This window comes from Plectrocnemia conspersa, unplaced genomic scaffold, assembly GCF_051122295.1.
Source record: "Plectrocnemia conspersa isolate PC_06_02 unplaced genomic scaffold, ASM5112229v1 ptg000003l, whole genome shotgun sequence".
In the NCBI taxonomy this organism is placed as follows: domain Eukaryota; kingdom Metazoa; phylum Arthropoda; class Insecta; order Trichoptera; family Polycentropodidae; genus Plectrocnemia; species Plectrocnemia conspersa.
Window position 1 is genome coordinate 8,386,411 of NW_028277167.1, and position 134,338 is coordinate 8,520,748.

The following is a 134,338-nucleotide window of genomic DNA, read 5'->3' on the forward strand; positions in this document are numbered from 1 at the left end:
CGGGCGTTCAGACGCGTCGTCTCGCGTCCGCTTTTTTAACCATACAAACAATACCGTTAATATTCAATAAAACATAACCACCCGTCACTAAAACCGTCCCTAAATTGGTAACCTGCTACGTGATCCTGAGCACGCACATGAAGTCAGATTCAAAATAGCTGATACAGACGCCGCTGCAGTACAAAAAAGCTGAGCCACTGCAGAGCCGCTTGCTGCCATCCCACCGGAGCTTCCCTCGATCCCGACTCGAGCTGGTGGACTACCAAGACGATGGGTCTGCGCCCCCGACCAGGTGCCTCCATCGTTAGCAACCGCCACGCATCTCTAGCGAGAAGCCACAAAAGTGCTGCCGTAGACCACGCATGAGCCGTCAGGCACCCGTACGGCTACGCCCCCGCGACTCCGAGCTCCAACCGCATGTCCAGAGCCCGTCGCACGCGCGCCCTGTGTAGCTGCATCGACGCACCACAGGGCCCCGAAAGGTGCTCTCGAACAAGCTCGTTCTTCTCGCGCCCTGGAACCCTACGCGCCACCCGGGTCCCCTACGCGCCACTCGGGTCTACGCGTGTTTCACTCGGCTTGGAGCGAAGCACGCCACGCGTCACTGGAGGCCGCGTCCTCGCGCCTCATAGAGCCCTACACGCGCTCACAGAAGCGGCGCCCCTGAAGCTCTACAAGCAGAGCTGGCGCCGCCGCACCACGTCACGACTTTGTTACTTTTGTGCCGCCAGCATTTAATTATTAGCAGTGCCAAGGCTCCCATTCTCTCGCCCTAGTTGAATATCGCGATTGTAAATTGCTAGGGCAGGAGCCGTGTGGGAGCTTAGATTTGTTATGGCCAAAACTGGTCTTTACCTTATTGACATACGCAAAAAGGTGGAGATATGCCTCATCAGAAAATAAGATTTCCTTTGAAAAATCAGCGTCAACTTCCTGCTACTCTAACACCCAATTTTCGTAATTTATTCGCTATCTGTGGTCTCTGCGCTTCAGTTCTTGTGCTATCTGCGAACCCCAACGAATCGACAATTCTAGGTTTTCGACCACACTTTCACTTACAGCAGCAATATTCTCGGTAGAACGGGCGCCACTATGATGCACATGCATTACCCTATCTCTAACGCTTCTAGCCTCTTCAAAGTTTTTTACTATGGCGAATTGTTTACTCACTAGGACGATAAATTTGCCCATAATTTTCCCATTAATTACGATTCAGAGTTTGTACAGAAATGTTATTTCCGTAAAATAATATAACAATTTTTATGCGTTGAGTGGTGGTTAAGCGATCCATTTCGTAAATAATTGTTGCAAACTAACATTTAACACCTTTAGCACACGTGATTATTGACAAATGTTTGATTTACAGTGTTGCGAATATAGGAAACTCGAAGTGGACCATTCTGCAGAATGATTTTAATCACCGATGCCCTTTTTAATTATACAAGAAAACACATATTTGTGCGAACTGTAAGTCTTTGAATATTCAATTTTAGATTTAACTTGAATGTTTGGAGGCTCTGCAGCAAAAATAAGCCCCGGGACCCGATTTTTCACCAGGCGGACCTGCACGATGACTTAATTATTATTAAAAAAAATCTATCTACGTGATAAAATACCTGTAATTATTATATTCGTTAGATTTTTTAATAAATAAAACGTAAAATAAGGTTTTTTTATTGACTTTTTTAATATTGTGTTTTGTGAAAAAATAAAAACATAAAATATTTGATCAAAGTCTTATATTTTAATTATGTACGTTTTCTTCAAATACTTATGGAAAAACTAATTAAGCGATTTTACTAACAAATAATTTGTTATAGTTTAGATATAATAAATATTTTTATTAGATAAGAAATAACAATCGAGATAAATTATTAATTATTATATTGACTAATAATCACTCGATATATTGTTGATGCGATTAAAATGTGTAATACATTAGAGTTTTATCAATCAAAATAGTAGTAATAGGTTCATAATCGATTTTGAATTAATCCATCCAAATGGAATATGTAATTTGGTAGCGGGTAATGGCTGACGTTTGGCCTAAAATGTGAACGAAGCTCCAGTCGAAGTACAGAAGCGAAGGTGAGGGGTCGCGTTGTTCGCCGTTCGCTGTCTGCCGCTTGTTTTCGTTATATCGACGAATATAAATCGTTTTCCGGTGCACGAGTAGCTTAGAAGCTTTTGCCGACCGCCAACATGGGTTTGTCAGGGTGCTACAAGTTCATCAAGTTTCTCTTCCTGCTGATCAATTTCCTGATATTGGTATGTTTCTTCTGTTTATTCTCATTAGCGAGCTTTTATTTGATGTAAATGAACAATCGTCTATACTTTGGTTTTAATGACGCCGCGTCGCGTTTTTTTTAAATATTTGAATCGCCTTTGGTCTAAACCGTAAATATGTAGTCCATTTTATAATAAATGAATTAAAAAATGTTTAATGCGCAACATTGTTACGCTTATGGCCGCTGTTCACGCGCCATATTTTATTGTTGTCAATACGATAGATTTGGTGTTGTTAGAAATGTACCGTTCTTCCGCCTCTCTCGGCTTTTGAAGGTCGCCAAAGTTCGGTAGTTGTACAAACTTTTGTTATGAAAAGAAAGCTGGTTATGCAAATCGCGAGAGAAGCGTGTCGGAATAGAGTAATATTGGTACATGGTGGGTTTTCGAGACCCCGAAAGTTACGCGACGGTTATTTACTGTCTCCCCTTCATATTTAAAGCATCTATTATTAAACTGTATGGAAGCCGGCATCGGTGTAAATTCGATGCATCGACTCGAACCGAGCCGTCTTTCACTTTTGTCTTCGAATGCATGTATTGAACAAATTAAGTTTGGTCTTCTGAACGAGGGTGTTTGTTATTTAAGGTAACCAGATTTTCAAAATATCAAAGGACACTAAAAATAAAAAGGCCATTTCGATTTTTTTTGCTAGAGAAGAAATTGTTGCGAGAACTAAAAAAGGTTGTTTCAGAATTTTTTGTTTAGATGCCATCTCGGGTATTGTTCGAAGAGGACAAAGGAGTAGAAATCGGTACGGGAGCTAAAAAAGGGTCATTTCGGATATTTTTGTTCATTTAGGGATGCTGTGAAAGCTAGAAAAAAGGTCACCACGGACATTTTTGTTCAAGGAGGACAAAGAAGTACGTTTGGTCACCTTATGCTAACCAATGCAAATATAGTTTTTATTGTATATCATCACCACACCCATCCCATAGAGAAAGAATGGTGATTTCAAATTATTTCATGCAAATTGAAAAAATCAATGGTTATGTATTAACACTTAAATAATCAGATCACAATTAACCCAAATTCTGATCGATCCCCACAGGTGTGGTTTTCATAATCTCACGGATGAATAACTACAATCGAACCAAGTCGTGCATACATGATAGCAAAATTCTCTAATATGTTTATAACACATGTATCAGGTTGTTCCATAAGTGCGGGTTAAATGAGTAAAAATAATAAGTAATACTTTTACTAAATTATATATTCTCCATCGTTTTCTACAAATTTCTACATTTTTATCTGATTCGAAAAATAATGTATTTTTTGAAACAATATATGTTTGAATGTCGTTTTTTATAACCATTTTTAAATATTTTTTTCTACCTAAAAACTGTTGAAGGGACTTGAATATTGATAGTCGTTTGGAGCAATATCTGGAGACTACGCTGGGTGAAAATATAATTTCCATGAAAATCCATTGATTTTTCTATCGTCTTCTTAGATACACGAGGGTGAGCGCTGTCTTGGTGTAAAATTACCCTTCTTTAATTCACAAGGAAGGTATTATTATAGTCTAAGTCGCGTTTTACGCCGCTTGTTAAAGTAAAGGATCCACTTTTCATCTTCAGGGTAATTCGATTTAGGCAACACGTTGCGCTTTTGTGCTAGCTTCTGTATCGTTAATCTTGAACTTGCTTTAATAGCAGCCCTAATATCCTCACTAATAACCCATAAGGATTACCCGTCCTTACATAGATATTAAATGTAAAAATTCCAGGAAAGAAGTTTTTAGAACCACATTTAACACTTTCTGAATTTAATGGCATACCTGCCCATTGCATTATTGCCATTGTCGCATTATAACCGAGTTGAAACTCATAAAGCTTAATTGAGATTGTTTTATTTCCACTGGCATTGTTGATTATAGGTTGAATATATCGAAACAAAAAATATCCCATTTCTAAATAGCATTATTGATGAGATAAACAAACAAAAAATAAACAAACCGAAATAATACTGAAATTATCGTTTATTTATAAAAAGTTATAAGCAAATAGAACCAATGGGACAACCTGATATACATACCGTTGAATAATCAACGGAAGTACCGCAGGCGGATCAAAATCTTCATTAAAAAAATATTTTCAGAATTTTACTTGCAAACTTCTTTGTAAGAATATTTTAGGATGTACATTTTTTATTTATCTTATGCAGTCGGTTTCATAATATTTATCTATTCTATACCTTACTGCTGATCTTTAAATTTATTTTAATTCATGTCTTCCTTATCATATATTATGAATAATAATTTGTTCTACAAATATTCATAGTCGTCTTATTTAAAAATTATAGAATGTGTTTTTAAAACTCTGAAATATTAATCTTTGGTTTTTAACATCAAACGTTCAATGAAACTTTGGCGACAGGCCATGTAAAAGAGTATCCTGTCCTCTGCTCTGTTCGACGACCCAATATCAAGTGGCCCAATACTGCTATCCTTGGCGAATGGAAAGGCTTTTTCGTAAGCATTGAATCGTGTGATAGAACAACGATTACTATTATTATTAATATTATATATAACTTTGAAATATCTTATCACGTGGTTCCGAGAAACTTCGTTATCACCTTTGGGTAGCGAAGGAAACGGGAAACGGACGCGACAATAAACAAATTTACTTATAGAACATATTGTCGTATGTTAATGTGCGAAACCCATTTTTTGTTGGTATTTTACTGATAAAATATTCAATAAATTATGGATAATTGATTAGTTCCAAATCTTTATTTGCTCAAAATATCTGGTTTTTTATTGAACTAAAAAGAGACAAATCGAGCCGCGTAGTGCCAATTTTTATCGGTATTTTACTAATTTCTGAAAGTCGTTGCTTGGTATTTTGTTGAATAGTTTAACATTTTACTTGAATTTCTACGTATAAACCAATTTTGTATCACATAAGTGCAAAACTAATACCCTTACCCCCTTTGACTCAACGAAAGTTTATTTGAGGAACAATATGTTATTATATTTTGAAACTCCCACGGGAAATGAATTCGTTTTGAAAATTAATGGAATGTACACATTTCATTAATTTTATCATCAATTGAAAAGTTAATAAGTCGCGTTATTAAACCATTAAGTTGTTTAGTACAATATGCGAAATTTTAGCTTTGCACGTTTTCGGAAATTTTGATAAAAAAACAATTATATTAATTATATAAATTTATGTAAGAACATTATGTATATTTTTAAATTCATTTTCATTTTCATGATAATTTGCTATCTTTACTGTCTACTGAGTGAAAATATTATATACAAATGAGCTTTATGTTTCGCATTTTAGTCCGCAGAATATTCTGTTGTAATTAGGCTTAATCATAATTTAGCGATTCGGTGTCGGATTATGATATTGTCCTCTCGGGAATGTGTGCCTTGTATACTGTTATATATTAGATGTCGCATACTGATATTACCCAAAATTACCACGTTTTAACCCCGATAGTTTTGTGATCGATCCTACCCCCCCGATGATTCATTCCCTTGCTTCATAAATTTTGAACGCACTTTGAGCATTATTGCGAGGGGTGTTGTTAGGAAATGGATAATAATTCTCCTGCGTCTAGACATTATAATATACGGGAGATTTATTTAGAAGTTAACATTCAACAGTATTAACGAAAAAGATATTTATTTTAAATGTATATATATATGACAAAAATAAATGCAGAACATAATAGAATATGTCATTGAAATATTAACCGTTACTAACCCTTTAAACAGAAGTTAAGGTGTCGTGCTCTAACTTTAAATTCAGATATAAAAATAAATTTTTACTAAATAATGACGAAAAAAATTGATAGTTAAGTATTTATATGTATGTATAACATATGCTTTTGATTGTACAACGTCTCGCACATTCTTTTAATAGCAGTTGCAAATGACACGTTTCTGAAAACACAATCTCTGAACGGTGACATCAGTAGTTCAGATTTACCATCGCTTAATTTAAAATATATGTGCTATAATAAATTAATCAAAACTAATCAATTGAAATAATATCCGTTAAGAAATGAAGATGTGCATTGACGAACTTGTTTAGATCTTTGTAGAGCAATGTTATAAAAGAGGAAGTATACACTCGATGTATGTTAGAGGAAATATATAAATGAGATTATGGCATGATGAGGTAAATCTAGAAACTACTAAATATAAATCAAAAGTTAGGATATGATTAGTTATATACTTTTGAAAGAGTACTAAAACCGGATCTAAATACCCTACCTCGCACAAGTATAATACATATACATTGCCTTTATAATGTGATTATTTGTTTGAAATATATATGTTATAATGAACTAGGCCGCGCAGCGACAATTTAATTTTTTTAAGAATATTATATTTTTTGAGGACAATCTAAATTAGCAGTATATAAAATAATTGTTCCATAAAACAAATTGTTTGTGTATTACTGTTGAACAGATTAGGTGGGAGCGAGCATTTGTCAGAACACTAAACATCCCATAAATAACTCTGCAACGAATCATTTTCCAAGGAAATATCCGAAGATTTACCTTACATAAATGCACAAAGAATTCGTTTTATGGAACAAAATATTTATTTAAATGCACATAAAATAATTTCCTATTAAATCGTACACTTATTTTTTTTAAGAAATAGTATGATCAGCATCTTTTTGATAAGTATGCATTTCCTTGAAAAATATAATAATAGGCCATAAAACGACAATTTTTCCTATGAGTAATGAAACGTTTTCAAAGAACTACTTATTCTTTTGAATAAATGTTGCAGTTTTTATATTTTGACCCTGGGAAGTTATGGCACTAACCTATTTTTTACATTGATATTTTCTAAATATTTGTAAAAAAGTCGTTTGAATTGTATCGTTTTTATAATCGATTAGTGTTATTATGCAGAATAATTTTATCTACAAAATAATTTAATCACGCGTAATGTAATTTGCAATATAATTAATATTAATAATAATATAAATCACAATTAATTTAGCAGGCCGGACGTGTTACTGATTAATATCATTACTTTGAATTTAGGGGAATTAATTACAAATTGATTCTCCAAGGAGTCCCAACAATCAAGGATCGATTTCCGGGCGCCGTAGCTTTGCTGAACTAACCTTGACCGCTTTGGTTCGATTTCCGGGTTTTCCGGTTGTTTGTGGGCCGACAGAGCCGGTTTTCCGTCCGCGTGACGTTCGCACAATTCGCATTCCCCAGTGTGCACATTACGCCGCCGTTAATTTTCCGACCAGCAAAAGCTTTTAGGCAAAATTACCAAATTTCATCCCCCCGGCGGCGGCGTGTCCGACGTGTGGAAGTGTGAATGTAGACCGCCGCTTAGTTTTAATGAAAGTCATGCGAAAACTGCAAATCGCTCGGGGCGAGAGGATCCAGCGTGATGAAGAATTGCTATTAGACGTAGGAGTGTTGTTATAACGGACAAGGGCTAATGTAAATTTATGTTAAAGTAATGACGAATCGCTTTAGTTAGCTAACACACTTTATTTTAACTAGCGCATTTTTTCGAACGACTGTGTTCACAAGAGCGTCTTATTGTACGCTCCACAGCTGTCTCGTCTACACTTAACTATTGCTATTTTCGACCGTGTTGAAACGAATATTATTGTCGTGTTACGTTTTGCTTTATTAGTAGTTTACATATCTAGACATAGTATTGTTTTTATTTAATTATAACATTGTACTTATTAATTGCTAAGGTAGCGTGTTGTTGCGTGCTCGGTGGTGATAAATAAAGGATGATCCAATAGCCGCCTCTGGATCCTTTTTATGTAATTTTCGATGACTTTCGTATATTTTGGACGGTATCTAGGCTATAACTTGGCGGATGTTGGTTTTTAGGCATTTAAATGTTTCGGGTTTGTCGGCGTATACACGATTTAGCGTAGCCTCAGTTTGGATGACGTCAGTTGACGTCACTAAAACGTGAAATAATACGATCTGGGAACTTTTCACGCAGAACATTAAAGGAAAAACTGTGCTCGTGCAAGACAAAAATTCAAAAAAATTCATATATTGACCCTTTTTTAACTATCCGTTATTATATTATTTGTCCCAACAGTTAGTTAAATATTCGTATTTGTTGTGAAATAATATATTAAAAACATATTTATAAATCATTTTTTAGTGATTACAACAATCGTGTCCTTCGCGAAATTTATCATCTATTCCTTGTTATTTTTAACAGCAATGGCAATAACAACTATAAGCCGACAAAAAAAATAATGAAGTAAAAACACTTCGTTCTTTTAAGTCAATACTAACAATGTTTAATTCTAAGTCTGACTAAAGTAATTTATTATGATAATATAATATTTTGTAAGCATACAGAGTTGTAGCAACACCACCTAGATAGATATAACACAGAATGGTGTTGGTTGTAGCCTTTTCGGCAGCAGTATGATTAAAATGAAACTCATACTGCTAGAATGAGTTTAATTTTAATCATACTGCTGCCGAAAAGGCTACAACTCTGTATATACTTGTCAGAATAAATATTAAATGGTTATAATAATAATATAGGAATTAAAAAATTATAACATTTATAAATATACATTTGCAAGAAATTATTTATTTTATAAATATCTTATAAAATGTCTCGCTCGCATAAACTGTTGGACAAGCATAGTGTGATTATTAATAATTCTCAATCTGTATCGAATCTATTTAATTGTATGTAGGAGGCGAAGGTATTCAGATTAACGAACGAAGCGGGAATAACGACAGAGCGGCGGAGAGCACGCTTGGCTTTTTGTGTTGACATCTGACAATGTTGCGAGCCAAATCAAACAAGTTGTCCCTAAAATACCTCGATAATGACCATCATTTATTATTATGATGACCATCTAACAACATAAAACTGACCTTCAAGTTAAAATTTAGATAATATAATATATAACTGGCTATTTTCTATACATACTTACCATTCATTATTTATATTGACAGCTTTAATACTGACCATTTATTGTAAATACTGTCTAATATTAACAACACTACACGATATAACACTATTGCCAACTAAAAAAAATTATTCTAATCATTAGTCAAAATAATTCTTACCATTTAATATAAATTCTGACCATTCCAATTTAAATTCTAACCATTTTATATGAATTTTGATCAATTTATATAAATTCTGGCCATCTAATATTTATTCTCGCTGCTTATATTCTGACCCGTAGTATTCTGACATTTTAATATAAACTCTGACCACAACCGTATTAAAATTCTGATCCGAAAAACACGAGCTATATTTTATCGTTTACTATTCGATGTTCGAAAAGTTGAAAATATTTAAAAACTCTAGTAAACAGTATCTTATAACATAAATTCAGTTTCCACAAATTGCAAAAATTTGCCGATCGACAATCTCTGCCAATGTCTAGATTTAGTGAAATTGCTTGGTGTATACATTATATTCTTCTTTCTTGGGTATGTGCGTGAATAATATGATATTGAAAGGTCAGTATTTACATTCCATACCTTAACGAAACTAGTAACAAATCATTCAAATTTATGCAGCTACATTTTCTTGTCGAAACTCATAGATCAGAATATTTTGAGCACGATTTATTATATATAGATGTATGTTTTGAAATCGCCATATTGTGTATGCAGTATTTCGTTTTAATGTCACTGTTACGAGCTGTGGTCGAATCAAAATTGTGCAATGTTCTAACTCAAAAAATGTTATGTCACAGTTTGACTACTTTCACTAATATATTATAAATCGATGCAAAAAAGTGAATCTAGTATATTGCGCAAGAAATGTACTTTTAGTTGGTGAAATTGAGCTTGGAATTCGCGTCTGAATCCACTTACCACACCCACTGAGAAGAAACAGTTTCATTTATATTTAAAGCAGAGCTGAAACGCCCTTGGGTTTTGCGATAACGTGCAGATGCACACTTAGTGCCCCCTCGTGGATGCAGCACACCTTTAACTTAAGCGGTGTTAAACCTTTTTCAAAATTTTATCGTACGACTGCTTTAATTTTTAAAGAGTCTTAAAGTTCTAGAAGCGCCACTTTGATAATAATCCTCAAATTATAAAGAAACAGTGTTGACACAGTAGTTTAGTAGTATTTAAAAAATAAATCAATTCAGAAAGCTCTGTTGTTATAATATGCTTAAAGTTAATCGAATTGTGGATAGGTCGAAGAACGCAGTCCTTTGTGTCTGACTTTCATAACTTCCAAGGTCGCTCGCCGAGTCTCCCCGAGGACTTATGGTTTTGCAACCCTGACGCGAGGGGTGAACTGAGCAAGGGCGACGGCTGCGACATGACCACAAAAAATACTGACATCTGTTGACTTTCGCAGTATTGCCAATATCTCAATTCGGGCAACTTTCCATTGCATTAACATACTGGGTTGGCTTTTTGTAATATGTTACGTATGGTAGGCTTTTGGGTTCGACGGACATTTTAATACTCGGGATTCGATTGATCGAAGGGAGACTTCAATCCAATTAGGCCTTCGGCGCCCCGCGGGACAGACCCCTAATTGTCTTTTTGTAGCAAATATTGAACACGATGAGGTCATACATAGTATGACGTATGCAGAACGTGTAGATTGGTAGAAAGTTGTACGATGTGATCTGGATGGGACGCGTGATGAAATGCAGCTTTCGTTTTAAAAACATTGACAGGACGCAAAGCGCATGTCGGATAACGTTATCGACGTTGAAATGCGTTATTGTGTACGTACTGTAATTATTGCCGTCGTAGCATTTTGAAAGCTCGCCAACAGCGTCGGCTCGTGATAAATAAATGTTTTATGTTTTTTTTTATTCTATTAAAAAAATGACACGAAGCATAATGCAATATACAAATTACAACATTTCCCTTAAAAGCTGACGCGTTCCATAAAACAAACCAACATAATTGAGTCAGAATTGCAAACAGTAATTATCATATATACATATGTATGTCTATCAAATTGTAATCTGCAATAAAAGTATATCCATATAATCGATGTATTTCATTAAAAATGTGGTCATCCATTGTATTATTATAGAAAATAATATAGACAATGTGTCGTTGACATTAAACACGTCATTGTTCGACACTTGTTTAATGTTCAAATGCAGTAAATAAACGCGTAACCAATTATTAATCAATATATAAATTTTACGATGGTTGAGTATAGCAGGAATTAAATATTTATTATATTATTCATATTCTGAAGGTTATATTATATATATGCCATTAGGTAAAGTTGATAACTTAAATGAGCAATATATAAAATAATTGTTTCATAAAACAAATTGTTTGTGCATTACTGTTGAATAGATTAGAATCGGTCAGAATGTGAACATCCCATGAATAACTCTGCAACAAATCCTTTAGCGAATATTTACCTTACACAAATGCACGAAGAATTCGTATTTAAATGCACATATCTCTTAAAATAATTCCATGTTGAAATGCACTCTTGAACAAATAATTATATTATATTAAATTTTATTTTCTGTTTATTATTAAAATTTAAATAAAATATCAACAGTTTACAAAAAAACAAACACTCGAATATAATAGTCTTCTATTTTAAGCCCGACACTCTTCTGATACGCTATATAACGTCTAGTTTATTCTAGCCAGGGCTTTTTTGTCATGTAACACGGGGTTTTTTACGGTATTTTTGATGTTTAAAAATCGATTGAGAATATGCGTAACATTTTATTTCTTTATTTTTATGTAAATATGTAAATGTAAAAGATTCACCCCAAGTTTAAAAATGAAAGAAAATTTTGGTTACTTCTCAATCGCCGGTCCCACTAAAAATACCAGAAACGACGACAGAAAATATGGAAATATTGGTGTGATAAAAAGCTATGAAAAGTTCGGATGCAAAATATGGAAAGATTTACGATTTTTTTTAAAAAATATTACGATTTTCAATGAGTGAGAATCAAATGAAGAACATCTAAACAGAATTTTGACTAATAGGAGAGCGCAAAAAACAATTATCCCTTCTCAGAAGTCAAAAATCCACGTCAAAAGCAATAAAATCGTATCGGTGCCGTCGCAGTGGGAACGCTCGTTACCGAGCGTTCCCACTGCGACGGCGCCGATACGATTTTATTGCTTTTGACGTGAATTTTTGACTTCTGAGAAGTGATAATTGTTTTTGAGCTCTCTTATTGACCAAAATTCAGTTTGAATACAATTTGACAAATACACTCATATCTCTCTGTAAACAAATCTCTCATATAAATTTTGTTAAATTTTTTATACGCTTCGTGGCATAGGAAAAGCTGCTTAAAATTTAATTTAAATGACATTTGAATATAATTTAGTAAAATGCTTGATAAGAAGTGAGTTCCGGCACCTTTTTTGTTTAAAAAATAGTCCTGATTATAGCTATCGCCTGAACAGTGCCACTATCGGCGTTTTTAAGCAAACGAATATTATTAAATTGGGGGTGCAGTATTTTCACAGCTCTTGGACGAATCGCCACTGCTCGTAGAGTTAATTTTAACGACAATTTATCTTCAGTCTCATGACATCATTCGAGATAAAATCGTGTCGATTCAACGTTAATTTAATTGCCATTTTCATAATAATTTCATTGTTTGTAGACAATCAGCACCAGCGTATGTATGTAATTTTATAAACGATGACATCGTTTCCAGTATTTCTATATAGTTTCGTGATTTATGAGAATACAAGTATCGTTTGTGAATAAAGCGTGTAATTCACAATGTGTGTTTGCCATCCTTGGGCAAACTATTGTTATGTACATATACTCGAGCTCGTTGCGTTTTTGACCTATTTAGAAACGAGATCGAATTGACCCAATTTCGAAAGGGGTTTTCCCGGTGGTGCGTTATATAATATGTCAGTGTGTCAACTACTGTTATGCAATAGTTTGCCAGGATTGACCTGGTTTCGGGATGTGCAAAAATGTTTGATATAATATATATGGTTTTTATCGCTTTCAAGTTAATAGGCTCAAAATTGGTTTGCCAAGATATTTTGGCGAGCGTGCGCGCTACATTTTTTTTGTTTCATTTTCACTAGTTTAAATATAATTTTACTAACTAGGCAAATTACAATCTAATTAATTTATGATTTCACTAGTCAATATCAGTGAAATTGTATTTATTCACTGCGTGGATGATCCGGTCTCAGACAATTTTGGCATTATGTGTCGCCTTGCAACTACGCTTTAAAAATATATTATAATTTAACTGATAGGCGTTAGTGAAATTATATGCGTTGATGGATGTTCCAGTTTCTTAAAATAGCAGGAACAAGAGATAGTTGTACCATTAAATTTAAACAGAATTTGAAAAACACTGGTAAAGAAATTGCTTTGCCGTAATCAGTTTTAATACGACACGCGCCGGTTTAAGAACGCGATGATTGTTACGTATCTACATACGCCTGCAATAACTGAGAGTAAAATATTGCAATGCGAGTACCTGAGCTAATAAAACATGTTCGTGGTGCAATATGTTATGGCGAGCATATGTTTTATTTACACCTTTTAAACACCATGAGCCCCGCTCCTGACTGCTGAAGCAAGGTCGCTTGTTCGTGCTCGAAATAGTTTTTGTGCGTTACATTATTTATTAGGACATATTCAATCCTCGCTATTTTATAAAAAAATGATCATATAATGGCACATATTCTCATAATTTGCAATACTAGAAGTACGCTCGGGATAAGGATGCCGGTTTGTTATTGTGTGCGTGTACATGTATATGAGAGGGAGAAGCGATGCAGCGTGTACTTCGTTGTCTCGCTTTCTCTTTTAAGGACAGTCGCTGATTCGTCAACGCTGGTATTCGTCATTAAAGTGCAGTGTGGCACAGAAGTTCGATCTTCTCTAGTGATTTATTTTAAATAATTTTGTGTTGATATTGGTTTAAAACCCAGATATGCACACTGTCCCATGGGTAGGTCACTAAACTCGTGCCACTGTTTTTTTATTTATAAATGAAATTTTAAGAGAACAAAATTTCTTGGGCATATCTGGGTTAATTGATATTAAGGCTTCAAATATACACTGTAAGTTATTCGTTCTCTTACCCGTGGATTAAAATATTTTAATTATTTTTCCATTAATCCGTACGTTGTTGGTTTTTTCAACTATTCTCTGTAAGGCTTAAAAAAGTTATTATTCTTATCGTTGCGCCAATGATAATTTTTTAATGTATTTAATGGATTCTAATGATTTTAATAGTCGTCGAGCCATTAAACAATCTGCATATAATTTCTTTCCCCATTTTATATCTTTTTGCTTTTGAAGAATAGCTAAAGTGAAAGATTTCGAATTTTGCAAATATTTAATTAATGACATCAATGTCTGGTTTCATCGATTATATAATATATTTTTAATTGTCCGTTGAAATTTCCAACTTAGCTCAGATGTATGTATGTTAAATAAACATATATTTTCTTTTAAAATAAAAAAAATAAATATTCTGAGCGAAATTGTTTTGAGCCACACGGTTCACGCTCACAATAACAAACCAGAATCCTTATCCCGAGCGTACTCTACATATTCATAAAATTGATTTCTTAGTTTTTTTTAACTGGAGAATCGCGCTGAAAACTTTTATTTTTAGATTTTAAATGTGTGGATAGAAACGATACGATAAGTTTTATACAAACCATTGAACTATTGCTGTGGTCCTATATAAATCAATTCACATCAAAAACACATTTTTCAGGAGCGTGATTTACTTTCTTTTTGTACTCCATAAACCTTTTTCATTGCGTCGTATTCAGGATCGGACTCGAGATTAATAGACTTTCGTCCAATTACATCAGCGCTCTTTAAGTATACAACAGCGTTGAGATATAATCAAGCTCCGTTTTAATTTCCACCCCTCTCAGTTCAACCCTACCCTTTTTCAGGCACGCTGAAATCGAACGCAATTAAAATACGACGGATGCACTAGTCATGGAAAAAAGTACGATGTGGTGGATGTCTGATTTAAACGGTACAGCGGGGACAAACATATAGGGCGCCTGCCCGTCGCGGGAAAGCGCAGTGGGGGCGAGCCCCCGTCGGGGGCTGAAGTGGGATGGAAAACGAGAGAGAAAGAGAGAGAGTCGAAAGGGTGTGTGTGTGTGAGAGAGAGAGCGAGCGAGCGAGGGAGAGCGAATCGGCGTTCGTTGCAAAGCCCTGGAATATTGATTCCCGTTTCTTCGGAGGAACAGCGACCGCCATATTGCCCCTGTATCCTGGCAGAAAAGCCGCGTTGGGATTCGCGGAAATCTCTCTTTTGCAGGTCATACATACTGAGTGACTTATCGTCGGGTTATGTTTGAATTACGACTGATAAATACGTCTGCAACTGATAAGCTTCGAGCTTTTGAACCGTCGACAAACTGTTGATTTGCAAATTCATGTTTATGTTGTATGAAGTCTTTTCAGATGGATAAAATTTGGAAGTGTAATATACTGCAGATAATAAAAGGCAAAGCAACAAAATATATTCTAAAGTTTGCCTAACTTTCAGTCGAATATATAATGAGCGCTGTAAAAGGACGCGAAACTCTGGGTTATATTTATGATAGATTCTATTATTGTTCTTAAATTCTAAATGATAATTAACATCATTGCAGTTCATTTGTATTTTAATAAATCAGTCAATAAGGAAAACCGTAAATTTAAAAGTTATATACTATAGGATATTTGATATTTACTTATTAGTAAAGCAAAATGTTTTTTTCGTTCTTTACATTGAACAAATTTACTTATTTTTTGTACATAAACTAAAAAGTTGTTTGTTTTGAGTTTGTATGCGTGTTGAATTGTGAAAAGCGTGATTTTTCATTTTGCATAATTATTTTATTATATTGGGCTTCTCTGATTAGTTTTGAGTATTGACTTAAATTAAATTGAAAACTTATCTTTATGAAGTCGTATAGCTCGTTAGAATAGTCGAGTTTTAAAGTCAGCCAGATAAAATTTGAATTTGCCTTTTATATATATATATATATATGTATATATATTTATTTATTTTTAATATATATATTTATGATATTGTCTATGAGATTTTAATTAATCATCACGATATTCATGTGTGAGATTAGGAAAATCTGGGTAATATTAATATGTGATTATCGATCAAAATTATAATTATAAAATATTCATTAATTCCGATTTTCCAAACACGGTAGGAATTTAAAAACACTAAGGTCTATATGTGATTCGAACCCAGGTCTTTCAGTTCAATAGTCAGAGACTTATACTACTAATCTATTGTGCTGGTATATATTTAGAGATTTCTGCTTTTGAACTTTGCGTATTCGTATCGAGTCGGGGTTCACCACTTTCAGGCTTCTGACCCTTTGGGGTGTGACTTCGCAGCCAGTAAAACGCAGGTGGAAAGTAGTTAAATTTTTATTAATTATATTACATATTGCGACAGACTATGATGGGCGAGATGTTTTCTCCGAACAGTGGTGGAGAAGCTGGCGCAGGGATGTTGTCAATGAAAGATCTTCATAGGTCTTGTAGGTGGCGTGGCAGTGACAGTATAGCGGAGTTTGATCCCTCTGCTACGGTGGAGTCCCTCTCAGGATGTGAGCGTCCATGACAGTATGTTGTCTACGGGCGGGTGAGGCGTCTGCTAGTCTCTTCGAGTGTCCAGGGATGCAAAGCTTGCTAAGCAATCACAATAGTCAATCGTTGCACTCGCTTCTGAAAGTAATGTCGAATTGTGTAACGGGAATATTATGGCCTTACGGTGATATTTGTCTTTCGGTGATTTATTATTTCCCGTGACCGTTTCGTAACAAAGAAATATTCATTTAATGCACCGGAGAATCCTTGCGTGTTATTTATGGAGAAACCTTTAGTTCTAGTCGCAACAAGAGCCTTTGTGTGCGATCTCACTATTGTCTAATTTAACCTAATTGATAAATAATCACTCTAGGTCAGAGTAATTACACGAGTTTCAAGAAGAAGGTATTTAAAACAAACGAGTGCTCTGTGTGGTTCCCACAGATTTTATGTATTATTTTGTATAATTTTTTATTAAAAATATGACCATCATGAGTTGACAAGTTTATGGTAATTATATATACATATCCACAAACATACAGTCTTTAACAGACATATTATTAATATCTATCTCCTAATATCTCCTCATATCTATCGCCGAAAACATCCTTGTTTTTGCAAGTTCGTTGAAAATCTAAATGGCTCGTGGAAGAGAATAAGGTATGTGATCGCGACACTCTAGGGTACTCTAAAGCTTGCAGCTGTAAGTCACTGAACATTGACTGGTTGTCGACACAATTTCTTAGCAATTTCAAATGTTTTTCATTGATTATATGCTACGCCAAAAATGCAATTAACTGTATTCCAACGCTCCTAGCAAAAAGGCATTCTAGGATACAAATACAGAGATATTTGAGAATTTGTTTTTGAATTCTCTACAACAAGGAGAACTTCGTTTCTCTAGGATTCTAAACAATTCGCGGATGCTACGAATTAGCGTATCGTATAGAATGCTAATTGAAATTAAATTGTTAAAGTGACGCGCGCTTTTTCATTGATATACTCTGGAGCTACGCTGGCAACACCGAGGTAGAGCAGTAGCGAAGAGGTTATTCGATTAACGATGCTTTAAAGTTATATGATAGTTTATAAGTTACTACAATTTTGCTCGTTAAATTCGTTATTAATTATCTATATATATATATAATAAAGGAAATTAAATTTCTATTATCTTTGCTCTCGAATATTTCGAAAACAGACTGTACATAGCTTTCTCTATTGCATTGTTATTTCCTCTAAGAAGTAATATACATATTTTGCGATCGATTTGCATGTATGACGTGTCTTGAATGTAAAATTTAAGAATACTGTTATTGTGATTGGATTCTTACTAATAATACCTTCTGTGTAATCACATTTTAGCCGTTTTGTCAGTCTCGGAGGAAGCTGGGTACTATAGAATTTCAGAAAGGTCAAAAGCCAGTTTTAATAATAAATTATTATCTCTATTTGCGTACATTTATTATTCACAATATTTTTTTATCACCACTACATACGTATAAGTGTCAGTTTCTACCTAATATAACTGACATTGAGATATTTGGTATATGTATGTATATATATATATATATATTCATTACTACCATGGGAATTCACGTGCGTGGATTTTGGTGTGCTTCCAGTTTTATGGCAGTGATGCGATTATTTTTTCCTAGCTACGATCGCTTCGCTAAATTATCTCTGCTCCCCGTAATCTCTGATTCATCCACCCAAGTTAGCCGTTAGGCTACCATGATGAGATCGCTAATTTTGTAACAGTTAATATATTTCATATTTTATTCGTAAGATAGTATCATTAAACTAAATTAAGAAAATCAGAATATTGATCATGATCGTTATGCTATCACATTTATATTAAAACAATAGCAGCAATTAGATACTTTGCTCTTGCCATGCATTAAAATATCATAAGCGTCGTTATTGATATGATCGAAATTGATCATATCTGAAGTTCTATTTCTTGTTGGATTTCCTAGTATATATAAATTACCCTTCGCGTACGATTGTGTAGCGTGTAATGACTTTTTAATTTACTGGATTCATGCGATTTATCGTTGACATACATGGCACATATGAACCGAATAATGTATACTTTTTCATAAAAATATTTATTTAAAAAAGCTCGTATAAAACACAATAAAAATGCTGAATCAATATGTGTGTATGTGTACATTTATTATGTATGGATAATATAAGCAAGTTTGTCCAGATCTGATTTATGTACACACGTGTGTTTTATTCACGTCACAGGATTTGAGTCTCACTGGATATTTATTATTTTTTAAACAAGAATATTATATTATTAAAAAAGTCGATTTCGCGTGTGAAGAATTGGCACTATCATGCAAAATCATGAATCGTCCACGTTTGCGTGACAGTTGACGATCGAACAGCTGTTATGAACACTAATGCATACCTAGTATTATGGACAATGAGCATTACCTGGGATTTTTTACATTGATACAAAAACGAAACTCGTGTAGGCGATTCCATTTCTTTAATAATTTATGGTCATTGCAGATGTGTTAATAGTAGAAATTTGTGTCGGACTTATTTTACAAAGAAAAAGTTATAAATACATATTTAAAAATACTACAGCCTCTTTGTTGAACTATATATAATAATGGATGACGTGGGCCGGAAATAAGTGATGAAGTGGTCGAAAGAGATATTACAAAGTTAAAAGGATCACGACTTCCACCATTCTATTATATATTTCAATCTTTGATGGTGTCTGTGTTTATTTATGGAGTACAGGCAGGGCTTTTTTGTCATGTAACGCGGTGGAACGGCGTTCCGGCACCTTTTTTTTACAGTATTTTTAATGTTTAAAAAGCATTGACAAGCTGCGTAACATTTCTTTTCTTTATTTTTACGTAAATATGATGTCATTATTTTCATTTTACTGATTTTTAAGTGTAAAAGTTTAATCCCGAGTTTAAAAATATTAGAAAATTTCGGTAATTTTTCGAAAAAACGAAACTAAAACAATAACAGAAAATATGTAAATATTAGTATTTAAATATGTGAATATTGTGTGACGGCGCCGACACGATTTTTTTGCTTTTGACGTGAATTTTTGACTTCTGAGAAGTGATAATTGTTTTTGCGCCCTCCTATTGACCAAAATTCAGTTTTAACACACTTTGACCAATACACTCATCAATACATTTTGAAGTAAATAAATCTCTCATATAAATTTTGTTAATTTTTTTATGAGCTTCGTGGCATAGGAAATTTTGCTTTAAATTTTATTTAAATGATATTTGTATATAATTTTCTCCAGTAAAATGCTTTGACAAGTAGTGAGTTCCGGCACATTTGTTGTTTAAAAAAAGGCCCTGAGTACATGTATTAAAGACGGACACATCAGAATATAAACTGACTATGCCTGTAAATTACTTAATTATAAAATATGGTACTATCGTCGAATCCATAAATTTATTGAATGATATAAGGTATACAACAAAGATGATTCAAGCAATGTAAAATGTCATCACGTCACCACAATTAATAAAGCTTTAGTAAACAGAGTTTTCTGTATAATCGTGTCAGAGGTAACTAACAATTCAGACGTTTCATGTTTCTTCATATCACGCTAGGTATTCAATAATCCGTGTTTGTCAGTTTGGTTTAGTGTTTCAGTTATTTACGTGACATAACATAATTTTATATACAATTTAATAAGCACACGTGTATCATAAATAAATTCTGGTTACAAGTTCATGGAAATTTTACTTCGTCACATACTATATCTTTTTATTCTTGTAATCATATTAAGTGTATAGTATACAGAGAACCGTTGTTAATCTCGTCTTCATTATGAAAATTTATGGACGAATTGCGGTTTCCTAGGCGTTACACCTTTAATAAGGTACAAAACAGACATACGCCCTTTGACCTTTTTAGCTTCCACGCTCCGCGGCGTCGCTCGTTTACTATTTTTGTCTAAATTGCATGTTTACCGCGGGTCAATTAGGCGGTGCGCCAGGGGCGAGTCTTCCGCAATCGCCGAGACTCGAGAAATGATAACCCCTTGCCGTAGGCTACTTTTAACATAATTTATATACCGGTTAACTGACCTCCCTAACTCCGTTCAGTTTCTACTCCAGCCTTATTTGGTATGTCCGAGTTGAAATCGGTAGGATCTCGGGTTATAAAGTTAATAAGTGCTAGGAGATGTTGCCATGGGTACAGCAATCGATTGTAAATTTTTTCAATGTAAATGTTTTATCAGTTGAGTTAAAAATAAATTGCTTTGCTTGTTCAGCGCAATTTTATTCTCGAAAATGATCAAGTAATGATTCAGTTTTGGTGTTATTTTTCAAGTGGTAATGATGGTGTTTGGTTTCTCGATAACGTTGCTTATCTTTGAGAATTAAGTCTCTCTGAATAATGTTCATGGTGTTGAAAGATCGACTTGCGTATCGATAATCTTTATTTATTGATAGTGTAAATATTGTAAGTTGATCACACGATAGCTTTATACGAGGAACGTCAAAATTTATTGAGAACGCATACAATAATTTTAAATTAAATTAGCATTGAGCAAGTATTTTACTCGCTCAAAAATAGCCTAACCAATAATATAGTTTTCATGTGTAATATTTTTTTTATATACACACTGTCATAGAGAGCTAACAATATGCACACGTATACCCACATATATATCGATATAGATTTTTATAGTTATTATTATTAATGTAATCGATATGAACATAATAAAATAATTGGTACTGGTCGATTTTATACCGGCCGCGCTCTTTAGCGCACTCAATGTGTTATAAAAGAGTCGGAGTCGGTCGATTTTTTCGATTTTTTACGACTCCGACTTCATAGCCCTGGTATGGACAGCAAGTGGACGTTTCGCAACTGTTAAATTTAAGCGTGGCGCCGTGATAATAAACAAGTACTAAATAAATGGAATGCATTTCGTAAATAATCCTTTAAACCAGCGTATTTTATTTTATTTATATTGAGTTTCAAAATATTCAGTTTCTGTACATATATTTTTTTAAAATCATAAAACAAATTTTATGATTTTAATTTTGATATGATGCGACCCACATATTGAAAACCACAACATATGTACCAATACAAGTCAAAATAATGTATATTTTTTTATTCGTTTTAATTCAAAATTTATCATATTTTTTTTGTCACAACTCTGTGATGCGCAGCAGCTGTTTTTACACATCACGCAATGATCTGTCGGTCAATCGAGTGTTAAGACCATTTTTGCGCATGCGCCAAATTATTTCATTGTATGTGCAAGCGCGACGGTGGCCGGTATGAAACCGACCAGTATCAAATAATTTAACATTGTAGATCTATAATACATGTAATTAATGTTAATATTGTTCTTATGCATCGACTAGACCGATTATATATATTTTATTTTATATACTCTCCGTTGATTTCTCAACGGATCATAATTGATAAGTTTCACTAATAGTGCAAACTTTGATATTTAATTAACCTATAAGATTAATGGACCTTCGTGTAAAAATTAAACTGATGATTCGATCGTGATCCTGCATTTACTGTACTGCTCGTCATTGTATGTCTTTCTATATTGAACTTCATTGATGCCTCTGTGACGTAATAATATGAACATCGCATCTAATACTTGTTACCTTCTAATTTTGAAGATAGAAACTGTTTGTATATACTTACTATGTTCCGCCACAAAACAAGCATGTGGTACGCCATACATCTAAAGCGGAAAAAATGAGTTCTATTTCGGCTCAGTCGAAGCTTTTCCAAAATATTCATAGAAGGTAGTCATTACGAACGATCTCAGCATCCGCATCAGCGGCACGCACGCGCGTATAATGAATACGTGTGTTTCTCTCACTCACCTGTTTAGGAACATTCCTAACACGACTCTGGCTTCTATGATAATATAATAATTCGTGATCGTTTATATTCAACGCGTTATCACCATCAACACAAATTCATAATGGTCCATTGTGATCGTCATGCCGTGGCTATTTGACCAAATACGCATGCATAATGTGACTCGCCTCATCGTGAAATGATTGTTGTTAATTGTCCTCCACAGTGGATCCATTATCATATGATAACAACGTTGATGCGTTTATTATGTTGCTTTTGATGATGAGGTTCTCAATACATGAAAAAATTCGCGCTGTGTAAATATTTATTTGCTTTTACTTGCTCGTGTATACACTGTGATGTCATGTTTGGTACAGTATATTCTTATAAAATCATACCATCAGAATATATTTTCTGGAGAGGATTTTATTTGTATTGGCCTTCGAAAGTGTCACATGTGTGTACTTAAAAGATTGAATAGCAAAAAAACGTAAGTCAGTGCAATGTATGCGACAAAAGCGTCTTTACACTTTGGAATCGTCAATCATGTCTTTGTGAAAAACGTGGAGCTTAACCCGTTGAAAACCTTATCTAAAATAGCCTTTTAAAAAAATAGTGTTTATTAAATCGATCATTTATTTAAGTTTAGTCACATTCTTCGGAGACTTCCGACACGTGCAAAATGGTAAACATGGCTAACACGATAACTATTGCAAGTTGAGTATAGATATTTTAGTCCGCGATGCGTGCTAAGATATTTTTATCTTTGATTGTAGGCGTTTGGTCAAGCGATCATCAACATTAACATCGAATCGCTTCACTTTCGTTAGATCGTGCACGCACCCCTCAATATCGATTTCATTTGCCATATGATGTTTACTCTTCTTCGATATCACTATGCATACACACACACTCATGAGCATTCCAATCTGTTACTTCGATCAAACTTTCGTAAAAGTGCTCGGCCACACTGCGTTTTCACCGAATAACAGCACGCGATTGCGCAAGATGTGACTATTTGATTTATTTTATAGATCATTGACTTCGTCTTTAGAGACAATGGCCCTCCTGCAGGACTATTGAAGCATTTTAAACCCTTTTCCGGTCACGTCGCCATCAGGCCACTATTGTTTAACTTGCTGTATTGCTCTCGATAGACGCAGACCACAATCTGGTCGCGATATTTTAAACCTGAGGTTTAATTAGAGGTAAGGTGACATCTGGTGCTGTTTGTGGGTGACCGATCCTCCCACAACACACGATAATAAGTTTCTTTGTCGATTGCCTTGCAGTCGTTGATGGATTTGTATGCGTTAACCCTTTTAAGACCGTTGGTTTATTTATGTGAGTAGGTATAGCAGCAATTGTCTGTTTGAAATGATCGGTGATATCGTTAGTAATAATTTAAAATCTGTGTCTGGCAACACTGAACCTATCATGGCCTTGTATAATTTTGTCATCACCTACACACATATGTATGCACTTCTAAATCGCTACTTTAGACATGGTGGATAATAGAGGGTTCCCTTGTTTTTTATTATTGAAACACAATTATTACTAGTCATTTGTTCTTATTAAGTTACCAGCAGGCTTACTTTGTAACAGTAAGTGAACTAGGGAATGACTTAAGGCTCTGCATGCGTGCGTGCTTAGATTTATAAACAAAAGGGTTAGTGTTTTATATTCTACGCGAGGAATGATTGGATTGGAGAAGTTTTAGGATATTATTTTGTTACTAGCAATGTACCCGATGCTAGCAACAACAAAATCAACGGATAGTATATAAAACTTTTCCATGTTTATTTATAATCTGTTATTTTGAAAAAAGGTATTCCGATCCTAAATAATTATGAATTGTTAGAACATGTTGTATTTTATAAAAACAGAGTGTTATATTTTGTAAAATCTTTAACTGTTTGAGGTCAATTGTTTTTTGAAACATTCTTTCTATTAAATCCTCGCAACTTTATAATGAGGCTCACAAAAATAAATAAAAATATGTTTTAGTTCAAAACAATTTAAAAAACACTCTTATATCATTTAAAAGAATCAACTCCATATTAATTAATGAACAATTTTTTATAATTGACACGCCTTTTTTGTAAATGTATTATCTTGGAAAATGAAAATTCACAGTTATCTGTGAAAAACAAATGAAACAACTCAATAGACTCCTGGAAACATTCTGGTATTTTGCAGGAATGTCATTTGGGGGAAGGGGGAGGGGTATTTGCCCCCCCATTGAATTTGCCCAGAAAAATGCATATCATTTAATGAAATCGAAATATTGAAAAAAACTTCCACTGACATAAATTCTTGGGTTATCATTCAAAGAAAATCTAAAAAAACAGTCTCGTATCTATCTCGAAAATATTTTTTAAAACATGTCATTTCAGTGAAATCATATCGGAAAATATTTAATTGGTAGATATATGTATATATATTTTTACCAGTGAAAATATAATTTATCTGGCAGGTGAAGATAAGCTTATGTGATTTTAACTTTCCATATGTAGTAATATAAAAATTACATACATATCATTATTTATTTACATACGATATATAAATGTTATCAGTGAAGGTTTAGGGGGCGTAGCCCTAGGGGTGGTTGACCTCGCGGCCAATGAGTCTCTTCGGTGAATCCTATTAGATTGTTTATTAAGTTATAATTACATGTGACACATGGACTATTAACGGTGTGACGTTTCTCGCGATGAAGGTGAAGGTGGCCGTAGATGGTGCTCTGGGCTCTGGGCGCGTAGCTGGTTCCTCCGGATGGCTGCTGGTAGATCTTGGCTCTCTAATTGTCTGCGTCGCTGGCTCTGCTGTCTCTGTGCCTCCGTCTCTTTTGGTGCCGTGGACCGTCTCGTATCTCGGACCGTCTCATTGGGCCGTCTACTCTCTCCTCATCGGAGTCCAGGCTTATATCCTTTAGGGGGATGCACGCTAGCTGGCCAATCACGTTTGTGCATCGATCTCCTAGCCAATCGTTGCAGTGGCTGCTTAGAATTCGAGAAAGCCAGTTTTTTGCTTGGCTCCAGACTTTCGAATTCTAAGGAAAAGGTTTGCATTGTGGAGATTGATTGCGTCCGTACCGTTTTGTCACAAAAAGGATTCTCTTAACGACCCGTGTTGTGTGGTCAAAAGAAATCCCTCTTGTGCCATGATGTTTCTCTCATTGTTAATGAATGAACGTTTTTGGTCACGGTTATTAACAATGAGACAATGACCCTTTTAAATGTGCCTATATGTGTGGTCGCCACAAAAGTATATTTTCACTAATAAAGTCCGAATACATTTTCGCTAATAAATACATATTTCTACTGTTCTAAAATGTATATAAAAGTCAATTTGACAGTTGCGAAACGTCCATTTGCTCAAGTTAGCTCTGTCAAGTACAAAATACAAACTATGCCAACTCATCTCGTGTTATATACTCTGATTTATAATATATGTATTCCTAATATATAATTCAATATGATTGAGACTGCAATAAATTGCTTTGCTGCGACGTAATTTGTTAATCACTAGAATCGAGTAATATGAGCGTTTGTTTATAGTAAATCAATCAGAGCAAATAAGGGATTGATTTTTCGTTTGAACGAAGTGACAAATCGATAATGTACTCGATATCGAGAACGGTACGGTACTTCTTACCTTATGGAACATGTCACAGGGAAATGCGTCACAGGTTGAATGTGTATAAATATAGGAAGGAAATAAAGAGACAGCACTTGACCTTGAACTCGAAGAGAGAGAGAGAGAGAGTGACAAATCGTTCGTCCAGCCGATTCCTCCTCCCGGTCCTTAACACTCTCAGGGGGGAATAATATTAGTAGAAGTACAGTTTGTACAAGTATAGTTTGTCTGCATTTCGATATTACACTATGTTTTAAAAATATGATAGCCATCCTTACCAATATTACTACGGAATTCTGATATGAGAGTATTGGTCAAGGTATATTAAAACCGAATTTTGGTTAATAGGGCGCAAAAACAATTATCACTTCTCAGAAGTCAAAAATTCACGTCAAAAGCAATAAAATCGTGTCGGCGCCGTCGCAGTGGGAACGAAAAAATAAATATAACAAAAAATATTTTATATTAATTTTATAAAAAAATATTGACAGCATCTGAATTGATATAAAAAAATCCACAAAAGCTGAATAATATATAAAAAATATTTTAAATAAATTAAGGAAAAGTGTTAAAATAAATTATTAAAACATATTAATACAAAAAGGTAGTAAAATAAATCAAAGCAATAAAACGTTGAGAATCACTATTTTTTTTCTGTATTATATACAATAAATGCAATATAAAATAATAATAAATAATTAACAACAGACATAATTTTGAAAAAATACATAAAATTAAGTCCCTACTCAAAGGGTTAGGTATTATCACTTTCACTAACGGAAATATCAGTTTCAGTCTCAGTTTCTTGATTATATTACTAATAAAAATATTATTTTCATGATAACGTAAATGTTCTAGTAAAATACGTTATTATTGTCAGCCACATTTTAATTGTAAAATAATAAAAATATTTTTTTAATATTTTGAGAACCACGGATTACAATTTACAGGTTTGTTTTATTTTATACTTGCAAAACAATAGACAGATTCTCAACTAGCATCGGCACAGACTGGAAAAAAATATTTTTAAAAAATATAACTGATTTTACGACAAATTTTAGTAATTCTGGTTAAAATGAATAGGTATTGGAACATACAATGTTACCGTAATAAATACTGCAAATTCAAAAAGGCTTCAGATATTATATTGGACATTTAAGTGCTTTTGGACTGCAATGGTAAAACTATTTTGGACATGACATACAGTAGACCCCCCAATAACACGGTAAATTGGGGACGTGCTATTTGTGTGCGTGTTGTTGTGGGACTAGAAAATACAATTTTTTGAAATACGCACGTACGAATCAGGCGCATATGATGAATTATCATCCTTTTGGCTCGCTCACACATGAAGTAACGGGCACCCGCATAGCACGTCACCAATTGATCGTGTTATTCGGGGGTTTTCTCTACTTGCCTTTTGACTTCTAAGGGTTAATTTAAAATTTAAGCAACATAATTCGTAACTAAATTTAGATCTACGTTTTAATATTAAAAAAAATGCAATTATTATGTATCATTTTAAAGAAACTATATAGAAATAATAATAATGATATTAAAGAAATTTGGAAAAACATACCTCAAAGTGATTGATCGCAGTTCTATTTTTTATTAAATAGTATCAGCTGAAACAGATTTTAAAACGAAAGTCAACAAATTAAAATCACAATTATACCAAAAGTTTTTGTATTATCTTATATTGTCTAAACAGCGAGATTATAGTGTGTTTTTATTTTTATTTATAGATACAATTTATCACCATCAAAAAATCGATGTAAGTTTCAATTATTAAAAATTGAAACAAATAACGTAAAATGTTTTAACCCGCAATTGTGATGTTTGGCGTGAATGTTTTTTATCTATGTTTCTAATAATTAGTTTTATACATATTTTTCTATTTTCGAAACAGTGTAAATTTGTATATCAAATATGGCATACGTCACATTTGGAAATATTTCTTGTCAATATTGAAGTTTATACATTTTTCTGTCTGCTGTGTTAATGTATGCGAAATTGTCATAATTGGCCCAAATTAAAATTCCTCATATTACGGTCGTTGGCGTCCAAGGTACGTCACGTAAGAGCGAACTCAGATATTTCCAAACCGTATACCGCGTCTTCACGGTCAAACTCCGGATGGACGTCGGTGACTTAATCATCGGATTATTACGCTATATGACAACACTGAGAGAGAGGGAACACGCTGGCGCTTTTGCAAGCAGACCGAAATAGTTCGAATCCGCTCGATGACGACGAGGATGACACCCACGCGCCAATCCCCACCTGATCAGTCTTGCCTTTTGAGTGATTCGATTAATATTCAATATGAGTATGTACATTAAAAAAGAGTCGGCTTATCGGTGTCATTTTGAGTTTTTGGTTTCGGTTTGCCAGACCTCACAAGATGATATTCGACGTTGACTGAGATACCATTATATCAGATTTTCATTCAACTCATTTGGGTAGGTAGTTGCGAAACTTCCACCCACTGAAACATTAGTTCAAACCCCCGAAAGTTTAGATTGGTTCTAAGTTGCTTATGATGAGGTGGTCATTAATTATATTAAGTATGTGCCTAATTCTTGTTTTGCATACATTTGGGTAACCGAATCTGATAGTATACTATATTCTCCATACGATCGAGTCATTGCTTTATATGAAAAGTAAGCAGATGTTTAGTATATTTATTGGTAGGCGTAATGTGTAGGTCTCTTAAGTTCTCAATTATCTAGGAGGGTCCTTGACATAAGAAGCATGTTTTTATCTTTTATTTATTTATAATTTTGATAATTTATACATCATAAATTAATAAAAAGTAAATAAAAAACAAAATTATATGGTTAATAAAATCAATGTAATAAATTTAACGTTTATATTTTTCAATGCCATACAGGCAAGATGTAATGCTTCTTTGTAAATATTTTAATATTAATAATTTATTTAAATTTTAAGTACATATAGTACATTTATAGCATGTATGTATAATCTAATGATAATATTCGTTGGATGACGACAAAGGTAATCGTATTATGTGCATGGTGATAGGGTACCTTAACCCTTTTCAAGTTGCGATCCACTTCTTTCTATAAAAAAATCATCTCAATCTACCAATATGCAGGGGGAAATAATAATATGTTGTAAAACGCTTATTAAACATTCCAGTAGAAAAAATACAATTTAAAATATAATCATAAAAAATAATAATAAAAAAACAATTTACAAATATAAAATATTATTAATCAGATAATTGACACTGCCCAGATTTGGCCATATTTCGTCGGGATTATACGATAAAAAATATAATCGTAAAAATTAGGCAAGATTTCATCACTCAAAGAATTTTATATATTTGATCTTATTATGTGTTCAGAAAATGCTGATTCAACCAAATATGTAGTGGCAATACAAGACATTACAGTAAATCCCCCAATAACACGGTTAATTAGGGACGTGCTATTTGGATGCCTGTTACTTTTTGTGTGAGTGAGCTCACTCAAAAAGCTTAGAGGATATCTCACCACACGCGCCTAATTCGTACGTACGTATTGCATAAAATGTATTAGTATTTTCTAGTGCTCCAACTGTATGCACCCAAATAGCACGTCCTCAATTTACCGTGTTATTGGGGGGTCTACTGTATTTTTGTTCTGCATTTGTAATGATTGGGTATTTATTCTTAATGTATATCTAAATACAATCTTTAGATTTTGAAGTCTGGTTATTTCCAATTTTAGTTCGTTCTGATTTGCTTAAAATATTGTTGAGATTTGACTTGCAATCTCATCTGAAATTTTCTTTTAACATCATTTTGTTTGGGTCGAATTGAGGGAAAATGTGGTGGTATGATATTTTTTTTTGAAAATTATCATCTTGCTGACATAAAGCAAAACAGCCGTTTTTGCAGTCATAATCGGAAACAAATTATAAATGGGAAATTTTGTTTCTATATAAATGTATTAAAAATTGTAAATATGTATTCTACTCTCGTTTCTCCGTTCATAAGTATTACTCTAAAAGAAATATTCTTCATTCATCAAATTGTAAGGAAAAGGCTATGCATATATTTATTTCCTCTTTTAATTTACATATTATATGTATATTCACTTAATTTTCCAATTTATCTTGTGACTGAATTTCTTGAAAGTTGTAAGTGTGATCAATAATATATATTTTATTTTTAAAATCTAAGAAGAGTAAATCTGCACCAGTCAAAAATGATTCTTTATTTAAATTTTCATCAAAAAATGCTTTTTTATTTTTGATTAATAATTGACACACTCAAAGGTGCAGCGATTACTCCAAGTGGTTTTATAATAGCTTTCACAAACATGTTTAGTTGCAACGATAAATTAACTTTTAAATCTTTACATTTTGCTTTACATATTTCAGTATTTCTTGGATATTTCGTTAAATATTTAGAGTGCATTGTCTGATATTATCGCTCGACATTTCTTTTTTCCTAATCGCCACAGTTGATTTATATTTATCTTTATTAGCAGGGCTGTGGAGTCGTTGGAAATTTTTCCCGACTCCGACTTTTTCGCAAGGTCTGACTCTGAATTTAAAAATTTCGAGAAGATAATCTTAAAATAATAAATTTATTTTAAATTATTTTATTTATTTATTTTCATGTAAATAACAACAAAAAATAATTATAATAATATTTCTTAGGATTAGTGCCGCGCCATTTTATGGGTCTACATGTGACTTGTGACCGGTCGGTTTTTGTTAAGTATTTGAAGTGCTTAATTACTTTTGTTTACTTTATATTACTGACTTTAAGCGCCATGGCACACGACGAACAATTAAAAATATATTGTTCTGGGTGGAAAAGGTTAAAAAGGTGTCGTAGGAGTCATGCTCCGGCTGCACTGACTCCGACTCCAACTCTGACTCCACAGCCATGCTTATTAGTTATTTTTAAATTTTCTTCAAAATTATTATTTACAATTACTTGTTAAATATTGAATTCAATAATAATTAGAGCGGGATATTATTAACCCTTTCTATTAATTAAAAATTGAGTTTTTTTTGCACATAAACATCGTTTTACTTCATAAATTGGAATAAACATGTCAATTTACATCTGAAGTATTTTTTTGTGTTCATGAAAGCTAGAATATTTGGCATAACTCGTAAGCCATCTGTACCCTAGGTATTGCTCGCCATGGCATGCATAGATCTGGAGTGAAAGGGTTAATAGAAGAAACATGACAATAATCTTATTAAAGATATTCAAACGTCTTAAATTTAAGTACAACTTCTGGGATAAAGTGATCTAATGTACGTATTATACAAGCCAACTCGAATACTGCACTTTAGAACAATATATGGCTGTTGTAAATACCTTCGAATACAAAACATAGTGTCTGCTCTATAAGCGATCAGTGAATAAATATGCAATTAGTCAATTACTGGTTAACGATCACGAATGATTCTGTAACTAGGTGAATTACGGTGTATCTGATGCGCATGAGTATATCCGTATTCCCTTTATATCAGGGATAAATCAGCACAACGAATACTTTGATTGTGTTTCAGATGTTTTTAAGTTGTGTGTCTAGATTTTAATAAAAATATTAGAAAGTTTTAATTAAACTATTGTATAAACGGCTTCTTGCTATTATTTTTAATTAAAAAATCATGTGACTGTTGTATTATCTTTTAACTAATTTATTTTTATTTTTAAATTAGGTATTGGGCATTGTTGTCATCGGCTTGGCAGCATGGATGATCTCAGATCCCACCTTCTACTTGTCCGTAACTCAAGAAGAGACCAAATACTACACCGGACTCTACGTCTTCCTGGCAGCCGGCGCTATTCTCGTGTTCGTGTCGTTGCTTGGATGCTGCGGAGCAGGAAAAGAATCGCAATGCATGCTGATAACGGTATAAATAAATATATAATAATATAATTCTAAACAATAAGTAGTTAATTATAATTAATTCATTTTTTTTTAGTTCTTCTGCATCGTTTTGATCGGTATCGTCGCACAAGTAGCTGCTGCCTGGTGGAGTGTCGCTAATTCTGGGCTTTTAGAAGAAAAGGTTAAAGACACTATAAAAATGACTGTTCAAAAGGAGTACGACGGCTACAACTCGAGGACGATGGCGTTTGATGCTATCCAAAAAGGGGTGAGTTAAATTTTGTTTATTTATAGCTACAATTATAATATGATTTTTATTTTTATTGTAGCTTAAATGCTGTGGCGCCACTGGACCGTTGGATTGGCAAGGCTCACTTTACAGCAAAAATGCTGTCATGAATAACAAGGAAGCCACAGGACTCGGAGACGCGATCGGAAATGTATTCAGCGGACTTACTCTCGCAGCAGGAGGCGGCAATCTACAACCTTTCATTATCCCACAGTCTTGCTGCAACGAACCTGGTCAATTGTGTGATTTGAGCCGTAAAGTTCCCATAACAGCAAACATCAACCCGGTCATTCACAGCACAGTAAGAATTGATTAAAATTGATTATTATATAATTGTCATTCAGAAATTTTTAAAATTTAAAACTGTTCTTAAAGAAAGCAACGTTAAATTTATTGACTTGTTTTTGAATTTTGCTTGGGGTAGATGACCGTTAAGCAATAAATAATGTAAGATTAATAATAATGTATTCAAAACGAATTACAAATGTATTCTTTTAAAAAAGTAAAGTTTTGGCAACTTAAAGAACCACAAACTTCATCTTTGAGAATGTACAATTTTAAATAGCACTTTTGAATATTTCATGTATATATTATATATTTTATAATACATTTTTCATTGTTTTTTTTTAAATTTATTTTAGGGTTGCATGGATAAAGTTTTGGCTGCAATCGAAGATAACCAGGGCATTGTGATTGGCGTCGGCTTCGGAGTAGCAGCTTTGGAAGTCCTTGCTTTGATATTCTCTCTCACGTTATGCTGTGCCGTCGATCGGTCGGATCGCTACAAGGCTTAAGTCAACTTTGCGATGTGGATATTTTTTGTGAATCTCATGATAATATTTTTGCTAAAAAAAAAAACAATGATTGATGCGTCATAACCGTCGATCACATTGTTTTCACTCCATAACGAATAGATTCCATTAATATTGAATGTTACGATTTATAATATTAATTTCCAACATATATAAATGTATACATGTTTAATAATGATAGAGATCGTCTTTGTTAATTTACCATTTACTTCTGTGATTATTTGTATACATTTTCACCATTTGTGAAGAAATGTTTTTAGTACGCTCAAACGCTTCCAGAACGTTGGATACAGGGTATGCAGGATTATGGGTGTTCTCAAACTATAATAATTAACCAATAAGGAACATGTTACTATGTTATTTTATCAGAAGAGTTATTAATAATCGGACCATCTAGTATCGGACTGGAGGCGGTTGAGCACATCTAATAGCGTTCGAGCAATTGTTTGAGTTGTATCTGAAATCACCAATAGTTAATAAGTGTGTAACGTTTCATTTAACGTTCATATTGATCTATAATTTTTTTCATAACGTTACCTCATAATACAGTTTTCATATTTTTGTATTTATTTAATATATTATATTGACACACAATGTTAAAAATAACTCATTATTGCGACGGGATTTTGTTTGGGAATCAAATATTATTCCGGTGATACATAACGAAAGATAACCATTAAAAATTTAAATATATGGATGTTATCTTATTTGTTTTGTTTATATACATATATGGTTTCTAATATGTCTGAAACTATGTAAAGTAAGTGTAACTTAGTTTGTAAGATATGAATATATTTTGTCAATGTTGTATTATAGTTCTTTTCCACATGCAATCGAGTAATTTTTTCCTTCAACTATCTATATAATTCAAGCTTGTTTTATACTTACGAAACTGCAAATGTGTAATTTATTTTGTTATCTCTTTTTATATATATATACACGTATATATATAATACTTTCTTAATTTATTTCGTATTAATGGGTGTTTATGGAAGATGTTGAGCGTTAATTTGTAATAATTAAGAATGAAAATGACCATATTATTATAATATAAATTATTAATAATGTGGGTAATATAGGCGGAGGTTTTTATTGTAATCTAAATACAAGATTGTGATTTTTTTTAACTGTTTACAAACATGTATACATAAGTTTTTTTGTAATATTTCTGAATTTACAGTTATGAAACTAACGACTGAAAAATTTGTGTTTGTGCCAAATTTTTTTACATTTCATGTTGGATTTGATTTTAGTGCAAGTTTAATTTTTTCTCTCTAAAAGAACGTTTCTGAACTGACTACAACCCTGCCATCTTTAATATTTTAGTAATAAGGCGCATTAATATATTTACGTTTTTAAGGCACAAGTGGTTTTTTCATATATTAATAATAAAAGCACTTTTTTTTATTTGACGGCAGTATTTATTAAAATAATTTAAATTCATTTTATATTAACTTAAGTTTCAAAGACAGTTAAAATTACTCCCATGCGAATATATATGTATATATACACTATATAATATGAATAATGACTTCAAGAATTTTGAAATATGAATGTGACAATTCTTCAAATAACTATGTAGTAAGTAAACACTAAGATCTATATATTCGTTGAATGTAATATGTACATATAAATTGCTTACCGCTATTATAATTTAATTTTATGGATTTCAAGTTTCATTTAAAAATGCACCACTTTGGAAAATATATATTTTTTTATTAGTGAAAAAACTTTTGAAATGCTTTTATACGAAAAGTTGAATAAATATATTTTCGTAAGCTTGAGATGATGAACGTTTCAAATTTATTATAAATTCATTACGTGAACACTGTCTTTAAATGTCTTGTAGTATTCTAATATGCATGTGTTTAACGAGTCTCAAGATACTTACGAGGCATAATCTATTGATAAAGAATAACGAAACAATCTCGTAACAATAAAAGAAATACATTTATTTAACATAGTAATGTGTTCATTTACGTTATCGTTAACAATGAAAACCATTTTCCATGTAGAAGAGAACTTACACATTTTAAATGTACTATTAATGCATACTTCATTCGTTCGTGTTAAATATAAAGCCTTATTGTAAAACACTTAACGTTAAAAAGGAGAGGAACTGAGTACCAGAATTGAATTAAAAATGTTTACGTTATATAAAAATATTATATATTATAGTCATACAAAAAAATGATATTGTATGTTTTAAGTGTAAAATTCTGATGAATAAATATATTGAAATATACCAAAGATCAACAGGTTTTTATCTTTGTATTTAATACCTTTAATCGTGCATTATATTATATAAATACTACTTTTGAATATTTGGGTGTTTAATTTATTTAAATGATATACCTAGTAGCATAAAATAGTTAATCAATAATTGCAGAGATGGCGTTAGTAATATTCCTTTTTAATATTAAATAAAATTAGTATTTTTACCCTAAATGTTAATATTAATGTTTTCAGCTATAAACTTTATTTTACACATATTTATAACAATTTTTTTTGTAACTTATTAATAGCCTAAAGTTTATATAAACTGGACTGCTTTCATAGGGCATACTTGATAAGTCGCTGGAAATATATTATTCAAAACTAAACAATGCCACTATAGATTATGAAAAATTACATATTTTTAATTTTGTAGGGAAGTTAAACATAGAACCTTAATATTTTTAGCAAATAAAATAAAATCAGATGTAAAAGATGAATTAACAAGTGGAGAATAATTGTAGAGAAATTATAATTTAGTAAGTAGTTTCCTGAAACAAAAATCTCTAATAAAATTATGACTCACTAAATAATTTACGCTTTTGTTTTACTTGTAAAACAGTAATTTGGTTCCAAAAAACGGCGTTATCTCATTTGGTGAAACAACGGTCGCTTAATTAAGTTATACATACGTTTCTTTAAAAACAGAATAACATAAAATGCTGGACTTACAATGTAAAGCATTGACGTGGGTAGGTTTCTTGGAGCAGTATCATGTTAAGCGTTTGTCGGGTTATATTGGAAAATTTACAATATATATTACATATTAAACTCTAAATAGTTTTATCTATAGACAGTGAATATATAAAAATAACTTCATTCTTAATCACATATAGGCTAACCTTTAAAAAAATATTTGCTTAGAAAGCTTTCATTTTTTATACATATATTTTATATTACATATGTCTATTAAAATATATATGACGTAATATATATCTAAATATAATCCAATGGATAAATAATCAATGATCAATAACATTCAATGTGTTTTTTAATATTTAATTATAGATATGACACATTTACTGATATATTACAAAATTACGTGACTTGGTTCAACTTTGGAGATGGCTCATTTTTCATTCCTGATATCATAATGATTGGAAAATCAAAAGTTTTCTTCTAAATATTTGTGATGCAATAATCACACATTGATATTCATAATGTGTGTTATTAAAATATTATTAAGTATGTGCGTTAAAAAATAATTCTCGCTGTCAAGGAAAAATACTGTAATACATAAATAAAATAAATAAAGGTCATTATCAAATAAAAAAATGCACGCTCATTCTTACAAAATAATTTTACATAAAACTTGTTTTCGTACTTGATTTCGCCTCCGCTTGTTCATATTTATAATATATCACATATTTTATTTGCTAGCACTAACGATTCTAATTCTTGGCAGATTTTTAAATTTTATTGTACAGATACATATCGGAGCAGCGCAGTCCGTAACGTCTCAGATTAATAATAATTGAGCAGACTCTAATTTTTATTTATAAAAATGCACAAAGTGACATATATTGATTGTAAGTGCTAATTGGCAAGCCAATATCAAAGCTCTTTAATGTTACGGATTACTATAAAATCAACCAGGAGAGAAGCATTTGTTTCCCAATCTAATTTTGTCAAAATGGATTTTTTATTGTCATGATTGGATTGAAGTTCCAGCCATAATGTAGAAACATAACATGAAAAAGCTATTGCTTATAAAAGTAAATATCAGTAATAAAATAGCATAAATGGATAAACAAATAAGTATTATACAATTCTCAGTAATTGGAGCACTAGATAATGAATACAATAATAATTATAGCTGGTGTCGAAGAAACATTTATAAAGCTGATTTTGATGATAAGCAATACGAAAAAATTATAGGTGTCATTGATATACCAGTCTTATAAAATTATTCTCATTATTTTACAAAGGAGTTATAAAATAATAGCTCGATTGTTTTAAATTGGAATGGAGCAAAATTTTACATAACAAAAAATGTGGGTCAAATAATAAGAAGGCAATGTCAATCAACTTGTTTAGAAGATTGATATAGATTGCTAAAAAATATGTAGTTCATAAACATAATAATTTATATGTTTAGGTATGTAATATTATTTTCATATAAGTAATAGTTGTGTAGAAAAATGTCTTAAAATGTTATTTATACATTTATGGTTCCATCTATTAAATGTAATTTGTATTAATAGTTTATAATTAATGCAATAGATGTGACTGATTTACAGACTTTGATTTCAGTCTGGTGGCTCATTACTCGCTTAGTAGTTGTTGATTGTGTTTACCCTGTTGTAACACGCCTGTCATGTTGCAACGGTAGTTTTACAATAAATATACTAATGATCAAATATATGTATAAGATTTACTGGAAAATCATGATGTATTCAATTTTTGAACTAGTTTTATTTTGATAAAAATAAAAAATTATACTGTCGAGATACCAAGTAGCTGAACAGTCATAAAAATTAGCTTCTTAAACTAAAGACAAAACTCTACATTTCCAAAAATATATAAAAATGCACAGTATTATTGATGATTGATAATAATAAGCCAATATTAAATTAGACAAGCTTGTTAGTCGTGGAGTTTTAAACGAAATGATAAAAATAATATATCTTTTATCATTATTTTTTTGTAGTAGATTATTAATATTATCAATTAAACAACACTACCACAATCATACTGATAAATAGTATATATATATATTACGTGACGTCATATATACCCATAAATGAATAGTTCGCGATTACACACTGTGAGCTATGGAGGAATATAGAGGTCAGTAATTCCGGCTTAAAGTAAAGTAGGGGGAGGGGGTGTTGAAGAGCAAGAATGGGTAATAAGAAAAAATGCTAAAAAAATCAATGTCAAATGTACTCGCTGCCCATTATGTAATTTATCATTGAAAAAAAACTGATTGCCTGCATCGCTCATTACAATATGTAATTACAGCAGTTAACAAAATCAGAAGCCATGCACTCAATGGTAGATTTTTTAGATAGCTTTGCATTAATAAATCAATACAGAAGAACGTTCACTTATAAATCTATTTTATAATTTCTTCAACTTAGTAGTAGATTTTAATGAAAACAAAAATAATTCATTGTGAGAAAAGTAATTGAAGTTTAATTGTGATAAAGCACATTCGCCAGTGTTGTACAGCAAATTTATTAAAATTAAATTAGAGCTTAAAGCTAAAATTTATTAAAATTTATGGCATGCAGAATTTTACCAGTTTTTGAATATTTTCTCAGTGAAAAAACACGATGATGACATACTTATTTAGAGTCAACATTTTTTGAAGTACAAAATATCGATTTATACCATTGATTTTTGCATATTTTTAATGAAAATTCTCTTTGAAAATCTAGTCACGTTCTCAAGTGCTGAATTATCAGAAAAGCAATGCAATTTTTATTTTCATTTCGGTTTAACGCGAAGTTAACATGGTATTTTAACTAAAGATTCGTAACACAACATTATTCTCATTAAATATTATTTTTAATTTTACTGATTCATATTCATTACTATTTCCTTTTAATGAAGGTTAAAATTTACAATTTACTGTATTTAATAAAAATGTAACGCATTAGAAACTTTAATTTATTAATGTGTAGCCTTTACGATATATAAATATATGTGATAAGATTCATAAATAGTTAAATCGAACATTTTTACCTTTTTTTTCTCTAGGATCATATAATCATTTCTGTTATTTAATATTTATGGTCTCGTTACGGTTTTTTAAACAGAGCTATATTTTTTCATTTTTTTATATTCGCTATTTTAAAACAAGATGGCGGATCATGCTTGCTAAAAAATCATCTGATATATTAACAAATCTATTCTTAGAATTATTATCATGTCGATGCAATTAAAAAAATGGCAATTATTGTGTTCTCGAATTTCATTATATTCCATTTAAAGGAAATTTGGAGATTTCCTGATGATTTTCAACGATACTGCATTCAAGTTTTTTAAGGCTGCGTCAAAAATTCCTTTGCAATAAGTATATTTCTAGCTAAAAACATGCGTATCCGAGCGGACGACCATTAAAAGGTATACAAGGTCAGTACCAAATAGCTCTATCAAAGCAGGAATAAAAGATATTCAATCAAAGTATGATGAGATCTATATAATATAGTAACCTAGAGTATTATTCAGGTCGAAGCTATGTTATTTCGCAAAAAATTGAGCTCTCGATACCAGTTAAATTCTAGCTGAAATCGGTTAATAAATTACACTCTTTGAATAAGTGAAAATTAAAAGATAAACACATTCTGAAGATCGTTAATGTAAAGGGATATATCGCAATGGTGGTTTTTACGTTAGAAGACGCATTGTTTAAGCACAAAGTAATTTTTCTAGTCATTATGAGCGGTTAACGGACGTGCTAGTGGTCTGTTCAATAACGGAACTGTATTTTTTAATATTATCCTCTTTTGAGTTAGGCCTTATGTGCAAACGAATTGTTATTTTCGTTTCTTATGTTCCAAAGTGGTATTTAAATGACCTCAGCATTAAATGCGCAACTGGGCGGACACCTCACAGAATTTAAATTGAAGTATTGACATAAAATACATAAACGCATACTGTTTTATGGAATTAAATTATTTATTAGGGTTTGTAGTAAAATATAAAAAGGCCATTAATCAGCCATGTGTATTTTTATTAACGTATGTATTTCACTGTATTCTTAATATTATATGAAATAAAAAAGAACCTGGTTCCGCCCCAAATCATCGATTTTGCTCATAGAATTACGGTTAGAACTTCCCCACAATTCTCAAGCAGTGGTTTAATGGAACAGGAACGTCATCTAGATATTTTTTCCACGGCCGTAATTTGTTTACTCATTTGAGCTTAATTGATATTAATTGTCAATGACAACGCAACAAACTAAATATCCAAGGTAATCGTTAACGGATTTTCATATAAACTGAAATCTCATAGATTACACTCGTATAAAATTCATATAACACAAGAACTGAAGTCAGATCATGGACAGTGAAGAATTTAGAAGATTTGGTGTTGGAGCAGCGGGAAGTTGATGCTGATAAAGCACTTTCTACCTCTTTTGGTATGTTAATAAGCAAAATTGCCGCATATGAGGCAGAGAAAATCCTCATGTGATTCATAATAAACCATTACATGCTCAAAAAGTGTTGGCAAAAACATTGGGCCTTACTTTTTTGAAAACGATGAAGATTGGACTGTAACACTCAATGGTGAGAGGCATTGGAGTATGATAACCAATGTGAAAGACATGTAGATCTATCAAGCCACACATCGTGTGCAACGTTGAATGTTTTGCGTGAAAAGATCGTGGGATTTAGTACAGTTGGATTTTTGTGAATCATGTCTACGCCGACAAACCCGAAACGCCAAGGCACCTAAAAACCAACATGTACGAAAAAGTCATCGAAAGGATCGGCTGCTACAAAAGTACAGATGCGTTAATAGATGATTTAATTGATATAATTTTTCATAGTTAATAAAATACATTTAATGTTCGATTGATAAAAAGTTGAATCACCCTTTGTAATTGAAAACTATTACTATCGTTTAACCGGTTGATACAAAATTTACTGTTATTTGACCAGTCTTTTGTTATGTGTACGAAGCAATTACTTCCACAAACAACAACGCTAGAATATTAATTAGTTCATTAAATGTCTTTTATCGCCTCAGCTATCACCAAGTTACACCTTATCCATTCGAAGCACATACAAAAAGGAATAGTGTCATTGTTACGATCTAGTTCACGTCGATCAGACGCGTTCGATTGCGCGAATCGCGGTAGAAGTAATGCACTCACTATGGTAGACCGGTAGATAGTATATGGCAATAAGTTTGTAGTGGCTTTGTAGCGCCTTGCGTCATGGTCAGCAACAAACAGCTCCAGCTGAACACCTTCAGTTGATGGCGGGAAGCTGGCCGGTAAGCCGCTTCTACCAATCACTCCCTGCCTCTACCAAAAAACCGAACAGAACAACGTGTTGGATGCAAATTGACGATTCAATATCGAAAATCGTGTCTGTGATATTCTATTGCAATAAACACACGCGTGATTGATTAGTGATATTTCGACAATACGCGTGTCAGTGTGTGTCAAAGTGTTTGTGCGTGTCAATAATAATAATTGTAAATATATAACGACATAATGGGAAGTGCTTGGATGATCAGGATTGTGCGGACCAAATAAAAAGGTATTTATAAAATTATTTATTTTACGTAACAATTTAAATTTTAGAAGTATACGTGATAAAATGTTGATAGTGTATCGCGTTACGATTTAGACCTTCAATTTTTTTATTTTGATAACATTCTAATAAAAAAATGTGATATTAAAGCTCAAATGTTAATTTTAATCAATGGCCATTATAAATCATTCGCTTGAAAATAATGCACTGACCTTTAAATTAATTTAAAAATAATAGTTGTATACAAAAAAGCGTATTATATAAAGCGTTTCTCAATTTGTATACGAAGGGCTGAAGAATTTATTATCAAGCTTGAGAAACACATTTTTTTAAATTAATTATAATTCATTTAAAGACTCAGTCTATTTTTAGTATAATACTACTCGATTAATCAGTTTTCATAATATTTATATAATTCAGAATAATTTTAAAAGTCACTTGAAAGACTTGAAAGACCTGGATTTTTAATCCCTTATGCACAATAGTGTTTTTTCAATTTCTATCGTGTCTGGGAGATTAGAATTATTTACTTTTATTTAATTATAATTCCGGTCAATCATCACATATTAGGTTTACCTATATTTTCTTAATTGCATGCATAAATATCGTAATAATTGCGATAGGTCGTACTTATTAGGTATTGAACATTCTCTTATAATGAGTAGCAAAAGCATATTATTATGTACATGTATATATTGTTACTCAGATATAATTTTCTTTATTGCCTTATTTGGTATATATCATAATATTATGATAACATTAATATCCCACTAATTAAAAAATCTATTGAAAGCTATCATAACTGACAATATAGCTGAATAATAAAAGCATTATATCTTATTATTTACACGTCAGTAAATCTCTGAAGTAATCTGGTTTAAGAATACAATTCATATGATGCATATATACTCACATACATACCCACTTAGACTTTTGTTGTTTTTAATCTGTATTTATGTCGAATTTTATGTAGGTGGACTTTTTTATTCTAAAGTTGATATTCGGCAAAAAATGTGTATCAACTATTTTATAATTAAATTTTTCTGTTTTGCCAAAAAAGTAAAATTTCAACTCGTCAAAATGTGTTTTTCATTGAAAAAATACTAAAAAAATAGTTTGCTCGTTATTCAGAAGTATTGTTGGTATTTTAGGAATTTATACAAATACTGTTTTGAAATGTATAAATACTACTCTTAAGATATTCACAGTAGTTGTCCTCTGTTTTTTTTTAATCTTGAAGTTGAGAGGCTGTGCAAATATAACACGCTTAAGAGTGTTTAAATATAAATAAAAAAAATACTTTAATAAAATTTCAAGTAATTCAACTAATATATTTTAATTCATATATACAATTATATATTTTTACTATTAATAAAAAATCGATTACTTTAGAAAGCATCGAAAATAATTATTCTCATATGTGTACCTTTTTGTCTTATTGATTTTCCTTTCCTCCTCCCTTGGGGATAAAGTGAGTTAGGGGAAAAGCAATAGGGTAGCAAACGTAAGCTATGTTTTGGAACCAAAAACAACGGGGTTCAATGGACCGTGGACGATATTTAATATATTTTTTATTTAAAAATAAATAAACTATATATGTATCATAGTTGTGATTTTTGCAATCAATTCCGAAAAATTTATCATTTCCACACAAAGAACAGGTGTTCTTTCCTTTTGTTAAATATAAATAAATATGTGCGCAATCAACACCTGATCTTTTGACAACAGTTTGTCATCAAAACAGGTGTGATAAAATTGCACCAGCTTAACTGTATTTATTTTATTATGTTTATGTTTGTGAGAATTAGACACAATCCACCGTTTGTTCTCACATTGAACGTCTTTCGCACGAAAATATATTATAAATAAATTATATAACATTAATTAAATGTATTATACAACTATTACTAGAGCATTTGTAATCTTATTGTGATTTTAAACTATTTTTGTAATATGATATTATGAAGGAAAGGAATCACAACTGTCGAAACAGCAAATTTACATACTTATTTTAACTTAAGTTGTCAATTGAATAAACTTTAATATGTTCAAGTTGTTTATTAATGACTAAAATTGTTTAAATACTTCTTCTCTATAGAATGATTTAGATTCTCAAAGGAGATGGTTTGTGTTTTAGTGTCTAAAACTGCAATACTGTGTCAATTTCTCGATCTCCTTCACCATCAGATTATTCCCACATCTCGGTGGTAACATTTTGACTAAAGAAACTTCCACTAAAGATTTCATAATCACTTTAATGAACAAGTGTAGTATTTCACTTAAAAAACGGTATCAGGAAAGTTCATCAATTTTATAATTGATCGTCGATTATTTATTTATTAAAAACCATAAAGGGTCAGTTAATGTATTTAATTTCTTACCGTCAAATACATATGAAATTTATATTTTTAATATTCCCGTTATTATTGATCCAATTTCAACGAAATTTTAAATGAAGCATTAACTTTATAAATATACTAGAAGATTAACATTTTTTATATAATCTTCACAATTAAAAATATCCATAAATTCAAGTTTGAAATATAATATTATTATCTTTATAAGAGAATTTTAAAGCTTAGGTTTTACCAATTTCTTGAATTTAATTTGCTTCTTGAATAGTAATCTATTAGGCTACAATGGTCTTAACTTAACTAAAATAAATTAATAAATTTGGATATTTTAGAAATGTATCGTTATATCATATTTACACGAATAATTTACAATTAAGCTTAAGATTCTAAATGATTTATGCACTCTGAATTTGATTGTAAAATTAATAACCAATATTATGATTATATGGGCTACTTATAAATATACCACCATGTCCATTTAATCATAAAATAAAATGGCGATAAAATATTTTTAAAGCACTTATACAAAAATCCATTAAAAAAAATATTATACAACGTTTCTTCAAATCTTTCTTAATTGGTTTTGATTAAATTAATATGTTCAAGCAAACTATTTATGTAGCATGAGTCAAAATTTAGTTTTATACAAACATTTAAGTGTCTCTGAACTTCAGTAATAAATCATTTTAATGTACATTTTTATTGCACTATCATCATCATCTTATAAAACCGTAACGCATACGTCGTCAACCTTTTCGCGGTCATTAATCATCGTTAGCGAATAGCAACCTTCCGTGAATTTGTTCAACCGTATCAGCGATGCATTACTGCAGTAATACATTATATAATACACATAATAATAACGATTAAAAAGTTATTGTTACAAATGCACATTTTCTGCGTTTGTACACAAATCGAATTGAGAACGTTGAATAACGTTTTTTTCTTAGCAATGTATTATTTGTGTGTACAATGTAATTTTACGCGTTGTAAATAACGTGAATCTTTCCAGTTCGCTCGCTATCTTGGTTCTGTGAAGAAATTTATGTACACAAATTGAATCTTATCTTTTTTGGACAATACGTATTGGTAGTGGTGTGACTATGTTAATTAATTGTATTTACTGAGTGATACAATAATATACGAAAGATTCTGAATTGAGGAAAAAAGTACCACATAAACTTTTTTCTAATAAAAATCAAGTTTCTATTTTATTTAATTATTATCTAAAATATTTTTATTTTCAACTAGTATGTTAAAATTTTTTTAAATTCATATATGAGATTCTCTAGGGGCTCATTATTAAAGATTTTTATAATTAGTACGACCTAATTTGATTTAAATTAATCAAAACTATTTTCATTTGTGAGATTAGAAAAATTCAGGAAAAAATTAATCCGCAATTATTAGTCAGTCTTTCAGACTCCAGACACTGTTCGAAAAAGTTAACTAAAGCTAAACACGAGCCATCCAGCTGTTTTTTTGCGATAGTTACGAATAGCTACAATAATTAATGTGGAATGGTGCATCTCTTGAGATATGCGCCATAATCATTTTGTGTATATTTAAAATTAATATGTGTATTCAAAAGCGTGTGTATATGTATGTATACTATTTTATAGTTGCATAAGGTCCATTATCACGACCTCCTACCTCATCTATCGTGGGTGACTGCCACAGTGGGGTAAACCGGCGCAAGACTATTGATAGTCTCTTGCTTAACTAATCAATTTCAGGAGATGGAAAAAAGGAGCAAATATGTATGTACATGAAATCTTGAATACAATTATTTTATATAAAGGCAATGCAAAAATATTTTATATAAAATAAGATGCATTGTAATAAATAAATAAATGTACTATTAACTATATATACATATTTTTAAATTTTAAACCTCATTACAATCCGTTATATATGGATTTATTAATATAAATTAATAGAATTGTTTCTATTTGTATGATTATGGAAAAATATAATTCAATCCTAATACATAATATAATGTTAAAAAAAGTAGTTAGATCATTATTAATATTTATAAGCTGCTCGAAAATATGATTATATTTAAAAAATACAGACTATTCAAAAATCTCCCAATATATTATGACACATGTGAATAATATTGCTGTATTTTATAAAATCAGACAATGCAAGTTGAAGTACTTTTGTAATTTTTACATATGTGTATTATACATAAAAAAAAAATATAATCAGTCAGCTTTAATGCGTTTTAAATGAATCTTGATATTTTATTTACTATCTGCTTATTTAATTCCAAAGTCAAGTAAAAGTTTAAGGTAACTGAGTTTAATTTATAAATATTATTTTTTGTTGAAAATGGTAATTGAATTTTATTCATAACATAATTTAATTAAAAATGCTAATTCAATCTATTTATAAAATGATTTTATCGCAATCTTATTCAAGTGTAAAATATACTTTATTTATTATTATCCCAATAAAGATTATATCAATTTTAGCTATGTTATGATTATTGCAAAATTATATTTGTAAAACGAAAAAATCTCACAGCAAAGCTTGTATCAATATCTATATAATTTTGTCGATAGAAATCGTCGAAATCCGAGAATCAGAGGTAGACAATAACACGGAACAGTCTCGTTATATATAAATAAAGATTTATCACAATATTAAATTTGCATTTCATGAAATCACATTATGCATTAATGTTCGATATTACCCGCACCCCGGATATTGGATACCGATTGTGTTGCCAGTTACACGCACCGTGAGACCGTTTTGCAACAAACCACAATGCTTTGAAAAAATGAATGAAAAAGAGCGATTGTTTCGCTAAAACAATATTTGCGTATATGCAAACGAAATATAATTTGCAACGAAACGTATTGTTGTTATGGTTGTGGAATTTTTATTGGCGCCCTTCAGTTTCGCTCTTTTCTAAACGGAAACACAATTGAGAGCTGCCATAATAAAACTTGTATTCGCTCTACAGAATAATCGTATTGTGTCGATGTTTTAATGTCGTGAAATTGCGACCCAATTCTTGCGTTTTAAACGACGAAAGTCATGGTCGCTGATAAAGATCTTAAGGCCAATTATATTGTTATAATTATTGCTGGTCATGATTGTTTGGCGTCGGTATGCGATAGTGATATTAAAAAATAAATCTAGAGCTATAAAGTATGTAATACTATTATCATTTGAATTTGACGCAAATTTTTCTTATCTTTACATATGTACATAGCTCAGAAGGCGGTTCTTCAGAAACAGTACGATGATAACCTTAATTCAGTTTTTATTTTTGATTCGCAAAGAGTTTTTTTTATCGAGCTTTACATAAATAGTTACTAAATACCAACTTCATACGATAGAGCAGTGACTAATATCCGAAATACCTGGGTTCGAATCTCATATGAACTACTAGTGTTTTTTTTAATTTCTATAGTGTCAAAAATATCTGAATTATTATGATTTGGTTTTCCTAGATATTCCTAATCTCACGTTAAATGTCGTTAAATGTTTCTTATCTGTCATGTTTCGACAGAAGATTTACAATACTGAAAATAAAATAGAAATAATAGTATTTATTTCTTAAAAGTTAAAAAATAGTGTTATTTTTTAACTTAACTGAGAAATTTTTGCAATTGGAAAACATATGGTATTTAATATAGTATACATTTAAGTTAAATGTAGGGTTCTTTTAGCTTTATCCTGCGCAAGTTCTTAAAGAGTAACTATGCAAAATTTGATTTATATCGGTAAATATATGAATATATAAATACTAAATAAGTACACTATATAAATACTATATACAGTGAAATCTCTTAATAAACAAATACCGAAATAACGAATCTTCAAATTGTACCTGAAAAACTCACATACAAAATGTTTTCATTGTAACGAAGACTGATCTCAGTATAACGAAATATTTTTCTCCCAATTTAAGAATGACGTTACAATTTCCCATCATATTTCTCCGAATTCAGTTCATTATTGACTTGGCGTGTGCTGGATGTGTTCACAAGCGACATTCAAGGTGTTTTGCCGACCCTCGAACTTTTTTTTAACAAATTTGATTGTGTTCATTACAGTATCTTTAAAAATAGACAAAAAACAATCTGTCAATCTTGTAAGAGATTATTTTGATGCTGTTTTAATATTATAATTAAAATAATAAAAAAATATATCATCTTCCTTACATTCAATATAACGATTTTTTTCCTTCGGTCCTGTAAGCTTCGCTATACTGAGATTTGACTGTATATATGTACCTAGATACAGACAGTAATAAATATAATTTTATATGTAAAAATATTTTTTAGTTATTACAAATAGAAAATATTATATGTTTTATATTGTTTTTTTTATCAGATAATGTAGATATTGTAGATATAAAAATATTTTTATATCTACAATATTTTGGATATGTCTGTATTTGATATTAACTTTTGTCAGAAAATCAAATTAATCGCATTGGACATGTTTTATTTTGATAAAAACAACGTAAGGATAACGTAACTAATTTCTAGTCTCTGATTGGTTGTATTTATTGGTCAAAGTTTAATTTAACTTCATAACTTAGGACTTGTCTGAATTTAAAGTAATGTACAATAGTATACAAGAATACGTATATTTTTTTAATTTAATAAGATTTGATTATTTAAAAAATATTAGCATTAGCTCATTTGATATTACTTTTTTAATATGTGGATTTTATATAATGGATATGGCTAATTTTGATTAAAAATTAAATAAGAGTCACTTTAGAAGGAAATTTAATGGTTTTGAGAATAATATTATCAGGAACGTTTTTCTTAAGTATCTGTATTTTTTAATTGTTAAAATTGATTGTAAAATATTTCAGCAATTCAATTAAAAATATAATTTCATGCAATTCAACGCGAGTGAATATTATTGGAACATTTGCAATGTCTAATAGATAAATTCGATTTTTTCATCTAGTGCTATCGCAACGCCATTGTACAGTTACAGTGATTCAGTTGGGCAATAAAGAGAAAAATGTTGGGAACCGGTGATCATAATAACAATCGGTGTCAAACGATAACTCGATAAGGTCCATTCGGACATGATGTGGGCCATGCTAATTATAATATTATGGGTTCAGTGAAAGTATGACATTTGTAGCTAAGCACTACCAGAATATTATGTCACATGGCTGACCTTGCTCGACTAGGCATTTTATCAACGCAAACAGTTGCACAATCTAGCGAAAGTGTTGAGCGTTATTAGATATGATTTTATTTTTTTATATAAATAATATTTTATTAGACCATATTTTTGTTATGTATTTAGTTTATAATAATTTAATAGATATTTTATATTTATATCGATTCAATTAAAATATAAATATTATGACACTATAATCATAAACACATATAGTATTTGACCTAGTTCAATCTAAGATCTAAGCGACCGAACTGGCACTTGAATCTCATTGCACTTCTCGATTTTATTATTATGACAAATGATGAAATGCAAAATGATATTATTATATGATTCTAGTTATCTTTTTATAACCCGTGAATTACAACATGACTTGCATTCTAATTTTATAATTAATCGTGCCAAACATGTTTTTAGTGGCCGTGCAATATTTATCCGAATACATCGTTAAATTATTTATTTTGACATTTGACAGTGACTTACTAACCGGGTTGTGTCGAAGGTCAATATTTTCACGCGCGGTCACAGGACCAGATTCCGTTTTGTCTTATGAGAGACATCGACGCATGTTAAGCGGCAAACCCGCGCGAATCTAACAAGGCCGCATACTAGGATGCAAAAAATGTGTTCGCACTTTATCAAAGGTTATCTGGGTACAAAATTATAATTGGTGAAGTGTGTTGACATTCAATTAAAAACTGGTATTGTTAAATTATTGATTGGGTGATATCTGATTCGATAGAATGATACAGAATTGATCTATAATGTAATTTAGACTAGTCATGGAGTTGAGCTAAATTATTTTAGTACTTTAAATACTAATCCCTATATGTATGTATATATATGAGTCATGCTTTTTAAATATTTTCATAAGAACTAGTTCGACTGAAACAGTCTTTTTCATAATATAGACGACATGTTTTAATAGGATAGTAAAACAAATATAACAATGCATAATACATTTTAATTTTATTTGCAATATTTTATAAAATTTTTTTATGAGCTTATATTTAATAAGCATAATAATAATTGTAACGTTCACGTATATATTCAGTTTTGCCGTAACGATATAAAAAAAATACAAGGCAAAAAAGTTACTTGATTATTTTTGCAGACATAATAGAATGTAGATACTGTAGACCTTGATTTGATCTTCTTCGTATATACAGTAGTTTTCTTACATACATAGGCTAGTATTGGTGATTACTAGCTATTAAATATTTTTTTATATTCTATGGTTCTTCTTTTAGTGTTGGCAAGCACCTTGTTGATTAGTTCCACATATCTCTACCGGTCTTGACTACACGGAATACTTTTTCAGCTGTCATCCCCGTTCATAAGCCTATATTTCACCACTATCGTGTTATCTCAAGCAGAATTGTGTCGTTTTTTTGTGTAAACATTTTCCTTAAATCTTCAAAATGAGGACTCTGTTTGAAAAAACTCTTTTAAGTATCCATAAAGAAAAAGTTAAATGGGTTTCACTGATATGCAAGTGAGCCTTATCGCTACTCAAAAAAAACAGCTGCAGCGAAGAATTTATTTAGATTACGTCATTTTGCAATAATGCAGTTTTAAATCAGAATACAGAATTATTATTGAATTCTAACATGATATTCAGTGTCGTGGCACGTCATATAAAATCTATATCATGCATTGAACACTCTTTACATCGTTATCATAAAATTTTTGATCCCATAATACGCTTGAACAACAAAGTTCTTATGTTCATCGATCTAACTTTTGAATTAATCTCTCTACAACCAACTACAGCTCCTCCTCAAAATGTGGAAGATCTTATGCTCCATTTTAAATGTATCAGAGTTATTCAGAAATAGGGATTACAAAACCGGAAAAATATGTTAATACCGTTTATGCCACAAATAAACAAAAATGACTCTAATTGTATATGTTAAAAAACTTTATTTTTATTAGGCTTATATTTATTTATATTTTATAAATATCATTCGTAGTTTTCATGGCTTTAAAACTAGATTGCTAAAGAAATAAAAAATAAAATAATATTTTTAATTAAAAATGGTTCTGAAGTTCTCGTTAGGTTAAATTTATTTTACTACCATATTATTATCTTAAACTGACTGAATGAGATGATTATATTTTTTTCCCAAATCACTGAAGTCTCTGACGATAATTATTTATTATCAAAATAATAAATAAATTGAGATTATACAATATCTGTTATGGAACATGTTTCGCATATGCTCTAATCGATTTCCGTGTTGTAATGTCTGGGCAGCCTTGATTTTGGATTTTACTGTGATTTTGTGGGAGTTTATGAGAATTTATGTAATTGCGAAGAATAATGGTTATTATAAGATCGTTGTCGTCATACCTGTATTTATAAATAATTTATATATGTTTCTTCTTATATCAACAGCAATATTATTTGGATGATACATGTTTATTCAATTTTACAATTTTAGCATTAATCTTCCAATTGATTGAACAGTATCATTGAGGAAGTATTGACTTTTTAAAGATTTTTGCAACATTTTGTAACCTACCGTTAGAATGTGAAAATATTTTTTTTATTATTATCGAACAGAACATTGTTTCGCCACAGATTCGATCCAATGCACCTCATTGTGACGTTGGTCAGTTAGTTGTACGTAACTTTTTTTTGCATCGATTTAGTTTGTATTAAACGGTTCGATAATGCACCGATTCGAAAGTGAATTTTATTCAAATTGTTGATCAAATTAATGTTTTATTTATAAACCGATGCAAATGTGATGATCACGAATTTCACTTTTGAGATAAAATAATCAATATTTTGTACCATTATAATAAATTCGATAAAGCGACGTGGTTTGTCGTAGAACGCGATGAAGTAACGATTTTGTAACGTTTTAACATTTATCGTGTAATTGTTGAATGCTACAAAACTGAATTTGAAAGTACAGGGTACATTATAATGTTAAACTATAAAGTTATAAAATTTGTAGCGCTAATAACATCGTTATCAATTTAAAATTGTTTTAGTTTAGGCTACTTGTGATAAATTATTTAATATGGATTATTGTAACCTGAAAAAAAATTAGACATTGAAAATTTTTTCAATGGTTCGTGAAGGAAGCATAAAATATTGTAACAGTAAAGTGTCACAGTATAGATTAAGTACCGGTGTAATTAATGCATATTATAGTAAATAGCAACAGGTGATAGCACCATCAATTAACATAAGTGTACATAATAACGCAGTTGCTTCCCTCTTCCCGTCAACTTTGGTCCAAATCTTCGAGTTGAATCCAATCTTCGGAGACGACTGGATTCATTAGATATTTTTAGTGAATACGTAGACTAAAAAAATTTTGCACAATAATAATTATTTATAACTAAATGACTTTATCTTATATAAAAAAACATTAAGAGTACTTTATACAAAAATATGAAAAAAAAATATATATAATCGTTTTAGTAACGGTGAATTTCATGATCTAATCTCATGCTTGTAATATTAAATTTGAGGTTAGCTACAATTACTGTATGATTATGTTGCATCATTTCAGTTGCATGTAATGAGTGATGCGTTTGATTCTATACAATTACACATTACCTTCTCATGACAACATAAGTAAATTGTATAGAACAACTAATTCAAAGGTATATGGAAGAACGAATTTTAATATACAAAAATGAGTTATTATATAAAATTTAAAAAGTCATTACTGTCTTGTTATATTGCAATTTTTATAATATCAAGGTGAGTTTTGTCTTATACATAAATATTTCAACAAAGGTAGACCTTGGCAACCTTGAGGGTCAACGGGGTCAGTTTTGGCTTTTGAGAACACAGTTGTTCAAATTTCACAACATTCTACTCATTTCATTTATCTTGTCACGATTATGCTGAATAAATTATAAATTTATCGCGCGTTATAGCACAACTGTTGTCATATATTATATAGTATACAATACGTTGTTACGTCAATATTTGAGGCATTGTTCTTATTTAAATCGTTTCAAAATAAATTTTAGATGTAAGCAAATTTTTAGAAGCGAAATTTCACGTGTTATTAGCTGAAGACAAAAGCACAAAGAAAAAGCGTGATGGTTGAATTTTGCACGGTGTTAAAATATCAGTATTATTCAATGGCAAAAATGCAAATCATTTATTTTTCGCTGTTTATTTAATTAGGGAAAATGGTTATATAATACGCAAGGATAGAAAATTATGTTTAAGCTATTATATATTGCATATCTGAATATTTTAATATATTTAAATTGTTTATTGTATAAAATACATGTAAAATAATAAAATATTTAAGGATCTGAAATTGTTCTATAAATATTAATATTATTTGTTGTGAGAAATACAGATTTTTCCTTAAAAGCGAATTATTTTTACAATTATATTAAATGATACGTTATCCATTTAATAAGTATGTACATATGTATATTGTATTAGGCTGAAAAAATTCATAATTACCACTATTTTTAAGTGTTCCAGTTTTAATATGCTTGATTATATATATGATTTAAGTAAATTATAAAATAAAACTATATACAGTACATTGAAAAGTTGTCCTAGTAAAATATGTAAAATAAAGTTTTTAATTTAGTTGTACTATTTGGCTACAAAAATAAGGTAACTTAATTAACTTATATGCCATGAATAATTTTTTTTTTTGTAAATAATTTTTTTTTTATCTTAAAAAACAGGAAATAATATTTATGAGTGTAAAACTCAACTGTAGTGAAGTACATTTATTCCCAAAAATTCTTGTGATTTCAAATATTTGTTAAATGATAAAATCTAGCTAATTGTGTATTTATTTATTACAAAAATTTGAATAGGGTTACATTGTATTCTATTCCGATTTTTGATCCCATTTTTTGGTACCCAAAGGTAAAAAACGATATTCCAAAGTCAATGATATTAACTATTAAGACATAAAAAAAATTCTGTGATTTAAATTAACCCTTATTTTATTATTATTTCTTTCTAATAACAAATAAGTTTTAGTATTTTAAAAAAATGCTTTTATTAAATTATAATTATGTTTCATATATTATATGTAGAATATATAAGTAGTAAATTGTCATTAGTTATTCTTGGCTTTATTTAATCAATTCGAAGATGCTGTGTAAAAAATAAAATTAGGTACAAAATAATATATGTATATTTTTTAGAATATCAATATAAGCTCTTGTCTAATTTTTTAACTATTAAACATCTTAAATTATCGTTGAAATTATCGTATGATATATATAAATTTTGTTGTGTATGGTAAATAGGGATTCTGAAGTCTCGGGTTTTTTTGATTCCCGGGACTCGAGACCCAAATTTTTAAAGTCCCGGGAATTCCCGGGACTCGAGACTTTGATTTTTTTTCGTATAATCAAGAAAAAAAATTATGTTAAGAAATTAACTTATTATTATTAACTTTAATTAATTTATTATTATTAACTTATATTATTTGTGTTATAAGTACGATAGGTGAAAATTTATTGAAACAATTTAAAAACACTTTATTCGATATTTATTTAAATTTAATTTATTACAATTTTTTTAATCGAAATATTTATATCAATATTAAGTTAAAACCTTTACTATTATAAGGAAAAATATGTTTTTAAAAACACCAAGGCCTTTAATGATGAATCACATAGCCTGTTCCTGGTTTTTGTGGCAAATATTCCAGATGTAGAAAAAACTCTCGCTTTCTGTAGATGTTGGCTTAATTGTAAGCAATGATTTGAATAAAAGCTCTAGATTCGGAGTTTGCTTGATAGTTGAGTCTAATATCTGAAACTCCTCTTTAAAGTTGATTTTTTTATTTCTAGTCGTTGAAATATTTTGGTGGTTCGTACGACAGAGTTGTGTTGATTTCAAATATTTTTTTTAAAAGGAAATTAACAATAATTTCGGAAGTTAATAAAGTGGCATCTCGACGACTTAGAGCTTCAACTGCCAGTTTTATAGGAGTGAGTACTTCACAAATATTTTCCAATACGTGAATGTTCGAGTCATTCCAAATTTGGCCGATGCCAAGATCAATTAATGATTTTCTAATGCAATTTCCTAACTTTCAAAATCTCGAGATCATGGGTAATAAGGAATTCCACCTTGTCTTCATATCGAGACATAAATTAAGCTCGACATCAAATTCACTCTTTACATATTTTTGTAAAATTGCTCTTCGGAAAGTCTCGAGTCCCGGGTTATTAATTTTTAAATTCCCGGGAATCGAGACAGCAAAAAATCTTTGAATTCTCGGGAATAAATTCCCGGGTTGTCTCGACACAGAATCCCTAATGGTAATTGACTTCTAAGATAACTTTTTACAATTAATTGTAGGTAATTTTAAAACATTATAATATTGCAATTAATGATGTCCATTAAATATGGAGATTTTTAATCAGTATTTTATATATTATATGTAAATTTAACAAACTGTATTTAAAAATTGCAATGGTTTATAACATTGACATAATTAAAAAAATATATATAAAACTGAAATTTGTATGAAGCTTCTTAAAATTATTAAAATTATCCAAATTTTATTCTAATATAGTTCTTGATTACATGAATCTTCAATTCAACTATATTTTAAATATAAAAGATAGTTTAATTTATTCCGTATGTTAAATACAGTTTATTGTTTAAATGATTGATCATGTTATATTATATGTAAGAGAACCGATGTTAAATGTTCGAATTAATCACTAATTAATATATTGATAAACTAGAATTTTTTCTGAGAACCATAGTCATTTTGGCATTAAATATTTATATTAATAGCCTAATAAAACTTTTACATGGTAATTTGTAAATTAATATTATTTTCGAAATTTACAATATTGTAATAGAGATCGACCAAATTTTGCTTTGCAATCGACCGGTTAAGAACTCTTGCACTATAAATATAAATTTATTATTAATTCTAATTGTTTCTATTAAAACTATTACATTTTTACTCCATACAAGAAGCAATTTTCAATGTCAGATTCTTCATCATCATCATTATTGTTATAGGTAATTATATATATATATATATAGATATCGTAATTTGTATCTATATAAACTTAATGACAGACAGGCAAATTCCATGATCAAAACATAGGAGCTTCGTCAATTATCATCGAACGATTTTATAATTTTTAAATTTCTAAAGCAAACGCTTTTTTCCCAAATCAAAGTAACCACGCAACAATAGAAATATTACAGAATCATACTTTCAGACAGATTTTTAATACGCATTATTGTATATAAGTTTATGATTAGATTCAACATGAATATCAGTGCTTGTATTCCTAATAATTGCATAAAATACGTCAGACTTATAGTTGCTTATTCAATCCTTGTATATAAATATATATTAAGAAAATATTGGTGAATATACCATCCTAGAAAATCCAGAACAAACGGTCATTGTACTCTTTTAACATCGCCTTGCTGTTATAGCATTGACATTTGACAATTGCGTTGCATTGTTGCACAGGCAATCACGATTAGTCGATTCATCTCACATCGCCCGGGGCCATTGTGGCGTGTCAAGTCCACGACGGAGGTGCAATGCCCCTCTTGACAATAATTGACAATAGACCTCAGCTCAATGCTGATTCACTGGAACTTATCAAGACAGTTTGGTCGGACCAACCTGTTTGGTTCAATTTGGACAACCTGTTGTCATTACGTACTCTCTTCCGTTTTTCACTTATTGTTGATTGCATTTTATTGTAATATAATATATACATAAATAAACATATATACAAATATATTTGATAATAATTACATACCTTATGATGTTTAATTGATTACGTCAGCAATGAGCTTTTGATAAATTTATTTGTTGGTAATCAACTAATGACATAGGTTATTAATTTGCTACTGATTACATACATTCCGATTCATTATTCAGAGCTTCTTTTGTACCTGTCATGGTTCCCAATTTAATTTTGAATTGTTGCGAAATCTGTCTCGCTGCTCCTCTTATATAAAAGATTCTAAATCGGTTTACAAAAACGAAAATCGGCTTTTTTGATTTATTAAAATTAAATAAATAATATTATTTTTTTCTGAAAAATTATAAATATCATACAAAATCAATGAATAAATTTTACCTCATTGCCTTAACTCAGAAAATTACTTAATTATGGAAATGCATAATGACATTTCCGACGTTTCATACGTTTCCGTGGATTCATTTCAACCAAAAATATATTTTAAATAATTTAAATATTCTAAACAGCGTACCGTAAATCTCGAAAAATCATATATATGTAATTACTAATTAACAATTAAACCAACGTAACGTGTTTTTAGCGTTGCAAATATTTTTTGTGTTAAATAATTTGAAGTTGGATGCATCATGATATAATTGATGCAATAGTTTTTTAAAAATATTATTTAAAAAAATTAAAAAAACTGAAATACATATCTTTATAATTTATAAGTTTAATTGTTTGTGGTATTTTTTGATATTTTTGTATTACATTTTTTTAAAGATATTTCTTCTAAATTTTGGTTATGTATAAAATCATAATCTTTTATTTCAAATTCACAATTTACTTTGGCAAACAAAAAAATAAAAAAGAATGTATATACATTTCAAAATTTAACTCATACCATATTTGGGCATTTCCTTATTTCTTGTTATTTTACCATAAAAAAAATGTATGTATAAGCAATGAAATTAGATTTTTTGTATATTTATATTTTTAAATTAAAATTATTCTAATTTTTGAAGAAGGTTAAAACCGGTTTACCGTTTTTTTTTTTTGTAAAATACCGAAACCGTTTTTTTATTGGACGGTGTTTTGGAAGCCAATCTTATATCGTGTTTTTATCATATTAATTCTTCATATTTTCCTGATCTTAAAAAATGCATAAAAATCACGCATATATACATATATAAAAAAGAGTGACAAATTGTGCTTAAATATTGTCGCTCCTGTTAAATTATTTGAAATAATTATTCATAATTATACCTTCAATTGCTTTTGGCAAGTTTTGTAAGCCTTTGACAAAGCTCATTATGGGTGCGGAACGCATGTAGCGCACGCCTTATCTCGCACTCACTCTCGTCACGTAGCACGCGAGCGAACGAAAGGGAAAGTATCTCGCGGTACGCGCCTCGTTATTTGTAAGTAATTGCCGGACCTTAGTTTTTCAGATGTTTTAACTCAAATATTTCTGAGCTATTTGAGCGATCACAGACAGTTGTAATTTATGTAAATAGACTGTCAAAATAATATTTCAACCCTTCTTACTTCAAGGGTACAACATGAGCCCTCTGCTCTTTTCGTTATTAATTTTTACATAAATACGAAAGAAACAAATTTCGCTAATCTTTTGTATACCAATATTTTTTTTTCAGGATAAATTCGATCTGCTGTGTGATTTGCTTTACAGAGTGATTTAGATTCTCTATGGAGTAGTTTTTATTCAACCATCTGCCCATCTGATCTCATTCACCATTAGAATATTTTTACGATCTTAATGGAAATGTTCTGGATAGAGAAACGTCCAATAATGAACTCAGAATCCCTTTTTTCTCCCTAAAAGTAAAAAAATCTGATGCGTTTAAGGAAGAACGCGTTTCACTTCGACGATCCGTCAGTTATTTGTTTTCTCTATGACAATTTAGTTCGCGGCATTTTTAAATCTGAAATCTGAGTAACCAAATACATACTATTAATCTGAAATGATCGGAAAAGGTTCTTTAGATATCTTTGTAAAAAGATATTTGTTTATTATCTTTTATTATATCACACCACCTTTCTATTACGAGCATGGAGACACGATTCGCCAAGTTTTTGCAAAAAGTTATACAGGCGGCCCTCGACTTTCGCACATACTTGGTTCCTGAAAATGTGTGCGAATGTTGAATGTACGAAAGTCGAGGGAAGTAAAAAAAATTGAAATTGTGTGTATTTAAAAATATTTATTTATCAAGTAAATATAAGATGTTTAAGAGGCGTTTAAGAGACACGTTTAAGTGGGGTTTGCGGGTGTTTCCTTTGAAAAGTTATCAAGAGTTAACTGTTTTCCACTATTCTTTTTCTTTTCTTCATATAGTATTTTATAACATGCTATGTTTTTATTGATCACCCACGCACTTGAGATATGCGTTCTTCATTGGGATCACAATCTTCCATAATATTTAAAAATTTGTCAAGGTGCGTGAAGGCTTCATTCATATTTTTCATTGTTAGAGAGTTTTCCAAAATAAACCTGTCTCATCTACATTAAATATTTGGCTAGAGGAATATTCTCCATCTTCAATAATTTTGGATAATTTAGAAATAAATTATTTTGCAGCATCTTTATCCGCATCAGCCGATTCTCCAGTAAATTTAATATTATGAAAATAATACCTCATTTTATAATTGTAAAACCAACCGTTACTTGCTTGAAAAACCGTGTTAAAATCTTTTTTCAATCTATCCTTCCAATCTTTGTGCAAATATATATTTTATTTTTATTTTGCAAAATTGAACATATCGTAGACCTGTTTGTATCATACGAACGTCCGATTGAAGCAAAAGATTCACCGCTATCAGAAATTTTTTTAAAAAAAATAAAAAAATAAAAAAAAATGTTTTTTTTAAATGTGCGAAATAGTGAATTGTGCGAAAGTCGAACGTTCGAAAGTCGAGGGCCACCTGTATGTCGCAAACCATTATTACTATTTAATGGTTCTGTTTTGAATCTAATTCTTTTTGAGGAATTCCACTTTTTGGTTCCGAAACGTCTTCAAAAGTCACGATCACGTCCTATTTTGCGCCAGGACCTCTGCACTAGCCGACTCGTCAATGACTGTAGCTATCTAGCTCCTTAATACGCTGGCATTACACATTGATCTATTTATTACCAGCTACGAAAAGTTACGTCTCGAAAAATTTCAGTTGTGGGTTATAGAACGTCTTTTAAAATCTTGATCGCATCCTTTTATGTTGGATCTAAATTATTTATCGGCGTAATCAACATTAAAGTTTAGTTTATGGTGTAATTCAGCGATTTTCAAAGCGCAACTATCCAGCTAATTAACTATTAAAATATACATACGTATTAAAACTTCAATTGAATCGAAAAAATGTGTTCTATTTTTGAAGTGTTAACATTTTAAATTATACCAAATATTTCTAATATGTTAGTAATTTAAAATATGATTTTTTTACTAATTCAGTGTTATCTACATATACCATAGTATGTGGCGACTAATTACAAAAACTGGGTGCTCACATTAAAAAAATATGTATGCTAAATACAAAACACCACAAGATAAATGTATTGAAAAGATAAGAGTTTCGAGTACAAAAACTGTTCGTTGGATAGCTCGATTTATTAAGCAAAATGTTTTTTCAACCGTAAAAGAATTCCGTATATTTACATTTTTGCTATCTAAGCACTCATCGCAGTACACATTTACCTGTGATTATTTTACCATGATAATTTTGTTGACATTCCGTCTTTGACTAATACTTTCCGAGAACTCGTTCATGTATTATTATTTTCCGTAATTATTTACCAGGTGAGATCATTACGGATCGTTAGTTAAAAAATAGATTAACACGAAAGTTCAACGAAGATGCCCCCATCATTTTTGTAATACGTGTATTAAAATTACAGTTCTTGACACTATTTTCTATCTAATGCGTGATATTTAACAATAGTTAAAAAATAGTATTTAATATTTCTCAATCGGGTGTGTCGATTGAGAAAATTATATTCACGGCCACTGATCAATTTGTTTCATTGTTATGTGACCATTCAATTGAACAAATTGATTTAGAGATGACAAGCTATTGAATCGATTTTTCGATTGAAAGGCGAATTGATTGATCTATGGTTGTAAAATAATTGTTCATAAATAATATAAATAATTCGCATGTCTAATATTTATTATAGATGTTAATTTTATCGATGACGGTTGTAATAGCGTAGTCGTTACGGTCTTAACTGATAACCATGAGGCCGAGGGTTCGAGCCACGGCAACAGACTCAAATTTATATTAACAAAAATGTCCTATTAATAAAAATAGACATAATAATAATCCATTATTAATTATATAAATGTCACTGATTTCCAGACTGAAAAGTCTGTTAGTTTTAATACTTACTTGTAGATATTTATTATCACTGATTGACTTAGCCATTTAGTACAGATTTACCCCATTATAACGCATTGGGCTTACGCCTGTCAGGTTACAATAGAACTGTGTCAAATATTACAAGAAAATAATACAGAAAATTGTATATATTATATTAAAATTAAGTTCAAGTTGCTTGTTTGTAGCTATTTTATAGTTAACAAAAATAAATTAAAAAGATTAAACTTGACTAAAACATAGTAATAAAAAACAAGATAAGCAAAGGAAAAATACAATAGCCTTTTAAAAAGTAAAATAAAAAAAATAATAAACTTATTAATATTACTTATGCTATTCCATACTGGGAACATACTGTTTAAATGGTTAAAATAATTTTTAATTGTAATACGCATCTGTTAAATATCGGTTTTAGGGCCGCAATGACAGCAAGTCATTTAGACCTGAGTTCAGCGAATATGTTTAGCGAATTTAAGATATTTGACGCTCGCCCTTCATTTAATGCAGTTTCCTTATTCATTCTTAAAATAATAATTCAAGGAATGTCTGCTTGCTGTAAAACATATTGTTTCAATTATTTCCTAATTTATTTTAATTTTCAATTGTATGTAATATATAATAAATTAATGTAAAAATACATTATATTAAAATACCTTAATTGCAGTGGGTTTCAGACCGTAAGAAATAGTTTAATTTACTGTATCGCTAGTGTGAATTGATAAATCAGTATTTTTAATTAGTACAATATAGAACTACTTTAAGTAATCTACCCTGCGGGACTAGCTGGAATTTTACGCGGCTTCGAGAGTTCATTATTTAGCGAAATATCATAGCTTTGACTTTATATGTGTAAGATAATCATTATCTTCATTTTTAGTCGGTGTTGAATGCTATTTCTATGTCTAATATTAATAATACTATACTTTTTTTCATTTTGAAATATCGTAAATATGTTCATTTAGTATAATAAGTTGGCGAGTCATTGTATTTTGTGAGAACAGAATGGTTAGCTTATAATTTATTTACCTACAGATTATTTTAGGCGCGATAAGATATTTTTCACAAATATTTTACTTAGCAAAGATAATATCTTTATGCAGCGTAATTAATAGGAATTTTATTTTCCATCCTAGGTATTTTTTTAAATGAATTTTTGGTGTTTTGTAGATAGAAGGGAAATACTCAAATAATAATTAGCATGCATTAAATATTTTAGATAAGTAGTGCCATTAAAAGAAAGATTTTCGATTAGTATGTCGTTAATATACATAGAAAAAGGAATTTTTTATGTTAATTTTCTGATTATCTATCACTAATTTGTCATTATACGCATCAAAATTGGGTGAGAATATTTATCTTAAATAAGATATAAAAAAAAATTAATTTAATTTTGTGGGAGTTTACAATTTAGAAGTTACCATAATGACCACCTAAACAACGATTAGATAAATCTCCCACACTACGTCAACCTGTTACGTAAGCTTATACTAATTTTTTTATGGCTGGAATGTTTTCTTTGACGTACTGGTTTATTTATTTGTTAACTTAAATAACCCATTATTTGTTTACTAAAGGTATAAACAGAAACACTGACAGTGACTCAATTCTGCTGGATTAAAATGTCAGTATCGAAATTGACCTCAAACAAGCGTAATAAATGCATTATAAATATGTATTTAGAAATTTTGTAACATGCACTAGGAAGAGATTGAATCTGTGATTGTAAAATCATTGAAATGTTTCTTAACAAGTCTGCCTTTTTGATTTATATATTCGTAAATATAAATTAATTACTGGTAAAAACCACGCGTATTTCACATTGCTTATCTATTATTTTATATAAATAATAATAATAAAAAACCTGTATTTAGACGATTGCTTTGCAATTTATCTAACAATAGAAAGAGGCCACAGTCTTTTATGCAATTTTACATGAAATCAACATAAAATTGGATTTGATAACATCTATAAATTCCCCATAAATAATCTTAGTGCATTTATTAAAAACTAGTTATCCAACAAATTGCTAAATACTTGAGTCAAAGTTAACCGGTCGCATATTAAATAACACACATGTTTTACCTATTAATGTATGAACGAATGGCATTTATATGATAGTGTATGGATGGTATCATTACTCCACTTTGCCATTGCTACAAAAATCAAACACGAACTAGGCTTGTCTCTTCGTGAACGTCATTAAGACGCTCGTGATCTCTCGAGAAGTTCATGATGCAATTGAAAGTGCAAGATTTTACGACTTTTGTGAATTTTTGTATAGTAAAAACTTGCCATTGATCTAAATAATTGCGCTTAATTTATTTCGAAGATCTAGAGCGCGCTTTCCGTTCTCGGTCATGTGTGATCATGCAATGTGAGCGTAATTTTTTAAGGCTTTTTAACCACACTGTTGCGTAATGAAACCTTTGTGCTGCTATTATGTAAAAAAATAAATTGGACAATGTCATGGTTTTAATTAAAATATTATATTAGGCCAGCTCATGAATTCATGCATATTTTTGTGAATTACATTTAATTAAATATAAATTCAATGTTTATTTACAATATGTATTAATGGGTTTGTTATTTGTTAAAACAGTAACAGTTTTACATATTTGGCATTTAAAAAATAAACTTTTTTTAGATTATTGCAAATACAATTTAAATACGCATATTTTCATCTCATAGACATTTTCTCAATTTAAGTTGATGTTATTTTTTTATTATGATAATATTTTTTTTATGAAAGTAAATCTTTTATTTTATTAAAAAAAAAAATTACTGTGTTTTTGTGTCATTTTTTTTCTGAAAATATATTTTTATCATCGTTTAAAAAATTTGGATTTATAGTGTTTTAAATTATTGTACTAATAAATCTCACTGTATATTATTTGGCCGTTTGAGGTATGTACTATTTCATAGTGTAAAGTGCATAAACTTTTTGCACTTTTTAAAATCCAGTGCATCGTAGGTTATGAGCCACACAACCCATAGCAGTGAAGCAATGCGTGTAGAAGCACAGTTATTATAATAGAAACACTGTCTTAGATTTCAAGGATGTCCAATATATTTGTCAGTTCAACGAGCTTTTTTATGTAGAATAGACTTAATGATGGAACTCTTGAAGCGACGGTCATAAAAAATCTTATACGACAAGGCCTCGTATTATCTGTTCAAGCATATTACAAAATAAAGATTTAAATTATGTTGTGTTGGTCTTTAAAAGCACATTCTATATAAATTGATTGCTATAAGGAAAATCTATATGTCGTGATATTGTTTATCCACGTTCACACAAAATGTTCGCCCACATTTTTTTATATCAAAATGGAAAATCTAAATGTCAACCCAGTGACATGTCACGCTGAATCGAAGGTTCGTTGTGCAAAATTGCCGACACGACCGAGTCAATGGCACAATATCGAAGCACAATGGTGCCGGTCACGCGATATATACCATTACTCCATTTTGGTCCTAGATCTTTCCCAACAATCCTTCGTTGGCAAACTCTGGAAAGTCTTTGTTGCCAGAGATCAGCAGATTGTTGAGAACCAGTTCTAAAGTTGCGCCTATTTAATTATAATTCCAATTCAAACGAGCATATGGCATCTAGGTGTCATCTCTAGTTTCATGACGAGTTGAGATATTTCCACATCGAGACGTACAATAAAATAATTAAATTATAAAGTTTAAGTTCTTATAATTGTTGCGAAAGCATGAAAATCGAATTGCTCGGTCAATTTGAACGAACCTTCGATTTAACGGTTAGATCAGCGTAATAAGACATTTTTAAATTTGGCGTTTAATGGGTCAAGTTTTATATAATGCAATTGTTATATTGTTATGTCAACGCTTTTTCAACACAATACAATTTATATTGTTAAAGCGAATTTTTTTCTTAGAAAATATATGTCCCTATATATTTTCTAAATTTAGATATTTCTCAAATTAATAAAATTAATTTTTGCAATATTGGACAAGGGATTTTCATTAGGTATTGATTATAAAGCTCTGTTTAAACCCCATGGATTTGACAGTAAAAATCCTTAATTATTGCAAACTACAATTTTTTATGCTCTTTATTATTACAAATCCAAAATTTATTTCGTCGCTTAAGACAGAACATAATTAGTTTACAATCAATTGATTGGACAAGTATGGACGCATTCAAATATAAAATCCAGGTATAGGGTGTCCCAAAATTAACGCAAGATTTGAATTAAATAGAAAACACATTTTTTAGTCTTTCGATTGTTATTTTTTTATTGAATCATAAAGTACATAGGATAGGATTATTTATTTTTACTAACCCTAAACTCTCAGCTGTCAACATTTTCTGCACAAATGACGGCAAATTCCAATCTTGGGTTAATTTTGGGACATATTTGGAAAAACTTTGATGCGATGTAGATAGTATCGCGTATTATGAACTTCTAAAATATTATAAACAATCAATAATTTAGTGAATTGAAAGGCGCTGTCTCTTACCACGACGATGCAAATCAAATAAGACTATCAGTCATATGAAAAATTGAAATAATTTGACTAATTTGACTAATCATCCATTAGTTAATTTCATTACATTTATTTTATATAATATAAAAATGATTTCAATGGTCGTAGAGATGAGTTACAAATTTTTTCCAAAGTTACATGGGTTAATGATATGTTAATGTATTTATACTTAATATATTTCTGTTAATGTTAATGTATTTATACTTAATATATTTCTTAATCTAGATAATAAACCTATTTTTCTACTAATTTTTTTTAATATGTAATTACAATGTTCTTTAAAATTTAATTTTGTATCAACAATTACTCCTAAATATTTTATATTGTATTATCCACTATTTCTATACTAGAGTTATTTATTACTATTTTGGTACTATTATCTAACACATTTTTATAATTAATAAACATACATTTAGTTTTATTCTCATTTAATTTAAGTACATTATTCTTTAACCATATATCTAATATACTTAATTCATTATTTAAATTATTTACAATTTCTTTAATGTTATCACCTATGCAATACATTAATGTGTCATCCGCAAATAGATGAATTTTACATTTTTTCACGTTATTAACTATATCATTAATATACAAAACAAATACCAATGGTCCCAATTTAGACCATTGTGGTACTCCTTAAGACACTAATTTCTCTTCAGAATATACATTATTTATTTTAACTTTTTGTTTTCTTTTATATAAGTAATTATTAAACCATCTTAAAACTATATCACTTATACCTATACTCTCCAATTTCTTTAACATTATTTTTCTGTCTATTGTTTCGAAGGCTCTCTTGAAATCCAAGAAAACTGCTCCAATGATTTTGTTTGTATCCTTAGCCAACAGCCAATCATTTATCACTACTTGTAATGCAGTTTCAGTGGAATGCTTTTCTCTGAATCCCGATTGTTGTTCACATATTATGTTTTGAGAAGTAATAAATTCCTTTAATTGTTTGATTACTACTTCTTCTATTATTTTTTCTATACACGGTAGCATGTTGATTGGTCTCATTTCTTCAACTTTTTTACTATTTTTTATTTTAGGTATAGGTGCAATAGTAGCAATCTTTAAATTTTCAGGCATTTCTCCTAAGGAGAGTGCTTTATTTATTAAATAATTTAATTTAGTTCCTATTATTTCCCATGTTTCTTTAATTATATTTATATCTAGTTCATCAGTACTAGTTCCTTTTTTAAATTTACATATTATGTTATGAATTTCGTCTAATGATACTGATTTAAATTTACTAAATTTTACAATTATTGCTTTATTATTATATTGTACTAAATTACTAATCCTTGGTATTGAATTCACAATTTCTTCTATGCTCTCAATGTAATATGTATTCATTTTTTTTGCTATTATATAAGGATCTTGATATATATTTCCATTAATTTCCATTTTTATTACGTCGTTTTTCTGAGTTGGATTAATTAATTGTTTTATTGATTTCCACATCTTATTTGGATCATTTTGTACTTCATCTATCAATTTTTCATACCATTTCTTTTTAGCCATTCTTAATACTTTGACTGCCATATTTCTACATTGTGTGTATGTTTTCCATTTTTCATTAAAGACTTTATATTCTATTTGTTCTGTTTTTAATATTTGAAAAATTTTTAATAGTTGCTAAATAATTTTCATAAATTATGTTAAATGATTGTTTGAATGACCTCCCATAAAATCTAGTCTACACATATATAAGATTGTTCTTAACATTCACCATGCAAAAATGAAAATAAAACCTATCATGATCACGCATTAAAAAAACTTTGCACGTATTCACAAAGCAAACTGTTTAAACGATTTTTTGCTATTTTTATGCATAACATGTTCAAAAGTGAATTTCTGTGTGAAAAATATTGATTTATTTCCTAATATATTTAATTTAATTGCTCACGTTCAACGTGCACACATTAATCATTAATTAACAACCACATAATGTCAACACACGTCTGCCGTTACTCAATTGAAAATCTTTCCACGTTCCATATTTTTTATCAGAACATATACTTTTTTTATTTTAAATAACAACTCGTCGATTGCTTTTTATCGATTTTTAATATTTGTGCGTAAATTGAAATTTCATCATTTTGAGATGTTTCGAACCCGCGACCCTCAAAAGAAACGTTACAACACTTCGAGTACGTTAATTTTTTTTGGGTCAGGGTCAGAAATACCCCTGTCTTCAATTAAGTGTTTGATTTATTGATCGATCGATCGATTTGCAAAGCACGCATAGTAAGAATTTTTAAAATATCTTTGTCCACCTTTGCGTAAGTAGCGAAATAAAAATCGAATATCACCGAGCAAGGTCTTCCTGTAAAGGTTATCATTACTATTTTTGACACGTTTTATACAATTTTATGCTAACGACACATCTTTTATTATTACGTCCGCCTTTTTTCAAACCGTGCATTCTAATGCGTTAGAACTTGGAGGTCGATACAAACTATAGTTCAAGTTCGTGTCTTTGGGTCAATTTTTTTCTATTACAAGATATGATAATTTAATGACTTATGGTTATGTTTGTGACGTAATTATTTTATGTGTTTTTCGTGAATTCCGACCGCAATTTTGTAAGATAACTAAAAAATTGTGGTAAAACAAAAAAAAAGAGGTAATCAATGAGTTTCGTATAACGTTCCGAAACTTATGTATAATATTTAAAAAAAAAAAACTATCATCAGTAGCTAATATAATTTATATTTATGTATAGTAGTAACATCCGCTTAAAAGTTACTATGTAATACATATTGAAGAAAAATTTATTCATAAGATCAAGGGCAAATAATGATCAACGCCTTTTAGAAGTAAATACAATATATAGTAAAAGTCATAGATTAGTTTTTTTATGAAATATATTATCTTAATGTGTAAATTGGTACTAAGCATATTTATTTAGCTTTATTTTAAAACTATGATAATAATTATTGAAAAATTACTAGTAGGTTAACCTACAATCAGCAATAAACCAGGTATAATTATATTTTTTATACAATATAATTACATAAAAAATATTCATACATATAAGTAGTTTTACAATGGAGTAATTGTAATTTATATTGATAGTAAATTTAAATACACCCATACCTCGCTTTACGGCCTAGATACGTTCCACGAAACTTGGCCGCTAAGCGAAAAGCCGTATAACGAATCAATTATTCTATTACAAATTCATACAAATTCAATGGGATCGGTTCCAAATTTGTTAAATATGTAACATTGTTTATCATTTAAATTGCATTTTATCTTTTTATTTTATTTACATTAAAAATACATACATAACAAGTACATACATTTGTACATAAAATAATAACAGACTCCAAAAACCAACAATAATCCATAAACAAAAATGAAACAACTTCATGTTACATAAAATATGTGTATGTATACATACTATTTTTTTTTAAAATGGCTTTAATCTGAAAACGATGAACAAATGGTAACCTGTAGATCACTGTCGTTCTCATTTTTCGCTGGTAAGGATGGGCCTGGCTTAAAAAAATTGTCCAACGTTGTTTGTCTTGCCTTTTTGTCTCTTTCGTTCTTCAGTGATTAATAACAGCTAATGGCTGAGTTAATTCCTCGAGAAACTTTAGCGCTACGTTCGACGTCAGGATCGTTTTCAAGGAAGATGTTTATTTCTTGTTCGAAATAGGAAAAAGCTTTTGACATTTTTTTTGATGTTAGCTGTTTGAATACAACAGGCTCTGTCTCTTCATCAAATGCCGGTTCTGCTTGCAACTGAATGAGTTCCTTATATGAAAGGGGTTCCCTATCAGCTTCAAGTAGATCAAGCACATCACGTTCGTTCAAACCTTCAAAGCCAAGATCATGTGCTAGATCCAAAATGTTTTGCCTAATTTCAGGAAGGCAATTAACTTCTGCATCAGTACTTTTTACACATTCTGGCCATGTTTTTTTCCAAACATGGTTCATTGTTGTTAATTTTAATTCCTTCCATGATTCACTGATGCTGTCAACAGCATCCTTGATGTTATAGTTTTTCCAAAATGTTTTAATTGAAGATTTACCATCGGTTTCCCTTATAAGTTGTCGGAAAGTTCGGCGTAGGTAATATGCCTTAAAAGTGGCGATTGCACCCTGATCCATTGGTTGGATCAGAGCTGTTGTATTTTTCGGAAGGTACTCAATCATGACATCTTCAGATAGTTCGGATAAATTAGTAGGATGCCCTGGTGCATTATCCAAAATTAGCAAAGCCTTGTTGCTTAAGTGATTGTCTCGCAAATATTTTTTCACTTCTGTGCAAAAGTGATTTTTGAACCAATCCTCTAAAGTAGCTTTACTCATCCAAGCTTTCTTGTTGGATCTCCATATGACGGGTAATTGATTTTTATTTAGTCCTTTAAGAGGCCTTGGATTTTCGGACAAATATATTAAAAGTGGTTTTAGCTTAAAATCACCCGCTGCATTTACACCAAGTAGCAAAGTTAATCGTTCTTTAGACACCTTATAACCAGGCTCAGATTTTTCGGTTTTTGAAATGTACGTGCAGTCAGGCATTCGCTTCCAATAAAGCCCTGTTTCGTCTACGTTAAACACTTGTTCGGGTTTATGACCACCTCTTTCAATAATTCCCTTTACAATGTTGGGATATTCCTTAGATGCGGCCTCATCGGCGCCAGCTGCTTCACTTTTCATTTTAAAATTATGCAAATTAAATCTATTTTTAATTTTTTTTTAAAATCGACATCGAAAAAAAGTTTTTTTGCCGTTATAGCGAAACATTTTAGGCCGTAAATCGAAAACGTGCCTTAATTGAAGAGGGCCGTTATAGCGAAAGGCCGTATAAAGAGCGGCCGTATAGCGAGGTATGGGTGTATTTTTGTGACTGTTTTTCTAGAATACAACAACATTGAACTGTTTATAAATATGATTTTTGATACCTATCAAAATTATAATATTTAAATCAACGAAATTTTTTGTACACTTAGCCGAAAAGATTTACCATTTCCATATATTTTTTCTCAACCGACGAAATTTAAATAATTGTATTCATGCTGTTATGATCGTCTCGTGATTTGTGAGTGGTCATACGCAAAAACCAATATCAAATCAATATTTAAAACTAGTTTTACAGTTGAATAAATATAATTATTTAGTAATTAAAATTTAAATTGCTAGTTCATCTGCTTTTATAAAATACAAAAATATTTTCGATGAGTAAATTAATAGTCAGAGTTAAATTAATTATTAATATATGAAAAAACTCGCAATAAATTAATGCATATTTTTATATGAATATAGACAGTGAAATTACACTTACTTTTAAAATCACAACACTAGAGATAATAAACCATTGGTTTGTTATAGATAATACATTAAGATTTTTCTAGATTTTCTTTACACAGTAAATAGGAAAGATTTTATTATATTAATACATTGCTGCGATAATTTTTTATTTTTATTAATTTATTATAAATATTTTGTTGTAGCATAACAGGCGTTAGCCCAATGCGTTACAACGGGGTATATATAATAAGTATCGGCTTATTCAGAATATAAACGTATACGTTTAATACGAATTTAATTTTTTTTTAATATTTCGTTGCAACATTATATATTTTAGCATAATACGCTACAACCAAGTAAACACAATCAACAACTATTATTTAAGTAGTAAGGCTCCAATCTTATATTGAAGTCTGTAAATCAAATATTATTATTGGTAACTATAGCTTTGTGAGATTAGTAAAATCTATAAAATCCTATTCTATGGAGATCGATCGGAATTATAATCACTAATTACAATATCTTAGATACGATAGGAATATTATTATATTATTAATAACCGTTTTGTACTAATATTTCGTGCTAACGTGTAAATTGTTCCTTAATTAAGTGTCAGTGATTAAAAAATATTTATTTATTGTTTTAATTATTTACATAGATATTTTATTCATAATAGTTATAAAATGATATTAAAAGTAATATTTACAGAAAGATTGCTGAATTAATTAGCTTTAACGTTATGTTTTTTATTTATATAAGCGTTAGTAAAAAAAACGAATTATGTATAATAATATCTATAAATGCCTAGACGTATTATATTATATAGTGTTTGTGAGAACAATATATGACATTTGTTAGATCAAAATTGCTATATTCCTAAATATCAACAGGTGCACGAGGAAAACTATTTTCAGAAACCAGATTTTTAGCAAACCACAATATGATTCCAATTCATGGAATCAATCAGGAATCTCCAGTGTGATTTTCTTAAAATATGGTTGTATCACTGATTCTGGTATTATATTTTTTTTGTTGAAACATACATGTTTTAAAAATGTATATTTTATTACCAAGGTCTCGGTAATTACCCTGATAATCTTGGCAAGGTTAACCCATACATTCCTCTTCTTCCTTATCAGGACATTTTTGATGAGCAAGGTCAGTACAATTTTCGTCATACGATACCTGTTTGTTCACCTGTCTCGCCGTAATTGAGATCGATCTCGTTCAGTTGCCTGCCGGTTGGTAGGTCGTTGAGATGGAAGAGCCAGTAAAAAAACTCGTCAGCCTTGACTTATTCACCAAGATTGTGCTGTGCAGCATCCGAATAGTAGTTATCCAGTGTACAAAGAGAGAGAGAGACTCCTTCGAAACCCGTTTTTTTCTCACCGCGGTCAGCGCCTGGCAATCCCGGTTTTCGTTTACCCTTTCTATAGAATCTCGATCGAATATCGACGAGACCTGTTTCCAGGCACTATATATCTAGTATCCTTTATGCGGTAAACTCTTTACGAGAACGTCCTTGTATAAGGATAGTATTTGTACGTAGAAATAATGACTAAACTGGTTATACTCCAACAACTTTGGATTATTTCGATTCAACGTGAATTGCGAAATTATAGCTCTTTATTATGTATTAACTTGTAAATACTAAAACTATTAATTATTAATTTTGATTAAATTAATATTTGTTTTTATTTTCTGATTAAAAAATAAAATATTATTCACGATGAAAATAAACTATTATAAAGAGATTTGATAACCTTTTGTGTCGTTAGTTAAAACATATATACAAGAAGGCCAAAATACAAAGATTTTGTAAATATTATGGTTGATTAATTAAATATAAGTAAATAAAGTACAAAAGGTTGTATCAATCCTTTTACTTTAATGTCTTTTAACAGCAATTATTCGACAAAATATAAAATATATAAAAGTTGTAATCTATTCAGGGCCGCCAAGAGCAAAACAATGATTTCGGACCTCATGACAAAAATGGGATTTTATATATTTTTTAACATCGTAATATAGTTTCTTAAATAAATACTAATAGGTACGAGCTAACCCTTTCTATACTACAAATAAGTATAAAAATTAGATACCGTTGCGACATATTTTCTGAAATCATATTTTATGCGAAATATTTTAATTACGCATTAAAAACATCTACTCATAATATTTACCTGATAATTAGTAGTGTTTTATTTGCTGCTCAGTGTTGCCATATAGTGAATTTCCAGTCCAAGTCAAAAGCAATAAAATCGTGCAATCGTGGTGAAATCGATCGATTATCAAGCGTATATAAACCCTTTCGTGCCCGGTGGGAATACGGTTTCCCACTTTTGAAATTTCCCTAAAAAGATCAGTGGGAATTACGTTTCCCAATTTTATTCACTACTGCCATCTAGAATTATTATTGGGTATTACGATAAAACATTTACCTACTTCATCGATTGAACTTAAAAGTGGCAGTTGAGTTTAAAATAACACAGGTTGTATTATTTCGAGTGTCGTGTGTTAGATAAGTTGAATTTGTAACAAAACTTAAAAATTTTAAGGACAATAAGGATTTTGACGGTCGATTTGAGTTATACATTTTTTTACTGTGATATACATTAGGGGTGATTTGATCTGAATTTTAAATTAGCCTTTAAGATATATCTAGAAAATCAGTTGATCGGCAAGTTTTGTTCACTGAAACGCCGTGGTAGACCATCAAGCTTTTTGGCTAATAATGCCCGAGTACTCTTAGAGAATATACCCCTAGAATCTGTAGGTAAACATATGCCTCTAAAAAGTGAAACTTACAGAAGGTGTAGACTTTGTAGAGTATGTTGGCTTAGTTTATATTCGAACTTGACCTAATAAAAGTTCTAAAATTATAATTAGTTTTAGAACGTTTGGGTTTGAACAGAAAATGGACGTTTCGCAACTGTCAAATTGAGTTTCATAGACATTTTAGAGCAGCATATTAGCGCATATCAGTTAAATTATATTTTCGCTAGTAGAAATATATATCTACTGGTGAAAATGTATTTGGACTTTACTAGTGAAAATATAACTACCAAAAATTACACACTCACTGTAACATTCATACTTATATTGATGTAAATAAATAATGATACGTACGTAAACATATAAGAGTTAAAATCATATAATTGTACGAGCATCTGTGAGATAATATATATTTTTACTGGTAAAAATATATATCTACTAGTGAAAATGTATTCCGATATGATTTTACTGACAGATTTGAGACTAGATTTTTTCTAGGAATAACCACATGAAACTGAATGTATTATTTTTTTTATTTTGCTGCATTAAATCTAGTTTTTTTTAATATTGATAATTAAATCTATAAAAACAATAAATTTATTTAATTAAGCTGGTGCTGTTGTTGATTTTTTGTTATTTATTTGCTTTTTCTTTAGGTATTCGATCTGAATTTTTAGATCGAATACCTAAATTTACTGCTACTAATTTACATTAATTGAATATTTCCTCTTATGTGTAATATTTTTTAACGTTTCAAAAGCAATTAAGTCGACAATAAGTAGCAAACAAATTTTAAGACAAATGGAGCTGTGAAAAAAACTTCAATCTTTGAATAATAATGTTTATTGTGAAAGTAATACCTAGAAAGTAGATGCTTTTGAAGGCAATGTTCCGCTCCTTTTATTTATTGTATGTATAAAAAAGGCTGAAGGAACTTATACCTGAAATACATCAGTACATACATCTCAAGCAACTGTAGTTTAGTTCAGATTCATTATTTGAGGTCGGTTTTAATTTTTTAATACATATATTCTTGCTATGAGTCCGGGCCCCTCAAGGAGAATGGGCCCCGGAAATTTGTCACCTCCCCCTCTCAGTAGGCCAGTACATATTTAATGGAGTAAAGATTTTAATACTCTTTTATTTATTGAATATTTATAAATATTAAATAATAGCACCGAGTCTAGAATATTTTTAATGTATTTTTAAAAAACAAAAAGGGTGATGTTTTAATTTTAAAAAATATTTTAAAATTATTTTTGTCCTGATTTTTCATAAATTGCGAATATTATTTATATATACTATTTTCAAGTGCGCCATATAAAATTTAATATTATTATATACTTGACTCTCAATCATTTTGTAACTAAATACAAATAATAAAAAGCTTGAATCAATTCCAATTAACAGCGGATGACATCTCCTTGAAAATGTCATTGACATGACGTTGAAAAAAAATCTTCCTCTTTAACCGGCTTCAATGAGCAAAACTTCGTTTGTTTATATCTTTTCATGTGTTTTTCTATTATTTTTAAAAACGAGTTTCTAAAAAAACACTTAAACGCAACTCGTGTAACTATAATTCCCGAAGACAATAATAATTATTCATGCAAATCTTTTTCTATTTCACATTGCATAGACTCCATACTCAATACAATCAACCTGCCTTCTCTCATTACAGTGATTGATGCTGTGTACCATTATCAGTAAAATTCGTGATGAGTGCAACCTTTAAAATGTGACACGTTCACTCGTATGGCAGTCACCTTAAATCCTCCATGTGTCAAGATGCGACGAATTGCGAAGGTCGCTCTGTGGAAATTTCAAAGTGATACAAATAGCCTTATTATATTATCTACACGTTTCAAATGTGACTTGCGGTTTTAGACACGAAAACGCGATCCAATAACGTGTCTATCCGGCTGGGTAATCTGAGCATGTTAGTTAGACAGACGAAGCGTATTCAATGACACGCGAAAGTGCAGACAATATGTAAAAAAAATGGTTAGTGTAATTTAGTATTTTAAGGCAGATTAAGATATAGGTTAAGCTCATTAGAATTTTGTATTAAAATTGTTTTAAAAATAGCCGCTTTAATAACATTTTGGGCATGAATCGAGTAATAGCTGAATTTGTTAACAATTTTTCGTTAACAAGTCCCATGGATTATTTAAGATATGTATATTTTAGAAAGATGATATAATGTCATTGGGAAAAATGGCACATACGTACAAATAAATAAATAAATTTATTTATTAAAATTATAACCATCGTGACCTGACAGGCAAACCCAATGCGTCACGATAGTCAAAAGTACTAATACATCATAATACATACAAATATAAACAAGACAAAACAACAGACACAAATCACCTCAACAGGTGTGCATTGTCCTATACGAACTGAACCAAAACTCCATATGTGCAAGAGAAAATGTCAATATTACTATGGACAGAATTGAGCAGATAAATAGCCTTGGCCAGAGAAGAGTTGGCAAGTGCTCCAGCTCTAGACTTAACAGGCAAGAATAGTGGACGCGACCGAGAACTATAACCACCTTCAGGAGCCCACATTTGAAGCTGCTCGAGCACTGAAGGATTGTCTACGATGCCCTTGAGCAATTTCCAGAAGTGTTTAATTACATAAACACTTCTGCGAGTCGACAAAGAAACGTATCCCAGGGCTCCCAAAATAAAAGCACTGGGAAACAAGAACGGATAATACCCGTATTCCTTCAAGTATAAATATCGAAGAAATTTACGTTGTACTTTTTCCAGCTTCAATTCATTACATTGATTCATTACGCCTGGGATCCAAATGATGGAGCTAGTTTCTAGTATGCTGCGGTCTAGAGTATCATAAAGAGTGCGCAATACTAAAGTATTCCTGAAGTAACGCGCATTTCTCAAGATAAAACCGAGCATTTTTAAGGATTTGCTATGAGTCTCTGCAATGTGCTGGCTAAATTTCCAACGTTCTTCGAAAGTCACTCCTAAATCCTTAGTTGAAGAGAACCTTTCCAGAAAATATCCGCCTAGATGGTATGAATATTTTGCCGGCGTTAATGACCTTGAAAATGAAATTGTGTGACATTTCTTTACACTGAAAGGCAATTGGTTATAGCAAGCCCATTTCCATATAGAGTTGAGATCCTCCTGTAGGTCGAGGGAATCAGAAATCGAATGCATTTTCTTGTAAATTTTCAAGTCATCTGCATATAATAAAAAATCTGAATGCTCTATTGCTGTTTCTATGTCATTAATGAACAATAAAAACAACAATGGGCCCAAATTGGATCCTTGAGGTACTCCAGTAGGGGTCTTATATCGTTCTGAAAAGGAGTTATTATACTTGACGAATTAATATCTATTGGTCAAGTAGTTTGAGAATAGATTTATGAGATCTTCAGAAAACCCGAAATTAGATAACTTTTTTACAAGTAAAGCATGGTTAACTTTATCAAATGCTTTTTCAAAATCTGTGTATATGACGTCCACTTGTACACCAGAGTCCAATGATTTTGAAACATAGTTAGACAAAACCATTAGATTTGTGACAGTGGATCGAGATTTACGGAAACCATGTTGTTGGTCGAGAAGCATACACCTGCAATGATTAAAAATGTATTTATGCAAAACAATTTCAAATAATTTTGCAGGTGATGAGATCAAAGCTATTGGCCTGTAATTGTCAATCTGAGATTTGGGACCCTTTTTATGAATCGGAGTGACTTTTGAACATTTCCACAATTCTGGAAAACAAGAGGATCTCAAAATTAAATTAAATATAAATTTTAGAGGCTGTAAAATACCAGACTTGCATCCTTTCAGAATGTAGTCTGGAATAAAATCTGGTCCCGAGGTAAAAATGGACTTTAGTCTGCTAAATCCATATTCCATATCAACCAAACTAAAGGTTTTGATTGATAACAAAGATGACCATGAACGATAAATGATAATAAAACAGGGAGAATATATGTATGTTACAACCAAACTAGGTTAAAATTAGTTATAAAATTCTGTTTCTTGAACTGTAATAAAGTTACTTCTGTGACAGTTTTAAAAATATTATTCTTTGTGTTTTGGCAGTGTTTCAATATCAGTAAAGTTTCGTCACTCTGCTTGCAATCAAAACCATGAATGCATACAAGATATCATTATAAGCATCCGTCGTCACACGTGCTGGGAATGCTTATCCTTCGACAGTAGTCGACAACATTAAATTCGATTGCTTCCTACTGTAACTGTACATAGTACATACCTTTGCCATTGGGATTCATCTCTTGTCGGCTCATTTTTTCCCCAAGCAATCGCAACAATGGACTCTGAATGTCGATGGTGCACCATTGTTGATCGAAGACATATTATCGATCCTTGATCTACTTGTACGTCTAACTTTTAAACAATGAAGTATACTAATAAGTCTTGGACTAAAAAAATGCATATTAATTGACCGTAATAGTCTTGGGAAATTCAATGGGTGGAATTTGTATGGATACTGTGTTGATATCATTATGATACATAATATTTTGTAAATAGATTAAAACACATTGTTACTATTCAAGGATAAAATCATACTCATAGCTGATTTTATTTGTAGTATTGAAACGGTTCAGATGACAATCTAGATTAAATAAAACAAAATTTGGTGGGAGTAAAGGGTATTTTTTTTATTGAGTCGTTCAATTTGCATTTTTATTATTGTTAATCAATAGCGAGATAAGGAAAATCCAAGAAACTTAATCTTAGGCAATCGATCGGAATTATAATGATTATGTATAAATAATTTTACATATATTTTTTTATATGTAATTATGTGGTTTGATTTATATTTTTGTATTATAATGAACTTTTACACTCATCATTAAATGGTTAAGCATCAGTGGGCCACAAACCACAATTTTAAACGATTTTTAATACAAAATACAGTTTTTAATGGAGCAAATAGGAGTTGGCAATCAATTGATAATTGACCCGCGTCAATATTTCTTAACCTCTTCGCTGCCAAGAGTTCGACCTTGATTTTTTGCATTTTTTATTTATTACTCTACTCTCCGATTTCAAATCAAAAGCAAAGCGATTTAGCAACGAAAACCCACCTTGACTATCGGTCAAACACAAAATTACCACATCTGTTTCGAACATTGATTTCTAGGCAATTAGCGACGGACGTAACTAGTAAAGGTATAACGTAATCGAGCTTTTTATTATTTAGTTTCATTATGAAAATATAACGAATTGACAGTCATTGAATGCGCTTTGTTAACACTTGACCTTCCTAAACAATTGTTTTTTTTTTGTAAGGTACAAATATTGGTCAGAATCATATAATTTAAATACTATAAGCAGATATTAGAATCTAGTTTAACAATTTAGATTAATTGTATATAAATTCAACAGATTGGGGCCCAATTTACAATAAAACTTATTTATAAAAAAAAAAAATTTTTTTTTTAAAATGCAAATGAAGCTTCTGAACACTTTTTGCATACGACATTTTTCAGTAGGATTTGATTTTGCAAGGTTATGACACTTTTAATTTTTACATTGGCTGCCATTTTGTAAAAAAAAATATATTTTTTTTCATACAGAATGTATACGGTGTGCTCAGTAGTTCTATACGATACTAAAAATTTAATTTAAAATCTTCAAAACCAAGCAATTAAGAGCGTTAACTCTTCTGCAAGTCGCAAAATGGCTTGTATGGGGGCCCGATCGAACCGATCGAATGATACATCGCTTGTTTTGAAGCAAAAAACTATTTTTTTTATATTTTATTTAGATGAAGTTTAGGCTTATAAACATAAGCTGTTAAATTAAAAATTATATATATTCAACAGTAATAAAATATTTAAAAATAATTTACTAATGCAAGTATTAGTAAATTATTTTTAAATATCATGAATTTAAATATGTATGTCGTTTAGTAATAAAAGCGAAGCTTTCTATTTTATCTAATGTAAAGTGAAATATATTTTGTTAATATTATAGATTAATAAATTCAAATATATGTTTCAATACAGAATAGAAATGTAATATATAAATAAATATGGTAAATACACATTTTATTTATTTATCGAAAAACTTTTAATGCAACATGACAAGCGTTAGTAGAATACATTACAACCAAGTAAACACAATCAACAACTACTGATTAAGTAGTGAGACACTAGACTGATATAAAAGTATGTAAATCAGTGATATATGTATAATATTAATTAAAATCTATTATTACAGTATACAATAAGCATATGTCATTAAACATGACATAGCTCGATTTAAATTATTCATCCATAAGATTAAGAAAATCTGGGAAAACCTAATTTTCATTATTTAATTATCATAGATATTGAAAAACAAAAGAGTTTATATGAAATTCGAATCCAGGTTTTTAAGGTACTAGTTACCGACTTGATATCACTGGTCTATCGTGCTGGTAAATATCATTCGCCCAGTTTTACAAGACACCGAACATAGATCTATGTTTCATAATGGCTAAGTTCGTTAACCAGTCTAATCCGCTGTCTTGTTTCGAAATAAAATTTCGTCAATTTTGGCCCTGCAGAAAAAAGAGTATAAAGATTAAAAATATTTTATAAACAACTTTCATTATTTTGGCGCTTGCACCTGGGATTTAACGCTTTAACCGCCAGCGTCTGACGCGGCTCTGTCACACAGTGTAGTTGCGGTCTTTCGAGCGGTCTGCTAGAACTCGCTTTTGATTGCAATAGTACCTTAACCATTTGAGTAGTGAGTTAATTTATACACATTCGTTCTTTCTTCGTATTTTTCTATAATTAATAATTTATTATAATTTTATATTGCAATCAGTGATTTTTCAACGTTTTATTGCTTTGATTTATTATAGTAGTTTTTTGTATTAGTATGTGTTAATAATTTATTTTAACACTTTTCTATTATTAAATTTCGGTAATTTATTTAAAATTTTTATTATTTATTATTCGAGCTTTTGTGGATCTTTTTTATGTCAATTCAGAGGCTTTAAATATTTTTTATGGAATATTTTTTACTCTTTAATTTATTGCTATTATTTTATATATAAATCAAATTAAAACATATATGATATAAACGTAATCTTTGTTATTTATTCTTTCTTCAGTTATGTATGTAAATATATAATTATCTGGGGTACCTCAAAACAGTGAAAGATCGACCACCGTACATGTACGGCGATACCGTTCAAGGGGTTGAGACATTAGTTATCTTCTATTCTAGTTACATTCTAGTACCTGATAATTTTAGCTATTGGAAAATTTGATTGATAAGCATCTTCTTGAAACTTTCTAATACTAAAAACTCCAATACGCTGGCTTAATTATATTTTTATATCGGGCTGTAAAGTCATACAAAATTTTTACTGATTCTCACTTTATCTTATAGTCCGATTTCAACTCCGATTTTAACCCTTTAAACGCCAGCGACTAATTAGTGAGTCACCTGTTATTTCTCTTCACGAGTCAGTATCTCTTTCTAAGAATAAATATAGAATACTTGATTTACTGATAAATTATGCTAATACAATAATCTTTACGAATTAAAAAATAATAATTTGTTTAAAAAAAATATTCAACAAGTGACTCACCGGTGAGTCACTTGTTGATTAGTGGTTAAATAAACGATTTTTTGCCAGCATATAATTGACAGCAATAAAAATAATGTCAACGAGTTTTAAATTATAAAAAAAGGATTAAAAAAAATCATTAAACAAAAAAGGCTATACATGATTCACATCAACTGACGTGTGTGTGTTGATTTTTTACGACTCCGACTCCACAACCCTGGTTTTATATATTATTAATAATATTGATTGTTTTGACAGCATTGTAGTAGTACAATATATTATTTTGCTGATTTCGCAACAACAATTATGAAGGTTTCTGATCTTCTTTGTAATTATAATCCATAAATAACGCAGATTTGTTGATTATTTACGACACTTCAATAAATTTTGCTTTTGTTTTTAATATTTTTTTCACTGAATTTTGCTGCAGATTACTTGAAACAAGCATTATAATATTTAGAAACACTGCTTTAGAGTCTCTTTTTATATTAGACATTTTTCTCATTATTCAAAACAAAATCTGCGATAAAGCAACTCCTTGTCGTACTCGTTTTGATTTTTTTATGGTTTACAATTTCAACACCAGAAATAAGTATCGAAGATCATTTAATATTGAGGTTGCAATAAAGTTTTTCTATATTAAAATAACAAATGATCAAAAAAATATATCTGTAAGAGCAATAATATTTATTTGGCTTACAGCTAACGACGGAGGTGACCGTGAGGTCAAATTGTAATTCAATTTTTAAAGGCTAGTGCGAAAATGTATTAAAATTATGTAGAATGTAATATACGCTCTTAGTAACAACGACTCGATATTATTAATTACAATGAACTCGGACGCAAAGCAGGATTTAGTAGATCCGCTAGTGTCAAGGAAAACCAACGTATCATATGAGATCTTAATAATAGTATTTAAATAAGCATTTCATTATAAAAATAACATTTTTAAGATATGTTCATATGGTATTAAAGTTCAACTTTTTCGTTAATATCGCAAGGTCGTAATAGAAACAATCTGTCGAACGAAAGTTATGTACACAATATATTTTTAGATTAATTAACTTTTAAGGTGCATTAATTTGATACAAGAGATATTCGAAAATAAAAGCAGCAAGGATAATTCAAGTGTTGATAAATTGTTAGTGTCTGTTTAATGCGGTTAAGCTTACTACTAAACGTTATAGCTATTTTTTTTGCAAGCAAAAAATAAGTCATATTTGATATTTATAATAAATTTGCAAGATTTATTTATGAGCAATGCCAATAAGAACAAAAGCTCTTCTTTATGTAACGGTTATCGAAATTTCGCGCGCGTTGGGTGTCGAAATTGATACTAGGCGCAAGACTTTTATGACGTTGGAATCAAGAAACTTGTTCTTAACTCATTAAATGCTATAGAAGAAGTCAATCGCAAAATATTTTTTATATCATTGTATCATTACTTTTAAAACTATCCTCGTAGGTTAAACTATGCTTATGTCAGATAACACAGAGGTAGAGTTGGTTCATACCATTTGAGGAAAAGTATACGAAAATGTGTTCAATTATGTTCTCGCAAAAAGGCGTGATCACTGTATCGAGACAAATTCACAGATGAATTCCAGTAAAAAAAATTATAATGACTATCATATGATAACATATTCTTTTTCGTGTTTTCAGAGCGTGTAACCCCAGAGTCGTGACCCAACGATGTGGAACCCAGCGATTGTTGCGCTGGCCATGTGCTTGGCTTGGACAAATTCCGTCAACTGTCAAGAAGTCGAGTCGGAATTGGAGTTGGGAAAGGCCATCAACATCTTCATGAGATACGGCTACTTGAGCATCTGCATGCGAGTGGTACCAAGGAACGACTCCGAAAACTGGGTCTTCAGAGAGCCGACGGTGAACGTCTTCAAAGGCATCGAATACTTCAAAGAGCCAATAAAGGATCTAAGGCCCAAGCATAATATATTCGATGGAGATTTTCATTTAGAATTCTGTGATAACCTGAAGCAACTGCTTCAGGCTTACTTTAGAGATTTTTCGTTCGAGAAACTCGATAAGCCCTGGAGGGCTTTCACGGCTGGTTGGCCTGTGGATGTCATGGCAAGGAATTTAGGGATCAATTCATCTTTTATAGCTTCCGGAGATCATTGCTATGTCCTAGTTCGGGTAGCTAGATATAGGGAAAAGGCAATTTTGAGAGACTTGCCTCCAAATATTGAAGTTGAAGATGCCGTTATGGAGGCGATAGCTAGATCTGACGATGACGATCCTGGGAGTATAGCTGATTTTATAAAAAAATATGGAACGCATTATATTGCTTCGTACGTAACTGGAAATGCACTGTATCAGGTAAATATAAAATGCTGTGTGTTTCAACGTATCCATTATAAAGGGACGTCATTTGAGGGGGGGGACAAATTTTTATTTGCTCCCCCCTCCCTTAAATTTATCGAGAGAAATGCAAGAAATTTAATAAAATAATATAAATCTTAAATCAAAATATTAAAAAAATTACCACTGACTGGTCAACTTTTGCCTCCCTCCTTGAAAAAAACTGAAATGACGTCCCTGATTTTAACCAGAAATTATCCCTTAAATAAAATATAAAAAAAAGTCTAGAATTTATCCTAAAAATATTTTTTAAAATATGTGATTTTTTAAGTTTATAATTCCTGCCCAATCCTTCTTATTCTACTGGCTTCCGTACTGCGTGGACGCGATGAAGTAAAATAAAACAATTAAAACCACTTTAATGGTCTTAAAGAAAAAATATAAAAATTCCAACTTCTCCTCGAAGGGAAAAGATAAGCCATTTTTCATAGGTTTATTTTATAAATTATCAGATTACCTTGTTTTTGGAAGAAAATATGCAAGCAGTTTATTTGTGTAATGTTATCTCAAGACATTTTTTGTTTCAGGTATTTGTGTATTCAAAGACTGTTTACAATCGAATAAAAGACAGGCTGAAAACTAAAGGGATCTCGTCGACGTCTAACTTTGAATTGAGCTCCTACTTCTCTCCGTGGTATGCAGAGCATGTCGGTCAGATAAAAGTAGCCAGTGGGAATAAGACGGTCGAGAATTGGGCCTCACGCAAGCTGCGAGTCCACTACTACATCTTCACATATCCTAGCTTGATGAAGCTGCATTCGGAGCCAAACTTGCTGAAAGTGTTGGACCACATGCTGAAGAACGAAGCGATGCTTCAGTTGAGCCTAAAAACTTTAGTGCCGGCGTTCAAAGACGAACGGAAACGGATGTGGTTCGAAGAAATGATCGACAACTATTTAAAATTATGGGAGAACAACATGTGATAATGAATGATTTGACTTCAAAACGATTATAATCTACTTAGTAATCAATCGCAGGGTTCCTAAATTTATCAGTTTATTAATATGTATTGTCTTATTTGTGACATTCGACTAGAAGAGATAATATGAAATTTGATGTACTTATAATTAAATGTGAAAACATTATAGGAGCACTAGTCGGTGACATATCTATATTTGTACAGAATGCATGCCTTTGCATTTAACACTTTTCTGTAATGCATTTGAGTTGAAGTTAACATTAAAAAATCGACAAGAAAATGTTTTTATTATAAACATTTATTAGCGCAATATTGTGATAATCTTGTACATGTTAGTTAATTTTATTTATGTTAATATTCAATTAACAACTGTGCGCTCAAGTATAGTTTAAATGATTTGTATTTTGAATACATCGGATATTTTAATATCATGTTGTGTGATACCTATTATATGATAAATTTAGTGATATTAATTATTATTTGTACATATGAATATAGTAATTTATGAATAATTTATTTTTTTAAATGAAATCTATTTTATATTAAATAATAAATTAATACAACGATGATAATAACTTATAAATATATATTTTTGACTGGAAATTTGTGAGTCGTGTGAACTATTTTTGTCAGTTTGTACGATTTTGTCTCTAGACAATTATTTATATGTATGTGTATTTTTAATTTAAGACTCTGGTACGATCTGTGAATATGTTGTTAAGATTCAAGAAAGTCACACGTTTGTGCCAACAATTTATATGTAATAATGTGTCTAATATTTTTATAATAATAATAAATTAATGATTGTATAATATTTTCTAAAATAGGTGTGTATGAAATTTTATATTGTGATCATTTAATTGGGAGAAAAAATAAAACATATTTAATTGTAAAATTAATTTTATTAATGAGTATAAATGGAATACTTATGAAATGTTAAATGCTTAATTATATTCGAATTATTAATCGAAGACTACACATTTTATCTAGTTAATATATAAAACGCTCAAAAAGATTTGTTTCATAGCATATTAGTAAATAATTCGAATGACCTTAAAAATAATTTATTATTGAATATTTAAAGCAAAGAGCGCGTGAATTGTCTTTTACTCGAACATAAATTATATAAATACAATTTAAAATCTAATAATTATTAAAAAAGTACACAAATCCCAAGAGTTAATTATTGTTTATATCTGATTAGGTGGAGAGATTTATTTATTTTGAAGTATCATTATTTTAAAATAAAGAAAAGGAATGTGTACTTCAGTTTTGAGATCAATCACAATAAAATTAAGCTTTGTTAAAAATAATATATATAGCGACTATACACATACTTAAGAATAAAATCTCATTATTATAGTTAGAAAAATATTTGATAAGAACTCAGCAGTGGTCCAATTAATTAATGTCATGTTATTTTAACTTTATTACAAGTAATTTTCGTTCCAGCGATTTGATTCTTTCCCACTTTCTTGCCGTTCACAACCATCACCATAGGATTGTCGATTCTTATGGAATTAAATTGATATTCCTTCAATAAAAAAAGTAATAAATATGTATATATGCAAATAATAAATAATTAAAAATATTAACATTTACCTTATTATCATAGTTAAAGTTTTGGATTGTTTTAAATGGTTCCGGTATTGCTATAGAATCACCGATTATAACACCTTTGCCATCAGCTAAATTGTATAATGTCACAGCTACGCAAGATCCATTGGAATCAATAAAGCAAAAAGTGCTAAAAACATATTTTAATGATAAATGTATAATCTTATGTATAATCAAATTATAAATTCATTATTTAAATATCAGTAATCCAATAAAATATTTTTAATTCATATATTATATAATAATTTTCATGGTCATCAATAAAACATCATGTATTTATTTTATCGGAATTGATACATAATTTAAATACTTACAATGGCACATGATTCTCGTTTCTAACTGAACACACTACCTTTCCAAATATTAATTTCTCCTGATTGATACCCTCTTTTAAGTCGTTCAATTGCGTTAACTCCAATTTTACGCTTTGATTTTTAACTGAATATTTACCATTGGAATAAGGTCCTAATTGCTTATGGTCTAATTGCTAAAATGTTTACAAAGCATATATAATCACATCAATAATGATTTGAATTATTAAATATTTACCTGAATCATTTGATGAAGCTTCTTTTCCTTCATTTTACCCTTAGTTTTGATATATTCATTTATATCGTCTAAGTATGAAATTAATATTAGTTTTTCTGTCATTGGATCAGTCCATGTGGGATCTAAAGATGTAGCTGTGCTGTACGATTTTAAGGCTTCCAAAAATTCTTCTTCGTATTTCAATGCCTATAAAAATAATAAGTAAATCGTCAATTAAAAATACATTTATTGATACACGCATCTCTAAAATCTCATACTCGAGATCTACTAGATTTTTTGATTACTGAACTATGAGGGTGAGTCAAATGAAAACTTAAGACTACATAGCAGTAGCTTAAAATTATCAACGCACTAGCAACATGTAACAAAACAGCAGCTCTCTCAGTCATTCATTTATCGAAGAATGTTAGTTCAGTACGGTGATGCATGTCTATTATTCAAACCATGAAAAAACTTTTCAACCATTCTTAAGACAGACAGCTAATAAAAGACAACAGAGGAAACTAATGTTACATCAAAAGATTAGTATTAAGCGCCTAGATATAATTTTAATACTAGGCAAATTTTGAGCTTTACCTTTCATATAAAAATTATCTGTTTAAAGCTGCCTTTATTTTGAAATACATGAGCAGGAAATAGCAACAAAGATCCTCACTGACTCTTTTAGGATGAACGAGGGTTAATCTTAGACGGTACGACATATGCAGATTTCCTTAAGAATCATCTTTCACCTGCAATCGAATCTAAACGACATGGAGTAACTTCAAGTGATTCGTTGCAAAATGATGTAGAAACCAACGATTGACAACCACAGATGCTCAAGTCATCAATATATTATATCAATGATAAAGTGAAATTCTTCTAGAATAAATCGGCTCTTCATCCACGCACGCATCTGCTAAACATGCGTTACAAAGAGTCGACCGCGATCATGCATTTACTGTAATGCTCATCATTGTCAAAAATTTAAGAAAATTATATTAAAACAAACATGTACTTACTACGGCACGATTATAATGTAAATCGGCTTGTCCACGTGCAACAGGATCGTTAATAGCCTGTTTATAGGCGCTCTTACACGATTTGAGTATAGCAGGATCTTGACCGATGACGAAAAACGAGCATAAATAAGCGTTTCCTAACAGACTCCAAGACATACCATCTTTTAAATCTAAACGCACAGCTTCTTTAGCCAAATCGACACTTTTTTCGATATTTTTCTGTCTCTCTATAGACGTAACATACACTCCTTGACGTAACATTATGGACATGTTTCTCAATGAGATTTTATTCCTTTTCTAAAATAATAAAAAATAATTAAATATGCAAATTTATTTATAATATAAAGTAGAAATATATATTAAAGATTACATGTTGCAGAGCTCCAGTGAAACAATTCTTAGCTTCCGTTATGTTATTATCTTTCCAATAGCACTCTCCCAATTCGTTCCATGCTTCTACTAAATTAGGATCTAATTTTACGGCTTTGCTCAACGTTTGAGCAGCCAATGGATTGTATTTCGATGCTATATTCAAAACTCTTCCTTTCAGATATAAATATTGGGCTTTCATAACGCCCGATATTGATTTTTCTAAACAATAAATACGAAATTAATATAAAACATATTATATTACACAAGAGATCTCTGTTAAATATAAACCTTTGCTTTCATCGAAATACGTCAAGGTGTTTTCAAATTGTTCCTTAATATCAAAATCTCTAGAAACGGCTTTATCTATTGAATGATTTTCAAAATAGTGATCCCGAAAGTAGAATAACTCATCAACTTTTTCCTATAAGTGAAACATTGTTAGAGTATAAAAAAGCAAGATAAGCGTAATATAATTTATATGAAATTATTGCATTAGATTCGCACGTGTCTTTATATGGCGAACAATGCAAGAAGCGTAGGCGTGTCTTGCTAAAGTAAGAAAATTTAATTTAATTGAAGGAGATGTTGTCATACGCACCTTTAATTCTTCGATAATTTTCTCCAAATCTTCTTTCGACTTTGATTCATCGATTATATACGATGTTTCGTTCGACATTTTAGTTAAAACTTTGTTTCGCATACATTAAGGTAGACACACCTAGTACTCCTCGCGTGCATTGACAGATGACAGCTATAGCGGCTTTTTAATTTTGGTCTTAAGCCACGCTGTATTCAGCATAAACCGTAAAGGGGAAATTAAAAAGTGGAATTAAAATAATGGACAGTTTAATAACAATGAACAGTAAGTTTCATAAAACATAATAATAGAGAAAACATATATTTTTTTAATAAGCTTGTAAAAGAATTATTAAATACGTTTATTTATCTGATACTTCAAAATATAAATAAAATAATAAAATTAAAATCTATAATGAAATTATTCTTATTGATTTTATGTATGTAATAGATCAGAATAAATAAGGTGCGTCCAGGGCCGGACAGTACGGGCGGTCGCCCGGGGATTCGGCTCCAAAAGGGGCGCCATTTATTTTGAATGAGAGCACCATTTGATTCTATTTAACACGGTTTCGATATATCCTTAATTTTTTCGGAGGTGGTATATAAACTAAATTTTCTAAATGATATTTTTTTAGCTCTCAGGAATTTGTCCTCCTCAAACAACAATTTCGCGATGAAAGAATCGTTCGTGTAGTGTGATTTCTAAACTGAATGTGCTAAAATATATATAAACGAATAGCTAAAGGCTTAATCGAATATGGGAAAACATTAAACAGTTTAATAAATGCTGATTTTAGGACCCGGTCGGTCATAAAATGCCGCCTACATAAATAAAATTATTTTTGACTAGCCCGAAAATATTGTCAGTTTCTTAGAATCTGTAAAAGTCAAAATGAATCTGTTACACTAAATGCTTCTCATTGTTTGTTTGAGACGAACACGTGCTGAAAAAACGAAATGCTTGATAATCATTAACAAATTTCAGTAATCATGAAAACTGTTTACACATTTTTTATGCATATAATGGGGGGGGGGGGGGGGGAAGGACATGCAGTGACATTAAGTTTAAGTTTTATTGAAGACATGCATTAAGTTACTGATTTTAGGAATGTCAGATTTTGTATTAGAATGTGAGCAAGTCGAAGTCAAAGTTTTAGAAAATATAATGTTGACGTTATTCGAAAAGAGTTTATGCAATCCCTTTCATATGTTCCCTGCGAGTAGCTCGGGTGAATTGAAGGAAAATATGGTCAATCTTCGCCCCCTTAATATATATTTCATAATGAATGATAGACTAAAGCGTGAGTATTTCTCTAGAATGCCGATCCATAAATGGCGTTGGTTTCTATCCTTGCGTGAGAAACGGTTAGGTATAGATATTTTTGACCTCAGTGGTTAAAGCTTGTGGTTTTTACGCCTAACTATTGTGTTTTTTATAACATAGCGATTTTTATCGAAGACATATTTACAAAGAGCCTTTATATAAAATTACAAATTCTACATTTTGCTTAAATATTTGATGGAATACAAATTGCAGTAAAAATATATACCCGAATTCATTTATTAAGCTTTAATTAATTTTGAAAAAAAAGGTATGAAAAAAATTTTAATCAATATTATTTTCAAATGTTTTTTCATATTTATTATTGTATCTAAAACAACAGTTAATTATATGGAAAATGTTTAATTTACCCAATTCTTATCTTTTATATCCATATTGTAAAGAAGAGGTAAATCGACTGATTGAAAATAACTTAGAAAGGTCAGCAGATGAGTCAAATTTTAGGTTCAGATCGAAACACCTAAGAAATGACGCTAATCTAGACTTTAACGCAAACAAAAAAAGGAGTGAAATTGTATTGAAAGATAGGTATTTAATTTTTTGTAATAAATCAATAAAAATATGTAATTTTAATTGTATTTTAATAATCAAATATAGAATATTTGACGAAGAAAGTATCAAGAGCTTACTCGAAAATGTCAAGGAAGAACTTTACACTGAGATTGATAACTTAACGAACGCAAAAAACTTATGCGATAAACCAATCCAAGATTTATATAAATTATACGCTATAATAATGAATTGCTTGAGAATCAGGAATGGAAAGAGTTTTGATCGATACACAGATGACATTATAGATATGCATATAAAAAAGGTTTGTGTTGTTATAGTGTAATTTAAATTCATCTTATATATAATTGTTTGATAATAAAAGGAATTGGATACAATAAATCAATATCAAAAAGTAATCTTGAAAATATCGGAGTCGTTGTACGAGAAATGCTTCAAATTAAAGGATTTGTTAAAAGACGTTAGATATGATTTGGAGAAAAAGAGGGAAGCATTGGAAATAGACGAGGAACAAAGCAAAATGTGCGAGGAAGACGTTAAAGGCGTTTCTCTCAAAGTTGATCCCTTTAAAATCCCAGAAGGGTAAGTCTCCGAGGGATTTTTGCTAACAAACAGTGTAACATTTTATGGGTATATATTGTTGGCTTATGTACATATTTGTGCTATGACACATTTTATATTTCAGATCTATCTCTATGGATACTTGGTTGAAAAATTTTGATAATTTAGTGCAAAAATGTGAGGTTGAATTGAAAAATTGCAAAGATATAAGAAAAGAACATCCTGAATCGGTAGAAAAAGCGTGGAATGAGTTATACTCTCAAATAATAATAACTAATGGAGCTCTAAGAGCTTGTGTTTATCATTTTGAATGCGCAGAATCAGTACTGGTTTCTACAAAAAAAGATGTTTGTATCTACTTATATTTAATTGTAACTGATAATTTTATATAAATATAATATTTTTTTCAATACAGATCGAGGCTGCAATTGCAAAATTGAATGAAGAATTAAAAGAACTTGGAGCTAAAAAATCCGACTTGTTTAAGCGTCAGAAAATTGTAGAAACGAAATTAGAAAACAGGAAATATCGTCCAAAGTCTGAGCTGGTGGAAGACGATGCGCAATTTAGATTGAGAGATGAACTGTTGTCCTTGCTGAATAATACTAGAAATATTGATACAAAAATTAATTTAACAAGGTAAATTTTGTATTTAAAATTTCATGATCCATTATGCCACTTATTATAAGTAGCCCATTTAATTAATTATAGTGATATATTCTTTTATAAATATAACACCATTAAAATTATAAACAGTGTCCAATATGTAGATTACTACACATTCTCTCTTGGTTTCTTAATCGTGCGTTTCAATGAGTACAATACATTGTTTAATGGTGACACACGGTTATATATATATTTGGACCCAGTGTGGTGGTCATTGTTTACGTCCGGCTAATTATTATGCTTTCTAATATCTCTTGAGGTTTTATTTATAAAACATTTTTTTTTAATGAGCAGTTCACTTTAGCATAAACTTTTTATATATAATCTCACTTCATAATTTTTACGCAAATAGATTTAATATACGTATTTGATTTGGTCAATTATATTGGTGTTAAAGGAATTAAAAAAATATTTTAAGGGTTATTAATCTTTAATTCAATAATCTATTTTTTACGTAAGTAAATATAATTATTGGCTCTAAATATTTCTTCAGTTATAATTTTTTTACGAAAAAATCAATTTTATTTTATTATATATGTTATTATAATGAATGTGTATTTTTTAGTGAAATTATATTTTCACTAGTAGAAATATACTTTAACTAAATAGGCCAGTGAAAATGTATCAAACAATTCATTTATAATTTCACTGGCCAGTATCAGTGAAACTGTATTGTCACAAGTACGTTTTGGCTTTAACAGGTCGCTCCACTGTTGTTGAAACTCAATTTGATAGTTGTGAAATATTCATTTGCTGTTTAAATTGAGAGCAAGCTAAACAAATTAATCAGTTAACAAGTTTTGAAACCTTCATTAAGCCAGGTTGGTTTTGGTTAATTCGTTAAAGGTTAGTTTAGGTTTAAGCATTTTGGCCTAAACAGGCGATGTGCCGCCCTACAATTATTTTTTGAAACGAAATTTATCAGGTTAAAGTTGATCTATGGTTAATTTAAATTTTTTATTTATTAATGCCATTAGATGTTGCACGATTGTCAAATGGCAGTTTAGCAGCATATAATTTTTCTAGCAACTATTAGTGAAATTATATTTTCACTAGTAGAAATATATACCGATGAAAATGAATTCCGATGTGATAACTCCGAAATGCTAGTGAAAATATATATTCACTTGGGATATACATTCACTGTAAAATTTATATATTACTAAAGAATTCTCATTAAAGAAGTTTTAAAGAATTCTTTTTATATAGCTATATTGATTTCTTTATTATTTTTAATATATATAGATATAATCCTCTTATTCAATAAATATAACATTATTGGGGCTCAAACATTCAATTACTAAAAATAAAATACATATTTGGATATTATATATTTATTCATAATATTTTTAATTTTGTTGTTCTTTGAATAAAAACGTAAAGAGTTTAGAATTATATATGATATTTTAGTTTTTATTATCTATGATATTTAAAAGTAGTTTTCTTTATAGAAATATCTTAATGTATTCTAATTTTAACTTATTTGTACTTAATTAATTTCGGAGTAATTAAACTAGCATTTTCCTGAAATTACTTTCTAATATCTTAAATATATTCTACCTTAATTTATTATTTTTTAATCATATTAAAATTATGATATTTGAACCTTACTGAAAACTATATTTAAAATGTATTTTGTGCATAGGTACATATATAAAATAACCCAACATAAACATTTTAGAAATATATTTATAATAATATTTAAAGCAATTTAATTCTATATTTTTTTAACAGCATTCATTGATCACTCTCTATTTTTATTTGCAATCGTCCTTTTGAAGTCCAGAGATTCAGTACCCTTTATATCGTTTCGTCCAATTTAATGTAACATGTTGTATGACGATGTACTTCTCGAAATGTTTGACAATAAAATAAAATAATAGACATTTGACAATTGCTTATTTGGTTTACTGTTAGTAGTGTATTTATTTTTGATTTATTACAAATTTGAATTATTATAATAAGAACTTTTTTTCGTATTATATTTTAATAATGTATATATTTTATTAATAGTAAAACATTTTCAGGAATTACATCCACGATCACGACATAGCAATGAATAACGTCTTAAGTCAAATGGATGGAATCAAAAACGCGATCGAAATTAACCAAGCAGTAATTAAAGTGAGAGAGGATATTTGGAAGGTAATGAAAAAATAATACATCCATACCTCGCGAATTGGCACGAGTCGTTGACATTCAAGTCTTAGCTTTTTTTTCATACATATTTTCGGTTCGAGGAAAGGTTCAATATCGTTCAAGTTTGCTCTCTTTCGGTTCTCAAATATTTTGTTTGAATATTGCACGCTGTGAGCGGATGTATGCTTTTATATATAGATGAAAAATTTATATGTCGTTCAGTAAATATTATGTACAATATCAATAAATATATATAAAAAGTTAATGACGACTTATTACGGTCCCTTTTTCGCGCTTAACCATATGCTCTATTTTGAGATTCGAACCACGTATCCACGGTTATCCAGACGCTTGGTTAATCCAAGCCATGCGTCGCTTTGATTTGTCAAAATTAACTCGTAGAGTTTTCTTTGCCTTTTCAATTTTCCGAAGGCGATGCCACGGCAATCGCTCAAGGCATGTGCATGTCCGGAAAAGCGGGTTTTTCGTTTAGTCCGTATATAATGTATGGTTCTTTCGGACTCTTATGCGTGTAGTGATTCTTAAATGAGCTACAAAAGAAATACATCATTGACTTTCGTAAATAAACTTTAAACTTTATCGATATCTTTTTGAGACAAAAAATCGATGGAAATATAATTTGATGAAGCCTAAAAAATATATCACAGAAATAATTTAATTTAAGCTATTTTTTTAACGTGTGTATAAAGCTTTTCAGAATAAATGTTTATATAGGATTCAACTTAAATCTAGGGGTAAGACTTTAAGAAAGCAAAGGAAATGTATGTATAATACATACATAAAACTAAATTAGGTTTATTATTTGCCTACATATCAGACATTTTTTTGTAAATAGATTGTCTAACTTCAGAAAACAGTTATGTAGTAGTATACATTTTTTTAATAATTTTAAATAATGACTCTAATGCACCATGACTGCCTACATACATCTAAAATAATAATTAAATAAATACTAGGCTTTAAAATGTGTTTAAGATTAGGGCGAAATAGCGCACTTCATAACGTCTCAGACTAGTAACTCTGAAGTTGCAGGTTCGAGTTCCGGCAGCAGCACTCGAATTTTTATTTATAAAAATGCGTTAATATTAAAAACCGACCCCGCGGCAGTGACATTTTGATTATACATTATATAACACATAACAATTCATTATTATTAATATATGTCAGTATTATCGATTCCCAGATTTTCAGTCTGGTGGTTAATACTTACTTGTAGGTGTTCAATGTTACATCATATAATACTTCCCATTGTATTTAGATATACCTAAGTAATTTTCTTTGAATTTTCTCTATTAATAATGAGATTTTGTCTTAGCTTTAAGGACCCTTCGTACCAAAGGGACTGGGGGAGGCTCAGTGCTCGTCCACTTTTTGCTACCACGACTTGTAGACAAGTTGTATTCCCGTCTGTTTTTTATAATAAATTTGTCACTGTTGCATTAAGTTAAAACATGTAGTAATTTTGAATGAACGGTTAGGAATGGCTATTATTACAAATACCTTGACATGTATGTACTAACACTTTAAAAAATATATAATAATAATTTTAAGAAATTATTATTGTATTTTTTTAGAGTGTTAGACATAAATGTAACCGCAAAATACAGTCGACAGATTTGGCTTAATAATTTTAATTGATGCCCGGCACTTAAGAAATGTAATAAAAGCACGTACAGTCGACTATCCCACCATTGTAGGTACGGTACAGTTTTAGACCTGATTGTTTTGAATTTGCCGATAGTTTCTGTGGACTAGCAGCTCGTAAAAATGACGCTTTTATGCGTAAGTTTAATTATTGTTTCTCACGCTTGGTGCGTCAATTTCAATTAAAGCTTTTACAATTGCTCTTTCAAATATTTGCTCATGTACGTTGATGGAAAGGTATCGTTTTTGGTCAAAACATCACGAATTAGTAGTGATGTATGGGACGGTGCGTTATCGAAATATTATATAATATTTTTTCATTATTAAATCTCAGTTTCTTATGAGACATGAGTTTTCTTGAAAACGAATTGAGTGAAGTGGTTTAATAAAGGAAATTTTTGTGATATTTTTTTATCACAGATTAAAAAACTGTACGTTTAAGGCTTCGCGTTGAATGAAATAATAATTCAATTTTTTGTTGTATAATCCTATCAGGTAAATAAACCGAAATAATTTATTTTTGATTACTTTTCGATCCTCAAATATAAACCAAACAACAATAAAATTTATTTGTGTCATCGTTTTGTACAAACACAAATTGTGGCCGTTCCTGTTTGCATAATAAATTTGTTTTTATAACGGTGCCTATATAATATGTGTATAAAACAAGGTGTTAAATTAGCTTATGGAAGCGTGACGAGAATACCGCGATTCGTTAAAGAAGAATTAGTGTAAATAGATATCTTCGGATGAATTTTTCAAAGCAAAAACAGTGTGCATTGAGAAGAGCTTAAAAGCTCAGCATTAAAGCACGTACCCTAATTCATGGGAAATTTTACGAGCGAGAGAACGGTCAAGGAATAAATTCCCATTATTTTTATGTTGGGGGTGTATCGGCTGAGTTTAATGTTTTTTGTGTTTAATGTTTTATTTCCAACAAATCTGGATGTTCGATAGATATTATTATTGTTTTAGCGCAAAACAATCTAAAAATAAATTGGGAAATAATCATCGACATAATTAAAATTAAAATGAAAATTTATTTTCAATAGTGTCAGAAAGCTCCAACTTTTCTCGTATATATAATATATATAATATTAAAAGTAACTGGTGGTTTAAGTTCTGGTTCGCGTCACAGTCGCTAATGAAATCTTTAGTCTCACAACAGGTGAGAGATTATCAACTAGACATGGGCGGCTCGTGAATTATTTTTTTTAATTTGATAAATTTATAAATATACATCGAATAATATATTTAATAACAGTCAGATGTTAAATCAGATAGTTTATGCAAATATTTAGTTGGGCAACTAAGCTTAAGCTGAGGTGAAATTGCATCAACATAATATTTAAAATAAAAGCTTAATAAAAAAAAATGCTTTTGGTATTAATATGAAAAATAGATTAGTTTAGTTATACTTTGTAGTAAGTATTCACTTAGATTTTTGAAACTAATCAATTGAAAAATAGCATTTGCACTTAAAATAAATAAATGCTTCTTCCTGCCTTATATATGTTTCAAATTTTGATTAGGTCAGGAAAAAAAGTGCCGGCACGCGTATCTAATTGATATTTAAAAAAAAATGAATATTTTCTTCTTAATATAAATTTAGTTAATTGTATTGATGACAAATATTCATAGTTAATTCCAATTCTCGTCCATTTCGGTAGTCATAAAATTTCCAATTTTGTATTTATATTTATATTAAAAGTCGGAATTTATAAATTAAAAGCATAACTATATAATTCATTAAATATAAAGCTAGGTTATGGTGCTTTCGTTTCTAGTATAAGTTGGTAGGTGGTTGACGAAAAGCCATCGTCATGATTTTTAAATACTTCAATTGTATTTTAGTTATACAAAATTACATTTTGAAAAAAACGCTATTAAATTAATAAAAAAATAATTGGAATGCAACAACATTTTTAAGGATACAAAAAGTTCCTAAAAATTATTAAAATTATTTGAAAATGCATTAAGTTGTATGCTCATTTTAATTTAAGTCAATTTTAGAAATTCTAAAAATGCGTTATTTATTCTTAGTGTGTTTTATAATATATGTATAATATTTTTTAAATGACACTTCAAGTTTTACACTCGAAATCGGTTCTGAAAGTTTTTCAACTAAAAAATTCAGAGTTGTTTTACAATAATTTTATATTATTAATAAAAAATATAAAATTCGTGCTAAAATCTGTGATTAAAAATAATCATTCATTATTAAGAATAAACAGTGGGATAGATAATAGTGGAATCACACAAAGTCCCTCGTTACGACTAGAACTAAAGGGTTTCCATTAATAACATAGAAGGATTCTTCAGTGCGTTGAATGAATATTCTTACGAAACGGTCACGGGAAACAATATATCACCGGAAGACAAATAGCACCGTAAGGAGATGTCCATGATATTCGTTCAATAAGCGAGTGCAACGACTGGCTGAATGATCGCTGCATGATTGTGATTGGTCAGAAAGCTTTGCAGCACTGAATACTTAAGTCTGGTCTCCAATGAGGAGAGAGTCACTTGGTAGTCTCCGGCAGACGCTCAAAAAGACGTTCACATCCTGACAGGGAAGCAGAGTGGGATCAACCTTCGCTATACTGTCGCTGCCACACCAATAAGGATCTTCCACGGACATCATCCCTGCGCCAGCTTCTCCATCACTACCGGATAATAACGATCTTGCCCATGATAGCTTGTCGCAATATGTAATATAATCTTATAAAATTCTCACTAGTTTCCACCTGCGTCTTACTGGCTGCGAAGTCAATTATCAGAGTTAAATACCCGAAACATTTTTTACCAGCTTTTAAATTATCCAGAGTAGAATATTTTAGTGTTGAATTTTTTTATGACGGGGATACGATTTAAATGTTTAGAAACAGCGAACAGGTTGTTAAAAAATTGCCAACTCACCACTGATTATAATGCGTGTTGATGTACTGCTTTGCTTCAGTGAGTCGCAAATTTTTATTGCACTAATTATAGTGATAGTATAAAATTGTCGTGACATTAAGTTGTTCAAGCGCAGTCTCTGGGAGTTGCGTAGTCTCTAGTTGCATCCGAGGGGTCCTGGCGGTAGCTCATTGTCTTACATCTGGTAGATAATTGCTTTTAATTCTTGTTCTGCCGTATATGCTTTTTGTGGCGGTATATAGATTTTTATTCACAAAATCTTCTGAGAAAGGGCAAGCTTCTCTATTATGTTATTTTAATACGAATGCATATGATAAGAACGTATTTTGAATTTGAGACGAAATTATATGAATAAAAAGAAATTTAATTTCAAAGGCTGGGGAATGTGTGGATTTTGTACATTAGATGAAATGTCTGCAAAATGGCTATTATATTGTAAGATTTTTAATTCAACGTTTTTTTGTCAGCGTTTTTGCAATTACTACGCTGAGGAATGCGCACTTGTTAAGCTAAATGATGCAATATCTAAGCATTTGCAAGTGTATATTGTAAGATGTTTCATGATAACAATTCGTGCATATTGTTATTTCTTGATTAACATATTTAATTATATGATTTTATATAATTAACATATTTTACATAGATTCTTATTTTAGCGATGTACTATTTAAATGCCGCAAGAGATTGATTTTGTAACAGAAATTTTACTGTTTATATACTTTCAAAATCTAAGTTCTTACTTTTATTCCACTGTACTTTTATAATACCGATCCTTCATTGTATGATATCTTTACTAATACCACAATTATAAATAAAATTCATAAGAAATTTGTATCTGTAGAAATATTGCTATTTTAGTTTATCACGCATTGTCACTCCTATCAACTCACTCATGAGTTCTGAATTTTAATTTCGCTCACTGCTTGACTCACCTATGTGAAGAAAAATATCTTCAGTGAATTATGTAATTCATATTAATATAGGGAGTTGGAGAACTTTCACTAATTATAATACATATGTTTTTGTTTCAATGATAGTACATATGTTTTTGTGATTCTGTGTATACATAAACAATCAATATTTTTTATTGCCATGTAAAAAAACATCCCATTGGATATCTCTCTGTATTTATTTTTACAAAATCAAGTTTATTTTATAAAATACTAATTTATTTGTTTATGATAATTTACCATTTTACATTTTTTATTTTGTCAGATCATAGCTATAAGTTTTTTTGCAATTGAAGTAAAATTGTCAAGCTATATACTACATATACGTAACTGTTTTTCCGAAAAAAACGTATTAGATAAATTAAAAAGTTAATATAATATGTATAGCTTGTTGATTTTAATTATTATTATTTTTATTCGAATGTTACTTATATACAAAATAAGTTATAAAATCTCTACGCGACGCTACTGCGTTCGAGAGGGAGCAATTAATTAGTCAGCGCCTAGGGGTAATACGAGTACAGTGAAAAATGTGAAATTAAATTAGGCTTAAGCTTCAATCATTCATAAAACCCTCTTTGTGACTAAGAGATACGTAACGATGTGACTGATACTTGAATATTAATAAAACGCGATAATTTATTATAATTATATATTAAAAATATTATATATTAACAAAATCTTATTTAGGAAAACATATTCTATTTTTTTGCATAACATAGTTTATATATTTGTGTAAGTGAACAACGATAAACCTAGGATAAATCAAGTCTTAGTGTTCCAGTATAAAGTTGTCACTGTTGATTTGCCGGCCAATATGTCATTTCTCGGTAATCTTATTCGAGCACATCCGGGACTTTGTACGTCATTATTTTGGAATGATGTGCTCTATTGTTTATTTTATAAATCTGGTCAATGGAAAATATGTTAAATATAATGAACGAAACAATGTGAAAAATTTGCATGAATGTCGCAGTTTTTTTGATATATGAAATTATTTTAATGACGGTTGCAAGATTATTTTTGACCCTAGTGCAAAAGTACAGCTCGAGTCACCGTGATTAAAATTTTTAAGCACACCCTTTGCCTAAAGTGTGAAATTGTTCATTCTTTTATGGGAGAAAGAGAGAGAAGAGGAGGAATGAAAATACATATTTATATTTGCGTCATATCGTGTATTCTTCATGATCGAATAACATTTTTTTAATAATAATAATTATTTATGTATGTATGTATATGTATGTGTGTATATTTATCTATTTATAATATATAATAAACACACGTACAAAATTGAGTTACATTCAAATAATTAAATCCAGCCAATATGTACGTAACCAAAATTGTACGTTATTATTTTTATTTATTTATTTATTATTTACACGTATAATATGATACATTCATTTTTATATATAATTTACAACATTTCATTTTTATCATCGCCAAATTAATTAAATAATAAAAAATGCGATATAAGTGCATTTCCTTCTCGACCCAAAAATCACTTAAAATATACAATAAATAACTATCAAATTGACGATGATTAATCTCGTAGGTCCGTTGCTCATTTTGTTAACTCTAACGATATGATCTCTTCTGACGGAAGTTTTCTTGCTCTTGCTGTTCTAACTGTTCCATTTGATCTTCTTCTAGCTCGTCTTCTGATTCTCTGCTTAGACGTGGGACGATATCAGCTGAGGGGTTGACTATAATAATATAATAAAAAATATGTAATTAAAATATTTTAGATTATAAAATATATAATTTAAGTTAATTAGACCTTTAAAAGCTATCATCGACCATGGGTCTTGTTGATCGACGCTCTTCTTGTATATCTTTCCAAGTCTAGGTCCGAACCACATGCCGCCGTTCGTGTCACCGTTTGCGATTTTGCCATTAGTTTGCTCTACCATAGCACGTCCTACGCGAGGGAATGGTATCAACCCCTGCCTCTTCATTTCGTGATGGAGCTCTATAATCATAAAATAAAATACATGTATTTATGTATATTCAGATATTAGTACTAGTCTGCTAACCGGCGTATTCTTGAGGGGATATCAACCATGTCTTTCCAGGCTGAGATCTTCCGACTCTTGGAAACGGGAATAGTCCGACAGCTCCCGCCCTTCTAGCCTTTGGATTGTCTTGTAAATCTAAACCGTATTTAATAATATTATATTAATCAAAGCACACAATTTTACATATTTTAATAATTATATATATATTGATCATGAAATTTGAAGCAAGATAAGTAAAAAAAATGAATGCAATTGTAGAATCTATATTGCGTCGTAATGGACCTAAATTGCCGATGAATTAATTACGTAAAAAAATGTAATAAAACAACATGAAACCATGTAGATATGTATAACAAAAACGGCAAAAATTTGTGTCTTAAAAAAGGGAGCAGATATATCATAATAAATGTAATACTTTTCGACGCATTCATAAATTCCATAATCGCAGTGAAACGAGTGCAAATAATTTAACGTATCAAAATTGTCTTTATATTATAGAATAAACAGAAATAGTGGTTAATATATATTATCATTAATGGTATCGATTACTTATTACAGGAGCGAGAACTCAAAATAGTTTATTTTTTTTAACTATTTGCTACTATTTTTATAAACATTAAAAAAATGAGGTATTTGGTGTGTTTTGGTTAAGACAATGATTAAAAAATACTTGGATAAAAAAATTCATACAAAATTGGGTAAATTATATAATTTTAAAGTAGAAAACTTGATATTTTCAGTATAAATTAAATCAAAGTATATATTAGTGTTTATGGAATTTATAATCTAAGTGAAGAATTTTTTAGTAGATTCTAGAATTTTCTAAAAAAAATTATGATATAAGCTTGTTGCAGTTTTTTATTGTGCAAATTTATTATATGAAACATTAATTATTTTTTTATATTAATTACATTCTTATGAATTTTATATGATTTATTAATTTATATTTAAATTACCTGTTAGATTTTTTTACTGTTTGCTGTGTAATGATTAAATGATAAAAGAATGAACTGCAATATTTGCCACAAAAATCAGATAAATAAATCATAGTGATTTAAATCTAATTTTTTGGTAATTCCTTAGTGTTTTTTAAGTTCGCTATCTTTTACGTTGAAAATTTAACAGTTACTGTTTTATAAAAATATTAATAAAAATATCGTTTTTAATTTTATTTTTATTGTATATAGTATGTTGATTATGAATGATTTTTGGGCTCCGGATTATTTGTAAAATAAACTAAAATTATTATTATTGCAAAATAATATTTTTTATCGTAGTGATAATTGAAAATATTCTGAATTCTATTTATGTGTTTGATTATTACAAACAATAAAAATAATGCTCATTTTTATATGTTATCATAGAGGTGTAAAGTGTCTATTATTTTAATTCTTTTTTTAGTATGTGTATATTTTTGTTTAAGATTATTTTTTTAGCTACAAGTGATGCGTAGATATATGCATTATTTTACTGAAAACTACACGTAAAATTATGCAAATGTTTATTTTTTGTGTTACTCCGTGAAGCTCTAAAAAATATGAATGTTCTAGACAATAATTTTATTTTAAGGTATTATAAAATAATGTTCCGTAAAATTTAATATTAAAAAGTTAATGAGATCTAATTTTTATATACATTAATATAACTAGTATTTTTAATGCAAATATCGTTGGAATAAATGTTACATACAAATATTTTTGTGTTACTCTGTAAAGCTCTAGAAAAATATGTTATTATTATTAATAAATATTGTAAATAATAATTTTAATTAAAGTTATTATAAAATAATGTTTCGTAAAATTTAACATTGCAAAGTAAATGAGATGTATTTAAAAAAAATTAACTACTGTGTATTTTTAATAAAAATATCTTTGTAATAAATATTACATAACAAATGTTTTTATGTTACTCTGTAAAGCTCTAGAAAAAATATGATCTTATACCATTTAAATGGTATAAGGTCCTTATACCATTTAAATGTTTTGAAAGCAAATTTAACTTAGAGCATTTATAAAAAATGTTTTGTGAAATTTATGTAAAGTAAAACATTTTTTTTCTATAAATTTAACTAATAACTATCTTTGTAATAAATATTACATACAAATGTTTATTTTTTTGAGTTACATTGTAAAGCTCTGGAAAAAATATGGCATGTTTATACTACTTGAATGTTTTGAAGCAAATGTCCATGGACTCAAAAAACAACATTTTTTTGCACAGCCTCACCCCAACCCTGATTATTTTACGTCGTTCTTAAGATTTTTGTGGTTCAATAATTTTTAATAAAAATTGGTAAAAAATTGTATCCCTGAAATATTCTGTTCAGATTTGAGAAGTCACCAAAATTTTGTGAATTTTTGAATTGAACTTTCAAAGATGTATCATTACAATTCCACGAGAATATTTGTTCAAATACAGATAAAAGTATTAGTAACTTTTATGTTGATTGAATTTTTAATCTAGTTGGGCTAAAATCAGTGCAGGGAAAATAAATTTAACTGGTTTTTGAAGTTGTAATTTATTTTTAGTATGAAAAAAATTAGTAGAAATTAAAAAAAAATATTGAGTAATAAATTTCAATTTATATTAGTATATTTGATTAAGATTTAGTAATCGAATAATTATTTTAGATTTGATTGATTAAAAAATATTTTGGAGATTGTAATACATTATATGGATTATTTATAGTTTATGCTTCGAAAGCACAATGTAAAAGATTAGTTAAAATAGAAACCAGTATGCGTAACGGAATCACGTCGGTTTATTATCGAGTATACATATGTAGACGTTGTGTGAAAATATCTGATCGAATTCACAGTAAGGGTCGAATACTAATCAGGGCTTTAAGACGAAAAGGTGTTCCTTCAAGAGCGCTTACTAAAAGTAAAATATGAAGTGTATAGTATGAAAATAATAAAAAAATCGACACGCATCATTCAAAAGCCCACACGTAAAATTTATACTCTTTTAACAAGTTACGTATGGTGGCTATTTGGTTCGGTTGCGAATCGTTGCGAACTTTTTCAATCGTCAAACTTGAATATGAGAAAATTATTCTGCGGATGTTCCGAATAGAACATTTTCAATTCAAAACTTTACAATACCTTTACATAAAAATCCTGGCATTTCACACCTCAATCTTCTTTCGTTCTCGAGAGCTAGTCCTATATATCAAAAATATATTCGCACATGAATATAAGTAGATATGAAATTTAATAATATGCCATATATAAGAAAAAAATAGAAAAATACATAAATCTGTGCTCTCTATAAATAATCAAAAAGCCGGTAAGCTTGGGAATTGTGCAAAATTTAAGGTGTCTTCTGATTTAAAGCCAAAAGGTCAGAAAATGAAAGGAAATTTGAGCAATGTCTCCTGAGATGCGTGTGCTTACGTGTATATATTATTCATATGGCATTGTTTGATCGTTCATGCATATTCTGAATGATATTTTGTTGAAGAATCATACGTTATCTTAAAACATTCACAAAGTTTGGCCGTTAAAGACGCGCATAAAAGAGTAAAAGTAAGTCTTGAAAGTTTTATCGTGTTATAACAACGAGTTTTATTTTAAAGTGCGTATTTGTATATTATGTACAGGATGAACAGGATAATATTTATACACATATATTTTATATTCATCCTATACAATTTTTAGTGCAGAAATATTTATTTACATTATTGTAACAAAGATATACTCTCTTATGCAAATGTGCATAATTTAGCTATTGTATGATTGCTGAGTTACAGAACGTTAAACTTTTTAAGACGTGTTTTGTGTTAAATTATGCACATTATACAAAATTCTGATTAATAAAAATTTAAATAACATAATATTTATAATTTGATATGTATATCATAAACAAACTTACCAGTTTATTAATATTATAAAAACATATATACCTTAAGCGTAAAAATATATAATATGTACCTATAATAAGGATAATTCACAATATTACTACAAAATAATTATAAAAATCTACGTGAAATAATATACTATTACTTATTGAAACAGCATGTTTTAAGGTTATAAAATACGTTTTAAAGTTAGTTAAAATCACTACTTAGAAGTAATTTATTTTGTAAGAAATGCTAATACCCAAAAGATTTCGCTAAATTTAAAAATATATTTTTAATGGTGTGTTTTATAAATAGATATCAATAAAAAATAATAATTAAGCTTTTATTTTTTAATGAGACATAAGCGTTTAAGAGTAATCTTAAATTGTTAAATAATAATCTGATCAATACTACTATACTGAAACATATGTTAAGTATAAAATAATATCCATTTTACACAGTTGACTAAATAATTGTAAAATAATTCAAGATTTGAAAGCTTTTTTTAATAAAAAAGAACATATAATATTTTTGTGTGTTTTCTTTTAATGTTTTAATTAATATTAAATATTTTTATGTACTACTTTAACATGTGATAAGTATTATATCAATATTAAAACATTAAATAGTAGCATCAATATAGCTAAAGTAATTGATTCAGTAGTTAAAAATTGTAGATTACATATATTTTACCATCTGATTTTTTAACAATGAATTTTTATACAACAAATTAATTTAATCTTAAGGATTGTAAAACACTTTGAATTTTTCATTGAAATATTTTTCTCAAACGGATACGAAGATATGCAACGTGTAACAAGTGGCGTGTTTAGAACAGCCCGCATGCAGTAAGGAAAATCAATTATTATTATATATGATTTATTAAAATTAATAAAATAAATAAATTAAAATGTTACTCACTAGCCCCGAATACCGTCGAGATGATCAACGATACAACTAGCACCATATTGAATAAGAACATCTTGGGATCGAAATGGAATCTCGGACAGAAAATCTATGCGGCGAAAAGTTCCCCTTCCGACGAAAGCTTCCCTTCGGTTGTGGTGGTGTGTTTTGCAGGGATGATGGGTGAAAACTGTGTGGCATGAAGGGAACGCGGGCCGTTTTATAGTACGGGCCGTTGTATCCGACGCAGGAAATTGGCTATGGAAAAGCTATGTGACGTAAACGACATCGCGATGGACGTGCCTGTGTCGACTTAATTAATTTCTGTTAGGACAAGTTACAAGAAAAAATGTCACTCGTTATGTCTAATTAATTAAGCTTAAGGTGGGTCTAGCGATTTGGTTTAACGTCAGGCGATAAACCAAATTGTTTGCATTTAATTTAAGCTTTTTGTTTTATTTATCTAAACGTTTATTAAGAATTCACGAAAATAATAAATTGCATAATAAAACAAACAGGCTTATATTTTATTAAATTTTTAATTATATTTTTATTGTATTTAAAGAATAGGAACATACAAATGATGACCGCAAATAAATTTTCCTGAAAATAATTCTAAAATATTTTAATGCATTTTTAAATAAAAAAAATATTTTATTAATAAACTATTACGTATTAGATTGTTGTTTTAAATATTATGTAAATGATTATACCATGCTAAAAACACCATTGATTATTTCTCCATATTTTTTAATACAAAAACTAATTTATTTTTACATAAAACTAATTTATTAAATTACTATTTTTAATTATTAAATTTCTATGTTTTTCAGGTATGTCTGATTTCGTCTAGTCTGTCTCTTTTTACGTTGCGTATTTGCTTGTTATGTCGTCTTTTATGGTTTTATTTTAAGGTCATTGTGTGTAAGGTCAATATAAAAACATACCATGGAACATCGACTATCATATGCAGAACCTTATTTTGGAATCTCTGATTGATGGTGATGATGGAAGCATATGCACTACTCCAGAGTTGAATTTGTGTATCAGTAGCTAGTTTTACAGTTTCATCTGGGATTGGATTATTGAGTACATACAATTCTGAGTTGTTTCCTTTTAGCGAAAATCTGTCTGTTTCTGTGATGGTATTTGCTTATGTGGATTTATTCATGTCTGTTTTTATTCTTTACTCATTTTTTTTTCAACCATTGTTTTATTTCATTAAGGTATCTCTGAACATTTTCTGATGCTTTAAATGGGTCCTAATGGAAAACCATCATATCTGTATCATCCGCAAATGTCGCTATTATTGCTGAATCTATCTTTAGGAGACCAGCTGATTATATTAGGTAGAGTACCGGTCCCAATACACTTCCTTGTGGAACTCTTTCTACGTGTACTCCGCGTTGACTCTCACGCGAAATATCTACATTTTACGTATGATTGGCAGATTTTTTATCTTATAAAGCAGTCTATACTGCCAGACTTTGCCAACCCAATACTAAGGCACAAATACTTTCACAATCCCCGGAACAATGATATTACAGATCAGTGTTGTGAGGGCAAAACTGACAGTATTTTTATTATTCATTTGTGACAAAATTTACATTGGTAGGATTTCACCAAAAAGATGGAATATAAAAATGCGATTTCAATGAAAATTACTAAATACAACTTCAGACAAAATTAAACACCCAATTGTAATAAAATATAGATATGCAATTTAAATCGAATTAAAAAAATAGTATTAAATAAAAGAGATGACGCAAAAGCAATTACTGGTTCTAAAGTAAATTAAATAATTAAATTTAACAAAATTCATACACATATAAATTCATTTAAACAAACAAATTCGAAAATTAATGCATTTGTTGTTTCCTTAGTAACAAACAAACAGAAAAAATAAATAAAACGTAAATCGAATCAAGGACGACGCAGCTCAAGAGTCTGCGGCGGCTGAGATAATGTCAAAATTACGCTCAAGATGATGACCCCAACATCGGTGGTCGAAACGTCTGCAATGCGAGAAAGAAAAGGCGCGATAAGAAAACCCTCACATCGAAAAGCTAAGTAACGTGTTGATTAAATCCGGTTAAAACATTTAGGTTTTTAATTTTACAAAGTTTTAGTTGTATCAAAGTTTATATGATGATTTCCATTGAAAGTGTAGTTTATCAAAGTTTGTTTTTTTATTTCTTTGTAAAATTCTACGGTTTGCCTGAGCAATGTAAATTTTTTCAAACTAGTTACAATAAACTTGGTACACTTCGTCTGATTCATTATTAATTTTGTCTTTTCCATTAGGTAGAATTGTTCCTATTTTATTTTGAAATTTAAAAATTGTTTTTTGACGAACACTTTCTTTGGAAAGTACTTGTCCTGTTGGTAAATGTGAAATACCATTAATTTTTTCATTTACATCTAATTTTTTAATATTTTTTTTTTTTCTAATAAATCATTAATTTTATGTTCACTCTCCGAAAGTTTGTCTGCTCTTTTCATAAAAAGAGGCTGCCATCAGGCGCGTACGGTAAGATACATTCCCTTTCGCTCGCTCGCGTGTTAAGTGACGACAGTGAGTGAGAGATAGAGGCGCGAGGAATGCATGTAGTGCACACCCTTATCTCTTACTCACTCTCGTCACTTAGCACGCGAGCGAGCGAAAGGAAATGCATCTCAATTTTTTTCGATAAAACGTATATCCAAAAGTTCTATTATATTTTTATCAAAAAGCCTAAAAACGGTAGAGATTTGTTTTATTCAATTTTCACAGTAAATTTAATTTTTTCATGTTCATTATTTAAAAAATTAAAAAAATGTTGAACTTATTAAATCCATGTGAGCATATTACAAATACATATCGGAGCAAAAATTTTGGTTTAAATTCAGATTTATTCAATTCATGAAAATGGTTGCATAAATTGGTGACAAAAGTGCTTCTATGGGTGCTCTTTAAATTTATTTTTAAAATTGTTTATTATACTGTTGAAGTCGCAATATAATACTGAAAAATTCTAATAAGTCTCTGAGATTGATAGTGATAATGATAATATATTTTATATTAAATTCATATTTATATATATTTTTTGTATTATTTTCAATCTTATTAATTTAATAGATTTTTTTGTGTATTTATCTCATTATGTAAAATAAAGTTTAATATATTTTAATTAAATTTTGTGGTTTATCCAAAAAATAATACCAGTTTTGTGATCAATTATTTTGAATTCAAAGCTATCAAAATACCAAAAAAATATTCCAAATAAATTTTAGAACCATAAAAATCAGTGTTTCAGATTTTCTAATATTTTTCTAGTTTTTTTTTACACGCTAATGTAATTATAAATGCCTATTAGAGCTATGTTTTTTATATGAAAATGTGTGACTTATTTGATATGAACTGATAATAGAGATAAATTTTAGTAGCAGTTTTTCATTTCACACTGAAGAAACTGATTATAAAAAAAACATTAAATATTATTTGGCCGTATAAGAGTTACTGATTATTAAATCTTCAACATCACGCGGACCCTAACATAAATTACAGTGTTGCTAAAAATGATAAAATCGCTTCTATTTTTATTTTTACTTTTCGAATATCTCTGGCACGCATAATTTCATATGGATTTGAAATATTTATATACATAAATGGATAGCTCTCGAACTGACTGTGTTAACGCAAACAGGGTATAGATACATATCAATGGGTGTTAGAATATATAATTAATCCGAATATATATTTTTTATTACGTATAACATCGATATTTGGATAGTAATTGATTACACCTATTGTCTGGTCATTTTTGTGTTCTTAAATGATTTGTTGCATATGTTAAATATTTGTTAATTTGTAAAATGCTTTCTATATAAATTTATTGTTATATAAATTTGTAAATATATTAATCTGGTATATTTGAAGAATATCAATAGTATCATTTGAATGCAATACAAATGATTGATATAATAGATGGGTAATGAACTAATACGTTTTTTATGTACTTACTAATGTAAAAAATAAATTCTAGTAATTTATGTTATTTTAAATTAACTTATTATACTTATATATACATATGTATATTCCATGCACTCTAATGTAGAAAATCCATTCTGTAGTACGTTTATTCGTATTAGTAAATAAAACATCAAAAAAAGATGCAATTGTGAGCGAATGAAAGTATAGTGTCGAATGTTGTTTTTAGACAATGCTCTTACATTTTCAGTAGATAAAGAAATACAAGTACCTTTTCTTTCGTCATACCTTTCCTTACAGACAAGATTGACGCAGAGTATTTTTTTATTATCGCAAGTGAGTGAACTAAATAATGACTTTGAAGGGAGGGTGTTGACCTTTTAATAGTGATATTTTTTATTAAATTTCTAGTTACATTTAGGACGCACTATTAATTAAATGTTTAAGCGATACTTCAGAAAATCAAATTAGACAAGTAATTGGTCTTGATGTAGTATTAATTATTGACAATCTAAAAATATTCATATGACTGGAGTAGCTTAATGAAATTTTCGATAATCGAAACGAATTAATGCTGTATGTAATCTTATAGCTATATACATATATAGAGCTATTTTCTATGAATTTAGCTTTCGTGAATATCATAATATTTAATAGGGCAAAGGTTTCATCAAAAACTATCTTGTAAGGATATCGTTACTTGTTCCAGGTAAACTACAATAAGATTATGACGTGGGAAACTATTTAATTTGTATATAACCAGCATAGGATAATCTTATTTTTTTATATTATATGTGGTAGAATTTTTTTACAAAATAAGATAATTTTAACATATTTTTGAGACCTTATATCGATTAAGTGTTCAAGTGTCATACTGCTATTTATTATTTATATAGGAAAGAAGAAGAATGTCAAATTTATTTTATTTTTATAAATATATATTTTGAAGCAGGATTGAAAATTTTATATGCATTGGTTATTTGAAAAGTTTGCGAAATAATGTATATATTATATATATATATATACATATGTATATGTATCGGTAATATATCTACAATAAAACTTTTGTATTGTTTTGGTACCTGTATAAAATTTCAAGTCGCATAATTAATTAGCTTAAATAGGTGGTTTGATGTTGAATAGTAACATAGATTATATTGAATGATTGTGTATCTTTTTTTTAAACTATAGAGCAATGGGCTCCAAAATTTAATAGTGGATATACGATCTTATAAAATCAACGCCTTATAAGTGCCAAAACCTATAAGTGCCGCACCATATTGTTTTAAAGGATCGCCTATAAAGATGTCCGAAATTGTTTGTAGTGGAAGTATATCAAATGAATCATTTCATATCCTTACTAAATAATTAGGCATGGAAAGTAATTAGAAAGATAGTTGTTGCATTTATGTATAGTATAGAATACAGTGAAATTGAATGCAGATTTTAAAGATTGCTTAAAATCATTTTATGAATAACGACAATTTTTTCGTCAACATACATTGATTTTTTCTACCAAAGAAAATCATACTAACATTTTCCTATAAATGCTTAGATAAATCAAGGTAATTAAATGATTTTTTTAAATACTATGAAATGAGCTTTTTAAGAAGCACTGAAAAAAAGTGTATTTTTTTCAGAGATTATATTATATTAAAGAATAAAAGTTCTTTCATTATCAGATAGCTAACTTTCAAATTGACCCACGAATTATGTATGTGTATATCTTCGCTTAGGGGAATACCATAGTATGATTTATGTATATATAATAATAATTATATCTTAAGTCGAATTAGATTGCGTTTGTCCATACCCTTGGCACTACATATAAAATATAATCAATCCTAGCATAAGTCACCCCAAATGGTATTGCTCTCCATTTATGTTTACGCTCATCGATCGCGTTCTCAATTTGTCCTTTATCTTCTGAGAGTTGTCCAGGGGATACACTAGACGTGACAACTTTCCAATTTTCTACTGATAAAGGACTGCCATAATCACGGTTTGGGATTTGCGGATGCGCCCTACGTGCCTCCATAGAACAAAGATAGATTATCAGCTATTGAAATTCGTGTAGCTTTGCTTTGAACATCACATCATTAAACTCAAAACAAACGTTCGTGTGCTGCGGCCGATTTGTGATCGAAAAACAAAATAATGGTAAACTCCTCATATTTGGTAGGGTGAAATTGTGTATAGAGCGAGCGCGTGGGATAAGTAGATTAATGTGAAATGTTGGTAAATTCGAATATTTACGACAGACAGTAGGAGTGAAAGTTGTGGTGAGATTAGAAATAGGAATGGGTAGGGAAAAACTTAAATTATCTTATACATTATGATCTTTTGATGTCAATGTAAAACGCCTTCAAGAAAAAAACTAAATAGAGTATGATAACAACTTTTAGGATTTTAAGTGTAGCTTTTTATTAAATTTAAAAAAGAAAAACGCCGTAGTAAATGTAAGACATTTCGCTACTTTATTACATAAATTGCGAGGTGCTGTTAAGAAAACGACATGATAAAATGACTCGCGGGTTTTGATTACCACCTTATAACAAATTTGTTTATACCACAGGTATTGCGAAAAATGCTATTAGCGAATGAAGCTTCTCAGAAATATTACAAAAACATCATTGGCCATAATTTAATAATACATTGAGAAAACATGTTTTATTTAATGAAACTATTGTGTAACTTTGTGCAATCAAAATATATAAAATAATGAGATACAAAGGCACATGAAAATTGTATATAGTATCTAATTTTTAGAATTTTTATTTGAGTAAATTAGGAATAATTAATGGGTGCTGAAAAATAAACTTCATAAACATGGTTTGAAATATAATCAATATCGATGTATAACTTAAATAGTTAAAAATTTCTTAGTAAATTAAATTAAAATATACATTATTGGGGGGTGGTGTCGACAATTCGTTGATGCTCGTTTAATTTTAAGATTTTATTAGAGCAAAACTTTTCGCAGAATTTCTGCTGCAATATATATGATATATGAAATTTAATCATTAAAAATGTTTTAAATTGTAGAAGTGAGCAGAAATAGATAATTTCAAACAAAAAACGTGAAAAAATTCAATGTGTGATAATTAAAAAAAAATTAGGTAAAATTAATAAATTTTAAGAAGTTTTTATGACACAAAAGTACTTAATATTTGAACGGTTCTTGTTTAATCTAATATTTTAATATACTAAAAAATAATCAAAGCTAAAATATATATTTTCATTTGCCTAATAAAAAGTTATATGTAATTTCAATAGAAAAGTGAATTCGTATACAATAATTTTGCACATTTTCTACCACACAAATTAGTGTTAGAATACACGTTTAATTAAAATGTGAGATTAGTTTTCTCCCGTAGGGTAAATTTTTATTATAACCAAATTGTTTTTTTTTTAATTTAAAAAATAAAAAATAATTTAAATTTTTTTTTATTATCGATATTTGATTAATTTGCAAAGTCTAATTATATGTATATATACATCTAAGAAAAACTAAGGCATATATTAATTTTTCTTCCGTTGAGAATACGCTTTCGCTTTCCGTTGATGTTGGCTTAATTGTAAGCAAAGATTTATATGTAAGATTTAGACTTACCGTTTGTTTGCAAAATCGTCAATAATATATGTAGTCATTTCGTCGACTACATATATTATTTTTTTTACAAGATAAATATTCCGGTGGTTTATTAGTTTTTTGATTGTCAACGTCATATCAATAAAATTAACGTCAGCATTATTTTCGTTAATTATTTTAGTATCCGATTTCGAACCACCTGAATTAAAAAAGTCGTTCTAATATCTCTTCTCTATTTTTAAATATATTTTTTGGGAGCGACTTTTATACAAAATATATTAATCTAATAAGCTGCTTATTTATTCTTTCGTCTATATTTTATTTTATCGCTACAAACATTTCCAGTGATAAAGTAGTGTTAACTTAAGATATTTTAAGTCCAGGGACATGTTTTACGAATCCCATAGAAATCACTGAAATATGTTCTCAGAGCTGACTTTGAAAATGTCATCAGGGGAATTTTATTATTGAAAATGTCATCAGTGGAATTTTTATATGTGACTTCCATACTTTTCAATGTAAGAATTCAGTGGTTGGTTTGTAGAAGAGGTTGACAGTTTTATATTAGCCTATAATCACAAGATATAAATCTGATAAGGTGCTAGTAGCATATTTGAAAGAAAAAGGTTGATAAACATAACCTTCGATCCCTAGTTGAGCTGTGAAAAATATGTATATGAAATATAAAATAATGTTTTAGTCCATCTATCTATCTATCTGTAAGGCATTAGTTGATGATTTGTATAAAATGATTGTAGTTATTTTTCAGGCTAAGGTAGTTGCAATTAAATATAAAAATTAGTGTTTAAAAAATATGTTACAATTTTTTTAAATTTACGTTTTACGTTTACGTTTATTAGTGTGAATTTAATTTTTACAGTTGTTTGAATTTTCATTCTATTCTCGTGGACATAATACTGCTCATGTATGTAAGTATACAAGTCAGATTAATACCTTATTTTAAAGATTATTTATAACATGGGAATATACCATATAAATAGCAATATAAAGAGATTTTGTTTGTATTTTGCTTCATACTTTTATATATCCAGTTATCTACGTATATTATTATTTTTAATTACCGAATGCATATTAAATTCAAGGTTTGATGTTTATCAAATCATGATTTAATAAAAGTCAGTACTGAAACCTTTAAAGGTATATTAATCACATTTCAATTAATCCATCAATTCATATTGCTCACAAATTGCGCATTGTTTGAACGCAGGGGTGCGATTATGATATAATCTTTCATTCCACGTAGTACACTTAAATAAAATTGATTCGCATAAAATATTAATTTACAATACATTACCGTATTACAGATAATTCGTTTTAATGCTTATAAATCTATTACGGCGATGATTTATTGCACATTTACAGTTGGATCGCCATGAAGAAGTAAGCAATGATTGTGAGATATTTTTTTTTTGATTAATTATTTTTTAATTGCAGGCTATCGTCTTATGGAAAGCGTGACAAGAAAAACAACGTTTCATATAGCGAAGCTTGGTCTACTTATAATAATACGTTGTTTGAAGCTTATCGGCAATATGAAAATCAGAGTAATAAGAAACATAATTTAATTATGGTTAAGAAGGGAGTTTTTCTAAGTAACGAAAATAAACCAAAGAAAATTAAGAAACGTCTGATAAACGTTAAAGAAAATTATTTGAGCAGTGCTGTTGCGTTTTTGTGTAAAAATGGAAGCTTGCATGGTCTCAAGTTAGTATGACATTTTAATTAAATTATATGAAAAAGTTAATAAATCGATTTTTATATTTTGCAAAATATCTGCGTATTTAATTTTAATTTATTTATTAAAATTAAATGCTTATTTATTATATTAAAATATTTTTTTTTACGTTATAATTAAACTTAAAAGTAGTAAAAAATATTGTATATCCCTATGTATTTTATTTACTGAATTCATACAATTGTTATAAGAATAGTTTATGACGTATTTCAAGCAACCCACGTACACAACTTTTTCAATCTTTTCTATATTTAGAACATACTTATAAATAAACATAATAACAATTTAAATTTTCAATAGGTTCATCGTGGAAAAATCATTGGCACTTGTGGAAAGGCTTGCTTGGTTGATAATTTGTGCAGGCAGTATAGTCGTATGCTGTTTTTTCATATACAGTATGCTTTATACGTGGCTTTCAGTACCTTTTAATTTAGTCATTGATAAGATATACACTCCTATATACGACATACCTTTTCCTGCAGTGGTTATTTGTCCAGAAAATACAGTAAAATTATCTTTTATCAACCTGGAAAATACAACAGATAGGTATGGCAATTGTTAAAAATATTATTTTGAAATGGTATAAGTTCGATATTTTTTTAGAGAGTTACTGTTTGCTGCTTCTCTGATTTGCAACAATATGGTGCCGTATAAGTATTCGTTGCCTGAAGGGGTTGGACCGGAGTTGGACGAAAAGATTCTACGATTCATCAATGATGTATGTATTTTTTTAGTATTCTAAATGTAAATATCAATTTTAAAGTTGTTTTTTGTCATTATGGGAAAAGTTCTTTCAAGAGCAAGTTAATGGCAAACAATTCAACATATAATATTATATTATAATTTGAAACTAAGATTGATCTGTGTTTCGATCTACTCTATAAAACACTCAATTTGTGTTTTTTTTAGATTTTATTATAAATATTATATATTATCAACTATTTCTTTAATGGAGCTATCTATAAATATTTATATATTAATATCTAACAAATATTAACCATATTTATATTATACTTAATTCATTTTTTAAATTATCACCTGTGCAGTATATTAAAGTGTCGTCCACAAACAGACATTTTTTTAAATATTATTTATTATATCAATAATATATAATATAAACAGCAATGGACCCAATTTATATCCCTGTGGTACAACACCGTATGATATTATTCTCTCTTTGGAATGAGCATAATTTATCTTTACTTATACCGATATTCTCTAATTTCTTCAACATTATTCAGATCCAATAAAACTGCTCCAATGGTTTTATTTTTATCCTTGGCTAACAACTAATCATTTATAATTACTTGTAATTTATTTTTTAAAATAACCATAATTAAGATCAGTTGCGCTTGAATTAATTCAGAAAAATTAATAAGAGCATTTTAAAAACGTAATTTTATCGAACTTATTGTATATACAATAGCTAATAATGTTTTTAACGATATTTATATATAATACATAAAAGTGAACCGTATCGGCGTTTGTTTTGTGCATATTTTCACATAAATTAAATAACTAGAAATAATTTAATCGTGATTGAATTATTAAACTAATAAATCTTTGCGTATTGAAACAACAAATACAAGAACGTAACATGAACTTTACAAAAATTGCAACGCACACCTGTTTTTGAGATACGCGTTAAACGATAATAAATGGTAACATTTTGCTTTCTGCAACGAAAAAATTCTGCGAATTTCGGTCATAGTAGACCCCGTCTATAAACATTGTACTCATAAATATTTTTCAAAGGCGTAAAAGCATTTTTGTTGTTGTTGCGAAGCATTTTAAAACAAAATAAAAAATAAAAGCGCATACTGGGTCATGAATCTCGGAGCGGCACTAGTCACTCGGTTATATTAAGAGAAAAAACGACTAACTGTGTTGTTCAAATTTCATTCGAGACGGTATTAATGAATATTTTACAAATATTTAATCAAATTTTCGAATATTCATATAGTTGAAAATCGGGCGAATATTTCGAATAATCAAATATTCGAGAGAGAATTTAGTTGATACTAGTTGGCAGCAATATCAGCTCTTTAAAGATTCTGCAACTTTCATGACTAATTTGGACTTAGCTACCTGCTTTGACTCATTCGTATAATGAATACCTATGTATTAAAACCAATATATTATCTATATATTGACACTACTCGTTCTCATAATAAACATTTATATATTAGTATACCTAATTAGTCGTGCAATATAATATGTATCCGGCAAATCTACAAGCATCTCATTACCGAGATAAATTCTCACTACTCAGATCCAAAAATATAAACCAGAGCTAGACATATTTTATTACAAATCTGATCATCGTGACTTGATATGTTTCCCCAAAGCGTAATGATGCTTTATATAAGATGTTTCATGCAAGTGGAGCGTTCTCACGCACTGACGTCCTAGCCGCTACGGGTAAGAATAAGGGACGCAATCGCGACTCATTCTAAACTTTAAAGTCGTTGTTCTTTCAGCATTCGCGCTCATAGATATTTAGTCAGTTGAGGCACATCTAATCTTTTTCATCGGCATTGATAAACTTGGGTGATTACTCGTCTCTTAAATAATTGACATCAATGCTATCTGCGTACGTTTGAATGACTTTCATGTTGTAGTTTAGAGTCTGTGACACATTTTTCGAAAGCTATGTTGAAAAGTGATTCCCCTGCCTACGTACATTTCATGTGTAAAAAAGTCCCGACTTCTTGCTATTATTTCTGGCATCTTACACTATCATATGCTGCATTAAAATTTACAAATATATATCTCGTTTAAGTTTGGTATATTTACCAATATTTGGTCGAAAACTGAACGTATACTATTCAAGTTGTTTTACTACACAGGGTGAAAGTATAATGTTTGCAAAACGTTGATTTGTGGTATTTAATTATGCACTCTATAGTTATAAGATTCCATTTCAACTTATATTATATTATGAAATGAAAATAAGCCTAGTGCAGCTTAAATCCGCCTTATTACATAGGTTTTCGCTGGAATTTTTATATCATTTAAACTTCAATTAGGCAAAGGACATTTGTCTACGATTCTGGTTCTTTCACTAATAGTTACATTGTCAGATGAATTCTTTTCTACGCTCACTGAATTGCTTTCGCTTAAAATTTAATAAAAACGCTAGGATTTAAGGCTAATTGCTAAGGATTTATTCATTTTATTTTCTACACGCAATTAGTTACTCTCCATATTTAGTTTTTTGTAGATACGATGATATTTTAACCAAGTTAATATTTTTCATATTCCCTCTTTTGTCGAGATCTAAATATAATGTGGGGAAATAATATCGTTCTTCAAATGAAACATTTGAATTAAAATTATATCATTTATCAATACTCTAAACCAATATCATAAAGTGAATGGACACAGCTCCAATTGTTGTGCACGATGGCGAATCGACTTATTCGGGTCCTTCTCAATACTACGCCCCACAGCAGAAACAACCTCTTCGGTGCGCACTGTACGACGTCTCTGCGGATGCGTATTATCAATTAGAGTATGCGTGGTGCGCAAACAATCTATGGTTATTCGAATTACTTACTTGGATGAACGTTTATGTCGACCGTAAAATGGATTAAGTTTCGCGAACTAAACCAGGATTTTCGAAATAAATTTGTATAATTTGCAAGCGTTGTTCTGGTGTTAGTCTATTCATGGTGAAATGGCAAACCAAATTGAGCAGAAATCAGATTGGCTATCGCTGGAAAAGTGTTGCCGGAAGTTGGCGGATTTTTTTTTTAAGTTGGCAAAGAACCATAATTTTTTTTTACGTTTTATCATACATATGCACGTAGGCTCACCGCCGCGTCCACGCAGCACAGAATCCGGTAGTACAAAGACGACTAGCGGTGAGCTTTTAGCTCGGCTTGGGCTAAACATTTCGTGTCCATAACAATATTTGTAATGAGCAAAATTTAAATTGATCAGAACAGTATTTATTTGACTTACCTTCGTAGTGCTTATAAAATCTTAAACGCAACATTTTATATAATACAAACATACATCATACAATTGTAGCTATAAAAAACATTTTAAACGATTTTTAAGTTTCAGAAATTAAAAAAAATCAAATTTGCACCTCTCTCAAAATTATAACTTTATTTATATAATTAAATTGAATGGGATTTGATCTATAATCAACATATTATTCTTAGACTTCTCCAACATGCCACGAGATGATCAGGAGCTGTAAATGGAATTCAGGAGGAGACCAAAGCACTGATTGTTGCAATCATTTGTTCGAAACATTTTTGACTAACAATGGTATATGTTTCGGATTTAACACAGCGTAAGATTATTTAAATATAAATTATTTTTCTGCTATTTTTATTATAATTGTTAAATATATATAATGAACACTCTTGACTATAGTTTTACTGCGTAGAAAATATGCATTAATTTATACAACGTCTCACGATTCTTAATTGCTATTAATCTACCATATACAATCAAATACTGATAATTGTAGACATATTTTTATGGCTTATATATTATTTTTAACACTGCTTTAATTCGTTAGGTTATAATTTATTTAGCACACCATTACTGCCATCATATATAATTATTATTTTGTATTATGTCTAATAAAAACGTTTTTCTTACAAACTTAAGCTTTCAATTTAATGAAAACACATCAAAAAATACCGATAAAAAACACTTTGTGAATTTTTGGAATCCTGAAGGTGGCTATAGTTTTGAACTAAACAACAGTATGACATATCCGAGGAGAAGTTTTTCAACAGGCGATGGTTTTGGACTTACTATTAATTTGAACATCAATAAAAGTGACAGTCAATATATTTGTACAGGGGAGGATTCTGGTTTTAAAGTAAATATTAAAATAATATATCAAAGCAATCTGATGTTAATGACTATTTTTTTGCAGGTTTTTATAGGTTTACCGGTGGAAAACCCATTGTCTCAAAGCTACGTTAACATACCGCTAGAGAAACAGACGACATTTTTAATTTCTCCGAATAAAATAAACACCGATTTAAAGATGAAAAACGTAAACGCTAATATTAGGAAGTGTTATTTTGATGGCGAAAGAGTATTGAAATATTTTAATTTTTATACCGAAGATAATTGCATTAAAGAATGTGAATTGAATTACACTAAAGAATATTGCAATTGTGTGCCATTTAATTTTAAATGTATGTATGATGCGATTTAAAATTAGATGATTTATTAATTGTTACACATTTTTTAGCGATCATTCCAGATGCTCCAATATGTAAAGTTTATAATCAATATGTTTGCATGAACAGCGTGAAAGGTGAAATATGATTTGTTTTAAAGAACGATCCTTTTCTTTTTTTTAAGAGTGTATTTTTTTTTAGAAAAAGTTAACTTCATGTCGATAGCAAGTTATTATTCACAAAAGGAAAAATCAACGTTTGATAAAAAGTACTTGTCTAAAGACTACAATAACGGTATGGTTACATGCGATTGCTATCCACGCTGCATATCAATATCTTATAATACAGAAAGTTTTTATGCCGATATTGTAAAGTTTAATGCTAAAACGCATACCAATACACATCTAACCAGGTATTGTTTTCATATTTAAAATATTATAAATCATTTCTAATTATTATTCCTTTGATAGAGACGAGCTTACAAGAATTGACGTGACATTCAAAAACACGCTATTTTTGGGTTTGCACAGACAGTTGCAGTACGACACAATGGATTTCATAGGTAAAATAATTAAAATATATAAAGAAAAAGTATAATATAATTTATATTATTTTCAGCGGCTGTCGGTGGACTTTTGAGTTTATTTTTGGGTTTTAGTATTATAAGCTTGATAGAGTTTATATATTTTGTCTTTTTGAGACCTTTGCTTATAATACTCTTGAAAAAATTGTATAAAAATCAAGTCAGCACTTATTTACCGTAAAAATAATATTTAAGCAAAAGTGAGCTAGAGACATCTATGAACAAAATTTAAAATTTATTTATTTAAGCTAAGTTACTAACTTAAATAAAATATTTTTTATTAGACAAGTAGCAAACCAATTTTATGCACTACAGATGTCACTCCATTCACAAAAACCACACTACTTTCAAATAGTAGTTTTAGTAAAATCACAAATAGTAGAAATATTCTTTAAATAATAATCTAAAGAATACTTTTATTAAACACATTTTTTTAAAACTTTATATCTAAAACTTGCACTCTATTTTAACGGTTATCGAAGTGTTATATATGTGTATTTTCATGTTTGTATTTATATTTATGTATACGATACAAATGTATACTATATTGATATTATTATAATTAATTATAAATATAAATAAATCTTATCAAATGTATTATAAATGTTTTAATTTCTAATAAATTTAATATTGTACGATAGGAAATTTAATATATTTTTTTAAATCGAATTTTGTATGTATGTATATAAATTGTATTATTTCAGTGGAAGGTAGCAAGAAATATTTATCCGACTTTAACCTAAAATTTTATTGAAAATAATTTGTAATGAATAGACTATGTCTGCAAAGTGGTCGATATGGTGTTGTTTTAGGTCGATTTGGGCTCGGTGGTCGATGATAAAAATATGAAATATCTAAACAACATAATAAAGACAAGTAAAATAAGCAATATGAATTTTTTGGAGGTGATCACTAAAAAATCGATAGTTTTGGAACCGATAAGTTTGTTGTGAATATTTTTCAAAATTATTATTATTGCATAAAAATCAGCTTAATATTTCTTTCAGCTTGGTGTTTTGCAGTAACATGCCGTTACGGAAAAGAATTTACAGTGCTGCTCCAAGTTTGACAGATGTTTATAAATATAATTTTCAAGAGTCAGTAGACAGTAACATATTTAACAGATGATTTCTGCCCTGTGATTGGTTGTTCGTCGTGAAGGATGCACTGGTATTTGTAAGGACACAGGTCAGTGTTGTTTTTTATCGTAATATATCGTTATATCATTGCTTCTTTCACTTTATTTTTCAAAAATAAATTTGCTGGCAACATCGATATTAAGTATTTTTTTGGAATTTGTACTAATTTTACCATGTATTCGACGTTCACGTGAATTCTGCGTGTATTTGTTTTTGTCAACTTACTCTTGAAAATTCACAAACTGTAAGCGCTTGTTCGTTTTCTGTGTAAGTGTCTATGACTATTCTAAATGTACAAAAAAACACTCATTTTCAAAAGTGCCTGCAAAGAGTGTTCGCAGTGCTCTCCTGACTTTTTCAATCAGTCTTCGCTTAAGCTCTATAGTGTATGTTCCAAATAGTTGTATTAAATTTTATTTATTAGCAATATTAATAAACTGTTACTGCACTAAACATATAATACAAATTTAAGGTTAAAACTGAAAATAATATCGAAAAAATCCAAAGATTTCCATTAAAAACGTATATATGTTTTCTATTTTGTAAAGCCCTTTCTATAATTTTTGCAATATGTAAGCATGTATGTACAAGATTTATAATATATTGCTAAAATTAAATAGTGTACAAAAATGTTATATTTTTTTAAGGAATGGTAAAAATATCCACGTATTCGGGAATTGCCGGAAATACACCTGCATTACAAAACCCTATTAGATACTAATAAATATAAATAAATCTCGAGTTGTAGCGTAAATTATTAATATTTAAATTTTCGGATTTGATTATCCAGAAAAGCTCTCATTTAGGATTATTACTCTAAAGCCAAGATTTTTAAAATAATTCACATTCAAGCGTCAAACACATCATTACAATTATAAAATCAACTGATTTATTTTATCAAAAAATATTTTAAAAAATAAGATTGGATTGTTATTATAATCAGTTAAATATGTTTAAAAAGTTTTAAAGAATTTAAAATATTATTTAAAAAAATAATGTTGGAAAATAGCAAAATGCCTAACCTAACCTAACCTAACCGAACCTAACAAAAAATGGTGTGAAAAATTTTGATACAGTTTTCTTAAAAAGGCTTTAAAATTTTTCATACTATTTTTTGTAAAGTTAAATGCATTTTGTTGCTATTTGCCAACATTTATTATTTATTTTAAATATTCTTTTAAATTCTATTTAACTCTTTTAAGAAAAACATTTTTTTAGACATTATACTTAGGATGGTAAAACATTAAAAACATAAAATTTTATAGGTTGCCATAGAAACACTGAATTAAAGGGTATATATATACATATACAATCTTGACCATAATAATGACGCACCGCAATAAATGTGTTGTATCTTAAAAAAAAGTAAAATAATGTTTTTTTTAAGCATATTTTTAATAATTAGTGGGTCCATCCTTAGCTTTATTTACAGCTGTAACTCTTTTTGGCATACTGTCAACTAATGACTTAAGGTTTGGTGACTGTAGGGCATTCCAAAAGCATCAAAACCTTTGACGCAAATCAACCTCTGCTTTTTATTGTATAGCACAGAGCGTTTACTTGTAAGAATCGGATAGTAGCGTGGCCTGTGCTTGGAAATATTTTTCAATAAGAATTCATTAATGTGGATTCCAGCATTAAAATATAGATGTCATAAATGTGTACAGGTTTCCTAACCCTACTGCTGCCATGCAACTCCAGCCCATTACGCTTCCGCCATTATATTTGACTTTGGGTGATACACAGTCAGCATATATTTTTCTCCGACTCTTCGACGCACGTGTACTACATATTCTTCGAATGTTCGACGCACGTAGTAAAAGGCGAATTAAGTAAAATTCAAAGAGCGAATTTAATTTTATTGCATTTACATATACTATATATATCGAAAATTAATAATGGTTCACGACACGCTGTCCAAAATAATTTGAAACGATTTAACGAATACGGTTCTTACAAATCAATACCAAGAAATGTAAGAAAACGAAAGACAACTGTCTAGGAAGATTGAATGTTGGTTCGCGAGTCAATTAGAAAACGTCTTCAAAGCTGGCTGCTGAAGTCTCTGCAAGCGGAGGGTCATCCATTTTTTTGCGGGCGATGAGAAGAAGGTTCAAAGATGAGGGACTTAGAAGTTTAAAGCCCGACACAAACCGTGGTTTTCAGAAATAAATAAAACTCAAAGGTTAGAGTGGGCCTGAAAACACCCAGATTGGACATCATTTGGTCTGATGGAGAAAGTCATTTGGTCCGATGAATCCAACTTTAGGATAATTTTAAACTAAAATTGGTTAGTATAAAAAAATATTACAAACTTAATTAATTCGAAAAATCTATATAGCATTATTTTTTATAATTTGGTGTAGTATACGTGTGTTGAAGAGTCGGAATAGAATATCTAGCTGATTGCGTTGTACCCAAAGTCAAATATTATGGCGGAAGCGTTATGGTTTAGAGTTGCATATCTTTTTACTTCGGTAAAAAACAGATGTTGCTTTGCGTCAAATGGTTTAAAGCTTTCAAAATAGTCTACACAGTCATCAGGGCTAAATCGTATAGAGCATTTATGAAAAAAAATAAAAGTTATGTTGCCTAACACAAAATTGAGCTTTGAAAAAAATTGCACATGTATTAGAGAAAATTGTCTTCATCCACCTGCAAGTTTTGATAGTATGCCAAATATATATATATATATATATATATATATATATATATATATATATATATATATATATATATATATATATATATATATATATATATATATATATATATATATATATATATATATATATATATATATATATATATATATATATATATATATGGTTAATATTTCTAGGAGTCGGATTACTCCGCGTACTTTTTTGATTCCGTGTGGAATCATGGTCCCTACGTTTCGGCCAGATTCGCCCAGCCATCCTCAGGGGAAAATTGAGAATATGAACATCCGGTGTGGGCAAAGCCCAGCATGTGGTTGTTCAGATCTGAACAACCACATGCTGGGCTTTGCCCACACCGGATGTTCATATTCTCAATTTTCCCCTGAGGATGGCTGGGCGAATCTGGCCGAAACGTAGGGACCATGATTCCACACGGAATCAAAAAAGTACGCGGAGTAATCCGACTCCTAGAAATATTAACCAAATATTTCTCCGCGAAAACGCATTCAACCACATATATATATATATATATACAGATGAAAAGAATGCTGGATTGCTAACTATGTATGTATTTTTAATAATATACTATGCTTTGCTAAAATAATATATAAAAGTAAGGCTGTTCGTTGATATTCCAATCTTGATTAAAATATAATATACAATGCGATACAGAATGGCGATTTTGAATTTCACAAGCATGCAAATGTTTCGACGGATGTTAGCGTTAATTTATGCGTTTTTATTAACATTTCAACTGGGAATTTTATTCATGCGGTTTTGCCTCATGTTTTCGCCGCCGTGTAGCGATGAGAATAGTGCGTACACAACTGCGGTGCCCTGTCATGTCAAACTTTCTGACAGGTGGCTTCATTCCATGCGACACTCTGGCGTGAAATGAGGCGTTGAGGGAAGGCAGTTCGGCTGGGGGCGGCTAGAGCAATACACACAGGATGCACCAAAAATACCCGCCTGTAGTATAAAAATTAAAAAAGAAAAAAAATAATTACTCCTTTTTATTTATATAATTTTTATTTAAGAAAATGTGGCCTAAAAAATTAAATTAGTATGTCAAAATTGATCGAGATCTCGGGGAATAATTAATAATGTTAAAATGAAATTCGTTTATCATTTGTAGTTGTCCTTAAGTAACAGAAAAACTACTCTTTTATGCAAATATGATGCGCGATAGACAACGCGTTTTATCCAGTGAAAAATTATTTTTGTTTTTTTAACACCTTTGTAAATGATTGCCGAAAGTGGCCATCTGAAAGTTTCACTTTAATGTATAAATATATTGTCTGGGTGTGTTCAAGAAGCGATGCAATTAGCCCACATACATCCTCATCTGCGATTCGCCAGAGGTGTCACAAATCAGCAATATAAAATAAGTGGCATTTGGAATATGACAATCTTGAGATGATATATAATATAGATGCTTCCTTAAGACACGCAGTTTATAGGAAAATAACTCACACTAACAGATATCAAGTCACATAATTACCCTGCACTGTTGAAATCGGTGGCTGCATCGCTTTATGACAGAACAGAAAAACTGACAGATGCAGAGAATAGAACTCAAGAGCTCAGAATTATTGATAAAGTCCTCAAGGCACATAATTTCATTGGATCCAGTGCACAGAAGCTTAAGAAAAAATTGGAAGGGTATTGGGTAGAGGAAAAATCAGAATCATTTTCCATTCAAGTTGAAAAATCGGTTCTTAGACTCAATTTCAAATTACTCCCAAGGCATGTATCAAATATTTCTTGCAGATTGTGATAAATCCTACATAGGATAAACAAGTAGAAGAGTCGCATTAAGAGCCTACAAACACATAAAAGCGGTAAAAATATTTGATGTTAATTCGGTAATAGCCGAACATGCGTATAATGATGACCATCTTCCACCAGGATTTAGCCAAGATAAAACATTCTTTTGTTCGGACTAAACGGGAAGCGGTTGAGATAGAAATCAACAAAGCATCTTCCTTCAACAAAGGAGACGACGGAAAAATGATTACCAGATCTTGGCTTCCAATTCTGAGCAGGGTGAACCCGGTATGTAAAAAGTTAATAATATTTCCAACACAATAATATTTTTAATTCAATTATTGTATTGTTGTTTACATTTTTAACATATTTGTTTAACACGTTACTAAGCATTTTATTATGTAAGAGTTTTTTGATATTTTTTCGTTTATTTGTTGCTAAGGTAACAACAAGTGCATTCATTTTCGAAATGGTCTAAATGAATTTTGTTAAAATTTAATTAGCTTACCTTGAAACCGGTAACCAAGTATCCTAAATTGCTATCTCGCCGTCTCTTTCGTTTACTGCTATTTTTCTTTTAGTGTTGATTAAAATTGCTTCTCTATAATTTTTTACAATTATGTTTTAATTTTGACTGAAGTTTTTGTTGTATCAAAACTGATATTGCAACTTTTATTGAATGTGTGGTTTTGTGACCAAAGTTGATTTTTTATCAATACATTTTATAGCGATTCAATGTTAAATTTTTCAATGGGAAGTCCTACGGTTGGTCTGACCAATGTAAATTTTGCCACAATTGCCACAATAAATTTGGTATACTCCTTTTGATTTATTATAAATGTATTTAAGATCTCATTTATAATTATATTATATTTATGATAAAAAAGTTTATGCTTTATGATAAAATCATATGCGTTTTTGCTTTTGTTGTTTTATAAAAATATATCATTTATTATTAAAGTACTTTCGGGATATATATAATTTAGAATTCAGTGATAAATTACATTAAAGAAAGACTATATTTATACGAAACATTACAAAAAATAATATAATATGAGATAATTTACATAGCATACATACATTGTTAAATACGATGTTAGATATTGAAACATTTTTTTACGATCCCATATTTTATTCTTTTTGCCATATACTCTTCAGGGGGGTTAAGTTGGCGTAGGTAAGTTAAGAATCTCAGGGGGTGTACTATGGGGGTTGGGGTGGCTTATAAAGCGAATTACGCACACACGATTCCCCCAACCGCCGTATTACGGTGTAAACACGCAAGTATTAAAATTTACAGATAAGCTACCGTAGATCGGCTCAAAAATGCGTGCTATAAAAATTCTAAACTACTCGATTTAAAAAATGTAGATAGAGGTTGCATTGAAAATTAATCATGTTCAGATCCTTAACGCATTTATTACGTATTACTTGATATTATAAATTGTAACTATAGATAGAGACATACATAGCAAGCACCCAAGGCAATTCAGCAAATCACTGCTATGTTTGTTAAGAGTCATAATTATTAATATACTTAAATCCCATATTTAAACAAAATCCTTGATTTTTATATTTATATCTTTATGACGGAAATTTACTATCATCAAGCTAATCAAATCTATACTTTGCTAGTTAGTAGCCTACTGTCTGTAAGAGGTAATGTCACTATATTAAGTAAGAGTGATACGAATCACATTAATATACAATTATTTTCGTTATACATTTCAACGATGCATTTTGAGCTTTCGTGGGGGAAAAGCTACACTTGATAGACTTATTTATGAATACATATTATAGATAGGTATAGGTATACAAAAAATATATATAGGCAAATTTGTTGTAAATGTGGGGGGTATAAATGTCAGCACGACACGGCGTGTTGGTAATTTATTCAAGTCGATTGTTTCAAGTCAATGGTTCCCGTGTATGGTCCAATCGAGCAAAAGCTCGTCTCATAAAGCTCCCGAAGAGCTTTCAGTCACAGCCTCTTTGCTCGCTGTGTCTCAAAGCCTCCGTGGCTAATGTACCAATCGGATCGGGAGAACGGTTTTCCCTCGCGGCTTTGCCGCACACATACATAAATAAACGTACAATATATCATACAATAAACTTGTTTGAACTCTATAATAATTAATTTTAAATGTTATTTAGTAGATTAATATCAAATGAATAAAATTATAATTTAATATCTGATTTTAAAAGAAAATTAATATTAAAAGTTACTATTTTATTATTTCAAATGACCATATTTTTGCAGAATAATTAAAAATAATTAATTTGTAAGAAAACTGCACATTAAGTCAAAAACGTATCGTCACATCAAATGTTAAATATTTAATTATTTTTTGGGAATACAGTTATAACATAAATTATTATAAATAATAATTTGTTATAACTTAAGCTTCTTAAATCAGAAATATTTTAATGTTCTACAATATATAAGAAGAGGGTAGAAGATTTTTTTATATATTTTTTCTTAAATAGTTATTAAGAAAAAATAAGTTCATAAAAATTTTTATAATATAAAAAATACTATGATTTGAAAAGAATATCATTTATTATTTATTTTCTGAATAGAGCAATGAAAATGTAACACAATATATTTTATTTATATTAGCTAATAACTAATGGTGTAATATAAGAAAAAATTAAAACTTACATTTACAGTTTATATTATTATAATTTAGATGTTTTAACACAAATATGTTTCTTTATTTCATTTACAAAAACATTTTTTTTTTTTTTATATATAGATAATAATAAGAATACTATTTTATTTATTTTCTATATATCTTTATTGTCTTTAATTATTGCTACTTCTAAAATAAAAATGATGTACATCTTTATTTATTATTATTACAAAATATTTAATATTTTTCAACATCTTCTAAACATATTTTCATTTACTTTAAATATATTTTTATTTAATCACAATATTTTGTATTATTTATTAATTTTGCATTATTTATGAATTTTGAGAAAAATTCCAAGGATTCAAGAGTCGAAATATTTTCTTTTAATATATTAAATGAATATATTGTAACATATTTTCATCTTAACATATTTTTTTAAATATAATAAAAAGTAGGTCAAATTTTTAATTTATTTGCCAACATTTGTGATCAAATATCCGCTTGATTATTTATAATTTTTTTGTGTTTCAAAAAATAAGAAGCGTTTAAGCAATCTTCCTTACATTCAAGTACTTCTAAAAATATTTTATACGCTAAGCCTTTCTTGTGTTATTTACGAGTACCAATATAATCAATAAAATACAAAAACCTTTTTATTCAAATAATTCTTTAAATAAAATTTTCAAAAATACCAATTTATTTCAATAAAATATATTCCTGTATTAATCAAGATTTTTTGTCAGTTACGATTATTCGATAGAACCTTATGATAAATTGTAAGTCTGTTTGTTTAAATTGTGACATACATATTTTCTTCAAAAACAGATTTATGTGATTGATGATTTTAATATTTTGGTGATTTGATGTAATTTATTTTAAATATTGCACTTTTAATATTTATTTTAAAATATCGCAATAATATTTAGTGAATATTATAGAATTAAAAAATACGTAAATACTGCATAATATTATTATACTTTGAAAACCTACGGCGATACAACTACTTATATTAATCCCCTAAGATAAGCATAATTTATTCTCTGCTTCTGCTTCCAAGCAATTTGAGCATTGTCGTTTTTATAGTTCTATGCCAAGGTGATAACGTTTTCAACAAATAAAATCTACGGATTTGATAAAAAAATAGATTTTTCCTGGTACTATCGGTATTCATTTTGTTTTTTTTATCATACCAAAATCCAAGTCTGTAAATCAGTGACATATAATATCTAAGTTATAAAATCTAATTATTGCTTACAATTAATGGATGACCTAGCTTGATCTAAGAAAACTATAAAATAGCACTGAATCGTTTTGCATTCTGCCGATTCCCATGCGTAATTTCTTCTTTTCGGAGCGGATTCTTAGATCACCAAAGCAAAGATAAAGCCGCCGGCCGGTTAATAGTAATAAAAAATATTAAAAAAGTGTTGGTCATTTAAATACTTTCGAGTAGTTTCGCAAAAATAATGCGAATTCGAGCGTTAAAAATTTGTAAACATTTTTTGTCATTCTTAGACGCACTATAAAACCTTTTAAGAAGTATGCATAATAAGCATGAACCCGCTTTTACTTATGCAGCGTTTTAAAAAAGAGCAGGGGTTGCTAATATTTTAAAAATAATCATACAAATTTATTTTTGTAAAATAAAAAATCTTTATAAAATTTCTCCAGAAATCAGAAAATTTCTCGAGAAATGAGAATTTTCGATTTGACATCTTTCTCAGGAAATTTTTAAGAAATAATTTTTGAAAAGAAACACTAATCGTTATTGTCTATTACACTTATTTAGAACATGGTAGGGAACCCTGCATTATTATAATATAAACTCGATTATAAAAACACTACAAAATAATGAAAATTTGACAGGGACGTCATTGGGAGGGGGGGGGGCTAGGTGGGGCATTTAAATTTAGCTAGAAAAATGCATGGTATTTATTGAAATACTATGAATTGCAATGAAATAGAAATAATAACTCACTGGCTAACTTTTGCCTAAAGAAAATTAAAAAAAGTCATGAATCTGTCCCGAAAATATTTTTTTATTATATTTTATATCAGTGAAATCATATCAAAATACATTTTCACGGGTAGCTATATATTCTTACCTATGAACATATAATTTATCTGGCATGTGCTAGTAAAATTATATGATTTCAACTTTTCCATACGTACATAGTTATCATTAATTATTTATATGCGACTTATAAAATATACAGTGAATGTGTATTTTTCATTAAAGTTATATTTGCACTAGTTAAGTCCAAATACATTTTTATCACTAACGTATTTTTATGATGGCGACTGCATGATTTTATTGCTTTTGACGTGGATTTTTGACTTCTGAGAAGGGATAATTGTTTTTTTGCGATCTCTTATTGGTCAAAATTCGGTTTAGATATGCTTCATTCGATTCTCACTTGCTGTAAGTCTTAATATTGTTATAAAAGTCTAAATATGAACGCTAGATAACCGAGTGTTTCCATTGGGACGACACAATTTTATGATTTTATTGTTTTTTACGTGGTTTATAAACAGGGATGCCCCCTGTCACTTAATGAATAATACTATGAATCATAATAAAATCAATCACTGAAATGCCAACTTTTGCCTCTCTCCTGAAAAAATCTGAAATGATATCCCTAGAATTTGAAACCATAAAAAGCAATTCTAGAGATTTTTCTTTATTTGTAGGCATCATTCATAGTTTGACTCATTTCAGAGCAATAAAAAATTATTAAGTATATGAATTTATGTGGATAATACATTTTTCATACTTATTATAATTTTTAGTTATTAAAACTGTTTTATAAATAATTTCCTAAAATATTATTTTTTATTTAAATTAAATTAGCTTATTTAATTTTTTTATACCACTATTGAAAAAGTAATATGATAGCATAGCAATTGTAAATTTCTATAATGAAAATAATATAGTTTTTCTTCAGTTACCTGTTGATTATATATGACCAATTTTCATGAACAGTGGAAGACTTGGAAGACATTTCAATATTCAATAGTGAACCGTTATTAAATTTCAATTTATCAACTCGTTTAAAAACTTTTTTGTTCGTGCTTGTACTATTTGATTAAAAATATTCTCAATAAATGACTATTTAAGGGCGAAATCTTTCGATGTAAATTTTTGACAGCGTAGTCCTCTTTGCCAGCGGATGGCTCGGAGTAACCATGCTCGCACTGCCAATCCCCGCCGCGAAATAAATAAGAGTCGGCCGTGTTGGTTGGTGGGTGTCGGCCCTCATGGGAGGGCATACTCTCTCATGGTTGGTCGAGGCGGGTCGGGCCGCGCCCCGATTGGCTGCAGATAAAGCTCCAAGTTTGAATTTATGCTTTCGAGAGCGAGAGAGGAATACGAGGTGGGTTCCTTCTGTGAGGCAAAGCGAGAGGAAGGATCGTTTGGTTTATGTGCGTGTTGGACGACGCGCAAGGTTTTGTTTTGGAATGTATAATGTAGGATGACTATGAGTGTTCTGGTACTATGCATATTTAATTCATATTTGCTTAACTTTTTTACATGCGATACAGTGTGTGTAAAAAACATATTTATTATACATATTATATACATCAAATCTCTAGCATTAGAATATAATAAAAGAAATTGAATTTCAACTTTAATATTTTTAATGAAAATGTCACTTTAACGTGCTATATTTTTTACGAGCATTGTTAAGATTTCTACGAAAGAAATTTAACATTGATTATTTACAGCATATTATTTCTAAAAGATGCAATAATCTAGATATATGTAGAATAATGTTCATGTATTATCAGGCTCATTTTTATTTAATTTTTTTTATCATGTTTTATTTATCAAAATATAAGTTGACTAATATAATTTATATTCAAATTGGCAAAATACAGTTTTTGTATAGAAAAATAATTTAACAAATAAAACCAATGTTTTTATATTTAAATTATCGTAAATTTTCTTTAATTAATTTTTAATAAAACGCAATAATAATTATGTAAAAAATTGTTTCATATACAAATATTACAATTCAAAATTTAACGCATTGAAAAGCGTCGAAGGAAAAATCTAATTAAAAATGCAATAGTTTTTTATTTAAAAAAAAATATTAAATTTCTTATATTTTCAAAGCGTGATATTTATAGTTATTATGATTTAAAAATCACTGTTAAATATTACTACATATTTAACTTAGTGTATATTTTAAGTTGTGTTATTGTATAATACTATAAATTCATATAATCATTAAAATCAATTGGACAGGAAATTTTTAGTTTTTCTCGTATATTTTATACGTGCAATAATTTTTTTTTTTTTTGTATTTAATTAATAATAAGAAAAGCATTATTAATATATCTGTATATACATAAACAAAATAAGTAAGAAAGTGATATTGTAATTTCACGTGGTCACCCAATTATAATTTCTCACCAATACTGTGGCGATGAGCGTTCACATCTTGGATGGACTGTACATATGTTTTTTAAATTCGCATTTGCTTAGGTTATTCATTTTTAGCCATTTATTTAATTTAAAAAGAGCTACTAATATATCAATTGTCTATATTTGTTTTGGTAAAAAGTTGTGCTGTAAGCCCAATTATATATTTTATGCAAAAATATGGGACAGATGCTGTGCTTGTTATTCTAATGTATCATTTGGATGAAAAATTCTTT

The 134,338-nt window shown here is 29.7% G+C and overlaps 6 protein-coding genes across 6 annotated transcripts; 4 read left to right on the plus strand and 2 right to left on the minus strand.

Annotated features, from left to right (window-relative positions):
- The first annotated feature begins 2,067 nt into the window (after positions 1 to 2,067).
- Positions 2,068 to 35,514, plus strand: LOC148236523 (CD82 antigen-like). Its single transcript, XM_088182819.1, has 5 exons — positions 2,068 to 2,268; positions 31,985 to 32,179; positions 32,252 to 32,425; positions 32,487 to 32,747; positions 33,088 to 35,514. Exons 1-5 carry the CDS (start codon positions 2,203 to 2,205, stop codon positions 33,238 to 33,240), a joined length of 849 nt encoding a protein of 282 aa, XP_088038945.1. The 5' UTR covers positions 2,068 to 2,202; the 3' UTR covers positions 33,241 to 35,514.
- A 6,097-nt stretch (positions 35,515 to 41,611) lies between these two features.
- Positions 41,612 to 84,934, plus strand: tsl (membrane-attack complex domain containing protein torso-like). Its single transcript, XM_088183000.1, has 3 exons — positions 41,612 to 41,753; positions 83,147 to 83,821; positions 84,391 to 84,934. Exons 2-3 carry the CDS (start codon positions 83,177 to 83,179, stop codon positions 84,784 to 84,786), a joined length of 1,041 nt encoding a protein of 346 aa, XP_088039126.1. The 5' UTR covers positions 41,612 to 41,753; positions 83,147 to 83,176; the 3' UTR covers positions 84,787 to 84,934.
- Positions 84,935 to 85,664: 730 nt separating this feature from the next.
- Positions 85,665 to 89,076, minus strand: LOC148236525 (tetratricopeptide repeat protein 5-like). Its single transcript, XM_088182999.1, has 8 exons — positions 88,920 to 89,076; positions 88,610 to 88,742; positions 88,320 to 88,540; positions 87,950 to 88,246; positions 86,949 to 87,134; positions 86,714 to 86,886; positions 86,385 to 86,529; positions 85,665 to 86,316 (listed from the first exon to the last, which is right to left on the minus strand). The coding sequence occupies exons 1-8, from the start codon at positions 89,019 to 89,021 to the stop codon at positions 86,194 to 86,196; spliced, it is 1,380 nt and encodes a 459-aa protein (XP_088039125.1). The 5' UTR covers positions 89,022 to 89,076; the 3' UTR covers positions 85,665 to 86,193.
- A 932-nt stretch (positions 89,077 to 90,008) lies between these two features.
- Positions 90,009 to 92,383, plus strand: LOC148236526 (tektin-2-like). The gene is made up of 7 exons (XM_088182824.1): positions 90,009 to 90,201; positions 90,626 to 90,770; positions 90,840 to 91,056; positions 91,117 to 91,334; positions 91,438 to 91,660; positions 91,729 to 91,898; positions 92,377 to 92,383. Exons 1-7 carry the CDS (start codon positions 90,009 to 90,011, stop codon positions 92,381 to 92,383), a joined length of 1,173 nt encoding a protein of 390 aa, XP_088038950.1.
- Positions 92,384 to 100,806: 8,423 nt separating this feature from the next.
- Capa (cardio acceleratory peptide capability) lies at positions 100,807 to 106,608 on the minus strand. The gene is made up of 4 exons (XM_088182478.1): positions 106,430 to 106,608; positions 101,686 to 101,802; positions 101,430 to 101,621; positions 100,807 to 101,355 (listed from the first exon to the last, which is right to left on the minus strand). The coding sequence occupies exons 1-4, from the start codon at positions 106,488 to 106,490 to the stop codon at positions 101,228 to 101,230; spliced, it is 498 nt and encodes a 165-aa protein (XP_088038604.1). The 5' UTR covers positions 106,491 to 106,608; the 3' UTR covers positions 100,807 to 101,227.
- An 8,761-nt stretch (positions 106,609 to 115,369) lies between these two features.
- On the plus strand, positions 115,370 to 121,936 carry LOC148236528 (pickpocket protein 28-like). Its single transcript, XM_088182825.1, has 11 exons — positions 115,370 to 115,377; positions 115,432 to 115,701; positions 116,033 to 116,278; positions 116,336 to 116,450; positions 119,905 to 120,038; positions 120,362 to 120,578; positions 120,636 to 120,903; positions 120,960 to 121,025; positions 121,090 to 121,300; positions 121,359 to 121,450; positions 121,507 to 121,936. Exons 1-11 carry the CDS (start codon positions 115,370 to 115,372, stop codon positions 121,650 to 121,652), a joined length of 1,773 nt encoding a protein of 590 aa, XP_088038951.1. The 3' UTR covers positions 121,653 to 121,936.
- Positions 121,937 to 134,338: the final 12,402 nt, after the last annotated feature.

Excerpts from the sequence above, each read along its gene's own strand:
- LOC148236523 (XM_088182819.1), top strand. The coding sequence starts at position 2,203 with ATGGGTTTGTCAGGGTGCTACAAGTTCATCAAGTTTCTCTTCCTGCTG. Across the intron at positions 32,180-32,251 it reads CGCAATGCATGCTGATAACG|TTCTTCTGCATCGTTTTGAT; the intron begins GTATAAATAAAT and ends ATTTTTTTTTAG. Across the intron at positions 32,748-33,087 it reads ACCCGGTCATTCACAGCACA|GGTTGCATGGATAAAGTTTT; the intron begins GTAAGAATTGAT and ends AATTTATTTTAG.
- tsl (XM_088183000.1), top strand. The coding sequence starts at position 83,177 with ATGTGGAACCCAGCGATTGTTGCGCTGGCCATGTGCTTGGCTTGGACA. Across the intron at positions 83,822-84,390 it reads CTGGAAATGCACTGTATCAG|GTATTTGTGTATTCAAAGAC; the intron begins GTAAATATAAAA and ends TTTTTGTTTCAG.
- LOC148236525 (XM_088182999.1), bottom strand. The coding sequence starts at position 89,021 with ATGCGAAACAAAGTTTTAACTAAAATGTCGAACGAAACATCGTATATA. Across the intron at positions 86,887-86,948 it reads AGCTTCATCAAATGATTCAG|CAATTAGACCATAAGCAATT; the intron begins GTAAATATTTAA and ends TAAACATTTTAG. Across the intron at positions 86,317-86,384 it reads ACTTTAACTATGATAATAAG|GAATATCAATTTAATTCCAT; the intron begins GTAAATGTTAAT and ends TTTTTATTGAAG.
- LOC148236526 (XM_088182824.1), top strand. The coding sequence starts at position 90,009 with ATGTCAGATTTTGTATTAGAATGTGAGCAAGTCGAAGTCAAAGTTTTA. Across the intron at positions 90,202-90,625 it reads AATGAATGATAGACTAAAGC|AAGAGGTAAATCGACTGATT; the intron begins GTGAGTATTTCT and ends CATATTGTAAAG. Across the intron at positions 91,057-91,116 it reads TAGATATGCATATAAAAAAG|GAATTGGATACAATAAATCA; the intron begins GTTTGTGTTGTT and ends TGATAATAAAAG.
- Capa (XM_088182478.1), bottom strand. The coding sequence starts at position 106,490 with ATGTTCTTATTCAATATGGTGCTAGTTGTATCGTTGATCATCTCGACG. Across the intron at positions 101,622-101,685 it reads ATCCCCTCAAGAATACGCCG|AGCTCCATCACGAAATGAAG; the intron begins GTTAGCAGACTA and ends TTATGATTATAG. Across the intron at positions 101,356-101,429 it reads GTCGATGATAGCTTTTAAAG|TCAACCCCTCAGCTGATATC; the intron begins GTCTAATTAACT and ends ATATTATTATAG.
- LOC148236528 (XM_088182825.1), top strand. Across the intron at positions 116,279-116,335 it reads CTGGAAAATACAACAGATAG|AGAGTTACTGTTTGCTGCTT; the intron begins GTATGGCAATTG and ends ATATTTTTTTAG. Across the intron at positions 120,579-120,635 it reads GGGAGGATTCTGGTTTTAAA|GTTTTTATAGGTTTACCGGT; the intron begins GTAAATATTAAA and ends ATTTTTTTGCAG.